The sequence below is a fragment of the Falco biarmicus genome, chromosome 2 (genome assembly GCF_023638135.1).
Source record: "Falco biarmicus isolate bFalBia1 chromosome 2, bFalBia1.pri, whole genome shotgun sequence".
Lineage (NCBI taxonomy): Eukaryota > Metazoa > Chordata > Aves > Falconiformes > Falconidae > Falco > Falco biarmicus.
This window is the reverse complement of record NC_079289.1, coordinates 65,290,553-65,401,596: the sequence shown is the minus strand read 5'-3', so window position 1 is coordinate 65,401,596 and position 111,044 is coordinate 65,290,553. Positions and strand designations below refer to the sequence as shown.

At 42.0% G+C, this 111,044-nt stretch overlaps 2 protein-coding genes and 1 long non-coding RNA gene across 5 annotated transcripts; 2 read left to right on the top strand and 1 right to left on the bottom strand.

The window, feature by feature from the left end:
• The first annotated feature begins 40,768 nt into the window (after window positions 1-40,768).
• Window positions 40,769-49,288, top strand: ATP4B (ATPase H+/K+ transporting subunit beta). Its single transcript, XM_056329082.1, is given in 7 exon segments — window positions 40,769-43,075; window positions 44,471-44,599; window positions 45,770-45,883; window positions 46,661-46,860; window positions 48,230-48,286; window positions 48,837-48,929; window positions 49,094-49,288. Coding segments are annotated over 7 exon segments (900 nt in total). The 5' UTR covers window positions 40,769-42,963.
• Window positions 49,289-58,593: 9,305 nt separating this feature from the next.
• TFDP1 (transcription factor Dp-1) lies at window positions 58,594-108,129 on the bottom strand. 3 transcript variants are annotated; one of them, XM_056327961.1, is made up of 12 exons: window positions 107,993-108,129; window positions 106,399-106,483; window positions 93,752-93,818; window positions 78,369-78,475; window positions 73,923-74,044; window positions 72,449-72,614; window positions 72,109-72,255; window positions 68,633-68,701; window positions 67,159-67,310; window positions 66,222-66,388; window positions 65,557-65,638; window positions 58,594-59,937 (listed from the first exon to the last, which is right to left on the bottom strand). In XM_056327961.1, exons 2-12 carry the CDS (start codon window positions 106,408-106,410, stop codon window positions 59,790-59,792), a joined length of 1,239 nt encoding a protein of 412 aa, XP_056183936.1. In that variant the 5' UTR covers window positions 106,411-106,483; window positions 107,993-108,129; the 3' UTR covers window positions 58,594-59,789. The 3 variants fall into 3 exon arrangements, with proteins under 3 accessions (XP_056183936.1, XP_056183937.1, XP_056183935.1); XM_056327962.1 differs by lacking the exon at window positions 107,993-108,129 and adding an exon at window positions 107,349-107,510 and having other exon boundaries at window positions 72,109-72,252; XM_056327960.1 differs by lacking the exon at window positions 107,993-108,129 and adding an exon at window positions 107,349-107,508.
• On the top strand, window positions 79,004-91,240 carry LOC130144387 (uncharacterized). The gene is made up of 3 exons (XR_008820107.1): window positions 79,004-80,775; window positions 80,860-80,981; window positions 85,151-91,240. It is a non-coding gene; the product is annotated as an uncharacterized LOC130144387 (long non-coding RNA).
• Window positions 108,130-111,044: the final 2,915 nt, after the last annotated feature.

Below are 111,044 nucleotides of genomic sequence, written 5' to 3'. Positions count from 1 at the left end.
AATAATCAATAGATGCCGTAGGCCTATTCTTTTTCTTATCTGCTGTCTATGAATTTCTCAGCCTCCTTGGCTCTTTCCTTCTGTCTCAATTTCCATTTCCAGAGCAGATCCTGCCACTTGCCCTGCTGCTACCCAGGAACTGCTAGCTGCGGCTTCTAGTGCTACCGACTGCAGGGATGTGTGACTTCTGTCTGAAAGACTTTGGGAACGACTTGAAAAGAAACAGCCAACAGCTGCTGTGCTGTGCTGGTACCTGCTGTTCCTTTTGCGGGACTTCCCCATAGCAGAAAACATAACATTTCTTTGTGGACAACGTTTTTGACCGGCTGCCAAGAGCTTTGCTTACACTGAGGTGCATTCTCCCACTTGCAAGAAATGGAATTCTATTTAACATTCTTGTTTTCCCTTTGCTCAAACCTCTAAATGTATACATGTATATGTATTTAACTTCTTCAGTCTTTGACTGATTTCCCCAGAAAATGGTTAGATGGAAAGAGATGACTTTCTCAGGTACCACCCCTAGCCTACGAGCCAAGTAAGCCAGGAGCTAAGGCCAACCACAAGCCAGTTTTTCCTCTTCACATCCTCTAACCTGGAGGGGTTAAAGAAAAGAGAAAAATGAGGCTAGAGGTAGTATTTGTACTATTAATTACTAATTTTCAATATAAATTAATGAAGTAATAGATTGAGAACACAGAAGATGTGATGGTACAAATAAAACATTTATTTGAAAGTGACCATGGAGAAGAGTGATAGATAAAAAAGCACCAAAATCTGGTATAGACCCTCACGTTCAGGGCTGGCTATGGATAGAGACTTCCACCAACCATAAATAACAGGGAGGGCTGGAGAAGACTTCACTTCCCTAGACAGTTTGGAAAATAAATGCCATATGCAACGTGTATTCTTGGGTGTGATGGGCAATACTTTTTTCTACCAGCAGCCACCAAACAGACACAACAGCCCAAAGGGAAACTGCTCTAGAATTCTTTTCAGTAAACGAAAAGGATATTATAAACACTTTTAAAAATGATTTGATTATAGAAAACAACCTCTGATGAATGATTCATGTTTTTTGCTGCAAACTTCAGGAGAGTCAAAAATAGATCTGGTCCTCTGTCAGAAGGCAAACATTAAGAAACTATGGAAAAATGATTGGTGAGGCTGCCTGGATCTAAAACCTCAAGCATCTGAGTGGAAGAATCATGGACTTACTTTAAATCCAAAATGAAAAATCCTGTATAGCACTTTCATCCCCTAAAAGAGGTTGGAATAGGTCAACAACGGTAGACTTAGTGGATAAGTAACTACCTGAAAGAGGATATTAAAGCAGTGAGTGAACCTACAGGAAAGGAAATAGGAGAGCTACAGTTTGCAGGGTTAGAAACTGAAGAACCAAAGAGAAAGAATGGATAAAAACCTAGCTGAGCCAGATGTTGCAAAGAAGAGGGTAACAGATAACAAAAGATTCTTCAACTGTATAAATAAAAATGATTCAAAGAAGGAAAATGTATGGTCACTAAATGTGAGGGATGGCATGAAGACAGAGGTTGTTCCAAATCTTGAATGAATACATTGCCTCAGTTTTCAATAAAATAATTATTTATATGAAGGTATTGGCAGAGAACCTAAAGCAAGTGAGGATAACGTAAATGATGTTAGCAGACGTGAAGTGGAAGCATAACTTAGGCTGTTTCTTGTGACAGGCCCAGGAAAATTGCACCTTAAATGCTGAAAGAATTGGTAGCTATCTTTTCAAGCCCTGAGCAAGGTTTTTAATGATTCAGCCAAGTTGAAAGTGAAGCGCTATTACCGCAGAATAGGAAACCTCTCTTATAAAAGGGCAGAGGGAGTGAGTCGAACAGCAGCTCCATACCCTGTTAATTTGACTGGGAAAAGTCTTAGAGGTAAATGAAAAATGGGTTGAACTACAGTATGGTTCATCAAAGCTAGATCACATCAGACTAATAAGATCTTTGATAAGGTAAGTGATTGCTGAGGCCAAAAGCACTGCAGTGAAGCAAACCTCTCTGGATTGTGCTACACACATAACAGAGTCCTTCAGAGAAAATGACTGACTTAACATGGAGCAGACAGCTACAAGTATGGGTCACCGTCAGGTATGGATAAGGCTAAAGGGAAGGCAAGATACTGAAAGAGGTGAGCAGTCTGAGATGCACCTCAGGGACCAGTCTGGAGGAAAGATCACTGGTATTGTTGGGTTTAAGTGGTGTATGTGTGGTTATGAAATGTGTAAACGTCACAAAGCTGGTGGAGATTGCTATGACTGAGGACTACAGGAACAGAAGCATACTAGCGTATTAGGAGTGGGTTGAGGAGGGGTTGACACACTTAAAAACTAACAATGAAAGCTTTTATGGTAAGTTTGGAGTCCTCCCAGTTCAATGAAATTTAGGAGCGATCTGTGTATCACCAAAAGTGGTGCCAATGCAAAGACTGGTAAACAGATGTGTTCTAGGATGCATTATTTAATATGTGTTAATTAGTTCAATGCATTGTAAGTGTGGTAGAACTTCATTTTATATTTATGTTGCTGGTTGTCTCTAAAACCGAAAGGATTTTCACCATTTTGATGAACAGCTTGGACATGATTTTTCTTAATACTTTTTAGGTCTTTGTTTCTCAGATGCCTGGTTCATGTACCTTGCTCATATGTGAAAAATAAATAATTTGCTAGATTTGTGCCCAGAAGGAGTCCCCACACTCCAAGGTTAGGTTGGCAAGGCTGTTAAGGGTTCTTCTAATGTGTGCGTCGCATGAAGCATGGCCTATTTGTCAGGATAAATTGTGCATTCTCACCTAAAAAGTACGCTGTCTGCACTGGGCCCGAGTGCCTCCATGATGCCCTTGATCTCTGCTGTTCCTTTCCCATGGCACACTGCAGCTTTGAAGGATTTTGTCTTTTGTCCCACGGGTCATCATTATGCTGGCGAATGCCTTGGAGCTGAGGTTGGTCACGTGTTACATTTGTATCCTGTGTGCCCCTGAAATCTTTTTGTCTTTATTTTAAACCAGACCAATCTGTTTGGTCTTTCCTCACAGGCCATGTTTTCTAGGCCAGTGGACATTCCCATTGCTTCCCTCTAGTCTCTGTGTCATCACTCTCTGTGTAGACCACATCTTTCTTAAAGGGTGATGCCCAGCAGCTGCGCAACATTCAAAATAATCTTGAATTCTAAGTCTGTCTACCAGCATACATCCTCCAAGATACTCAACAGTTTCTCCCAGCTATATGTTCTCTGCAAATTTAATATACCTTGTATCCCAAGGCCACCAGTGACAATAATGAATAGTACCAGACAGTGGAAGTACCTCAGCACTTTCCGTCTTCCAGGACCATTGATAGGCATGACTCTCCAGCTACATTTTCATCCCTTCTGTAGTATTGTCATTTACACTGTGTCTCTGTAGGAGGGTCTGGTCTGGTACTAAGTACTGTTATATCGGCTTTATTCTCTTGCAAGAGTTATTTTCTCAGGAACCTGTTTTGGAAATCCATCATGGGTTTTTGGTGGTGTGGTGGTGTCTTTGGAGGAAGGTTGTTTAGATGGTTTTAGTAAAATTCAAAGCAAAAAACCATTCCTTCCAGCCTTCTTCCATGAGCCTGCTGTCAGCAGGGGGTTGTTTCTGAGGCCCAGGCTCAGAGACCCAGTCGAAGAGACTGCAGGTGTGAGGCAGCTTAAATGACCCCAGTGCTCTTAACCCTTCACCATAGTACTCAGACTGCTTTTGTATTCCTCAAAAAATCTGAGGCCTGTCTCCTCTTCCCATTATTTGAACCCTTAACAGAAAGGTAAGCCAGTCATCCCTGAGGCTCAGCTCACGATTTTTAATAAGCTAGTTTGCTCAGTCACAGAGGGTCATGACAATAAGTAGATTTCCTTTGTTTATAATTTATAAATAGTATTTATTGGTGTGGTTACTGGTACAATCCCTCTAGGAATACATTGCCTTCATCCAGCTGGGCAATATAGGGAAATCATGCAGCAAGTGAAAGGAACAAGAGAAGTAGCCATGACTGACTAGTTGACTAAAACAGTGGATGGCTAGTAAAAGACAATTGCTGAAAACTCATTTTAAAAATTCAGCTTCCTGATGCCAGCCAGTTTCCAAGGTGTGGTGTGGTGTGGTTTTATTAGCAGATTTAAAAGACTCTGTCTGTCAGCTTAAAAAGGGATTTGAGAAGGTATAGCTATTCATAACATTGTTCAGAGGCATGTGAGATGATAGATAAATGGGTACATGTTTGTCAAAAGGAGGTTTAAAGTCTTTAGTTGCCTTCAGTAGACTTTTCAACCATTAATTTGTGCAGTCAGCTTTTGAACTCTGTAGACTTCTAGCATTCACATGTTGTGACAAGGAGCTCCGCGGATATCTGTGTGCTACGTAAGGAAGTGGGATATCCCAGTGGGAGCAAGAAGCAAAATGAAAAGAGCAAGGTAGAAGTCAAGTTAAATGTCATAGGAGAGTGTACCTGAGGAAAGGTACATTGCCCTTACAAAAAAACAATTGCTACATGAAACAAAATTCATTATGTTACTTATATTTTGGTAAAGCTAGATAATGAGAAGTCATATGGATTATGAACCGGAGACCATTCTTGTGGTGCAGCTCATAACAATATTGTAAGAAACGAACTTGACTTTGCTGAAGACTGACAACTGTCTATTAGTTGGGCTGATGACAAAGCGTTTTCCATCAGGACGGTCTTATGACTGAATGAAAGAAGGGAATTCATCTCATTCAAAGGATTTAAGAAAGGAAGACAAAATGCAAAGGGTACCCAAAAGGCAGAGATGAAGGTCTTTCGCAGTGGTTTGGAGACAGGCATAACAAAAAGCAAAGATGTCAAAAAACCTATTCAGAGTCCTAGTAGTAGTATGTCCCCATGAACACAGACTATGAAGACATGAAATATCAGAAGACATACAACTCATGATATGAATGTGCTACTATGAAAATGAAACATACTAAGGATTTGTATAGATCTGTAACAACTAAATGAAGTCACTTATCCTAATCTTACTTCATGAAACAGTCAACATGGGTTTAGTAAAACACAAGAATGTCTTCTCTTTCTGGTGCCTTCTGAAAGAGTGACTGTCCTGGTTTCAGCTGGGGTAGAGTTAATTTTCTTCTTAGTAGTTAGTACAGTGCTGTGTTTTGGCTCTGATGTGAGAACAATGTTGATAGCACACTGATGGTTTTAGTTATTGCTGGGTGATGTTTATACTAAATCAAGGACTTTTCAGTTCCTTGGGCCCTGCCAGCAAGAGGGCTGGAGGGACACTGGAAATTGGGAGGGGACACAGCCAGGACAGGTGACCCAAGCTAGCCAAAGAGGTATTCCATACCATATGACGTCACGCTTGCTATATAAACTGGGGGAAGAAGAAGGAAGGTGGGGACGTTTGGCATTATGGCGTTTGTCTTCCTGAGTAACCATAAAGCATGATGAAGCCCTGCTGTCCTGGGAATGGCAGAACACCTGCCTGCCCATGGGAAGTGGTGAATGAATTCTTTGCTTTATTTTGCTTGCATGCGCAGCTTTTGCTTTCCCTATTAAATTGTTCTTGTCTCAACCCTTGAGTTTTACATTCCTTTCTGATCCTTCTTCCCATCCCTTTGGGTGGGGGGGAGTGAGCAAGCGTCTGCGTGGGGCTTGGTTGCCGGCCGGGGTTAAACCACGACAGTGACTCAATAAAATCTTTGAAAACCGAACTCTTCTTTTGATAGATTAAAGTGACTTTCTTTGGGTAGTTGTAGGTCAGTGACTGAAAGGTAGAAAAATAATGTAGTCAACCTTTGTCAGGAAATTCCTAGTGGTAGGAATCATCCAGTGTTACAGTGAAGACTGTACAACAGAAAGCCTTTTTATTGGGGAAAAAAAATCTCTGAAAATGAAAGTTAAAAAAGGTTTTCAGAGAAGTACCCATTTTTGAAGTGTTCTTACATTGATAGATCCTAAGTTTTTATAAGTTGGATGTGTACCTTTGCAAGATGAATAACAGTATTTTTGAAGTGCACCAACAATAACAGATCAGAAGTGTGACTGAACAAAAAAACCCTTTAGGGTGTGTTGTTAACTATTACATTAATTTGTACATTGGCAAAAATGTATGTAGAGAGGTATAGAGTCCAAACAGGAACAGATCATTGGGTTTTGGAATGCATGAGGGAAGTCCTCTGGAAAATGCAGCTTAAATTTCAAAAATATGCCATCACCAAAAGAATAAATCAATCTGAAATACAGGTATGGTAATGATATTTTTACAATAGGCATAATTACAATTACACTTCAAAGTAGTAAACATTAAGTTAGATTAATTATTTTGCCCATCTCCAGGCATCTTCAAAAATTCCTTTAATAGCACAGTGAATTGTACTATCCATTCAAATTATAATCTTTTTTAAAGCCCAGAAGTAAGTGAGGCATCCTGTACCTTTTCTCATACCAGCTAGTGCCTAATTTAGTCAGGCGCCCTTCACGTCTGCTGTAGTAGACACTGTTAAAGGCAAGGACTATATATAGTACAGGCTTAGTGAGGGAAAAGAGCTCCTTGCACCTCTCGCCATACAAGGCTGTTTCCTCAGTATATTCTGAACAGCTTTGCTCAGTTCAGTTTTAAAGTGTCAGTTATGAGGTTCTTCTCCTTTCCCTTGGCAGGCTGTTTTACAGTTTAATGGAAACTGAGGAGAGTCAAGAGCCAAGTTCCACACTGAGAACCCCCTCAAGAGTTAAAATCTACTGCAACATTTGTCAAACTGATTTCCTAATTATTTTACTGATGTGCACCTCAAACTTAAATAACTCACAGCATTCTTCAGAAACTCTGGATGATGAAATATGAAATTAGAATAATATTCTGGCATGCATTGTAGTTTCCACTGTGTCGAAAGTCTTGGTAGGAGAACAGCCAAGTTTGGAGAATGGGGTAGTGTGGCTTGAACGGGAAGAAGAGAGCAGGGGGAGAGGGTGAGCAGAGATGAGTGGGTCAGCCTTTGAAGCTCACTCTGGATGGAAATGCACCAGCCATGGAGAGGTATCCCAATAACATCAAGTGCGTCTTTCTCCCTCCCAAAGGGTGCTTAGGAACCACACAGGTATTTCGAGGGGGGTAAGATGGTGGGCCCTTATTGTAGTCCACTGGCTCAGCACTTTTACAGTGCTCACATCCATTGAAAAGATCACAACTGCAGCATTTATTTCACACAGGAGTGGAGCAGCTTGCCAATACTTGGAAGCTTGTGTTTAGGATTTAATAAAGATGTGAAGATGTAACAGAAAGAGGGCCATAAAACCTGGTTTAGAGGCTGGGTCTTTCTGAAAGGACATTTTGTGATGTTGGAGAGACGAGGATTCCTGGTTACTTGGCAGTATAAGGCAGTGAATGGGGTGAATCACATTTAGCTGGAGCCAGGGCAGGATAAGCAAACAGCGAGTGAGTTCTGGGTGTTAGCACTGATGTGGCTTTCCACCAGTCTCACCAGCTAGCACAGTGACTTGCAGCAGCCACTGCTCGAGCTCAGCTGCACCTTTCAGCCCTGGAAGGGATCGTCTTTATACCATCCCACTTGTGCCTGTACTCGTGCTGGCTCAAAAACAGCTGAGGAACTTAGCCTTTGATTTTAAAAAGGAGGATGATGCTCCATTCCCTGTTGATACCTCTGTGGGGAAAAAAGTCTTCAATTAAAAGTTAAAATGTCAGCACTTCATCTTCCAATTCCTTGGTTCATTATGGCAACACAAAGGAAGGGCTACAGCCTGGTTTGTTTCTTCTGCTTGATTTGAAAGTACCAGAATTAATGGTGCATGCGGTGAAATGGGCTGCTTGTGGAGTTAAAGAGGAGATGTAAGGCTGAAATAAAAAAGGGTGACAGGTTTTAAAATGCATTTTCTACCCTCAGGGCCAAGACACTTTCAGCAGCAGTTTAGAGTCTTCCAGGCACTTTGTTTTGTAAAATACTAAATTGTCAATAAGGGAAAAAGTTAAAAACAGCTGGTGGACCATGACTTGCTGCCGGGGAGGTTTAGCTATCCAGGAGATGGCCTATGGCTTGCTACCACAGAGGTTTAGACATCCAAGCAGAGGACAAAAGGCACAGAGCCACTGCAGCCCAAAGTATTTCACAAAGGAGGAAACGCATAGAAGAAAACTACATTTGGTGATGTTTAGAAGTGTCGTGTTGTTGTCGTCCCCATTACCCGCCCCCCCCCTCTATTTTCAGCTTTGAGGCCCTCATACTCAGAGTGGTTAAGGGGAACATGTTTCATGTCTTCCTCTTTTCCACTCCGACCTCATTATTCAAACAAAGTGTTCTATGAAGTCATCACATTCTGATGCTAATGATAGCAATAAACTCAGTCTAGGAAGCACACATCATTTCTAGGTTTCTTCTGTCCCTAATTTTTGTTTCCTTCATTATCAGTCATAGACATTTCTCCCAATCTTGAAACTGGCACCTCAGCCACAGAGCCCCTGTGCCTTGTGTGGTTAGACCACAAGAACAGTATTTTCTACAGTGCAGGACAGCACCCACAAGAACCCAAGAGAAACTTTTCTTGACTGAAAAGATTTAATCCATGAATAAATATTGAGACCGGATTAAAATGACCAGGAGTCAGAGTGATATTTGCAAGGCTTGCATCCCCGGTAATAAATCTTCTTGCCTGTCTGTGGACCCCTGCAAACAGAGCCCTTAAGCCACTGGATGCAAGGGGTTGTGCAGAAGTGAAGGGAGTGCTCCTGAAGGAATAAGGCAAAATCAAAGCCCTTCTGTCTTCCTTGCTCTCCTTCATGCAGAATTGCCTGCTACCCTGGAAGAAAGCCCTGCCAGCGCTGGCAGTGGTACAGGTGAGCTGAAGGGTGACAGCCCAGGGAGGCAGTTCAAAAGGTGACAAAACACAGTTGCTCAGGAGGAATTTCAGACTCCATGAGAGCAACCACTGAAGACAGATGCCTTCTAATTAGCTGCTGTATTCCTCCTCAGGAAACAAGCTACAGTGTTGGGTAGCAAAACAAGAGACATATTCTTTACCTATGCACAGATGAAAGCACATAGATGAAAGAACTAGAGTGAGAGCAGAAGACCAGTCTCCCTGTCATGCACTTTTTCAGTGCCAGTCACAGAAATATGGGTGAGGAAAAAATAGAGTGAGAGGTCAAATCAGTCAGTGTGTGTGGGCTGGATGCAGGAAACACCTGCAGAGGTAAATGTGTAAATGGAGCCCAGCATCATTCCTGATGTCATAGACTCTTAAAGGAAAAAATGGGTTATATTTGGAGATGAGCTGACTGTTCATAATAGAGATACCTTGATAAATGAGACCATCCTTTTGCCTTACAGACTATGAATGATGATTTACATTTGATATTACATTAATTTTGTCCACTCACATGACTGTTCATTTGAACAAATGTAAACTTAAGGTGTTAAGTAGCTGTTAGGATTTTGTCTCCAAGGTCCCTTACAGTTCCTTCACAAATTTTGATCAAGATGTCTTTTTTCAGGTTGCTCCCCTTAGCCACAGCATCTGCTTGGTTCCAGCATAAATGCAAGAGTAACAGATGATACGTGAATTTCTGGCCCTTCTTCCTGAGGATCTACAAGACCGTGATCAGTTATCTGCAAATTGAACCTTTGTTTGTATTGATGAGATAAATGAAGTGGTAATAAATCTGTTCTCACGAATCATCTTCAAACACCAGTGAATCTGTTGTACAGATAATTCAAGGAACTTTTAGAAAAAGATGCAGGCACTTTCACAAGAATACAATATTGAATATTTATTTATGCTAATATTCACATATCTTTCCCTTTCCAAGAACAACATTGATATTATCTAGTTGTCATAAATAAGTCACAAATGCTATGTCAACAGCATGTCTTTATGTTATGTTTTGCTGTATCTTTCCATCTTCTGTGAAACTTTGAGTTGATAAAACAAATACCTCTTAGCACAGTTCTGTAAAAACATTAATTTCCTATATCTTTTTTCAGGTCATATCTGAAAGTGTTATTTTTTAAAACATTGTTACCAATGAAGCCATTGAAATAGGTACCAAAAACTTCCATCCAGCAACCTAGTAGGCATCTGCTTAACACCCTGTGTTGCTACTCATCCTTTTGGCTTCCATGGACACCCACCACCACCTCTGCTGTGGTCCTACCATGAAGGAGGCAGATGCTGCAAACCCACAGGGAAGTCCTGGTCCATGGGCATCAAAGGGTCTCTAAAACATATAAATGCCCTTTGCACACAAGTCGTTGCAGTATTGGGTCCTCTAGGCTTATAAGCTTCGATTTTCCCAATATATAGAGAAAGAACTGATAGGAGTGCAGTAATGAAGATTTATTAGTGTGACTGGGCAAATGCCAGAGCAACTGGTATATGGTAAAGGCCTGAAGGATGTAGACAGGCCACCCAGAACATGTACCACCTCCAAGCAATACCTAAAGGGTACAGTATATATACAAGACAATGGTAGAAAAGCTGCTCTAGGTGCTTCTTTTCAAAGAAGAAACTATACCGCTGACAGTTTCCACGATTGTAGCCTTTTGCCTTACTACAGAGGTACCAGACTCAAAAGAGAGTGAGAAGCTAACTGAAAAGTTTCTGAATTCTCTGACAGTAACTTAAAACTGCTTTTCCATGTGCAATAATGGCTCAGTTTTAGGAGCTGGGCCTTCTGCCAGGAGATCAGCTGTAAAGGTGGGAACCTCTATTTCCATTCGCACAAAGCCTTCAGTCCCGGCTTTGTTGCATGTTGAGATTTCAAGTCTTAAGCCTGAGTGTTTCAGAAAAGGATCCTACATTGCCTTGCTGCCTGCATCACTGGGAGGGAAGGGGGAGGGTATAAGGACAGGCAGAAGAGCACTGCAGAGATGGAGTTGGTGAAAGATTCATCTTCAAAAAGGGAATGTTTGGTGAGAGCTCATGCTCGTGGCAGGGCATCACTTGTTCACCCTACACAGGAGCAGCAGCTTGAAAGTATCAGGGGCAAACTGGGCCTGGAGGGTACAGATTAGTGGCACAAGGGGCATGTGAGACTTTAAAAAACGCCTGGTGAGCAAAATGTAATTGCATATAGCTAAACCTGTCATGCTGCTGTAACTCCTTTATAGAGGCATATCTATTTCTGTTTAAATATGTGTACAGATATGCTCATGTGTCCCATTAAAACATATTGGATTCATAAAAACATGAGCCATATCCTAAGCTCTCAGTGGGGCTCAGAGCCAGTAAGAATGGGTTTTTTGCAGCTAAGTTTAAGTCTTTGAATTTACTTTGACTCTTCCTTCATGAATTGATTCTAAGCTCTACACATGTATTTGTTACCATAATTAATTCTAAGGACACAATTTAATATGAGAAATAAGCCATTCATTTGATCTATTTGTTGTTTCTTTCTTCTTGTTGTGTGATCGGTCATCTACCTCCAAGACTTTCCTATGGTTGTGGCATGGGATTGCCCCACAAGGAAGGGGTGAAGGGTTTCCGCTCGGAATGCTCCCGTAGTGCTGTTGTACAGCCTCAACCTCGCGTTATGCCCACAGAGGTGCAAGGAGACATGAGACTTCCTTGCCGTGCTGGAGGAGACCTGATGGTTCCCAAACCCAAGGTTTCAGCCCTCACTGTACAAACATACCTGCCTCTGCATCTTGCCTAGAAAAATAAACCTTTTTAGATGAACTTGAATAACAATTTGACATAACCCATATACTATTGTTTGCTTGTTTATATGTGTATTTACACAGACATTTCTTGAACACCAATGCAAACAAAAAATCTCACCCACACAAAGGTTATGAACAGCATCGTACAAAAGTTATACATTTAGCAGTTATAAAGAAGAATTGTTTGTGAATCTAGTTTAACAGCGGGCTCGTAGTTAAAACAAACCAACAGACCTTGAAACTGGGATCTTGCAGTAAACTTGAATTGCATCAACGTTCACAAAAGAGGTCTCTGGCTTTGAGGAAGGGCACAGTTCTCTGGTTCCCTGTATCTGTTAGGCTGCACAAGACAGCAAGGAGAAGGGGGTATCTAGTTAAAAATAGCTACTTTCTGCATTTTAATAACCAGCTCTCCACACACTATGTATGTCTTTTGTTTTAAATAGTACTTACCCCAAGGTTCAAATGAGTCAGTAGATGTGATCTCAGCTACTAGCATATAGCATCTTATTTCAAGTGCCGCAGGTACTTACTGCTTTCTCCTTTAATAAAACTTTCAAAGGGGCCTTCATTTGGCTGTTAAATTTTGATTTAGGTTCTTTCAAGTCAAGGCATTCTTCTCTCAACATAACTCCTTCAGTAATAACTAAGTTTACTGGGCCACTTGGCTATTGTCCCTAAAGGGTTTTCTGAGCAGAGATTAAAGATGTGCATTTGCAATGTCACTTTTTAGTCACCTGGAAGCATTTATGTCCTAAACCAAGCCTGCTTTTATGGACCTTGATTTTGCATTTCCTTTGCATCCAAATTCCTGCTAAGCCTGATGCCAGCCCAGCACGCACAAGGCAAGTGACATCAGACCCAAGGATTCTCTGTCCTCACAGTATACTTAGGATAATTTAAGATTTTTCATCTGGCCCCTCCAACACCTGTACTGAAGCTTTTATACATGATGTCAGAATTTGGCACAGTTTAGGTTAGCAAAGTCAAATGAGCTAAGCCTGAAGTCATAATCTTTGGAAACCAGAACTTCACGCAGTTCAGAACAAAGCTAGGGAAGTATTGATGGTATTCAGGGTTCACACTGAGCACAGGTTTCCTGAACCCACTCAGGGATAACTAAGCTGGAACACCAACAGAAGTCACTCAAACTGTAGCATGAATGTGAGAATTATTTAATATTAGTATAGGACACAGTAATTTTAAAGACCAAGTTTTGGAGAAGTGTTACAGCACTATCAAAACTAGCCAGCCGCAGCAAGGCTTTTACTATCTCATACTAGGTGAACTTCAATAAGTAGTTCCCATGCCTCACCCCAGCACAGCCACCAATCCTCCACAAGGTTTCAACAGTTCATCTACTGTGTGTGCTGTTTCTTCATCCTCTTCAGGCCAGTCCACCCTGCTTCTTGCCTCTGCTGCATCCAGATTCTTCCTTCTCCAGGCTCCTCTTCCAGCCAGCCTTTCCTCATCTGGGCACACTTCTCCCAAGGCCTCTCCTTTTCTCTCCTACATCCAGGATGCTCTCTCTCCTCCCTCTGCTTCTTCCAGATCTCTCTTCATCCACTGCTCTTCTTCTGTACCCCTTAGAGTTAGCAGGAACCAGCCACAGCTGCACATTATCCACATCAGCCAACCCACCACCCCTGAAGCCAGCCCAAGCTGTATATTATCAATGTTAATTAACCTGCCTTCATTCCTCTATAATTCCTCTACAGAGAAGCTCCTTTTGCCAGGTGTCATTTCATACCTCTGCATTACGTTTCTCTGTAAGTTCCTGGCAATTATTCCCTCAAATCTTCTACTTACCTTGTTAGCAGCAGACAGCTGAGTGACAAAGGGCTATGGCTTGTACTCACCATTAGCAGTGGGCACACCATTAATTCAGGCCCTCAGTAGCCCTTCAGTATGGCAGGATACAGAAACACAAGAGTTTCTCTCTCCTGGATGCCGTTGGGATGTGTCACTGGTACAAACATCCCCAGGCAGAAACTCAGCCCCATTTTGGTTCACTGTAGTGTGAGAGAGGAGAAATGCCACTGAGGTTGTTACAGCTGAGACGGTGACTGCAAAATCCCACCTACAAAGCCAAATTCTTTCTGTTCCTTTGGTCATTTTAGGTTGCTCTTGAGTGTTTATACTCGGTATGAAATGCCATAGGGTGAGAAGAAACAGCTTAAGGGCTTGAACTGAAACTACACTGAGGCTAGCAGATGGCCAAGGCTGTAACCTAAAAAGCCCCCACTCAGCTGCTAGGTAACACCAGAGCCACCTCCCTGCACTCCAGCAGCAGCGTGTCACCTCCACAGACATCTGGGGCCATTCCCAGCATGAGCAGCTCAGCACTCAGCTGAGTGCCTTTTAAAAACGTGGTGGTGACCACATTTTATTTAATAGTTTCATGGCAGCAGTGCTCACCTGGGGAGTGGGAAGCCTGTCTGAGGACAGCCTGTGTTCACTAGGCCAGCAGTATTTTGGGAGGAGTATATTTGCTACTGCTTACATTTGGCCAGCAAGGAGGCACTGACTTTGTTTCTCACCCTTCCAGTATTTAATGAAAATTTCACAAATAGTTCTTGGCATGTGGGCCACAACTGCCCTATGTCAGGCCACTAAAATACAGCATCCTGCTGCCATGTACTCCATCTCTTCCACAGCCTCCATGTGTTCGGCCAAGCCTTTATAGAAAAATGTCAGCTCCAGTGATGCTTTGAAAGAAAAGGTGGGGAATTTTTGCCTAAAGGACAAAGGCCTTTTGGGATGTAGCTAAATCTTGGAGTACAGGATTGCTATAAACTGCTCTGCATGGTCCCTCCTCAGCATGCTCCCCATTTGAGATACCATGTGAAAAAACCTAACTCCATATACTCTGCCTAACAGTCCCTGGGCTGCCTCTGTTTCAGAGGTCTGAATTAAATTTGCAGAATTTGTAGGATCTTCAGCTTATGGGCAAACACCCATTTTACTATAGTTTGAACTAGAATTTAGATTTTATATATATCAGACGCCTGCCTTGCTCATGTTTGTGGGTTTTATCTGTGATAAACACAAGGCCACTTTCCACCTCACTGGAAAGAAAGATGTTTAATTTGAAAAATTATAATAAAGCAGCATAAACAATGGGAATAAAACAAGAGCTGACACCAAGAGTTGGGCTCCTGCTATAATGCAAGAAACTTTTGAAATAAATAAATGAAAATACACCTCACTCAAATTTCTGATGTATGTAGGGTGTTCTTTCTGAATACAAACTTTAATAATTTTAATTACTATAGATTCCTCATAAATCTAGAGGACTTCCATACAGTTGGGCAAAACTGTCTTTATCAGTCCAGAAATTGTGTCCATCTATTGACAGCAAAGCTTAATCTATCCCAGCCTTCAAAGACTTAGTTATCAGAAGCAATTCACATGCATGCCTGTGGGTGTTCAGCTCTGCTTTGGACATAAGTGCCTATGGTTTCTTTTGCCCTTTCAGCTATAGTGCACCATAAATAAACATGAAGCATTTCCTTCTTAGAGCACTTTGTTCCTTTTTTTACTTCTTACTTAGACTTTTGGTTTTTAACCAGAAGCTACTTGTTGATTTATATGCTTATTGTGTTAAAAATTTCCTCCTGTACAGTTTCCTACATTTCGCCTACCAAGCAAGTATGCCAGGTCTTTAATCTTAATATTGCCTCCTCATCTATTTACATGACACTTGTTTGTGGAAACTTCTATCCTTCACATTTGGATGAAGGACACCTTTAGGAGAATGCGTACAGTTAGCCTGCCGTGTATGTGCTGTTCATGCAGCACCCGATATGTCCTGGCTTATCATGTGAGGACAAAAGAAGGACTTGTGCCTGCTTTAGAAAGCCTGAACCTAAGGAGAAACATAAATGGAAAGAAAGGAAATGTGACATGAAAACCTTAACAGGGTTGGAAGTTGGCCACGTCCTGCTTGCTCAAGAGGCTTTTGTTTTGATTTTCTCCCCTGAAAATGTGGCTGAAGCAGTCATGCTGCTTGCAAGTGTTTTTGGGAGGTGTTTCACTAACAACTTTTGAACCCTGGCCAAAGGGGCAGCCCTGCACTTCAGCTCAAAGCACACAACACAAGTGGCTGGACACTCTCTGGGATGTTCAGAGTGTATAAGCACAGGGGCAGGCACAGAGGGACACGTCATGAGGGATAGACGGTCATATGGGACTAAGAGGCCAAGGCAAGATCTCAGCAGAGGAAGCAGAATGCCAGAGGTGGGATTCAGACAAAGCCAGGAGAGAGGCAGGTAATAAATGCTGCAGCTTTATAACTCCCCAAATAGCCACTGTGCTTCCAGCAAGGCATAAATTGACACCAACCTTATGGTGACTTTACAAATGAAAGATAACTTTTTAATTAATTGCACAGCGAACAAGAAAGAAATGAATGCTTCTCTTCTATAATGGTGATGTGCACTTGGTTGTGCTTTCCTGCTGCCTAAATAAATGGCAGGCAGAGTGTTGTGGTGCTCTGACAGCTCTTCTGGAATTGGATTATCTCCCCTCCTCCACTTGGCATTGCAGAATAGTCACTCTTAATTGTGCCTTCTGTCTGATTATTAACCACTGCTTCTGATCATCTCTTTCTGATCCATCTCTTCCCTCATCTGCTTTTCATCTTTTGCATTGCCTTTTTACAATTGCAACAGACTTGCCTCAAGGCCCCAGATTATTTCCTGTCATCTTTGGGTGCAACAGATTGTTCTGGGGATTTTGACAGCTCCCCTTGCCTTAGGGCTGTTCATTTCTCACCTGAAGCTCTGGCTTGTTGGGTTCTGACACTGGCCAAGAACAGGAGCAGTTCCTACAAGCACTGGTGATCCAAACTCTACCTCAGGGGATGAAGACCCTGAAACAGCACAACCTGCATGTCATGGCAGTCTTCAAATAGTTCAGCAGGCCCAACAGTGAAGGTACTGCGAGCTACAAAATGGGAATTGGTTTTGGTAACACACCGTTCTGCCTGTCTTCAACAGGGCCAATGTAAATTGTGGTGGTGGCTGCCACCCTGCAGATGTTAGGTGAAGCAATGATTTTGCATCATGGTCCAAAGGCACTGGCATAGTGTAAGCCATGCATGGCACAGGCTGTAATATGTACTCATAAGAAATGTTTCATATAAGCAGTCATAGTCTTCTAAAAATCCTCATACCAACCCTTCACACAGTCAGACAGGAATTGCCTCAAAGTCATTGAAGTAAATACATTTCTGCTTTAAAATCCTAGAAGACAGACAGTGCTCCTTGCCAGGAAGATGATTAGGCCATCACTTGGAGGCTGGACCAGAGGAAAGAAATAAATGAAAGAGATAATAAATCCATCTATTCATATTACCAATCATGAAAGGAAAAAACCTGGCAAGCACCTGGCATGTAGGATGCTGGTCTGGAAGTGGGGAAAAAAGCAAGAAAGAGCATGACTGGAGCCAGACTTCTCTGGAGGACCAAAAAGACCCAAAATCCCTAAGTACTGCAAGTATCCTACCCAGTTAGATAGCAGATACCGAATGAAAAAAAAAATATCATATTGGCCGAGTTATTATTTTGCTAAATACCCAGCAGCAGCCAGCTCTGAACTGTGGTACAGCAATGCCAGAAATTTCAGGCAGGGAACCTAATACCAAGTCTGTACTGCTGCTATCGATTACTTTGCTTTCATTTATAAATAATGTTGGTTTGCTTAGGTTGCCCGTTAAGAGCTCTGAGACTATCCAGAGTGATATCTCATTCCTTCAGAAAGACATTAGGTTCAATACATTATACGCTCTAAAGGGCATCACTGCAGAAAAAAGCAATAAAGCCACAAAGCAAGAATCGGTTGCATGGAAAAAATGAGTTTTCATCCCATATCAGGAGGAATCGGAGATCATCTGTTCTTTTTCCTGGGTGAAAACAGAGATAGCTACCTCCCAGATAGTCACCAAGAATGGAGCTCACCCGCAGAAATGCTCTGGTGTTTTGGACCCTGGTTCCAGAGCAACGTTCACTGAACTGAGAAAGCAAATCCATACATTCTGATGAGGCCTGTGACACAAGAGCTAGTACTTGGCAGAAGTATGTCTCTGATGTGGGAATATACAGTACATCTACACCTACACATGCACAACGATGCATACACACATTGTTCAAGGACCGGTGAGCTTGGGTTAGATGAGCTAAATAAAGGATAGCGGTTTGCATGTGCAGCTACAAAATAAAATCCTCCATGCAACTGATTCACCTGTTGAAACCTGGCAGAGTTTTGGCCCCTTTGAAATTGAGGTCTCTTTAAGTGAGATGTCTACCATTCTTTTGCACTCCAAAATGGACATCAGAGGCACCAAACATATGTTTTTTACAGTCTTTATGTCATGAATAATTGTAAGGCCTTTTTGCAGGTTATTGTTAGCTGATATGCAGATAACATCTGTCCATACAACATCTGTAGGTCCAGTCTTGTCTGCAATGCAAGGATGTTCTTCCACTAGCTTAAGAGGAAGAACGTTGCCTGGGAAAGCCCTGCTCAGCCCACATTTTAGCCAATGAATGCTTGGAGGTTTCTTAAATCAGGTTATTTTTCTCGTTTTTCTCTCTGGGAGATTTTTATCCTTGTATCCCCTGGAGCTTGAGACTTGTGCAATTGCGCTGCCTGTCGATCCCTGTAATAACATTTGAACCCAGCAGCCAAATGTAGTCACGCTTGGCAGCGGGCTGGACCTCTCAAGGGTAACATAGCTGGGGAAAAAGGCAAGCAGATAACGAAGGGAGAGGGAGTGGGTTAGTGCGTTCACTGCAGAAGGCTTTCAAGGAGAGATCAGCCACATTGGGAGGCACCAGAGAAGTTACACAGGAGAGAGAAACACGTGGAACAGTCTCTGCTGACTCTGCTCATCACGGAGGAGCTTGTCTGAGGAGTGTTAGCTTCAAAAACCCAGATGGACCATTCACACTGACAACATCAAGTACATGTCTGCATGTGGATGAACTTCCCCTCCCAGCTTTCAGCATCTCAATAGATTCACGAACAGATGAGGTGTGCTGGACTAGTTCAATCCAGCTCAGTTTTAATTTATCTACAGAATCAGATTTGTTCTTCTTTTGTGAACGACTTTAAAAGACAGTGTTCAGGAGGCATCCTTGGCACTGTTCCCTTCAAGAATCAATTGCTGAGCACTTATAGTCAAGCACTTATAGAAAAGGGATAAAAAGTAAGTCAGCTTCCATTCTCTTTTGTCATAGACCGCGATTCTCAAACAGTCTTTGCCATTATACAAAAGAAGATGGCATTTTTTCTCCATGCAACCCATATGGCTTAGTCACGTTAAGCACAAGTGGTAGGGCACCATGTGGTTTCCTGAATAGAAAGCAAATATGCTGATTTGTGTGTGTGTGGATTTGTGTCACAATATATCATCAATGTTCTGGAAAAATTGTGAAGCCCATTGAATGAAATGATGATGGACTGCAGAGAAAGGAAGGGAAAGGCAAAGTTTTCCATCAGAACTCACAAATTGATATGCAGTGACCAGTAATACCTCACCAGGCAGGTTAGTGCTGCTTGCACAGGGACCTTGTCCCAGCAGAAAACGTGTTACAGTTCCTTATTATGAAAGGACATTGGATAGCCCAGATTGCTCTACTAGGCAATCTATCATTTATTTATTGGGCTTTAATGGGATTGAATAGCTGTCTGCCCCTCCTGGACGCATCCTGCTTTCTGCTCTGTAAGAGACTGATAGGCACCGTCAATATTGTGGTGGATGGATACGTTGATTTTAGGGGGAGAAGAATACTGTGTGCTTCTCCCCACATCCAGAAAGCTACAGCAGAACTGGAAAAGATGTGGAGATGCATCAGGATGCATCTGTGCATAATCAGTAAGGATAATCAAAGGTACCAAGTGGCCTCTGCACCAGTAACCACTAAATTGAGGAGGGGTGTTCTGTTTGAAGAGGAGGTGAGGGAGGGTGGCATGAGGGAGATCAGTAAGACCACAAATGGCAGGAAGAAAGCCAGCAGGGGAGAGTTGCTGGCTCTCCCTTCTGATCCAAGAAGCACAGGGCAGCAAGTGAGCCTGTCAGGCAGCAGTTTTAAAGGACAGAGAAGTACTGTGTACATAATATGCAGCTAATCTGTGGGCTGCCTTGGCGGAGGCCTTTTGTAGGCTAAAAGGTCACCTGGGCTCAGAAAGCACCCAGAGCTGTTGAAAAGAGAGTCATCACCACTGGTTCAGGTGGTAGAAGTGTCCCTCTGTTCCCTTATCTCTTGGGGGCATTTGGGTCTGTGTCTGACGCCCAGACGTGATGGCAGGCAGCTAGGTGAAGGTGTCCAGGAGCCCTACAGCTGCCTCCCACCCCCATCCACAGCCCACGGTGGCCACTTGAGCACAAGGATGCTCCAGTGTTTCCTGCCCCATGGCACATGGTGGGGCTGGATGGGGTCAGAGGGTCAGAGGATGTGCAGCAGTTCCCCGTCTGGTGGGTGTTGGACTAAGGGTTCCCACAGGGCTCAGCCACTTGATCTGGGGAAAAAACCCACATTGTAGCTGTTCTGCAATGTCCTGCAGACCGTTTATACAAAAATCCCAAACAGTAATTTGAATGCAAAGCATGTGTGCTGGGGAGACCATCCCCTCACCCCAGCCTCTGAGCTCTCCTGGGTCCTCCAGCACAAACGATCATGTTCAGCTCATTCAGCATCCGGTGTATGCATTGGTGACACCTTATATGCCCTCCTCAGGTTGCTCCTCAAATAGTCAGACTTACATTATTTAGTTATTCCATCAGTTTGCTTTGGCAACCAAAAAGCCTGTAAAAGATCAACGCTGAAAGCTGAAAGGGAGGGAACACTGCAAAAGCAAAGCTAAAGACACCCTGCTGGAGTCAACAGCATCCATGACCAGGAGCTTCTGGATGTCTGTTGCAAGAGCCAAGGGCTGTGTTACGGTTGCTGGAGGAAAAGAAGTATAACAGCTAGTAGGAAAGCAAATCATAATTTCCTACTATATAATGTATTAGCTAAGATAATTTTTCTTCCTTGTGTAAAACTCTTCTAACACAGGTGTTGCATTTGCATGTAGGGAGGTCCTGATGGAGGTAATGGAACTGCCATTGTCTTTAGTCATCTGAACTTAGCATACCAATTAACGCAATGACAGAAGAAAACAAGGAAAATTTATCAATTTCTAATATGTAAGAACACATCTAAAATAACTAAAATGTATAAACATTTTACTTTTGCATATTTACTGCATGACTGGCATTTTATGGAACCTAAGAAATAAGAGGCAACAGACATCTAAGAAGATGTTGAGCACATATCCTTGCTGATGATAACATTTGGCAGTGCTTGCCCTGTTTGCTGAGAGGTTGTGCTTTCAGCCTGGTCCCTGAAAGACTCTTCCTTACCCTCTCCACTCTGCTTCATACTGCTGCTGGGGGTCAGAGAAAGCCCTCCTGGTTGCTTCTATTCCTCACAATAAAACACATGCCATGAAATTCTACCCTGTCTTTGCTACAGTGGTCTCTTAGCTTACAGTTTCAGCAGCTATTTAAAATTGACCTGAAAACCTGTGGATGAAGTTCCCAAGGATGGCATAAGCACATAAAATGTCAATGCTCAGTACTTCACACAGCTCCAGAGAAATTTAAATTCCCTAGCTTTCAGCCGGTAAACTCTTCTAAGTAGCAGTAAAAGCAGCTTCAATGGAAAAAGAACTTTACATTTAGAATATAGATTTGTTTGCTATTAATCATGCCGTTTTTGCAAGGTGACCAATAATGAACAGTCAAACACACCAGCACCAAAAAGCTCTGCCTTTCTGCTTCCCGCTCTGTGCTGAGGACACCTGTGCAGGTGGGTCCTCACCCTCAGAAGCAGGTCTGGGTTTGCTGGAGGGCCCTCCCGCAGCAGCTATTACTCCCATGTTAAAAAAAAAATGATCTGCCAGGTTTCTCCATCTGCTGCTGTACATGCTGAACCTTTGCACCTGCGATGCTGTTCTGGATACAGTGCCAGATAACATGTGCGGTCAGTAGATTACAACTTGCCATCTCATCCATTCTCAGTGTCTCGGAGGAAGGTATATATTCATCAAAATAGTACTTAATCCTTCAGGTTAATATATGTAATATGTGCAATTACACATAAGTATCCTTAAAATGTATAGCTTGAAAGGCAACTTCTAACAGCTACCACTCACACTCAGCTTTTACTTCATATTGTGCAGGTAAGAGAGGGGGATCAATGCTGTGTGGTATACTGAGTGCTAGTGATTATTGATCGTCTTGCCTGTCTGGCTGAAATGATGTCAATTTATAAATATATTTGCAGAAATGCTTAGGAAGGAGCAGACACATGTGCTTGCATTCCTCATGGACATAAATAAAGAGAAGTGCTGTCAGCTTATATCCACACTCCCCCTCCCATACCCCCAGCAACATAGGGTAGGATCCAAACAACTAGACTTTATGTGTTTCGATGGAATGAGACCACATATGACTCAGTGATGGGGGTATATTTATATGCACAGCTACCCCACTTCTGTCCAGTATGTCTTGGGGGTGCGGGACTTCTGGATGAGTGTTGGTACCTGTAAGTAAGTCCTGCAATGAGCTGATGGAGATGTAAATAGGAATTCAACCAATAACACTCTGGACATTTACAAAAATTATTTCATACTTCCTAAATAAGGCAGAGCTCTAGCTAGCCCACACTTTTCAGGCACTTAGTAGACAGCAAACACTTTTCAGTACATGCATTGCCAGCAAGCACATACTCATCTGCTGAGCACAAGCGCATCCCCTTTGCAGGGCTTTTGGCTGGTAGCTTACGGGGAATACTGCCTACTGAGCACAGGCAGTGCACTTTTTGCCTTACGGTCTGGGCCCCGACAGCCCCTCAAGCACTTAATATGACTGAGATGGAAAGTCCCAAACCCAGCAACTTTAGTACAACCTGTGACAGGAAGGCAGCTGTCAAGTCCAGAGGAGGTCCATGAAGATGATCAAAGGGCTGGAGCACCTCTCCTATGAAGCCAGGCTGAGAGAGTTGGAGTTGTTCAGCCTGGGGAAGAGAAGACTCCAGGGAGACCTTACAGCAGCCTGCCAGTACCTAAAGGGGCTTATGAGAAACATGAGGACAAACCTTGTAGCAGGGCCTGTTGTGATAGGATAAGGGGTAATAGTTGTAAACCAAAAGAAGGTAGATATAGATTAGATATTAAGAAGAAATTCTTTACTGTGAGGGTGGTGAGGGCCTGGCACAGGTTGCCCGGAGAAGCTGCGGATGCCCCATCCCCGGCAGTGTCCAAGGCCAGGCTGGATGGGGCTTTGAGCAGCCTGGTCTAGTGGAAGGTGTCCCTGCCCATGGTGGGGGGTTGGAACTACATGGTCTTGAAGGTTCCTTCCAGCCCAAACCATTCTGTGATTCTATGCCCAGGAACAAGGTCAGCTGCTCCCTGCCGGAAGCATCCCATAGGCAGAAAGCGTGAGCAACCTCAACAGGGAGCAAAACCACATTCTTTGCTATCCTCAAGGTGCATCAGTAGCTTTCCTTCCTCTCCCAAAGGTCATCAGCTTAATGCAGGTCTCAGTGCCAGAGCTCTGGGTCCCTGAGGATGTGTGTGTTCTGGTGGGAGGACGTGGTGGAACTGGAAATTACCCACGTTGCCCCAGTTTTTTGGCTGTGCAGGTGTCTGTGCATTGTAACCAGGGCACCTCTTGCTCTGAGCAGGGCCCTGAGGAGGTGCCCCCGTGGCTCTGCAGTGCCTGAAGGACAGGGTGGGAGAGAGGAGGGAATGCGAGGAAATCCTGGCAGAGACGAAGCACGGGGCCCCGGGGCAGCCCAGCCCCCCCCCGCTGCCCCCCGCTGCGGGCAGGGCTGCGGGCCAGGGTGCGGCCCCGGGGGCTGGGGCAGCGCCATCTCCAACCTACTCGGCAATGGCCAGTTACCGCCTGCCCCCGCGCCGCCAGCAAACAGCTATGGAAGTGATCCAAGGTTAGAAACACCTGGCAATTAAGGGCATCGCGGTAAAGTGGGTCATGGGGACGTAAAAGGACTCGGAAATGGTCTCACGTGCAGTGGTGCTGGCTGACTGGAGGAGGGCAGCAAAACATTGGGGAACTTTGGACCCCAGCTCAGCACAGCCTGTGTCTGGCCCCAGCCGTCCTTCCCAGGAGTAGCCGACAGCCTTGGCACCGCATGGAGCCCTTCCACCCTGTCATCCCCACCTAAGTGGGTGCTGCCGACGTGGGGCCATGGGAAGGAACGCCCACTCAGCTCTGTTGCCCTTGTGCACTGAGTGATGCTGTTGCTGTTGCAGCTGAAGAAGGAGGGAGATCAGGCTTGGATTTTAGGACATTTTAGTGCTCCACATATAACTGAGGTCATGACTGCCCATAAGACTAACTGGAGCAGCCATTAATGCAGGGGTTATTCAGGGACTTGCCAGTTCCTCCTCTGCCACTGATGACCTGTGTGATCTGGGGCGCATGGCTGAGCCTGTCTTTGCCTCCATTCCCAAACTAAAACCAGTGATAACAACCCTCCACCCATCCTCACAGTAGTATTGCAAGGTGGTAAAATGCCACAGTTGGTGGGACCCACATACGTAACTGCAGTACAGAGTCCTGGCAATGGGCAATAGGGTGGATTTTGTAGATCTACAAATCTTGCAAGTTCAGCAGTAGGACAACAGTTCAGACCAAAGTCTTGATGGGGGTCCACTAAGAATGGGCATGAGCTTTAAGGGATTTTCATCTAAGTCTAAATTCAGCTTGAAGGGATATGTCAGCATCCCAGATCTGAATTTTGCACATCACTTTTTCTTAGTTAAAATCATGCACTTCTGTGTGCCTCAGGGATCTGCCCTCTCCAGGGTGCATCTGCAGCTGACTGCTTCCCTCCTCTAGTCTCTGCAATGCTCTTTTCATGCTCTGTCAAACAGGAAGACAAAAGGATCCCACCTACACCTGAGCTGGGTTGGGACTGGGCTTGCTTCCTAGTGAGGGAACTTGAAAACTGCCCTGGCACCACAACAACATTGGTATTCGTTGTGGGGCTGCTCTGTGTGTGTACACACAGCTCCCCTCCTACCCTTGCAAGCCCTGTGAGAGCAGATCAACAAGGCCAGGATTCACCTGAGACGATCTCCATCCAGCCTCGGGAATTCAGATATGATCCTAAATAAGTAATTCATACTCAGCTTCAGAGAAGCTAATTTGGGTGTTGTTTCTCTGCTGACTCTGCAGGGAGCCCTGACTGCTCACATGGGCACTCTGTCCACATGCCAGCAGGCAGGCAGCATGACCACATCCCCTAGCCATCCCCTTTTTATCTACCTGCAGCAAGGCACGGGCACCTACATGCCTAAGGTCTGGATCTCCCAGGACAACTAAGCACGTAAGTGTCACTGAAGCACCGTGGAGTACGTTCACAGCTGAGAGCAAGAGCAAGATACAAACAAAAACATGACAAAAATAACAGCGTAGTCTGTGCTAGACTATTTGGAGGTCTGTTTATCCACTGCATGAGCAGGAAAAGCCAAAGACATGGCTCAAGTAACTGCAAAGAGACAGGACTACTAATTACTCACAAGCCCAACTCCCCCATGAGCCATCCCCTGGTCTTTCTTTTCCATGAGTCTGCAATGGAGCACTTACAGAATTTTTGTAACCCTTTCTGCTGTCCTACAGTAGATTTATAAAAAAAGCATCCCCCCATGTCCTTGTTAAGAGGTTTCTGCACTTTAGCTATTGAGGTAAAGAGATTATTTTTTTTTTATTGAATTTCTGTGTATATATGGTTACCCTTAAGACAAGCCTTAATGTCTTTCTAAACTGAAAGAAACTCTGTGGCTAATTCCCTGGCTTTCTAATTGGAAAATATCTTGTTATCTGTCATAGATATTAGTCCTTATGTCCTCTCCTGTTGCTCTTGTTTCCCTCTGCTTCTGCTGTGTATCATTCCACTCACTCTGTTTTTAGCTGAGCACTATTACATGAGACACTTTTCAAAAGATCTGTTATTACTGAGCTGCATTTCAAGTGTGAAGTCAGACTTCGCTTTTAACAATTTCACAGAAGTGGATTACAAACTGGAGTTTAAAGGGCAGGAGGAAAAGCACGACTTGTTTAACACAAATGGGAAAAACAACAAAAATGGGCACCACCTGTAGATATGCCAGTGATCTGGGGCAATCAGACCAAACACCTGGTGCCATGACACCTCTGGGCAGCAACCTACGGCACTGCTGAAATCAGTTATCTAGAAGACATGTCCTACTCACTTTTCTTCTTAGAGAAGTATCATTCAGTACAAACTGTTACCACCCCATCTGTAACATCTGATCCACTGCCACATTTCAGTCTGAGGTCTTCATCACATTTTTGTATCTGCAAGATATTTTTTTCTTCCTGGGTGTGTCCTGAAATATAGAGTACAAATAGATGTGTAAACAGAATAACCTGAAAATCTGTTATGACTAACTGCTCACACTCACTCACTGATCAAACAAATAAGCTCTTACAATTTCATCAAAAGCCCTGAAATTATCATTCTAAACTGGAAACATAAATTTATGATTCATTGTCATGCCCAGCTGAAAATCTGGCCAGGGAGGAAAACAAAAATACTACATGAAATCTATTTCTGGACACTTGTGTTTCAGAGCTGGAAAAAAACTGTCTATAATTATTAGACATGGTTGTGTCCAAAGTATGTTTTTGGCAAGTCTCATGAATGCCCCCATCTCCGTGTCGCCCTCTGTAAGCATGCCATAGGCGTGCTGGCTCTCCTGTTGGGAATGCCTTGGGGTCCTCAGTAAGTGGATCTCTGTTGCTGTGTATGAAGCAGTGCTGTTACTCACTAAAAGTACGCAGAACACTAGGATTAAGGAAGCTTCATTAATCAAAGGGGTCAAATCATGCTCCACAGGTGTATGAAGTCAACAGGGGTCTTCACTGTGGGACCAGAAGCCAGCTGGCATGGTGTGACCCCACACTCCTCAGTGCACACCTTACCTAACGCTTGTGAATTGAAAGTTCTGCCTCCCTCCCCTGAGCACGTACACATCCTCCCTTTCGGCAAAGCAAGCCATGGGTGCCGTGAAAGGGTTCCTGTCTAGGAAGCAAACCAGACCCCCAGGCTGCCCTCCTCAGACCACCAAAATGCCTGTTTTGCAGAGGACCTTGGCAGGAGCACCCTGGTGCAGGCATCTCACCATTGGGTGCAGCCAAGCTGCCAGTGCCTGCCAGGCATCGCTGCAAGTGGGAGCGCAGCCCACAACACCTGGCCGGAGAGAGTCCGGGCAGGAGAGGGGCAGCACACAGCACAAAGCACATCAGGTTTGCAGAGAGATGCTGTGTGACCCTGGTATGGCCCACATCATCATGTGCCTCTGGCTGATCTGCAGTTTATATAAGCTACTTAGAAAGAGAAATTTATCTCCTTTATTTAAAAGATGCCAGGGAACAATTCTCTGATCTCTTACTTTCCCTCCTGTATGTCTCCATTATAATTTTTTCCCTAATAGCAGCAGTTTTCTGAGGACTGTCATTATTCAGGCATCTCTCACGGGTTAATGCAGAGGTGAGAACGCTTCCCAAATAACGCCCCAGTGATCTGGCAGTAGATACACACCTACACATTGCACTGCCCCGCACTGCTCTCTGAAGGGGCTTACTGCATCTGTTGTATATATCCTTATGAATAGCATTAAACATGGCATCGAAGCTCTTGACTTACTCAAAGGGTGTTTTGATTTGTTGTTCCTTCAGTAAAAGAAACTCCCTGTCTCCAGCAGCTGAGCAGCCAGACTTGCCCCAGGCTTGCTGTGGCTCACTTCACTGAATACCCTCCGCAAGAAGAGCACTACCCATCAGGGCATAGGGGTGGGTGTGCGTGTATGGATTTTTTCTTGAAATCTGTATCACAAAACTCTAACAGTATCTTTCAAGTCAAAATTAAAGGCTAAATCAGATTTGCTGTTTTCTCTCTCTTCAGGTTTACAAGTTTGGCTTTCTGGCGATGCTGTAAAAGTCAGATGAGAAACAGGCTCACTGTCTTGCAGGGTGGCCAGAGATCTTTGCCATGGATCCTACCAAGCCTGCCCATCTTCATACTTATATCAAGGAAGGGATAAATCTAGCTACAGGTACAAGGCAACAGATAAATGCAATGAATACGTCTTTGTGCCAGTCTTACGGTTTTGGAGGAGAACAAGTTCTTTTTAGCAGCTGGGATATATTTTGAGAGCCATGCCTGGTATTCACAAGTATCCCCACAACTTCTGCTTGTAGCAGTGGTTAATTCTAAATACTGGGACTTCATAATGGTGCCTTGGGATCACAAGCTTCATTATCCGTTATGGATGCTAATCCCAGGCACTCGGATCAATATGAAGACACACTGATACTTAAATTCTGATGCATAGCCATATCCTGAAATGTTCCCATCTCAGCAGGATGACAGCTAAACATAAAAGTGCCATAAATACTCCTAACCCATTTTAGTGAAACACTCAGTTTTAGTCTTAGTCTGGCTATTATAATTTTTCTTAGTCTGGCCTTCCCTTGAAATGCTGATTGAGCCAGCATTTGTATTGATGGGATCTCCTTAAAACTGTTCACCTTGTCTCTCTGAAGACATAGTTTCCTAAGTCTTGTAGCCAAATAGCCAAAAGTGGAACTGTTTCATCTGTGGCCATGTACCTTTTCAGTGCCAGGTTGCTAAATGTAAGATAGTATCAGAGGACAGTGTAGCTTCGACTGGTGGCTTAATAGCTCCACAAGAAGGCACACGGAGATAATTTGATATTTAAAACATGGTTGTGCTCAGCCCTTGTCCTCCGATTTCTCTTGCCTCCTTTCTTGAGGATCCCTCCTTAGCACCTACAGTCACACTATCAGGAAAAGTCTCATCATCTTTTACCAGTTACCAACATTTACTGGAACAAAAGCACTATTTCTGTCTCTGGATAAAGACTGAATGGATTATTTTTGCCATTTCCTCGATCATTTAGGCACCGTTTTAAAATGCCTCTCAGCACACACAGTTCAGGAGATGTGCAAAGGGAGATCTGCAGCGGTTTCCAGAGCCATGCAATCATGCACAGCTCCCATGGAGGACCCTGGGAGCTGTCCCCCTGCACTGCAGCCTTGTGGGCAGCCCTGGAGGGATGCTGTGGTGGCTGCCTGTGCCAGCACCCTGCTGCTCCTGCATGTGTGGATGCAGGACGGCAGCGACACAGCCCCACCATCACCTTTGCTGCAGCCAGAGGCAGTGAGAGCTGACTCTTTGAGAAACAACCTGGCCTGAGTTTGGGGTCCCTTATAGCACAGCACCACTACATCATGCTTTTTGATAGCTCAGAATACTTTATTCAAGAAAAACAAGTATTGAACAACTATCTCTTTATGCAGCGACAGGAGCCATGTCAACTAAAAGAGCATCAGCCTGTTGTTATAACGAGGCCAGGAGGACAGCTGAGCAGCTCCGAAGGGACAGGGAGTGTAAAAGGATGTCTGCATGCTTAAGTGAGCTCATTAACTGCTGAACAGCCACTGTGGTTATCCTGGAAGATAATTCTATGCTTTCTAGCTGACCTCATTTCCTTGTATCAGCCTGGGGAAAAAATGCCTTTATATATAAATGTGTGTATATTTTTTTAAAAAAAAATAATGTATTTTTTCTAAAAAATACATATTTATTTTAAAATACATATTTCGTTGGCAGCAGTAGGGGAAACAAGGCCTGTGGAGATTTAGGTCTTAACAAATATGATATCACTCAGATTGACAACAAAGGAGGAATCAGCCTCTGATTGCATGTCTGAGGGAAATTTTCAGTAAGTACGAGGGGCATCTGTAAAAGAAGATTTTCCCAATGGCATTTTAACACCCATAGCTTGAGACGCTGCTTTCCACTTAGTATTGATTTCTCACCCATTGAAGCTGACCATTCTCTGCCCAGTCTAGCACAGAGTTAACATCCGAAACAGCAGACCCAAAGGCTTCATCACCCCGCTGTGTGCAGAAAACCCCTGGTGCCTCCAGGCAATTGCAGCTGGGTGATCCTTACCTGTGCTGGGCTCTCCGTGGTGTTGGGTAGGGCAGGAGATTCCAGTGCATGCTGAGGACCAGACTTTGAAGATGTGACACAGAAAACAATCCTCTTATCACTTGGGTCTGGCAGGGCCCTGCTGTGGCTGGGGTTGTCCGCTTTGATGGACACCAAGTTACATCCTCTGTCTGTTTTGGCTGGGAGGGAAGGGGAGATCATACATTGGTTCACCCATTACCCAGGGGGAAATTCATGCTGCAAATGGCAGACAGCAGCAGCCCAGTATCAGACAAAGCCAAGACTGGCTGCAGGCCAGAAAAAATGGAGGTCAAAGAACATGTAGATAAACGAGGGTTTTCCAGGTGGTCGAGAGCAGCGGAATTCAGCAATGAGCCAAAGCAACCTCTGAAAGTCTTGCTGAGGACCAGCCTCCCTCCCAGGGGCCCAAAGACAGGTAAATATACCACCTTTGTTTAAAAACAGAAAGAAAGGAAGGACCTGTGGAAATAAGTCAATCCCACACCAATGCTGATGAAAAGGCTAGAAAAGGGATTACACAATCAGTTTATAAATACCTACAAGTTAATACGGTGGTTTAAGTCACGCTGAAAATACTGCACCAGCATCATTGTTTTGCTTTGCTTAGGAGGACAGGTGGTAAACTTGGCATGTCTTGGTTTGTTAAGGTTTTAAATTGTTTCACAAAGCATTTCTCCAAGAAAACTTTGATAATGTATCTAGGTGGAATAACCATTACATGAGTTCACAAACATTTGAGAACACGTTCCCAAAGAGGAGTCTGAACAGTTATCTGTACTTATCCGTGCTTTCCTGTAAGCTGTGAGGGTGTTATTGAGCAAAGGAGTCTTTCTCCCTAAAAATACACTATAGGTTTAGTGAGGAACCGGTGCTTCATGGCCTCCTTACCATTACATCACTGGTAATGCACTACCTGAGTTACTGATGGATTTATTGAACAGTGTCATTAATTGTTTAGCAGAGGTTGGGTGAAGAAGAGTGCAGTCAGGAACTGGAAGGATATAATTTGTAATACAGAGATGTGCTTCATCAGAACAAGGTAGTGATGCAGCAGCGTGATGGCAGGTGTTGCTTGAGCACTGCTACTTGCAACTTGCCCAATGTCTTGTCCCCAGCATGTAAATAAATGTTGAGTCTTGGGAAGAAATGCTTTGAAGTGGCTTGCCTTTGCTGTGCTGGGTGCAGAGCTCATTTCTGAAAGCCAGGCACAGAAGCTGAGTTGGGTGTCCTTTAAAAATGACGTCCATGTAAAAACGCACCAGGATCAGTCCAAACATCTGGACTAAGCACCTAAGGTACATTAAGACACAGACTGCATTGTTACTTCTTCATCTTGGTTAAAAATTGTAGAGGAATGAAGCTGGGTTAATTATCATTGATAATATACAGCTGTGGGCTGGCTTCAGGGGCGGCGGGTTGGCCGATGTAGATAAGGTGCAGCTGTGGCTGGTTAAGTTAAGAGGCAGAGCAGCCAAGGAAGAGAGACAGGGAAGAAGCAGAGAGAGAGAGAGAGAGAGAGAGACTGAGTCCGTCCGTCCGTCCGTCCGTCCATCCATCCTGGATGAGGAGAGACTAGGAGAAGGCAGCAGAGGGACTGGCATGAAGAGTGTGTTGTGGTTAAAAGACCTTGTTGCAGCCGGCTAGTTTGGAGAGTGCTGCGACAAAAAAAAAATACTGAGAATCAGTGCACATCTGCAAGAGAGATGATCACCCTGTCTGCAGTGGACTTCGACAACAGAAATAGAGCAAGAGCACAGGGAAGTCTGGCAGGATTAGAAGTCTGGGCAGAAAATTACATGGATTTCAGTGTGGCAAAGTACAAGATACAAAGCCAGAGGGCAAATATGTGAATGTCTAAAATTTGATGGGAGGAAGGACTCAGGAGAAGAAGCAGCACTGAGAGTGGTTTGGAGAATTTGCTGAATACTAAGTAAACACAAATTTGCAATTTGATAAGGCAGTGTTTAAAAAAAAAATAAAAAATCCCTAAGTCATTTTGAGTGGCTCATGTTACCAAGCTGAAAAGCAATATTCTTCTCTTTGGGCCAGATCCCAAAGTAAATTTAAGCCAATGGGCACATTGCCATTGCTTTTAGTGGGTTTGTGGCTGGTGAGGCCACATCTTGAACAGCATTCAATTTTGGGCACCTTATTACCCCCAAGACACTGACAAGCTGGGAGAAGTTCAAAGGAAAATGGCAGTAACAGAGTGCAGAACTGGCTTAGGAAGTAAGATTGAAGAGTTATTAAATTATTAATATCTTGGCTAAGCAATATCTCAACAGTCTTTGAAGGAGGGAGGCATAAAGGCAGGAGTGAAAGGCGAGGGGAAGCAATATCTCACAAGATGGCAGTGCCACCACAGCCATGGTGAGGCCACAGCTGGCGAGAAGCCCAGCCTGGCATACCTGGACAGATTTGAAGGATGAGCCCACCATAACAAATATGATGGGATGGCTGTTCCATGCCACCCACAACACCCCCCAGCCAGGCACTGCAGTGCCCAGGGGATGCCTGGCCTGCCCAGGGGTGATGGGGTGCCCCTCGTAGAGGGCTGCCATCACTGCTGGCCAGCCACAGGCTTGGCAACAAGCCTCAGGAGCAAGGCCACTCGGCCGTGCTGAGTCTGGGGCACTCTTGACCTGCCAGCAGCTCTGCTTTACTTGATCTACCTGTAGCAGCAGCTTTTTTTAGTGGATCAGATTTTGGCACGTTTGCTTTACTTGTTTTTTATGTTCATATGATACAGCCATAGTTTCATACGTAGAGGGCCCCTCAGCTGTCAACAGTTCACAGAGTTGCAGGTGAAGATATATGGCCTGGAGCTAGACAGAAAGGACTTCAGGGTGCAGGACAGGAGCAGAGAAACCAGGTCTAACAGACATAGTAACTGGTAACCACATAGACAGTACACACCATGCACAGCAAATTCAGACGCAACGTAAAGCTGCAGGCTAGTGAAGAAAGGATGAGGTGCAGAAGTTTGTTTGCAAACATAAAAGTGATCCCAGGTGGCTTGTTGTGTGAGGCCAAAGAAGCCATCAACGCAGGTGTCCCTTTGCTCCCAGCACAGGACTGTGGATGCTCGCAACTCACCATAGCCCCCACCAGCCCCATCAGCAAGACACCACTGACCTCAGGGCCCCAAGAAGGGGAACATCACATCAGGAAAAGGGGTAGAGGCCAAAAAATGTGTGTTTTAATGGTTTTAACTGCATCATCGTTCTTTCCTGTAACAGCTATATTTGGAGTAATAACAATTAGACTCTTTCAGTTATGCTAACAAGAAATTCTTGGCTTTGCTTGATGAACATCCCTTTTGTCTATGAACAAGATTTTGTGTGTAACAAGAGCCCGGGTGCAGCTTTGCAGATGGACATTTGGCTGGGTATGTGGCTTATTGCCTTGCGGTGCTGCATGAAACTCTATGGTCCGGGACAGTCTGTGCAAATAGCACATGAAATTCAGGGAAAGTTGATGAAGCCAGAACTGGTGGTGTTTCATGGAATGCTAATGTTCCTAAAGACCCCATTAATCTCCATCATCTGAAAGACACCACGAGCAGAGCGGTAGCATGCTGCCCTGACAACAGCAGGCTTTGGCACTCAGCCGTGTCTGAAAGGAACATCAGTGTGTTTTGCTAGGTTTATTATCTTTGTGGTCAGTTTAGCCAGTTTTCGTAGTAAAAATTTCCTTTAGATTCTCAGGAGGTGGAGGGGGTGTGGAGGGAGCTCCTGGGCTCGTGATAGGGTCAGCAGCTCTTGGACTAACAGGAGCAGGACAGAAAAGTAGAGACCGGCCAAGCCCTAGAGAGAGGCTGCTTTCCCTTTCCCACAGCCCTGATCGTGCTGTGCTATCACAAACCCAGCGCTGCACTTTTGTCAGATCCCTGGGCCCCACTCCCCTTGCTCTTATCACTTGCCCTGAAGCTGGAAGCAGTGGGAACATCAGTTCGACTCCAAGATGGTTTCACTGCTTTCTTCCCCCGAATTGCTCGGGTTGCAGATCTGATGTCTTTATTCTCAAATGCAGAATAACTGGGCTTCCCAACTCTGCAAAATGCCAACATGCTTTCTCTTGCTAACCTGCAAAAGACAGGAAAGGAGCAAATGAGAGGGACTGTCAGTGAAAGACACTCCACCTAACAAAACCCAACCAAAACCAAAACAAATTAAAACTCCCAAACTCTGACATGAAATACAACCCTGGACATGAAAAGCATCCCTCCATCTGAAGCAATGGCATTCTCTTATATTCTACATTTTAGATTTCAGAAGTTTTCAGAAAGTTTTCTTTACCGCCTCCGTAAGAAAGGCAGAGCAAGCCTGGCACGTCTGATCACCTGGTGATTTTTTAATACAGAAGGCAGCCACGAGCCAAACAGAAAGGCATAAACCTCATTTCTCCCACAGGAGACACACCTCAGGTGTCAGCTCTAACATACGATCCTGTCGGCAGCCCCCAGGTGCACCGGGGAGGGAGCCCAGGGGAGCTTCCCCCCATGGCCTGCTACATCATGGTGGGCTTTCCTCCTGGCCGGCATGGTCCCTGCCACGCACCAGGGAGGCACCAAGGCGATGCCCACCTCCTCTGGGGAGCCGGGCTGAAATCACGGCGTTTGGAGAGGCAGCCATGGGGCTGCCCGAAGCCTGCAGGCTGCACCCCGGCACGGCGCTGGCCAGGCTCCTGTAGGGCAGCGGGCAGGAACCACTCCCTCCGGGCCCTTCCACCACCACCTCCCGCACAGCCTCCGCAAGAGGGAGGAATCGGTGCTGTTAGCACGAGTGAACCAAGTTAATGTTTCATTAACATTGACGGTGTGCTCCCATTCCACGCCAGGCAGACCTGAAGGAGCTTCGGCAGGTATGGTGGGCAAGAAGCACACATGGATGCAGAGCCGAGGTGTGCCGGCACACATGTCTGCTCAGGGCAGCATCCCTGAGGGATAACATCTCAGTCTGGGTCTAACCTTTAAAGCACAGTGCTCCAGAAGTGGCCTTCAAGCTTATTACTCAAGCTTGCTAATTGTGGAAACCAGTGGGAGGAGAAGGGGCTTCACTTCCCTCTTTGTACATGCAAGTTCAGCTGCCTCTGATGACAGTGGTGCAGCTTTCCTGGCCTCATTCTCCATTAATTTCTGGAGAGCCTGGGTCCCTCGAGCCCAGGCTTTGCCTTGCTGGTGCCTAGCTCAGCCAGAGAGGCAAAAGGCAGTTCAGCCTGCCTAACCCTGCCTGCCACCATGCCCTGGGCTCCCCTCGGAACCGGGGTTAGCATAGCTGCCCATCCCGGCCGGGGAAGCTGGGTCTCCAGCCCTGTGCCCCCCCCATGCTCCTGCATGACCTTCCCCCTCGGCCGTCTCTCCCTTTGGTGGCCAGCCCAAGGTCAGCAACGCAGGCTTTAAATACCAGCGGAGGCAAGCAAACAGCAGGCCCCCTTCAAGCAGCTCTGGGTACATTAAACACAACAAAAGGCTGCAGGCTGAGGGGTTGGCACAGCAAAGGGACTGGGCCTGGCTGTGGTGGCCACGAGGCCGGGGTGTCGGGGCAGTGCTGGACGCTGGCAAGCAGCCCTGCATGGTCAGATGAGGAAAGTGGGCGCCGGCTGAATCCTGCTGGACTATACAGCAAGAGGGGGCTTAGACCAGCAGCCCTCCTGCAGAGTTGTCCACTGGTCAGCAACGAGTGTCCTGACCAATTGCTGCAGTGGCCAGGAGCCCTTCAGCAGAGCCCACAGAATAGCCATCGCTCCATCCTACCTTGATAAACCTCTCCAGACAGGCAGCGCTCCTTTTCACTCGCCTGCACAAACTTTCCATGAGAATCCCGTATTTGTCACAGCTGCACGTGGGTCGTGCCCGTGGCTCAGCCGTGCCACGCAGCCGGTGTGTCACAGGAGCTCCGATTCCAGCTCTATGCACTAGTGCTTCCCCCTGCTCTTCCCACAGGTTTCTCACCCCTGCTTGCCCCCATTTTCTGCATCCCTCTGCACACAGGCGCTGGTGCCCTCCACTCACAGCTTTCCATCCCCAGTATTTCATCCACCTCATGTGGCAGAAGATAGAAAAGGGAGGTTCCCCTGGCCTGCTGTGCAATTCAGTGGATAAATAAAGGTATCAAGGCCTTCTGTCAGCTCTGTGCAGCCATATTTTACCCTTTGTTCAGAAAAGATCCAGAGAAAAATCTGTCTTTACAAATCTTTCCTCCTTTTAACCCAAACATTTCCTCCAGCCTTTCAGGGGAAACACCAAGTTCTCAGTCGGTTGGTTTGCAGGATGGTGGAAAATCCCCAAGTTTCCAATGGAAAATTTCTAGACTCGGTACCCATGCACATAAGAATGTGCAGCTCTTGATGGCCCTTCTCTTTTCGTGGTCTCTGCTGTTGCAAAGCAGAAGAGGGACACAAGATGAGCCCATGAAGGCTGTTCCTGGCTCAGGAGCAGGCTGCTCACATCCATGGTGTGCAGCACACAGCCCTGGGTCCCCTCCAGGCCCCTCATGGTGCCTCTTTGGTTTCACCAAACACACAGATAATATTTTTGCGTGCTTTTCCAGGTCTAGGTCTTGGAAGAGGGAAGGGCTGTGCAGCAGGCAGCCGATCGGGGAGGCTCTTTGTGGCATGAAATAGAGGGGACCTGTTGCGTGCTCAGGGATGGGGCTGAGCCATGTGGGTGACCAGGCTTGTTGCTGCTTTTCTTTAGGAGTGGTTGCACTTTTGGAGTTCTGTTGTCCGATCCTACCTTTATTATGTGAATTACATACACTGTTAGCTGGGGGGTGGGGGGGTGGTTAAGGCAAGCTATTTAATGAACATAAACCTGGAAAATTTATACTTTTCAGTTTCGAAGTCAAGCTGCCACAGAAAGAAGGTATGGTTTCCTTCCACTGGGGTACCCCTTGCCTGAAAATAGTTTTGAGTCTTGGCCTCACTTACAACGCAAGCAGTAAGAGAAGCTTTACAAAGGCAGTACAACGTTTCAGAAGAAGGCTGCAACACATTTTAAATTCATGTGAAGTCCGCATCAGTCTCCCGATTCAGTGAATCACTGCAGGTGCAGAAGAAGAGCTGTGATTGCAAATGGCTGTCACATACCTGCACGTACACGCGCCAGGGGACACGTGCACCCTGACCGGTCACCTCCCAGCAGGGACGAACCCACCTGCTGAGGCAAGAGGAGCTGTGTGCAGGGCAAGAAGATGGAGAGGGTGGAGAGGGAGGTCAGAAGGGGGAGCGCAGCTTCCTCGGCAGCAACAACGGGGAGACTGGGAGGTGGTTTGCAGTCTTTAACCAAACCTGACAGGAGAAAAGGTTGAAATGTCAAAATATTCAAAGAATAAAAAAAAACTCCTGAAGTTTTAATATGTTCCATTTCAGGTCAGTTCAGTGTCAGGCTGGGTTAGCCTCTGCTGTCACATCATCTGAAGGTTTAAGCTTGAGCACTTCTTCTGCCCTGGCCAGGGTGGTGGGATCCCCAGTCAGGCAATGCGGTGTCTGAGGAAACCCCCATCCCCACGTGCGGCCCCACTGCTGTGTTGTGGGAGCCCTGGCACAGCCCAGTTCCCAGGGGCTGGGCGGAGAGACTCAGAAAATGGGGGAATTGCTACTCTGGAGGGGGTAACACAGAGCAAGCAGGTGTGAATGAATTGAACCCAAACCAAAAGCAAGCAATTTGTCCTGATTAGACATCAAAATGAAAAAAAAAAAAATATTAATCCTCATTTGGATGAAACAGCCTGGAGTAAAATATTTAATTTCTGTATTTCTAATTAGAACTGGAGAAGAAAATAAACAGCAAAGTCAACACTTACCAGTCAACAGGTATGGTGATTATAGGACTATAATAACATTACTCATACATTATACCCCTCAATGAGCTGCCTTCTAAATCTGTGAGGTTTAGTGTTTTCTAAGTATTTTTCAGGAGCGTTCATCCCTGTGCAGAGAAAATCTGCTGACGGGCACCGGGCCTGCTTCTCTGAGGTACTTCTCCCAAAGCGGCTGGATGACATTCATACAGAGACCTCAGGGGCCACAAACCACGGGTGGGAAACCGATCCTTCTCCATCGTCTGCCAGCAGCTCTGCATGGGGGGGGAAGGGGAACGATGCCTGTGTGGGTTTTGGTGGTGACATGTGTGTGGTCGCTGGGGTTGGATGTGTGCAAGGCAGAGCAGCCACCAACGGTTTGACAGCTGCCGCTGTGCTGAGTTAGTGCGATACCAGAGCTCCCAGGGAGAGAGGAGCGGAGCTGCTCAGGGCTGTCACAAGGGTTCTCCGTCCTTTTTGGCTGGGGCCGTAGGACCTCCAAGATCAGGTCATTCCCGTGGCAGTGAAGATAGAGCAGAGCACACTTGTTTGTATGCATTCCAGCAGCAGACTTGGAAGTGAGAAATACAGAAATGCAAAGTGTTGTCATATAAGAACACCACCACACATTTTCAGTGTTAGCTGTCCTTTCTGTTTTGCATCCTGCTAATTAAAAATACATTAGGATCATAGATGTACAGGATGGTCTGTGTGGGAGGGGACCTTTGGTGGTCACCGAGTCCAACCCCTTCCCAAGGCAGGGCCAGCCCCAAGGGTACAGCAGGTTGGCCAGGGTTGCACCCAGATGGGTTTTTAGTGTCTTCAAGGATGGAGACTGCACGGGCTCTCAGGGTTCCTGTTCCTTCAGTGACCACCCTCATGGAGAAGAGCTTTCTCCTTCTAGTTCACTGGAGTTTCCTTCGCTGCTACTTGTCTTTGCTGCCTCTTGTCCTTTTGCTGTGCGCCTCAGAGAAGAGCTGGGCCCTGTAACCTCCCTTTAGGCCACTGAAGACATCAGCAGGATCTCACTGCAGCCTTCCTCTGCTGCTGAGCAAGCCCTGGACACGGGGCTCCAAATGCGTCCTGGTGAGCCTGGACGAAGGGAATAACTGCTTTGCTCAGCTTCCCAGATGCACTCTTCTTTGTGCTGCCTGGCACGTGGTTTGCTTTCCTTGCACAAGGGTGCACTACTGACTTACGTCCAACTTGTTGTGCAGCGGGGCCCGCCTGTGCTGTGCCACGGGGCTCCCCTCTCCCAGGCACAGGCTCTGCCGTTGCCCTTGCTGAGCTCAGCAGGGTCTGCAGGGCCCCTCTGCAGCTGGCTGACACCTCTCTGAGCGGCAGCAGTTAATGGAGACATTACACAGCCGCAGCACCAGTGCTGGTCCCTGAGGGACACCACTCCACATGGACTGCAGCTGGATGTCCACCCAGCCAGCACTGTGCTGTGGGCTCGGCTGCTCAGCCGCCACCCATCCCCCAGCCCTCCCTGAGCCGACACACAGCTTCCCGTCTGGCTGCCACTTTGCCAGCTCTGCTGACATCAAAAGGGAAAGCCTCCACCTTTGCCCACCAGCCCACTTGTCTCATGAAAGAAAATGACCAGGCTGGCGGGCACAGTACGCCGTTAGTAAATCCTAACCACCTCCTTGTCTTTCATATGCTTACGAATAGCTTCCAAGAGGAGTTGTGTACTTAATGAGTTGTTACTTATTTTCTAACCAATACCATTTCTTTAATGATATGTAGAAATTATGCAAGCGAAATGAAGTTGCTAATGAAAATTGTTTTCGCAGTTATCCATCCAGTGTTAAATAGGAAGCAGCTGTCCACCAGCACCAAGCGACTGCCACAGGCAGTGGGCTGGTGGCACAGACGGCGTTACTTCCACAAGCAAGTCTTGTCTTTAAGTTCAGTGCTGGCTCTAAAGTCCTGGCGATTTCTTCAATAAAATGCAAGTTTCTCAGCCCATATCTACCGATGCATCACTCCTTCTCCAACTACTGACATCTTTCATTTTCACTGAAAAATATCTGACATCTTAATTAACAATTTCCAATATTGGAGGAGAAATCAAAGGGAGAAACCATCTTAATATAACCACCCACTGTTATATGACCTTGTTTTTACTTCTGTTTTTTATGTAAATGCATTTTTGTAATTCATTGATCTTAATATATTTATGTATTCAATTTGTGCATCAGCTGGAATTACATACGTAGCTTATTATACAATAAGGATATAATAAAATTATACTAACTCTATTTATGCTTTTATATTAATGCATTTATCTAATTTGTATTTTTGGAGCTTCTAGTCAAAACAGATTTTCAGCTATAATATTGTTCTGCTTTGTTCTTACCTTTTACTGTAGATACTGCTGTTAACTTGGTGCATTTTCATTTTCAGTGTTCACTGAACTTTACTAACTCCAGCTTAGAAATAAGGAAAACTAATTTAAATCATCCACCTAAATCATTTTGCTTCCTAACTCTTGCCTAATGCAGCCGGCACGTTTGAATCTAGGTTAGCAGGTTATGTATAGGTTACAGGCAGCATTGAAAGCAGCCAGGTCCTCCCTCTCTGTCAGAAATCTGGCCTTCCTTTCCTTCAAACATATTTTTCCTGCCTGTTCTCTAATAAGCAGGACCTGACAAATGTGTTTGACGCCACTGAGATGAAAGCAGTCGGCGGCGCCCCTCTCCCCTCCATGCACGCTGCCGTCACGCTGCCTGGTGCCTTCCTCACCCTCCCGTGCGCCTTCCTCGCCCTCCCGTGCACCTTCCTCACCCTCCTGTGCGCCTTCCTCACCCTCCCGTGCGCCTTCCTCGCCCACCCGTGCACCTTCCTCACCCTCCCGTGCGCCTTCCTCGCCCTCCCGTGCACCTTCCTCACCCTCCCGTGCGCCTTCCTCGCCCTCCCGTGCACCTTCCTCGCCCTCCCGTGCACCTTCCTCGCCCTCCCGTGCGCCTTCCTCGCCCTCCCGTGCGCCTTCCTCACCCTCCCGTGCGCCTTCCTCGCCCACCCGTGCACCTTCCTCGCCCTCCCGTGCGCCTTCCTCGCCCTCCCGTGCACCTTCCTCACCCTCCCGTGCGCCTTCCTCGCCCTCCCGTGCACCTTCCTCGCCCTCCCGTGCACCTTCCTCACCCTCCCGTGCGCCTTCCTCACCCTCCCATGCGCCTTCCTCACGCTCCACGCCAAGCTCTGCCCTCCTGGTTTTGCCGTCTCCTTCACGCTGTGCAGCCACACCTGGGCGAGCGGTGCTGAACTCAGCAGAGTTTTAGGTTCCCCGGCCAATGATAGATGGGAACAGGCAGGATATAATGTAAGAGAGAAGAGAACGTGAAATCCTTGACCTCATTTTCGTTAGAGCACAAACTCCGAAGTTTCGAGAGGCTCCACTTTGCCTCCTGTACAGACGCACCCTGCTGTTTCCTTTATCATCTTCACCCTGTGAGAACAGAAGTAACAACTTTTTCCTTTCAAACGCAATTTGGGATTTCGTTTCATTATTAATTATTAATCTGTTGTTTAGATTTAGTTGCCCACCGAAATCTGTGTACTGTTAAATTACCACAGTGCAGAAATCAGTGCAGAAAGAGCACTTTTTTCAGGAAGCCTCTAACTCCACATCTCACCAAGTCCCTCCGCTGGATTCACCCAAAGAGCTTTTGCTCAATGCAGAAAATGTTAAATCCTGTTGAAAACCTCCTCCATCCCTCCTTGCTTTCCCCCCTAACTTCTTTGCACCTCTGTTCCCATTTCTGAAACCTCTACATGGGAGCCTCTACAAGCCTTTTAACCTCTGGTCACCCATTTCTTTTTCATTGTTTTCAGGACACTGTGCCATCTCCTTGTCTTACTTCAGCTTTAAAAACATAATCATATGTTTGCCCTGAATATCAACCAGCTCACAGTGTAATGACTCAAAGTACCTTTCTGTTCATCCTCCTCTCCTTTCTATGGGAAACACAAATTGATCAAATCTCTGATCAAATGTCTGTAAATCTGATTTTTCTCTTACTTGGCCTGACTCCTATTTCATCATCTGAAAACCAGTTAATTCACCCCAGATTGGTGGCTATTACACTAAACTATCATGCTGCCTGATCTGAGGCAAAAAAGCGCAATGCATCTTATGGTCAGAAACTCAGCAGTATTTAGCTGACACAACAACCCTGCCATATTCCTCCAGCAGACAGGCTCAGTTACCGCTGTCCCGATGTCCAAATAATGCAAAGCTCACAGCTGACCTTACGTATGTGCCCATTTAAAGACTGTGCCCCCACCATGCATCCTGTGAAGTGAGCGAAAGGCAGGGCACACCGAAAGACCCAGCTGGAAGGGATGAAACCCTGACCCTGCTGAATTCACTTGGCAATTTTGGGGTCGACGTTACTAGAGATCAATAAAAGAGTAAGAGCATTAGCGAACAACTTTGAAAAGCAGCAAGGATGCCAGCCAGCCTGCAGGTGCTTTCCCAAACCCTAGCTCCCCTCGCAGCGGGGTTGTTCCGAGAGCCCTTTGCTTTTCCATCCCCGGGGAGCTGCTGGGGACACTTCTCAGTCCTGCTCCTCTGTGCGCAGGGTGAGCTCAGGTTCGGTGTGCGTCTCCGGACACACCAGAGCCTTTGGTTTAAAGCAGATAGAAAAGGCAGTTAAAAAATGACACTTGCATCTTCTCTGCTCTGCCTTGTCATATACCTTTTACATATAAATATATATATACTTTTATCTTACATTCTCTGAAGATGAGTTAGCACCATCAGAGATCACCTAAGGATCATTCTTGGCAGAAAACAGAAAAACGTGGATCTTCATTTCCCCAGCTGCGCAACACGGCAAACAGTGATTTTCCCCCACTCACTCCCAGTGCAACCTCTTATATCCCAACAGATGGCTACAATTTGTAGTGGGAGAATTATATCGTTTGCAGGTTAATTGGGGAAAAAAAACCCCAAACAACAAAACCTGGAGAGAAACAAGTTCTCCTTCACTTTATCTGTCCCGATAACAGCTATCACACCAAGCCTATTGCAGGCCCTAAGGGCACTCTACAATATGCGTAACTGCCAACGTACCAAGGCAGTCAAGAGAAAAGAGAAGGACATTTGATAGGAACTAACCTCTCCTTGCCAGCCCCAACACCAGCATTATCAACACCCTTTATAAAGAATCGTATCTGCTGCGGGCTGATAATGGTGAGCAGGGGCTTTCATTGGTATAGAAAGCAGATCTTGGTGACCTTCAGCGGAGAGGAAGGTATAAAAACCAAAGTATTTTTCTTGGGTGGCTGTTTGGGCACCAGTTGAATTTCTTAGTTTCCCAGGAGGACACGTTTTGGGAAAATTTTGTGAGAAAATGGCAACTTTAAATGAAAAAAAGACGTGCAGCGAACGGATGGAAAATTTCCGTCGTTTTGTCTGGAATCCAGAAACAAGGCTCTTCATGGGAAGGACCTTGATTAACTGGGGTAGGTTTTCACACATAAGAGTCTTCTCTTCTGGTATGCTTAAAAACCTTGTGGGGGGCTGGGGGTGGTGGGAATCATCCTGATGAGTGGGACATAATACGGTGGTAGATGTGTTGTAATTGTTGGAGAAACCAGTTTTCATATGTGCTTCTGAGACACGTTGAGGGCGGCCCTATAAGCTGAATCACTTAGATCAGAACATAGTTCGTGCAAATATAAGCAGGCTTTATATTGGTTTTGGACTAAATACTTCAAAAGGACAAAACTTATTAACAGTTAACTTATTAATAGCTACCAGTGATGGTTACAGTGTGGTTCTGACCTTGCGAACTAAAGGGGGTTCTGATATATGGAGAATTTTGCTTAATTGGCGGGTTTTGTCCCGTTCTCTGGAAACACATTTTGCTTTTCTGAAATTGCTTTCTAAATTATTGTCTGTTCAGTAGATCTTCTCTCTTACCACCGCATGCTAGTGCATATTTCTGCTGAGCCTCCCTGCCCATAGCCAGACTCATGTCTACAACAACGATGTTTTCTGATCTGCCCTCTAGGAAGGGCAGCCCTGACCATTGTACAGCAGATCCCTGCTCTTCCCACAGATCGTAGCTGCAAGTTTCCAGATGATTTTTTTCTACCATGAAGCCTGTGAGTGCAGCTTATTGGCCACTCGTAAAACCAGAATTTTACAGAAAATGAAACTGAAATGTGAGCCTTTCCAGTTTAGAGAGAAGAAGGTGCTACAAGGCAGCAATGATTACAGGGAGCAGTTTCTGATGGCATCCCCAGAACTTGTAGGGCACCAGCTGTGTGTAAGACACATTTCTGCACATACAGACAGAAACACAACATTATTCTGCATCTCACACCAGAAAGATAGTAAGATGACACATTTTGCTGAAGGTGATTTCAGCTGTAAAAGGCAGTGAAGTGATACGGGTCTAAAATCAACATGCCTGAAATACTGACATCTGTCATCCAGATAATGCAAGGAGCAACTTGTTTTCATCGAAGAAACACCTGGGCTGTGTCACTTAGTCCATGTGTAGGAAGTAGATAAATGCTCTTAATTTGTGAAGTTACTTCAACAAACCACACAATCTTCTATGCTTTAAATAATCAAAGCACTACCTATTTCAAAAATTCTTGTAAAACTGAACAAATTTACAGCCAAATTGTTTCTAGAAGCATATCCTTCTGAGTGTAGAGAAGAAGATCCAAAACTCCTGTCCTTTTGTGGGAAAAACCTCCCTGGGGCCCAGGGTGGAAAGGAGATGGCCATCACTGCCAGGATGGTCCCAGCCATGGAGGGACCACTGCACCACCGCCTGGCTTGGAAAGTGCTCTTTATTTATTTATTTATTTATTTATTTGTAAAAGCCCTCATTTTTTCCACAGTGTGGATCAGCCTGTACTACCTGGCTTTCTACGTGGTGATGTCAGGGCTGTTCGCACTCTCCATCTATTCTTTAATGAGGACGGTGAATCCATACGAGCCAGATTACCAAGACCAGCTGAAATCCCCAGGTACGCCCATGGTCCAGCCTGGGGTGGGGGGTGCATGGGGTGAGGGGGGGAGTTAAACCCCCCCAGGGTCCCGCAGCAGCTGGTGGGGCTGGGCTGGGCTGGGCAGCGTTGGCAGAGCCCAGGCACCAGAGGATACAAACGTGGAACAGATCAGGTCGGTTCTGCCTGAACGATCCCTGCAAAGTTTAACCTCTGCCTGGTGTGTTTATTTCATTTATGTGCTAATATATTTATATTTAAATATATTAATACATTAATGAACATACGTAAGATAATATAAATTAAGCCCTTTCTAGGCTGTGGGACACCTCTCCTCTCCCTGAAGGCGGGGGGCAGCCCCTGGGGAAACCCTGCTTTCTGCTCCAGCCCCAAAGTACCCCAGAGCGTTTTGGGGTGCCTGGCAAGACAGAGGGGTCCTGGGGCGAGCAGCCTGGGGTGGATAGCACGGGGAGTCCCTGGGAGAGCAGGAGTGCTTCCCAGTGGGGTGTGCTGTGCCTGTGGCCAAGCAAATAAACCCAAGGCAGACACATGGGGCTAGGAATAAAGATTTAGGACACGAAGTGAGACGTGGGGGATCATCAGCAAGAGATCATCAGCGCACACTGCTAAAACTTCACCCCCTTGATGGCTTGTTTTTACAATGGGAGAGAAAAAATTACTTTTGCAAAGCTGTGGCTCTAAAAATTATTCTGTCTGCTGCTGTTGTATTTAGAAGTTTCCTCTCCCAATGTTCAGGAAGTTTGGCATTTGCTGGAAAAATCATTCCTGTAAAATATTAAGCGTTGCTTTTTCAAAAGCTGTTTCTCATGCTGCAGTATGATCTGTTTCTTTAACCTGATGTGACTATTGTAACTGCTATTGTTAACAAGTCCTGGGGAAATCCAGTGCAATTGCTGGGATAATTTTGCAAGCTGTTCTGACAACAGCATGGATAAATGTGAAAAGAAAAAAGAGTTTAGCAGCAGTGGAGGCTTTAGGGGGTTTGGTTGAAGAACTCACAGCTGAGATGGTTCCTGTACATGGTTAATCCTTCCCCGCAAAGCCTGGGGATCTCCCACACTTACAATAGTGAGTCTTGATGCAGCGTAATTGCTATTGTAAATTTAAATAAAAAAACCTGTGCCTGGCATCTCTCCTCTGCTTTGCCTTCCCTTTTCTTCCCCCATGAAGGTGTAACATTACGACCTGACGTTTATGGGGATAGAGGACTACAAATTTATTACAACGCATCCGACAACAAAACCTGGGAAGGTTTAGTGACAACTCTTCAGACTTTTCTGACAGGTAAAAATGAGGTTTCCTGCATAATATTGAAGAAACATGTTCTTCATGTTACGGTCTGACGACCTTAACTCAGTGTTTCCATTTTCTGTTTGTCCTTCTGAAATGACAAATGTTGAGCGGAAAACACATCTTCTGAAAGGGACAAACAAATCACCTCATGAATCTATAAATCAAACATATGTAAACACATTATTAAAAGCAGAGCCTTGTTTCAGAGGTTTTTTACATTGTTTAATCCTAATTAGTTGTAATAAAATAGCCCAATAGAAGGTCTGAAGGAAGAGGAAAGAAAAAAGGTCTCAAAACCTAGCCTCATCCAAATTCATCTAATACTGTCTGTTACTACAAATATCAGTGCCATAGTAAGTCTTGTGAAGCCATTGCGTAGTGTCATCAGAGTATAGTCAGAGTAGGTTAGCTACTCCATTGCCTGTTTATCTTAACGCGTTTATATTCCTTTTGAGCCTTAATATCATATTTCTGTGTTTCTCATACACATATTGAGAAAAATCATATTTGAAATTGACTTTATATGGAGCTATCAACACAAATTGCCAGTCTTAACTCAATTTGATCTCCTGCTTTGCTTTGCCTGAGTGTTCTAAAAAAACCCCAACAACCCCCTGGAACAATTTAAACTTTCTTCACTCTGTCTAATCCCAAGTTCACTTGAAGTACAGTCTCCCATGATATAACCTCCAGCCTGATATTGGGATGTATAACTTAGGCATGAAAAACTTCAGAGGTGAATTTTTCTTTCTTCCTTCACACATCTAGCATATACACCTGCTGCTCAGCACCTGAACATCAACTGCACCAGTGACACATACTTCTTCCAAGACACCTTCGACGGCCCAAATAAAACAAAACTATCCTGCAAATTTACCTCAGATATGCTTCAAAACTGCTCCGGCGCCACAGATCCAACTTTTGGATTTCCAGAAGGAAAACCCTGTTTTATTATAAAAATGAACAGGGTAAGTACAAGCTCAAGGTGCTGAGCAGGAGAGAATTCACTGAGAAACCCCCCATAGCTCGAGTCTCCGCTGCAGAGCTGCTGTATCACCTGCTGCCACAGCCTCGAATCTCTGCGTCGTAGTGGGAAGAAAAATTCACGTGCTTTTCCTCAGGGACCTCCAAAGTTACCAAAGAAATAGTGAGACTCTGTCACCACCCCAGAAAAGTAACGTAGGGCAAAGTGATCTCAGAACCGTCTCTCTAAAGCGCTGGCTTCTGCGCCGTTCCGTCAGCATCTCTGCGGCGCTCCCATCCAGCCAAGTGGCACCTGGAGCAGTTTGGTTCTGCCACACCGCGACCCCGTGCCTTCAGCCGAGGCGTTGAGATGTGACAGTAACTAAAGTGCCTGCAGAGGGGCGATACTTGCACACCTTATTTCTCCAGGCTGCAAAGCAAATCTTTAGCAGAACCTATAAAAACTAAATTCAAACCTGGTATATGGTTTTCTCAGTGAAAACCACCCATACGTGTTTTGGAGAGGAAAAAGGGAATCTTCTATGCTTCCTTTAATTTCTTCAGGACATAGACAAAGGGAATCTTCTATGCTTCCTTTAATTTCTTCAGGACATAGACAAAGGCATTTTCTTTTTGGTTTTGGGTAAAATTATGAGCCTTCTAGTTGAATTTTGATAGAAAGTGAAGAGCTCAAATTATCCTCCAGTTCCTGATAGACAAAAATTACTTGATTTTAGGTTTGGCTTGCACCCCAGGCATTTTCAAGAATCTGTGCAAGATCTGAGAGGAGAGCTGTGCCCCCGATTTTGGCAGGTGAAACGCAGGCTTTTCCCCAGCGTGCCTCTGCCTCCTCCAGCAAGGCTGTGTGCCAGCCCCAGCAGGGGAAAGGCACATGGACGGTGCCTGGGGAGCTTTACCCCCTTTCACCTTTGCTGCTACACCATGTGATCCCACTATTTTTGTAGGATCAAATGGGCCCAAGGTTTTCTAACCAGGTATAAGATGAAAAGCACAGAGATTCAGCTTTTCCTTTATCGTCATGCAACTAGGCGTTTTAAGAGACCCTCGCCTGTCTGGGCATCAGAAAGAGCAAGTGGCACATGTGGGTGAGCCCGCTGGGCTTGCCAGGAGGTGCAGTGCTACCTGCCCTGGCCAGGCAAGAGCCCGCCTGCAGTGCCCATCCCAGGATGTCCTGCTTCCTAAACATCCAGCCGCGACACGGCTCCTCACCCAGGTGCACAAGATGAGCCCATCTGCTTGACAGTGCCTTACACAGAAACACATGAAGCGGCCTTTAAAGCTCCGTTAATTGTTTGCTCGCTTTTCTCTCAAAAACAATTTCCAAGACCACCAAGGATGTGTTTTCTATTTCAGATTATCAAGTTTTTGCCTGGCAATGGCACTGCACCAAGGGTGAACTGCACATATGTGGTAAGTGAATGAGGTCTGAGTCTCAGTAATTTCAAGCACCGCAGCTCCAATAGCAAATGAAGTGCAGTTGTGACCAGACAGATTACCCTGCAGCTCTGGAAATAAGATTATTCTGGCCAAATACTAGACATATTCTCAGTTATGTGCAATTTCTTGCACCAGCAGACATTAAGGGGAAAAAAAAAAAGTTTGCTTTATTTTAAATCACCTGAAAATTTTGTTTTTTCGTGCTGCACGGGACATTTGCTGTTTGCTTTCAGCAACCGGCAGTGAAGTTCACACCTCAGAGCAGCTTCTTCAGGTTCTCTGCACATTTCAGCGGGTCCCTGAGCACTGAATTCACAACTGCTATGAAAGAACACTTGCCTGTTTTTCTTGGCAATAATAACAGAGGGAGATTTATACTTTTATTTGAAAAATAAGACCGGTGCTAAGCAGACTGCTGAACTTGAGTTTTAATCCACACTACACGGCTTTTAGCAGTGAAACACTTGCCCGAGGCTGGCTTACAGCTGCCTAGCCAATGACGTTTTTCTTACCTTACAAACAGGGTGATGAGTCTCACCCGTTGGAGGTGGACTACTACCCCGTGAACGGTACCTTCAACCTGCACTACTTCCCCTACTATGGAAAAAAGGCACAGGTGGGTGTAACATCACTTTTCTTCTTTATCTTTGTATAAGGTGAAGCGTATGGAGCATCTTTGCAATCTTACAAGAACTGGAAAGAAAGCTAATTTTAAGACTTCATTTTTAAAATTGGTAGTGTAAAATTAAAGAACCTTTTTTTTTTTTTTCCCCCTCCTAGCCCAGTTACAGCAATCCTTTGGTAGCTGTGAAATTTCTCAACATTATCAGGAATGTAGAACTTAAAATAGTGTGCAAAATCATTGGAGCTGGAATTACCTTTGATAACGTTCATGATCCATATGAAGGAAAAGTGGAATTTAAATTGAAAATTGAAGACTGAGCAGCTACAGAGACACTTCTGAAAAACACATGAAGAACAAACTTACCTATTATGACATTCATCCATATTTATTTTCTATGACCTCCATATAAATTTACTCAAATTACAGTGCAAAGAGACATTTTCTACTGAAAGATGACCCATATAGCTAAAAATCAAGATACCGCTCTCAGTGTGTGAAGATGAGATTATCTCGACATACATAGCTTAACATTCCACGGCTACAGTATGCTGCTGCCTTCATGCAAATATTTGTACAAAACAAATTTCCTCTAAGCTGAGCACCTGTGCCAACAAAGAAAGTAAGTATAGGACCAAAACATCATTTTCTGTCCCTTTTCAAACCATAATAAGGAATTGATGTACGATACTAAATCTCAGATATTGATAAGTAATTAGTTAGCTAGAAGAAGTAATCAATACTTTGAAATACTAGCAAGTAATAGAATTCTCAATCTCTGTTTTATAGGCTGTATAGGTTATAAAAATATATTAAAATTATCTGTATCCAAATGCATTGTTTTTTTGTACTAGTCAGCCAAGCCAAATTTTTTTAGCTGACAAATCAATGACTGCAAAAGAAGTGAACTTGAAATCTGTCCTCTAGTTTACAGATTTTATTGTACCACTTACAACTTCCATATGTATGTAACAATAAAAATGACTGGTAAGACCGTAATATCCAGTTACATCCAAGAGAACTGTGCTCATTTAACTGTTAGAGGTTGTCATTTGTTTGGGGTTTTTTTCCAGTAGAATAGCCCTGTATAGCAATGATAATCTGGAAGACGCTGAAGTAACACCAAATCTGAAAGTTGAGAAGTCTACCATGTATGATACAAAGCCACAAGACTGCAGTGTTTGTAGAGTATGTTTATGTTCTATGGAGTTCAGGATGCTTCAGCCAGAGAATAAATATTGCACAGAAAAAGATATTCAAGAGAAGACATCACTTTACACCTCCACTGCCTGGACATTTGAGGAAATGGGAAGATGTAACAGGTCAGCCTCCTTTACTACAGTGACATTCAGATAGCCAGCCTGAAGAAAGAACCCAGTTGGAAGGCAGTATTTCCTCTTCAAAACCATAATTGGTATTTGAGCCTTTTTTAGAAAAATTGGACATTCTGCATTTCAGAAACAATAAGAAAATGCACCCTCATATAAGAATTTTTGTTCTCCCCTGGCCTTTCATGTTTCAAATTTTTTTCCTCTAAGAGACTGAATAAAAATGAATTTTATATCTTTGTTGGAACATAGGTATCCCCCTGCACATCCTTCCAAAATAAGGTGGGAAACAATAAAACACTTTTGGTAAAAAAATTGCAATTCATGCTCAAGGGTAATTCAAGGTTGTCTATAAACAGAAAATTTAAATTTTACCAAGAAAACCAAGAACTCTTCCCCTGGTGTCTCTTAACAGACAGATTCTCTCTGCTTGACTATATTTGATTGTGTCTGTAATTTGCATGTTTAGATCAGGTGATGCAGTATCACAAGCTCACATTTTAGGTAGCACTACAGCATAACACAGGAAGATGCTGAACAAACTTCCCCCAGACTGGGTGTCTGCATCACCACAGCTCCACAACGACCGCCTAGATCGACTTTACAAAAAGACCTTTGATGGGATAAACACATCGGAAGACTGAAGTGTCCCTGTTTTGGCCAAAGGATGATGCATTCTTAGGTCAAGAAAAAGGCATGCAGGTCCACCAGATCTGGTTCTTGCAGTACAAAGATTGCCACACTAAATTTAGATTTCTCTTGAACCATCTGAGATTATTCTTTCTTTACTGGAATTACAAATAGTAACAACACAGAGGAAGGTTTGTGGCTAGCTTAAGAAGAAAAGCTCTGTAAAAGGGTACAATTAATATCAGCTTGCCTGAAACCAAACACAAGCACATTTAAATAGCAGAAAAACCAGCAGGGAAGTATTTTGTCATACTGCAGCAGCACAGACCCACGCCACCTACAAGCACTCCATGTAGTGAGCAATGGAACCGTCAAAGCAGAAAAGACAGGCTCACACAGCTGCACTTCGGAGACGACCAAGCCACAGCAGGTACAAGATAAAAGACCAAAAGAAGCACAGGGGAAGGAAACTGGCAGGGCATCCTGCCCAAGGCACGGGGGCATGACTGGCAAAAGCAAAACCAAGTTGAGGAGCCACTGCATCCCCCTCTAGGCAGGGCGGTGGGGCAGGAGCAAGCAGCACAGAACACCAGCAATGACAGAGCAGAACTGAAGACGGCCACTTCCGCTGGTGGAAGAGCTCTCCAGCCTGACCACCTTCACCTTGGAGCCCAGCAAGGACCTTGGCGAGCTAAACAGCAGCAGCTCCATGCTATTGTAGTCACCGTGAAGTTAGTGTACAAGTGTTACAGATTAACAGTTTTATGTACGTGGCAAAAGCGATTCATAATATTCAAGAACTAACCATCAGCACTATGTTGTTAAGGAATTAATTCAGTAGTTTTGTTTTCAAGTCCAAAATGGCCTCATTTATCAGACTTTTAAGTAGTCCCATTGCAAGTCTCCAACTCTTTCAAACACACACGTGACACATATAGATGTATGCATATACAGATGTATACATACACAGATACACGTAAATTCAGTTGCAACATTAGATATTTGATTATGTAACCGAGGAAAACACCTGCCAGGCTACATGGGAAGCTGAAGCAGCCTATTTGGTAACAAAATACAAGTGAAAAACAAATTTTTGAGTTTAGTTAGATGTTGATCAGCAAGGCCATCTGACAGAACAGGCAGGCAGCCTGTGCCTCTGGAGCAGCGGAGGGGCGGGCAGGCACTACCGGAGGAGACGGCTGGGTGGATGTCAGTGCCAGACTGTCTGCCCTTTCTCCCACCAGCTGTGCAACACAGAGGTTAGCTGTGAGGCACAGGGAAGATAATAACATGCCATGAAACTAGTATCACTGACGCCACGGTTTTTTATGTCCAATAAATTTTAGTTTCCAGACTTATCCCTTAAAGGTGTTAAATGAAACTCTTGAAGACCAGCACAGAGAGAACTAAAACATGGCAGTTGCTTTAAGATGCATCTTCCTCTCGACACTTCCATCTATTCTTACAAATATTCATATAACTTGTAAAGCCAATAACTGAAGTGTAAAGTCCTACTGTCTATTATTAAAAATGATAAATAACAGAGTGCAGAAGAACACTGAACATAAGCTCCTTGATGCTTAAAGAATTTTTTGTACTATAAGACTACAGCAAGTTCAAAACATTTGCCCTCTACCCTTCAGAATTCCCAAGTACTATATATTAATAATTAAGACTTAACAGTCTCACATGATGTCATTGCCATTGCACTTGGGAATTCCTCTCATCATTACATATAACTGGTTTTAATCTCTTACCTGTAACAAAAGTCAAGCAGAGACTGATTCTGCAGCAAATGAAACAGTCTAAGCATGTGCTACTTTCAGTAATTGGATGTAGAATAGCAGCTGCATCAGTAATACTTGCAGAAAATACTTTATGCCTTGCACATATACCCCCTTCACAAGCTTAATTTCTTTCAGATACAAAAATTCAAGCTCAAATTATTTTTTTTAACATAAAATAAAAATGTGCATGAAAGAACAGGTGTCCTTTTCTTTTGCTCTATTTTGAAAAACTCTCTCACTGAGGACAAAAACTGTTCACTTATCTTCTCTTTCTTTTTCTTGATACCAGAGTGGTAACAAGATGCATGGCACTTCTCATTATGTTAAGAGCAGAAACTGGGCTGAAAATTCCCTTTTTAGGATCCCACTCCATCTCTCTTGCTCAGTCTAAAATGAGAAAGAACTGAATTCTGGAGAGACACTTGAGATAACAGCCTTCATCATTAATGTGTGTATTTATGTGTAGTCCTACTGTACCAATGTGGGAATTCTATCATTTCAATCAAAATATGATCTGGGCTTTATTACCATCTTTATGAACTAGGTAATTAATTTTAATTATTCCAATTTCAAGTCCCAGTCCTTAAACTTTGTGTCACTTTTCTTTCCTGGTATCGATGAGCCTGTTAAAATGGTATCTTTCTGTGTGACCTGACATAAATCCAGTAATTTCTCATTATATTTTATTTTTTATAAACTGAAGGAATTCCTTAAAATCTGTTAATTAAGATCTTGAGCTTAGGTATCAAATAACTGGGGGAAGGGCTTTTTTCAAGTCTGAATTTTTCCAATATCCTTTTAAATGATGACGCTAACAAGTACATAGCTGCTATTGGTCTCACTGTATGTGTTTGGATGTAACATCACTTTCCAACCCATTATCAGGTTTACCTATACATTCAAAATCAGATTAGCTAGGTCCTTAAAACACCACCTAAGAGACACATGCACTCCTTGTCCACCTTGACACCCACGTCATTTTTACGATCCCACATTTTCAGCATATAGTCTTATCTCCTAGAAGTGTAGCTTGAACTCTTTGTTCAAAAGATGTGTAGTGTAACCATAACGTTTTTTTGGACATGCTCTGATTGCCAAGCATTCCACACTAATCTTTCCTTTCATTGTTTACTTCTTTTCTAGCCAGCATAATCTAAAAATATTTTTAAATTTTATTCTGGTTTATTGAAAAAAAATGTTAAACACCAGTACAATCTTACCTGATGCAGCTATTCAGTCAGTAATAATGCCACAAAAACTATTTTTGATTCAGCAGTAAACAGTTCATAATCCTTTAATATACAATCTGTTGATATTGTAAAATACATACATAAAATCAGAATGCAATGAAACAGAAAAGACCTAAAGATGCTGAAACATATCCATCGTCCTTGACTAGCTAAAAAGTTGCAACCTCCTCCAATACTCATTTGATAAGACCTATTATGTACTCTGTCATTAATAATTAACCTTCCGGGCTTTTAATTTTCTTTTAGCCATCTTCTTCAATAGTTCTAATATGAGGTTCAGGGCTGATCTCAGGCTGTCTAGACCACATTTGGACAGGACTTCCTCACACCACTTTGAAAACTGGCATTTACCATTATTTTAGTCTGTAAAAACTTACCATTTCAAGGTTCATTAGACATCAGCATCAGAAATTTAGAGGTCCACTCTACCTAGCATAAATTACCTGGGTTGCCTGTTTTAAGAGAGTTAAGCTTCAAGTATGTGCTTAATGCTCTGCTTTATTTTTAACAAATTCTCTCAAGTTTACATGATAAAAGAATACAAACCTTCCCTGAAGTCTGCAACTTTTGATGTGCTACAATGCAGAAACTTTGCATTCTGCTAGGACCAGCCCTGCTGAGAGGTTAGGGCTGGTATTGCTGCACTATTTACAGCGATTTACCATGATGTGTATATAGTAATGTGTTAAAAGATCAAATCTTTGAGCCAAACTTTGGATTTCAACCTGTTCAAAACATCCAAAAGTTTAAGAGGTCATAACAGAATAAAGAAAAGCACTTGTAAAGATACTGCATGGGTGATTTTCAATGAACACCAGTCTCTCTTCTTTCTTCTCTGCCACATCAGGACATTCTGCCTTTATCGCAGCAAAGCTGTGTATCAATAATCATGATTTTCCCTGGTGCATGTTTCACTTGTTAGTGTTGACGTGTTTTGAATGTTTCTCTGGGGACAGCAGCTCTCCAGTTGAGTGAAAGGCAGATGCAGCGCGGTGACAACCATCATCACGCCAGATCAGAACTACCCATTAGTCAAATGTTGGAAGTAGGAAATACCCATCCACATCAGTTGCTGCCTTTCTTCATTTTGCTCACAGCATCACCTGTATTTCTGCTTAAAAATCTCATCTTAAAAGGAAGACAGTCTTCACTTCTACACACTGATCTAACAACTACCTTTTCATCATAGAAGTTTAGTAATTTTTGACAGCTTCTGAAGATGAGCTGAGGTTCCATTCTTTTTCTGCCGAGTCTTCAGTACACAGACAAGCTATATGACCCATTTATTAGTTTGTTTGTAATACTGACACATGATATTTTCTGATGTGCTTTTTGTTTTCTTCTCTCTTACTGAATCCACATGGTAATTCAGGCTGGAATGCACCTCAGGTCATCTCCAGTCCAATCTCTGCTCCACACACGGTCAGCCATGAGGTCAGAATCTACACTGCTCCAAGCTTTTATCCTGTCTGCTCTTGAAAACCTTGAAGATGGAGTCAGCACAACCTCTCTGGGCAACCTGTTCTACAGCTTGACCATCCAAAGTTCTTCCTCAAATCCAGCTGGAAACATCCTTGTTTCAGCTTGTGTGTGCTGTCTCTCAGCCTCCCACCATGTGCCACTGTGGGGACTGACTCCATCTCTGCAATAACGTTCTCACAATACAGGAAGGCTGCCATTAGGTTTCTAGAGGCCACCACTTCAGGTAGAACAAGGCCCTCTCCTCATATAGCAACTGCTCCAGCCCCCTGAGCATCTTGGTAACCCTCTGGAATCCATGGAAGCTCAAGGAGGAATCAGAGACCAAGAAAAACCTTGAAAAAATCATAAACTCCAAATCTGGAAAATAATTACATTAGAAGTCATTGCTCTCATGGTGATGGCTTGGTCTTTGCTTTTCCTGATAAATGAATGACAATTAAGATAAAACAAGGCTTTAACAATAAAATGTGTGATAATAATCATCACATCTTTCCGTAAGCTGATGGATCTCAGGACTGAAAGTTGTTAACTCATGCAGAAGTGAACTCATGCAGAAGCGAAGATAAATAGCCTACTACTGCTAAGCAGACAAGAGAAAGGAAATCCCTACATGAAACAATGAATTATCTGGGAAAAACAGTGTATATGCTCTCCTTTCTACTGATGATCATTCCAATAATATTACATCAAAGCCTTTTTTTTTCTTTTACCCTATTTATATTAAAGCAGCATCCAATTTTCAGATTTCCCATTAATGTGAAGATTTCACAACCTGTGTATTCACTGATAAAGAACTGAGGTGATTTATCTTGTGACAGTTACCTCCTTCCATGAAAAATTATTAAAATAGTCATCTTCATGGGCTGGTACCCTATTAGCCCCATTTATTTTTTCTTTTCTGCAATAGTTGCCTTTTGTTGAAGGAAGATTTTAAAAAACAGCTTCCAAAGTCATAATTGCTTTTCTTTAGTCAAGACATGCAAATTCCTACAGGAAAAGCAAAACAGTTTACTTTTGAAACAAAGAATTCAAGAAATCATTCTTAACTTGTCATACAGGTCAAAATAGAGGCAGTCTTTCAAAACTCAGTATCACTTTAGAAAAACAGTGAAAGATGCACACTTTTTGCAGGATTTATCTGCAGGACCATTTTAGAAACCTGAATAAACACTTCACAACTTTTCCTCTTCTTCAGATTACAAGAAGTGCTGACAAATTAAAGGAATAACAGTACATCCCTTCCCCGCCATGTTTTTCCCCAAATTGAGTCCTTCTCACCATTCCCATTACCTTTACCATTATTTAATCCTTCTTAAACTGAATTCTAGTTTCTATCTCCTTACAGTGTTTTCTACTTCCACAGACATCCTCAACAATTTCCTGTCCATGATTTCCTCTTACATTCTGTTCCTGCTTTTAATATTCCTTTTCCATCTGTACATGTGGTACCACCCTTTTCAGACACCAGAACCATAATTTATCTCCCACATTCCAGTTCCTTTCATGCCAGGCATGACATTATTACACTGTTCTATGAATTTCTCTTGGTTTTTGTTTTCTTTTAAAATAAAGTTTCTACTACTAGTCTTCTCATTACTTCTTCCCAACCTACAACTTCTTCTCTTTTTTTATGCCCCTCTGTAAAGATCCTAAAAGTTTAAATCTGTTCTCTTTTCTGTTTCCCTCCTTGTACTACTTCCTGAAATCTCCCTTCCACCTTCTCCATTGCCACTGGTGTCTCTTCTTTTTTTTCTTCTTCCTCTTTCACCTAAACACTATGACCAGGTAACTGCCTGAAATCTAGCAAGTAATTAAAAAAGCCAATGGACTTTCTCTTTTTACAGATTGTTGCCTTTACCAGAAAGCTCTCTTGAAACAAAGGCAATGCAGAATCATTGAATCATTTAAGCTGGAAAAAAACTTTTAAGATGATTGAATCCAACCATAAATACAATATAGACTCATTCCCCCGAGCCACTCCAGTTAAACCACTGAATTCCATTTCAGAGATTCATCAGCAACTAAAGTAATGTCTTTTGAAACGTATGCTTTGCCACTTTCAACTGCCACCATGACCTTGTCTCATCTGAGGTCTACTCAGCTCATAAGAATCAAATGGAAACTGTCAGTTGCTTTCAGCCCTCCTTACCTAACATCCCTGTACTAACTCTTGGATCATACACTAGAGAGGTTTAGAACATAAGGGAAAACTGGAATAATCCCCTTGGACTGTCAAAAATTCCTTGATAACTACTGTTGGACTCCGCAGATAAAACTGCCATTCAACAGCAAAGGTAATTTGAAGCTGACTCAACTGCAACAACCACCTTGCTTCTAGCATTAGAACTGCCAAGAATGCCACCTTCAGCGAGAAGCAAAGCATTCAAATTAGCTCTCACCAATGGTTTTCCCAGGCCCATAAAAGTAAGTGATTTGCTTGGTTCACTCATTACAACAAGGTTTGATACAATTAGAAAACATTCACTGAGTATCAACCGCTCTGTAGCAAGTGCACCACATCCCATTACCACAGATTTGTCAAGGCATAATCCCTCAGAGGAAAAAACCTCATGTAACAAATTTTGTATTTACCGCAGGGCTTAAGTGCATCCAGGAGCCCTTACCACAGACACAGCAGTTACCAGACTAAATTGTGTTTGCAGTGGCTCCCTGGAGTTTGTGTAAGCAACAAATCCTGACTCTGACAGCACAGCCTGCAGTGACCGAGCCAGCTCAGTAACCTGCCCTTTCAGGTGAGGGCAGAGGATGCGATCTAACAGAAAAGTTTAAGGTAGGAAGTATATGGAAAGTAGATTCCTGTTCTGAGGACATGGGAACGTACCACAGAGCTAGGACTGAGGAATACAAGACGAAAAGTTAGGACCGTAAGTGCGGGTTTTTAAACAAAGAAGATGGATTGGAGTACTAAGATTGGCCTGACATGCTGAGAAGCAACATGATTTTAAAAAGAAGACACGAAAGAAGAGAGTATACAGGGTAAGATACTGCTTTTTGCATCGCAAGTCACCAAGAGCTATAAGATCAAATCACTAAATCAAAGCAAAAAATCTGGGCCCTCTATAGTGTAGATGCAGTATCCTGAGACAGTTAATTCTAGGTCTTGTGATGAGAGCAAGTGCAATGTTCTAAAATAACCCTAAAATTAGAAAAACCACAGAGCTTGTTAAAAATGCCCATGCGCGTTTTATTAATAAAAACTAACAGTGCCAAGGTTAAACAAGTCAAACAATTATAGTCTCTTTATATTCCATAAAATATTACAGAAAAGTTTATTTGTGTTTCAATAAAAAGACTACTGTCTTAGAATAGGCAGCTGACAGTATTTGTGCAGTTAATTGTTTGTGAATAGATTTTAAAAGACTACCACCTGCCCTGAAATTCCTTTTATAAAAATGAACTATTAAAAATGATTGACAAATTTTGAGTTAAAAAACTTAAAACATTCTCTATATTTAATTTCAACTTTATAATAGATTACAGGAAGATGCTTATGAAACAAATACAAACATTTGTTTCAGTACATGTCTTTATATGATAGACTTATAAGTATGTAAACAACTATATAATAAAAAGTTTCCAAAGTCTGCCTGTAAGAAATCAGGCAAATTTTACCATAAGCAATAAATCATTCCAAACCTTCAAGACATTTTATATAGCTGCACCAACTGGCAGTAAACATTTGCCAAAATCTTTGTAATTCATATGTCCCAACATACAGTGAAAAGTATATAAACTTGATGGAATCTTAATGTTAGATATAATTTAAGGGAAAATAAGTTCACAACAACATTTCCGGAATTTAACATGTAAAAAAGTAGGACGTATCTTTCTTGTTTGGTTCTTTGGACACTGTGTGATTAACAAAAAACACTACTACATTAGCTCACTATCCCTCAAAAAGTGGCATAATCAAAATACACTCCAAATAAATTGCCATTCAGTGTATTCATTTTCCACAGAAGGATAGCATTTTATTTCTCAATGGTGTGTCTACATTTAATTTAGCAAACTTCGCAAGAACATTTGGGGCAAAAATCCATTTTCCTTCAAGTAAAAAAAAAAAAAAACAAACCAAACAAAAACAACCAACAAACCAAAAACCCCTAAAACAAGAGTAAATAAAGGCTCTGCATTAACACACTGGTATCAAAAACACACATCCACACCACATTTAAAAATATCCTACATAAAACAATCCTTGTTTGCTTATCAGAGGTGCAATTTCTAAACTCAGAACTGCTTACCGATATTCTCCTTGAGGGATGGGGCAAAGTAATTTGAGACACTTCTCCCTAGAACAATTTATTCCTGAAGCTTGCTGAATTTGAACAAAAAATAGTCTACAAGCAAAGGGCATCAGTCGTCATCATCATTTTCATTGAAATCATCGTCGTCGTCATCGTCATCCCCGACATAAGAAACTGGTGTTTCAACTCTGGAGCCACTGTACTGAGATCCATTGGAACTTGTAGCCAACATCCCATCTCCACCATTGGAAAAATCACTGGGGGGGTGGGGGGGGGAAGAAAGAGACCAGTTGGCATTGCTTAATGGTTTTTCCCAGTTTACTATGCTCTTAAATATATTCATGTATCTATTCCATTCCTTTAATGAATTTGCCACTGCTACTTTATAAACTGTCTTTAATATAGGTTCCAAGTTGTTTCTCAAAGGCAGAAACAGTTGAAGTAATTTTGAAATGGTTCTTACTAAGGAAGGATTAAAAGGATTAAATCCTTTCACAGGCACCTTAGAAGTATGCTTCCCAGGTTTCTGCTAAAGCACATTTCGTGTTAAGGCTACACAGCTACCTAAGCTCTTTAATATTTTTATGAAGCACTGGACACTTGCATCACAAGTGAATCATACCTTTCAGAAGCATTAATCTTGATTCAAAGATATGGAAAATTGAGGAATTAATAGCTTCTCCATAATTCCTTGTTATTACATGGCAAACTATCATTGCTACATAAGCTGTTATTTCTAACTTGGAATTGTTCTATTCTCATTATACTTTTCTAGTTTAAAAACAAAAAAAAACCAACAAGCAAAAAAACCCCAAATGAAAAAAACCCAACCACTGTGGCATCTCATATTTTTCCCTTTGTGTGAGTATTCCTCCACTGAAAATCCACTGTCTGGAGTATCAACTTCTTACTTGAGTATGTTCTTTCTCCACCAAAATGCACACACACATTGCAGATATGGTCTGAAATGGCTTGTTCCCAGATGAATTAACTGTATCCAGAAATATTTTACTTTGATAGAGCTAGAACATTCCATTATTACTTGCATTTTGCCAACCTTTTTTATTGTTTACTTTCTCAATAGTTTGATAAACTATTAAACCTGGTCACAAATTCTTGAAGTGTTTTTCTAAAAATCACAGAAATAGTATTTCTAACTTGAAATACATTTATCATTAAAAAACTGATTTCAAAAATGTTTGCAAAGTTATTTTTCAATCCAGCCAATGTACACAATCAATCAGGCCAGCCAGTCCCACCTCTGCGCCCAGTAAAATCATGGAGCAGATCCTCCTGGAAATTATGCTAAGGCACATGGTAAATGAGGAGGACAGCCAACATGGCTTCACTAAGGGCAAACCGTGCCTGACTAACCTAGTGGCCTTCTATGATGGGGTTACAGCAGTGACGGATGAGGGAAGAGCAACTGACGTCATCTCCCTGGACTCACACAAAGCTTTTAACACTGTTCTGCATGACATATCCTTGTCTCTAAACCAGAGACACATGGATTTGATGGGTGGACCACTTGGTAGACAAGGAACTGGCTGAATGATCACACTCAAGAGTTGTGGTCAATGGCTCAATGTTCAAGTGTAGACCGGTGATGAGTGGCATTCCTCAGTGGTCCATACTGGGACCTGTGCTGTTCGACATCTTTGTCGGCGACATGAACGTCAGGATCGAGTGCACCCTCAGCAAGTTTGCTGACAACACCAAGCTTGAGTGGTGTGGTTGACATGCTGGAGGGAACAGATGGTATCTGGAGGGATCTTGACAGGCTTGAGAGGTGGGCCAGTGTGAACCTCACGCAGTTTAACAAGGCCAAGCACAAGCACCTGGGTTAGGACAACTCCCAGTATCAATACAGGCTGGGAACAGAATGGATTCAGAGGCCTCAGGAGGACAGCTCAGGGGTGCTAGTGGACAAAAGCTCAACATGTATCGCAAGTGCACTTTGCAGCCCAGGATACGGTTGGCTTTCTGGGCTGCACCAAAACAAGTGTGGCCAGCAGGTTGAGGGAGGTGTTTCTCCCCCTCTACTTGGCTCTTGTGAGACCCCACTTGGAGTACTGCCTTCATCTCTGGGGTCCCTTAACATAAGAAGGGCATGGCCTCCTGTTGAAGCAAGTCCAGAGAAAGGCCACAAAGATGATCAGAGGGCTGGAGCACCTCTCCCTGTGAAGACAGACAGACAGTTGGGGTTGCTCAGCCTGGGGAAGAGAAGACTCTAGGGAAACCTCATAGCAGCCTTCCAGTACTTCAAGGGGGCTTGCAAGAAAGATGGGGACAGACCTTCCAGCAGGGCCTGTTGTGGTAAGACACAGGGTCATCATTTTAAACTAAAAGAGAGTCGATTTAGACTAGATATTAGGAAGAAATTCTTTACTGTGAGGGTGGTGAGATACTGGCACAGGTTGCCCAGAGAAGCTGTGGATGCCCCACACCTGGAAAGCAACCCTGGGGCTTTAAGCAACCGGTTCTAGTGGAAGGTGTCCCTGCCCACGGCAGGGGGGTTGGAACTAGATGATTTTGAAGGTCCCTTCCAACCCAAACCATTCTGTGATATGTTTCTATGCACACTGTTGTTGTATGGAGCTAATTCAATGGTCTGCCATCACACAGAATGAAATTGTAGGGGCACACCCTAGAAGTTGTCCTAGTTTCAACTGGGACAGAGTTAACTTTCTTCCTAGTGGCTAGTAAAATGTTGTGTATTGCATTTAGTATATGATAATACACGGATGTTTTAATTATTGCTGAGCGGTGCTTACACAGCAGCAAGGCCTTTTCTGCTCCTCACCCCACTCCATCAGTGAGCAGGATGGGGGGGGCACAAGGAGCTGGGAGAGAACACAGTCAGGACAGCTGATCTCAGCTGACCAAAGGGGTACCACACCGTATGACGTCATGCTCAGCATATAAAGCTGGGGGAAGAAGGAGGAAGGGGGGCACGTTTGGAATGATGATGTTTTGTCTTCCCAAGTAACTGTTAGGCATGATGGAGCCCAGCTTTCCTGGAGATGCCTGAACACCTGCCTGCCAACAGAAGTGGTGAATAATGCCCTTGTTCTGCTTTACTTGTGTGCGTGGCTTTTACTTTACCCATTACAGTCTTTACTTCAGCCCATGAGCTTTCTCACTTTCACCCTTTGGATTCTCTCCCCCACCCCACTGGGGGCAAGTGAGTGAACAGCTGTGTGGTGCTTAACTGCCAGTCAGGGCTAAACAACAGAAGCTCACAAGGAAAACATATCCATTGAGACACTTTCAAGAGTTTCTGCCATCCTGCACACTTATCCAAAAGGAAGATACTAAGACATCAGTCTAGCTGTAGTCAGATGACTTAAATTATCTGCAGAAGCAGTTTCAAAAACAAAGAAAAAAAGCTTAACTCTTGTGTTCCTGTGATCTTTGAAAGTATAAACGCAAAATCCTGTCTCCCCTCTTTCTGATAAAAATGGAACTGGATTTCATAACCTGAGTACCCTAGCAAGACAAAGAAACTGGGATGAAGGCATTGGTAGCAGCATCTTCAGTTTTCTGCAGACTTTCTTTAGAGACATTGCTAAATAAATTTATAGCCTTTATCTGCCTTGCCAGAAATTTTTGGTAGCAGAAAAGCTACACATCTTCTAGTTTCCCATTGCCATGAATATTTATGTATGTACTATAATTACACATAATTTGTCACTCCCCTTTTCCAACCTCCTAATATACAGAAGTGGTAGGAGCTCTTGTGTTTCTCACTAAGATAACGAAACAACAGTCATCCTCTGGTTTTCTATTGGCCTCTGGCTAGTAGTGGCCTATTCAAATTTCAAAGTATTAAAAATACATGAGCTCTTTTTCACTAACACCATGCTCATTATCACAGAGGGAACCTCAGTGAAAACAGGCGATTTTATGTACCATGTTAAGTTCTGCTTCTCTAAAGATATATTGGCACTATTCCTATCCACGCTTCAGCTCCCTAGCACGTAACAGGCAGAACTTTCCACACCTTTCTGGGCAGCTGGAATGGCCTGGAGCATAAACCACACTCTTCACCATTGCTAGTCCTGCACATCCCTGAGCTTAACTTTCCCTTGTAAGTTATTTCCTTATTTTTTTGTACCACATTCAAGTCTATCATCTGCAAAAAGGGTTGTTGTTTTTTTAAAGAGAAATGCTTTAAAAATGTAATCGCATTAGCCTTTTAAAGTAAGCTACATACCACATCTTTAGAAGGACCTCCTTCCAACACTGACAGAAGGCAGATGGTTGAGGAAAAGCTGCCAGAAGACTGTCGTCAGAGAACAAGAACAAAGCTATATTTCCTTCTCTAAAGAAATACCATCAATACAGGATTTTTGCCTTTAAACACAAATGGTTTAAATGTCCTAAAATCTAGGACTTCCTGAAGAATTTCAATGGTATAGCAATTTCACAAGTAATTTACAAAGCAGAGGCTGCCAGTGATTCTGATATGGGAAATCCACTGTTCTGGAAAGAGCTAAAGTAATCTAGAACTTGTCCTCTCCTCTCCAGCCTCACCTCAGTGCCTGCTAAAATATTGAAACAGATCCTCCTGGAAGTTATGCTGAAGCATATGGAAGACAGGGAGGGGATTAGCGACAAACAACATGGCTTCACCAAGGGTAAATTGTGCCTGACTGATCTTCTGGCCTTCTGCAAGGGAGTGAATGCATCAATGAACAAGGGAAGAGCTACAAAGTAATCCACCTGGGCTTCTGGAAGGCCTTTGATACAGTCCCCCACAACATTCATTATCTCTGATCTGGAAATACATGAATTCCATAGATGGACTATTTGATGGATAAGAAATTGGCTGGATGGTCATGACCGAAGAGTTACAGTCACAGCCCAATGTCCAAATGGAAACCAGTAATGAGCACTGTTCCTCAAGGGTTCATATTGGGACCAACAGTATTATATACAGAAGAAATTTTTTACGATGAGGGTGGTGAGGCACTGGAACAGGTTGCCCAGAGAAGCTGTGGATGCCCCAATGCCTGGAAGTGTTGACAGTCAGGTTGGACAGAGCTTTTGAGCAACCTGATGTAGTGAAAGATGTCCTTGCCCTTGGCAGATGTAGGTGAACTAGATGAACTCTTAAGATTCCTTCCAACCCAAACCATTCTGCAATTCTAAATTCAGCCAGATAGGATTTAGTTCGACTACACATACAACAGTTAGTTAAATAACTTTTCAGATAAGTCTAAGTTTCTGGACATAACAGAAACAACTGGTAGAAAATTAACATTTTTGCAGATAATTTGTTCAGCTAATCAGCTTGCTCAATTCAAGTATTTGTTAACGTTAAACAGTTCAATGATATCTGACTCATCTTACAACTCAGTGGAGCTCACAGAAAGACATCTTTTGGATTAATGCAACAGCAAGAAACCAGTGAGAGTGACCACATAAGGAAAAGTGTCTTATATAGCAGGAGAAGTTCAGAAATTACGTAAGTCACTGTTTATCACTAAACCAGCTTCTGATGCTGTTTAAAATCCAGACAACAAGACCTTTTTTTTTCCCCCCCTCAAGTTAAACACTAATGACCAAGGGAGAATCTTGCCCATATTGTATCTTTAAGGAACTATCTGTTTTCTTTTCAAACTCAAAGCAATACATTCAGGATTAACACCAGCCTAATCAATTTATTTTCCACTACACAGGAAAATATTTCTTTAATGACACTGGTAAGAACCACCACTATTCAAGTAAAAGTGTCATCTGAGAGTAATTTAAAACACATATCCACACAACATTTAACCTAACCAGAACTGGTTTCATTAAGTATTTAACCTCTAATTAAGTTTCTTTGATGATCACAGATTTTAAAAGCTAACTGGTAATTTCCATCTTACCTGGCTGAAAATCTTGTGCCATTTGACGCAGAACCTGATGAAGATGTGACATATACACTGCTGATTGATCCCTGAGCCATTTCTGTAAAATGAACAATATGCGTTTCAAGAATACTTCAAAACACACCCATCTAATTCAGTGGAAATGCTTAATCCTTTTGAACTCCAGAAAAGGAGTCTTGCACCCAAGACAACGTAAAATACTGATGTACTATATGCTAAATAGCATAATTAAAAAACAATAAGCTAGTGCAACATGAAAATTTCAAAATACATTTAAAAGCATTTTATTTTCCAGTGAGCAAGTCAGATGTCTTCAGCATTCTTATATAATGAAAATGATGAAACAATACAAAAGAAGCCATCACCATGTCTGCACTTACTACATTTTGCCTTTGCAGGTGTCCTCTTAAAGAATTACACACTGCAAAGATCTGCTTACGTGGTGTAATGCAAAACTTGATTCTGCAAAAAGCAACAGCACATCTGCTATGAATCTCTTCTTATTTGTTCCCTAAGGTACACTAAAAAGCATATATGCTTGAGAGCCTGTCAGAAATCTTCAATAAAAATCAGTGGAAATTAACTGATCTCGGATGTTTTCATGGTTTTATCTTGAGTTACATATTAAAGAGCAAAACAAAACAACTCTTGGAGTAACCAACCTGTCACATATGGTTCCAGAGCTTTAGGAACCAAACTCCTTGCAATCTTTAGGTCCTCTGCTGAACAGCTTCCAGATTCTAGCCCACAAGCCATTCCCATTCGTTTTAGCACTTCTATATCATCATGAATTTCAAAAGTATTGTCAAAATTAAATAGATATTCAAACCTGAAGAGAAAAAAAAAGTTTCAATTGGCTTCAATGACTTTCCAGTTTCAGAAATTGCAGCATTTCAAAAGCTTAACACACAGTGTTAGTGACACATCACATGAATCTATCAAATCTTAAGATTTATGTATTTGACAGCAAGCAACTAAAACTATAATTATACACACTATACAAATCATTAATAGGTTTAACATATACAGAGTTTTAATTAAATTGTTGCACGTTTGGTAATTTTTTCTTTACTCCCATTTCTCTTCTTACTGTGACTTTTGCACATTTTTAAACTTTTCTAAAAGTACTTCTAAATGCAAGGGGAAACCATGGTTATATTCAGCTTTTATTTAGCAGATGCAAACCCTAGCTTTTTGAACTAGAAGTAGAGAACAGCGGTTCTAAAAGCAAAACGCATTTTCATTTCTGGTGGTTACATTTCATCATGTTAAAACTAAAAGGAAAACACTATTTGGTAAAGTATGACACAAAACTGCAGCAGAGCTGCCTTACTTTGCTTCTAACGTCTCTAGACAGTAAGTCTTAAATAAGTTATTAAATGTGAATGCAATTATTCTGTTTATTAAAAAGCTCTATAAAACTGTTTCTATTCAACATGCATTTCAGACAGGTAAAACTTTAAGTCATGTTCTCAGTCTACAAAAGGCACAAGTAAATTTATTTGTATTTCATTTTTAACAAGTCTAGATGAACACTTTAGCACGGACATAAAACTGATAGGTGTACCAAAAGGCAGATAGAAAACTTTGTTAACTCACTTGTCATTTGAAATACTGCAGTCAATCACTGTCTTCTTGCTGGTGTTCACAATGATAAATGGCAAATGGATGACAGAATTGGAGGGTGGCGGTCGATTCGCCTGTTGTTCTGCTTGACGGTTTCGCTGAACAAGGTTCTTGAAGGCAATTTGCTAGAAAAAGCAATAGTGATATGAAAGTATGAATTAAACCTCTAAGATCCTGTTAACAAAAAAATCCCTCAGATTGAGAATACCAGCAATGGTTGCAGCAAGTAAATACAGAAAATGACAAGAGCATTCACCATATTCCTGCATGTTAAGACGTAAGAAACAAATGGTAATAATGAAAAAGAGAACACAGTAAAACTTAACTGAGAAAAAAAACGTACATTCTAATAACTACATCTGGACAGTTCCTTGGACAGATCCTTGACAGAACAACAAGATTAAGAGTGACTGGAAAAAGGAATTTCATATAGCATTCCACTTCCACTGTTTACTATTCCCTGCTAGCTCCTGCACTCCACAAGAACAGCTGTATGATTAAAACTGTACTTTTGCTAAAAACTAGTGAACATGGGATTTGAATGTCTGATGTTAGGTTTCTGAATTACTCAGCTGAGATTAGTGACTTTACTCTCACATCCTACCAAAACTTCTTTTCAGAATTTTGTATTTTAAGGATTAGCAATTTTAAGAACTAAAAACTCAGATTAATTATTGAAACTCAAGTTACAGATCTTACACTAAGTCACCAAACTAAGAACAAAGTATTTTTCTAGTCATGGAATCAAATGAAAGAACAGGAATTACAAACAAAATCCAAAGCCAACACAGAGACTGATAAAAATCAGACAGCTGTTGTGACTGCTGTCTCACAGCTGTGTGTACTTTCTTTCTGCATACCTTCCTTGAGATTCTCATTCCTACTGCACAGGTAGTGCAGCTACTAAGGGATACATTCCAGTGAACCAGCAGCACAGTGACTTACAGGATAGACTACTACTTCCCCCAGTGTACTAGTGGAAATCCCAGAAAAAGTTCAGCAGCTCTTTCACAGTGGTTAAGCCACTTACACAGGAGAGGCAGCAAAATCCCATAAAAGCAAGACACCGAGCATTAGAACAGACAACCCCAACAGACACATAATTTTATCTATGGACTTTAACACAGGAAAACATTCTAGATACAAGAACTGAATTGGAAAATTCAGAGGGTACAGTATGCATTACAGCTGCTGTCAGCATAGATCCTGTTTAAACATAAATTAAACTGCAGAAGAATTCATAACTCATGGAAGGCTGCTGGCTTGCCCAATAGCAATTGGCCAAGAGCATGGTCCCAGTTAAACTACTGTGCTAAATTAAAACTGCATATGCCTTTTCCTGAAATTCACCTCTAGTTGTCGTAGAATTTTCCCATCACTGGGATAAAACAACAGGAATACAGATATAAGTTACCTTGCCCTATAGACAAGAGTACCTTGACTGTACCTGTAGAATGAGTTCTTGTAGCTGAGACTGTTTTTGCTTTATTCTTTCAAGTCTTCTCTGTTTCTCCACCTTAAAGACAGAAAAAAAAGATTTGTTAGTTTGCTGGTTTTAAGTAGCATTTTATATCAACATTTTCTCCCCTGAGAATAATTTCAATACCAGAGAAACAGAAGTTACACCTCAAAGAATTATCCCAATTCTGTCAAGGAGGCAAACGGCACGCAGACCAGAAGGATCCACTTGATGTAGTCTAGTGATATTGGTGGTATTGGAGAAGATCCAAAGACGCTTAAAGAAATTAAGCTGCCCAAGATTAAGTCCTCACAGTATTGAATACATACTAAATAGTAACACAAAAGATAGGAGACAAAATGGTAGGGAATAAACAGCTTCTTCAGTGGAAGAAGCTCACCAGCAGATTCCCACAAGGACTTTGAGAGTGTAATTCAAATTATAAAGGGTCAGAATAAGGGGATGAACAGCAAGGTGACAATCTGCTGACTATGTTGTATTACCTGGCATAGTAAAAAGAGAGCTTATCATAAAGCACACTGGAAGTGTCTTGTGTGTGTGTGAGTGATTATATTAATCAAAATTATTTTGGTAAGTGTAATGTGATATGTGTGAGAAAACATAATCCCACCCATGCATATTTTAGAAATAAAATAACATTAAGTAGTGATCTTAAATCACAGTAATCTACAAAGCCCATCAGCTCAGTATACTACAGCAGTCAAAACTCTGAATTATTAGGCAAGGAACGGAGAACAAAACACAAATTATCACTACATCAGTGTATGAACCAGAGTGTTTACATCTTGAATTCTGTAGTTCAGTTGTTCCTGTTTCAAAAAGACCATACCAAAGAACAATCAGGATAATCAATAGTACAGAACAGATTCCATAAAAGGGAATAAAATGAATAAACTAGGACTCTATAGAAAGCAGAACGAAATAATGGGGGAGAACATGGGAGTTATGTATAAAACCATGAATAGGATGGAGAAAGTGAATAAGGAATTACCAGGTCACCATCACTTCCAATCAAAACAAAATATCAAAAATCAGAAGTATATCAAATATAGTATGTTCAAAACCAAATAAAAGGTATTTCATAAGTTTCTAATGTACCTGAAACTCTCTGCCACAAACGATTCAATATTAGAAGCAAACTTTGTACAAAGTGAAAATTTGTGAAAGAAAAATTGAGGGCTACTAAATAGAAGGATACTGTATCTGTCTCAGGTTATGCCTGAACAAATTACAGGAAAACATCACTTTCTCTAATTTTATACTCCTTCCTAGGTAATTGCTACTGTCAGGCAAGATACTGGATAGATGGACCGCTGGTCTGAACAAGAACTCAAGAACTTTCATTCTCAGGTCCTTAACATATGCAACTACCAAGAAAACGACCAGAGTTAAAAATTTACATGAATGCAGTTTTGGTTTTGGTAAAAACAAAAAAAAAAAAAAAAAAAAAAAGAAGCAGAAGTGTACACAGTTGAAAAAAACTGGAAAAAGGCATGATATTAAAAAAAAAAAAAAAAGAAAGAAAGAAAAGGTAGGATCAAGTCTTACAATTTAGCATCAGAAAATAAGTCAAATAACTGTCCCTCCCCCAAAAAAATTAACACAACTCATGTGAGATATTTTCCTATGACATCCATGTACACTACATTGCCTTCCATATTACTTTGAGATACAGGCCTTATTAATTGCCTTGCACCCTCTCTTTCTTGCATTATCAGAACATATTTTACAAATCTAATATTCTAATTTACACAAAAAGTACAAGTTTAAAAAGACTTAAAGTACTAAATACTTGATAGGGAACCCCTCAAAATCATATGTTCCCTTATAAACTCTTTGGCTTGATTTTTCAACAGTTTAAGGGTAAAGCTAAGGATTATCGGATGTAGTAGTAAAAAAAAAAGTATTATAGGCTTGAAAATTTCACAAATTAAATATTAGCCTTCACTAACTCATTAAGAAGAAACTCGCTGTAAAACTTGTCTCAGGTAATGTCACTAATAATTTAAATGCCAACAAAGACTGTAGAAACAGGAGGTAGAATACTCATGAAGCAATAATGGGGAAGGGAGGAATCCTGCAATTTCCTCAGTAAGGTAAGCTCAACAAATCTTAGGATTTGTGCTGTTTTCAAGACCGTATTACACTTGTGGGTCGATTATTTAATGGTTAACAGAACTTCCTCCTTTTATGACGTCTAATTAACAAATTCTGACTTTGGTATCAAAAGTTATCATTGTTCCCATCTTAAATGCAAGAACCTTCACTGTGCATTATTACATTAGAAGTTACTATTTTTACTTCAGTACTAGTATTAGCCTACTCTTCTTTAGGACAGTAACAATTATGACACCAAAGCCAGCTGAATGAGCCACACTCCTTTTTCTTTTTGTTCCAGTATTACTAGCAGTGCCATACTTTGAGACACAGATCCAAAGAGATCTACTTTTAAAGTCCCTCCAGCTAGCTGGTTCCCTATTCAGCATACAGCACAGTCATCTTTAAACCACTTTCCATACTCACCCTAATATTTATGCTCCTATTAACACACTCTTACCTGAACTAATAATTTTCACTTGGAATGATAAATATTTAAATAAAACTCAGCTTGATTAGATACCCTGTATTTTCCTCACCTAGACAGCAATTACAGTACTAACCAAAAAAACAATTATCAGTATCAAACAAAAATCTCCATAGAATTAGCCCTCTGTAGATAAGATTCCAAAATATTTTTTTTCAATTTGTCAGCTTCCACACTGACTTTTCCATCCCGCTGAAAGGAATTTAGACTTATTAAGAATAAAGACAAAGTCTCATTCTACTCTGATAAAGTGAATTGACTTCAGTAAGCCTCGGAAACTTTATTATCCTGCAAATCTCAGGATGCTAAAAAAAAATATCCTGCCAGAACTTACAAATGCCTTTCAGTATAAAACATTTTACTTCTTATCCAAGGCATGCAGTAAAAAAGTCCGACATGTTCATGTAAGACCTGCAAGAAATATGTAAGACCTGCAGCAACAAAGAAGGAGCAATGCACATATATACTAATATACATGCAACAACCGTCATCACTGATGTATTATTTGGCTGGTGTCTGGAGAAAACCTTCCTGACTCTTGAGCATCACTACTGCGATGTTGGAAATACACATTCATCTTTCAGTTTGATTAACTTCCACTCGGAACCATTTTGCATATACTACAAAAGCTGTGACAGAACCGTATTTCTGACCTAGAAAAATTAAAATACCTTTAAGCAATCTGGAAGTTTAAATGTGTTCTACTGTAAACACAAATAAAATTTTAAGAGTCAAAAAGGACCACACTCTAATACCTTGCTATCTCAGAAGATCACATGCATATGTTATATCAGAACATATTAAAGCTGTAAACATTTATTCAAAGACAAAGCCATTGTGAACTTCCTAATACATATACCTCTAAATTCTGACATTCCTGAGCAGAGTTAGTAGGTAGACCAATCCATTTGATTTCCTTCTTCTCCTTAGAGATAATGTTCATGGCCATAAGGACATTTAAGGCATCATAGACACGTCGTCTAATATTCTTCTGGTCATAAGCCTGCTGTAGACATAGCGCATTAATCAAAAACATACCCGTGTCAAAAATATTTGAAAATAAATATATTACAGTAAATGGGTAAACTCAGGTAATGTCTGAACTGTTTCATTTAGCAGCAGGAAAAGAAATACAAGTCTCAAAACAAACTTCTCTTCCCCCATTCAGTTCACGTGTAATTGACCTCCCATATACTTACTGATTCATTTGGTGAAATGTGATTATCAGTGGTACTGAATTCTGCAACCAACTCGTCTGCCACCTCATTGTATGAGGTGGTTCCTTTTCTTTGTACCTTCTCACAAACCTTCATAGAGAAATGACGTAAACCCTTGCCATTCTTCTCTCCTTTTTTGTTCCGCTTCCTAAATATACGTATAATATATATTTTAAGAAGATTTGAACTTTTGAATATTTAATGTCTCTTTTTCAAATACAGGCACACCGCTGTAAAAAAACAAGCCTTCCCTTTTGTTCTGCTTCTCACCCCTTCCCAACATCTTTTCCTATAATTTTTTTCCCCTCTACAATTTACAGTAGTTAACAATTCTAATGTCTTGATCCTGAAGCACAGTACAAATTCATTCTTTTGGCAATTCTGCTAGCTCCAGTAGCAGAGAGTAAGTTAACAATAGTGATATTCCTTGAAGAAGTCAATAAAGAAAACCTTCCAATCTTCAAGACAAAGAAGGGATGGGGGATAAATGCTAAAATATGAAAAGTAAATTACAGAAGGTAACTTTTTTGGGGGTTTTGTCTTTTTAATTATTTTTTTTTTATTTATTTAAACAGCCCATCTAGTTGACCACAAAAAATTAGATTGATTATTTGCTATGTAAGTCTGAACTGACTGAACCAAGTCTGATAACGGTTGAACTCACTAAACATTACACTATTACTAAAACACAGATCTGAAGTTATACAGTGTATAAAATTACCATGGAAACTTCAAAGTTACAAGTGCAACAAAGTTTCCTGCATATCTTTTAAATAAAAAGTTTCTTATAATTTGAGTGAAAAGATAAATAAATAAATAATATATATATAAAAAATTAGTATCTGCAATGAAACCTCTCAATTCTCTACATCTCATTTCACTGTGTAGTTTCAAAGTAGAATTCTATGTGTAACAAGACACTGATGATAAATTTGGTCTTAAAGCAATTACATTTAACAAGAGGCCCTTCGAACAAAACTTACATGAGAAAAGCACCAAAAGAATGCATTCATTGTATCTAACACTTTTTTCCCAGTAAGGACTACATTCTTTTTTCAAATGATACTTCAGGATACACTTGCTCAATCTGAAATGTACTGTATTGTTTTGGAAATACACCAACAAAACAGAAATGCCAAATTAAAAACTGAATCATCAGATGAATTTCTGTGTCCTTTTAGGAGCTAAATTCTCCTAATCTAAATAATATAAATATCTGTCAAGAGTTTACAGAAAATATTCTAGTTCCTTTTACAACAAATAAGTGGGTATTCATTCTTGAGTGACTATTGCCAGTTCTAATACAATATACTTTAATGTTGAAATGCTCTTGATGGAAAGATAAACACTGTCTCTCACACTGCTACCCTGAAGAGTACACACAATATCACAGTGAACATTTAGAACAGAAGTTCCAAACAATTTATTAGTCCTTTGTAACTTTTCTTTTGCTCACCCAGCAGACCATGGCGAAGAATCTCCAGTCTGGTTCTGTGATACAAAATGTGTGTTAGGTGTATGTGGACTTCCTACCAGGATAGTATTTTGCGCTGAAGGTCTCTGAGGTGTACCGATAACCTACAGTAAAGATAAAATAATTTGGAAAATGTTTGTCAGTAAGTATTCCAAGATACTCATATGCTGCATGATTCAATTGATGCATTATCTAAAAAACAGTAGAAATTTTTTTCTACCTACTTCTATTAGATGCATTGAATTCATACATACCAGCAAAAAAACATCAGACTACAGTCCATACAGTTAGAGCACTCCCTAAGTAATGAGCATTTATGTTTTATCCTTCTTAAATGAGCTTTTCATGCCTGCTGGATTTCTTAACACTGTTCAATACTAACCTAGACAAGATTAAAACACACATGCCCTCTTCCCCACTGAAAGAAAAAGGGAAAAAAGGAGAACAAAACCACTGCACCAAACTACACATAAAGAAGTTGCAGTAAATTACAGTTAAAATATGAACATAGGAAACAAGCTTCAAATCACTAGAAGCAGAGAGAAAACGCAGAGCTGTTGCAAAGAAGTCAAAATTCTCTCCTGCAGTCAAGTCTCTATGACTACAGAGTCAAACCCAAAATACAAGCATGTTAGAGGCGAGGAAGAGCAAGGGTCAACTAACTGTCTTTTATCACTGCAGTGGCTGAGACCAGTTTAAGCAAAACCCTTCCATTCTGAACATGTTATGAGTACGCACTCAGCTGATCACAGTCTTCCAGCTTACAAGTAGTCCTGAAGATGTGCTAATTTGATCATGAGTAATACATATATTTGCACACAGAGCCATGCTCTCCTGATCTGTGAAGCTAGCTGAAGCAGAACTCCCACTTTTGCAGATGATTTTTTTTTATCTTTGAAATGTTATAAAAGTAACTGTCTAGAGAATATTTATTTAGGAAAACAAAATGATACTGTACAGATTTCAATTTTGTAGACAAATATGCCTATTTTGAGGGGAACATTTACTTCCCAATGGAAACAGCATGCTGCACCCCTAACATCAGTGAAGTGAAACATACATCAAATGTACCTAAACTCATAAGCACCCACAGGCTTGCTGCATTTTCCAGCAGCCACATTCTGGCTCACCAACAAAATTTGAAGTTTCTTCCTCAGGCTATCTTCAATAATTTAGCCCCAACACGAGTACAATAGAAAAACTGAAAACCCCAAATGAAACACTGAATGGGTGAAAGTTAAAATTAATCAAAATTTGAATCACCTTTAAATGCAAAAGGTGGTCTACTGGCTATCGTGATTTCAGCTACCTGGAAGGACAAACAGCTGCCATTTTTTCCCAAATACTGTGACTTTATATTATACCACCTCTCCTATGAGTTAATATACAAGTTTGTTACAACCACTTCTGACAGCTGGAAAATCTTAGGGCCTACGCCCCTTTCCAGCAGCTTTGTTCCATACTTAAAATGTTTCTAATTCTTATGGAAAGTCAACTAATCTCTACTACTTTTCATAACCAAAATTTCTGATTGTGGAAAACAGAAAGAGGGTGAGGGATGCCAAACTGGCACAGCACACATGCTCACTTTTCCCCCGTGGAAAAAATACTATCAGTTCTGCTATTGACTGGTCTGGTTCACCAAATGTCTCAAAGGACTGCAAAAACCACCCATGTGCTATTCAAGTAACGTAGACAATGCAGAAAACAGAAGAAAGCTGTTAGCCAGTTTTTATTCTTTTGGATGTAGTTACAGAGGACTGGAAGAGATGATTCAATATCTTGCTTGCAGAAGCTAAAATTAGAGGGTCCCACTATTTCCTAGCTTCTTAAATCCACAAGCAGTCCCACTATCACCCTGGTGCCACATCCAAAATTTGTATGACTGCGCAGTAAGACAAAAGCCAACCAGTACAGGGAAAGGGGTGGAATTACAGCTGGGTAAAAAACATTTGGCAGCAGCAAACCCTGGACATCTACTGGGCTCAGCAGTGCCTTGAAATACTCAACAATACACAGGAATAAATGGATGCGTGTACAAATTCACAGGCTCATTTCCAGAGTGGAAAAGTGAAGCCTGTTTAATGCATTCAAAACTTGCTCTGCATTCCCATTCTAACTCACAAAAATCTGCAAACTACCCAGAATTATATGCTTTGATGTACCACTATTAAGGAAGAATATTAAGAAACTCTACAGTCTAGAGTTTCAGAATCATCTGAGGAATTACTCAGTAATACTGTCTCCTTAACAGAAATGTTAACGCCCCTAACTTTTATTCACAAGTTCATAAACAACAATGACTTTGAATGAAAAAGAGCATGAATGAAATGAGTTAAGTAGTATCAAGTCACTGGAGGCACCCTAAAATGAAAGCTTACAGATAGAATTAGAGGATGTCTTTAGAGAAAACAGGGATGAAGTAGGGTGTGGACAAAAGCAGAAAAAGAAGTGCCTGCTGCTTCTCTGAAGTTTCCTGATTGCAAAAAAAGAACAAGATTACAGTTGAGCTCCTTGATAAAAAGATCAGGACAACAGGGAAAGCAGCAAGACAGCCCACCCTCCCACTTCACTGTACTCAACAGAAAAACTTACATGGGGACATTATTAAGAACAAGAAATCATACAACCTGAACAAAGAACACGTGCTCAGAAAATTAAGCGTTAAAAACCTGGTTTTAGCACTCAAGGGTTAGAAAGTTGAGTAGGTTCACAAGCCAACTCCTCAACTCTGCTCCCCAAAAACATTTTGCACATTGACAGAACATTTATTTCCTCCATTTTCAGGATTCTAGAGGTAATTTTGTTTATAGCTCTTGCTATTTCCTTCAGAACTGTAAAGTCACCAGAAATTTGCAACAGAAAATCATATATAAACATATACAGCTAGATACATATACAACAGAAAACGTGTATATATAGATATATACACAAAACAAAACCTCCATCTAATCTTTAACAACACACAACTAAGCATCTGATTTTGTACTGGTAACTGCCAATACAAATGTGCTGGTATGAGCACTTCTTTCACAAAAAATGAGTGCTAGTATGTCCAGAGTAAGACTTAAAATGCTGAAAAAAATTATGATTGCAAATGTACATTTCCCACAGTAATCATACTAACAAAACCACCATTAATAGTAGTTATTATTTCAGAATCTTTTTTTTTCTATAAAGTTATGATGTAAAATTAATCACAGATAACAGATGAGGATTTGTCAATTTAAACTTGTGATGAAAGACACAAGAATTGATTTTGTGTATACATAAACATTTACTCCCTGTTTAAAGTTTAAAAAAGCATCAGATGAACTGTAATCACATTATCATCCCCTGGTTTTTGTACTTTAAGAAAAGATTTTGTAAGTTACTTGGAAGAGCATTTCATTTTCAATATTAAACCCAAGTACATCCACAGTCTCACAGTAATACCCAAAAGGGACCCCTCTCTGTGCCATTATGGCCTATGATCCAGTTCAAACATTGTCCTCCTACTGCTGGTTACTGATTTTTAAATTAAAAGAATGCCTAATGACTCTGAATTTCCTTGTTTGGAAATGTACTAATAAAACACCTCCTAATGAATGTGTGATTTCTTCACTTAAACTCATTTTGCTACACTTGAACTTCCAAGTGGCTGCGGGAAGTAGCTAATTCACCACCACTGCCAGGAATGCAGCACAGTGGATCACCTGCACCACACTTACACAGTTGAAGAGGAACAGTTTATAGCTTCAGGCAGCCTCAATTATAAAACACTCCTTAGAGCTTAGCATTGGGAAAGGCAGATGGGAAACTGCTTTCCTATCAAGAAGAAACCCAAATACAAGACATTCCATTTCAGATGTTTACACATTACAGCTGCTTTCCAGAAGATGAACTGAGACCAACTCTTTTCAGATCACTACATTTTAATTTTGATGACTATAAAATTGACTTCTCATAACCTATGTATTATCTATTACATTATTAGATTCTTTGAAAGCTCTGGTTTCATGTACCTCACACAAAGCTCGAAGTAAATATTTAAGCAAAAGGTTATCTACATTAAGCACACAGAAACATAGTTGTTTTGCATTTTGTTCCACGTAACTTCAATCTCAATAAAAATGTGCTGATGGACTTACTTTACATTTCCCTATGTCAGATTTCACAGCAGAATCTGAAAGAGCCACTGATTTTAAGTGGCAGGACTAGCAAAAGATATAATCACCTGAATATTCAGGCATCTGCATATTGATTAGAGTCATCTTTGCATTTCTTTATGCAAAAGAAGATTTGTTTTACTGTAAGTCTATTAAAATTAGAAACAAGCTTAGACTATCTGTACATGCCAAGTGATAATGACTACCAAGGTACAAGTCAGATTTACAGTATGCATAAGCAACAGCACAAGCAATAAAAAACACCACAAAGTCTCCTTACCACTTGTTGTGCAATGTTGACGTTAGACTGTCCAAATGTTTTTGGCAGGAGCTGTTTTCCAAGCGTATTTACTGTAGAAGGATGAACAGCCAATAGAGAAACAACCCCTAAAACAAATACAAGTAGATAGCTTCAGGTCAGCCACATTGTATTATTTTAGCAATTCCAGTTTCATCTCTATCACCAATGCTTAATATTAACTAGCTCTGAACAGCAGAGAGTCAATATCAACGTAGCATTTACACATTTGAAGCAAAAAACCCAAAATCAAGATTCATAATATATTACCTCAGGCTTTCCTCTATATAACCTTACAGGTCAGTGATCTAGTATGAACATGTTTTAATTCCTTGTATTCCAATCTTCCTCTCAAAGCAGAGTATCAGAGGCAGTGGGCATCTGACAAAGCACAGCCCCCTTCTCTTCTACCCTTATCCTTTGCAACTATTGAAATCTTGTGCCACCACCTGAAAAACACGCCCCATGCCCCAGCAAATGACAAACCCTTCTGAGGATGCTGGTCTACAGGAGATAAAATCTGGCTAGCACAGGCCTTTCCAAGAGAACATTCCCAACTTTCCTCTAACTGTCCCCTCCCAGCTGAAGGCAAGGAATTAAAGAACAAATGTCTTCAAGAATCCAGTATCTGAGCAAAATATATCCAACACAGTAGACCAACCCTGCAGGGAAAGCAGCTCTCTTCCTCTTCATAAGCCATCCAGAGTCAGCATTGATAGGTAAGCAAGTCTTAAGCAATGTAAAACAGAAGTTAAACTAAAAAAAAAAACCACTAAGCCAGGTATCCTCTAGCAATTTGATGCTCCATGCTATAGTTTAAAAAAAACCAACACACAACACAACAAACAAAAAAGAAGCAACCAAGACTGACTACAGAAAAACAATAATGGTACAAACAAGTCTTAAAACACTGGAGACATTTATTTTGCTGAAACATCTGTCACTCAGTTGTCAGGTGAGAGTTCAGCAGTTCTTTTCCTAAGATCACTTTGAAAAGAAGGGGCCAATAGGGCCAGAAGGACTTGGCACAACTCACATTCCTCTTCCTTTTTCCCATTATCCAATACAGAATCAGTAAGTAAGCATTTTTACAAATGTTGTACCAGGAAAAGCTCTAATGAGTCCCTGATGCCTACCATCCCTCCTACACATTCAGGTAGTCTACAGAAAGTTAAGAACAACCCAAATCTTGCTTAAGCCCTTGCTTTCCAAAAGGCTTGTATTCCCTAGCTGCTATTACTATATCATGTCAAACCGATAGCTTCACACGAGAACCTATTCTCAAGTCCCCCAAATCAGAACAGGATGCAGCAGCTTATCATTCTTCCATTATGAACCAACTTTCCAGTGCTCTTCCAGACATTCAGCAGCTATCTAGTTTGTAAGTCTGCTATGCCTTCCTGTCCCTTCAAGTACACCCATCACTACCACAGCCTGTTTTGTGTGTGTTCTTCCCCTCTGCGCAATGCAGTAAAGCAATATAAACTAACCTGGCTATTAGGGCTTGTGTAGTTTCCTCTTAGCTTTCTGGAGGTCAACATGTCTTTTTAACCTCCTCCTCATTATTTAAAACAATAAAGCAATATGAAGATTACATTTCCAGTACAAAATAAAAGTTGTAACTATTTTGCAAAGATGCCTCATCTATTTGATCACCTTTCCTTGCCTTTGATGGTTCTTGTTGCCCACACACTTTCTAGTTCTTCTACCTTTCGAGATCTGTTTTTGCAGATGACAGGGATGGAAACATTGTTGATGACAAAAGGAATACCATATATAATCATGTAATTCCATAGCACATTTTCTATTTTACTCCCTGTAATTCTCAAAATTCCATATGCTTGTTCCCCACCAAACACTGATACCACATTTTCATAATATAACCTATCATGACTTCAAGATCTTTCTTGAACACTAATAGCTCATTTGGGGTACTCATTATATGTGCTTTTCACCAATTATTAACCCATGGGAGGACCGTCCTGTTCTATGACACCTCAGTTTCTTTAAAAGGTTGATTAAGGACCTTGATAATCTAGGGGTTTTTGTTGTTATTTTTAAGAAATCCAAGGACATCGCACTGATTAGATAGCCCTTATCCACACGGTTGTTGACTTTTTCAAGGCATGACTTTGAAAAGACGTAACCTCATAACTTCCCTTTTCCCCTCCTTCTAGAAAAGCCCTGTTAACTCCTGCCCATTATCACGTTTGTCAGTATGTCTACTACTTCTGTTACATGCTCAACCAATTTGCCTAACAGAAGTCTGACTTATTCATCTGCAGTTATCTGAGCCCTTCAGAAACTGGTGCAGGAGACGCGGCCTTCTATCCTTCTGGTACTACACAAATTATACATATACTGAGTTAGCAGGACAGAGGTACCATTGGTAGGCCCTTCTCAGAATTCACAGGTAGATAATTCTCTGGCCATGATGATTTCTAATCATTCACGTTATCAATTTTTTCCTAAGGCAATAGCTTCTAGCCATACTTCAGCAGGACACTTTCATGAAGAACAGTACTGCCATGAGACTCTCTCGCATCATCTTGATCATCTTATTCTTCAGATGCACTCAGAGACTTCATCCTTCTGGTATGTTTAAAACCAAAGTAATTCTTTATGCTATCATGTTGTTTCTTAAAAAATTTTTATGAAGTCAACAAAGACAAACGCAAAAGTCTTGGACTTGTAACAGACTAACTCCACACAACAGCAGAGGTCAGGTATTGTGTGGTTAGGAAGCAGATGTGCAGAAAAGGACCTGGGGGTCTGGGTGGACAACAAGCGGAATGTGAACCAGAAGTACACCTCGAAGCTAATGAAGCGTTAACCACATCCTGGGCTGTATTTGGTAGAGTACAGCAGTAATTGATTATTCCCTTTTACTCTAGCACTCTTGAAGCTGTACCTGGATTACTCTGTTCAGTTTGGGGGCCTGCAGTGCGAGACAGGCATTAACAAAGAGCAGAGTCCAGAAGAAAGACATTAGTATGGCTAGGGTACTGGAGCATAGGATGTACAAGGAGAAGCTAAAGCAGCTTGGTGTGTACAGCTTGTGGAAGAGAAGATTAAGGTAGAGCAAGGGGTGTTATTTGTGGGAATCTAATCACTGCCTTCAACTGTTAAATGGAGAGTTATACAGATGATAGAGGACACAGCAAAAAGAAAAGAGGGAATAGTTGCAAGCTGCTGCACAACAAATTCCAACCAGACATGACAGAAAAAATTCACGATGAAAAAAAGTAAAGCATAGCAATACTTCCTATTGCGCTGTGCTTATTAATTCATGCAACTGAACCAACCTGGCTCTATACAGAAACTGCAAGGTACACCTGCCTCTACAGCACAAACTAATTGGCAAGGAAGCACAAATGTAACTGGAAGAACAGTTACATACTCTTCACAGTTCAATGCAAAGTCAAAGTCAACGTATAAAAGGTATCATACTAAATAGGAAAGAGCATAACTGCTCAACGCTAGGAGAAAAAAAAGAAAAAACTGAGTTTTGTTTTATTTTTAAGAAAAGGTACTTTCACTTTGCCTCTGCCCAAATGCGTTCTGCTATTTTCTCATTTACCTCATATGTAAACATTTTTCTCATATCCACCTGGATTTTCAAAGGCTTACAATGCTCGGGTTTCATAGTGGGTTTATGTGGGGGGGGTTTATTTGTTTGTTAATTATACAAGCAGAAATAATTTCATTAACTTAGCTTTGCAAGTGACTGACAGCTCAGTTTCTCAAAGGAATTTTTCTAATCATTAGTTAATTACTGTTACTCTTACAGTAATCACTGCAATCCAAATAATCCTGCGCTTTGTGGCCAACATACAGTGTGTATAATAGCATGTAAAAATTAAACCCACAAGTTTGCAAACAGTTTTGCTGGCACCAACTCTTCTTCCTTTTCAAAACAAACACATTATTAATACTGCTGGTTCTGACACGTCTTTTTCTTTTTTTTCCTTCTACGTATTTCAAAAACATGGAAAAAGGCCATGTAAAGCAGAAGAAAAAAAATATACAGAAGGATATAACTACTACTTAAATTCTCAGTCTCCCAAACATTGCCACTTTGGAAAAGTACTCTTAGGAACTTACAAGTAATTATTAAACCTAAAGGGAAGTAGAATTTCACCAATATTAAGTCCCGGAATGCCTCCGAACAGAAGGTAATGATACAGATAGGATCAAGGAGTAATGCTGTGTAAAACTTGCACAGCAAAAGCAGCAGCACCCTTTAACAAAACCTGTTTTTTTTTATCTGTCTAAAACCTGTTCCAGGTAAGCACTCCCTTTATACAGAGTATGCAGTAAATAGCTTGTTTTGGTTACTGATTGCTTTTAGAGAGAGCTGTTGAACTGGACCTTTACCTTTGTTTGCATAGAAAAACACATCAAGAGTTTTACCAAAAAGAATCCCTTGCAGACTTCAGCAATAAAAGGGACCGGTAATACAGCCAATTACGAACATTTTACACAACTTGAGATGCCACAGAAAAAGACACAGTACATCTAAAATTAGAGGAAGGGGTGCCCTCTGCATTCACAGCAGTAGATCTCTCTAACAGCTGACTGCTCTAGTTCATGAAACAGTAGTGACTTTGAATTTGGTGTTTCAGATCAAAGAGGATGGACTGAGGTAGTCCTTGCCTCAGGTGCAGAAATCCCATTCAATCTAGGTGCAGTACCATTTTCTAATGTAATCTGTCTTTATGTTCTCTTTATTTGTGAAAGAGAGCACAGTCAACAGAAAAACAGGTCGGTTTCCTGACAATGTAGTCTCTAACAAAGTCTTGTCAGCCTGTCTTCCAGCATAGAAGCAATACTGTGCATGTGAAAATTGAATTTGGTAAGAAGGTAATTTTGCAAGCTCCTTCTGAATTATTACAACCCTAAAAAAGAGCTTTTAGAATAAGGATGTGGTTTGTCAGAACGCAAAGCAATTCCTACTATCTCCTGCAACAGTCTCAACCAAACTCTGTCCAGCAGACCAATTTGTAAGTAAATACACTACATGATCAAAGGTTAGGAGTTAAGCAAAGGGTTGATTCTAAGAAAAGTCTAAAGAAAGTTAACCTTGGAGATGACATTTTGCAGTACCACTGCTTATAACCACTCTTAGGAACTCTACAAACTTTTGTCTTAAATACATAGCAAGCTTTGAAATTGGCAGTTTTAACAGAGCAGTTGGAATCTAGCTTAACAGCTACACAATTCAAAGGCAGCCACATTAGTAAGCCAGTCTCGATACAAGTCAAGCATGACTTATGCTCTCAAAAAGGCAACATTACTTCCAATAACCTGATAAAACCCGTAACTAAGATGGTATCAGTTGAAGAGCCCAACAAAGACCAGTGACACTTTCCAGGAACAAAAAGATAAAAGTAAGTGACACAGACACTAGATTCCATTGCAATTGTCACTTCTGAGAAGGCCAAGTGCCATCCAGAATATTACATTCCTTATTTGGGGAATTTTAAAAATGTTAATAGGAACAGCATTTATATAAAGCCAGAATACCTGTACTGCTTAAGATGCAAATGACTGATATAAGATTACATGAAAACTATGAGAATTATCTGGAAAATATTATAGATTCTATTTTGGCAGTCTTCTGTATGTGGAGTTTTTCTTCTTTTTGGCTAAAAACGAGCGAGAGAGAAGAGGAAGAGGAAGAAGAGGGGAAATTCAACATCAACATCACTAATGAAATTCCATACTATAACCATTTTTGTAAAGCAAATTACAAAGCTAATTCCAGCTCCGAACCTCACCATCAAACCACCTGCTTAAAATAAACAAAACCCCTAAGTAACAAAAAGCAAACTAATCTTAATTGCACAATCTGCCCCTCTCGTTCTAGTGTGTCACCGTCCAACCCCAAGCTGGTGTCTGTAGAAAACTGACTGAAAAATTATTAAGTTTGGAATCAAGAAGTGAGCAGGGTCTCTTACAGGAATGTAAAGTAGCTTAAGTCCACATAATTTTTTGCAAAGGTTCTTTTTTCAATTGAAAAGCTCTGGGATATCAAATTACAGAGTTCTCCCAAGGTCTCTGCAAGTCATGGTCCTTATTACAGACACTGCTATAGCAGTGTAGAAGACATCACATTAAGACTCACTGATCTTTAGGTTTACTTGTCTGCATACCATCTTCAGCTATTTCTTATTTGCCACTCTCCTACTTGAGGTTGAATTTGGCCAGTTCAACCATGTAGCTGACAGCTCAATACGCTTTTAGTAGTACACTTCTCCCTACCTAGTAAAGTAAGCAGTAAGCATCCCCTGCAAACAGAAAGGAAAGCCACAGTTTGAAATTGTTCAGAACTACAGCTTTACAGAAGCTAACTCTTTCTTTGAATTCTGTTCAAAGGAATGCATTTTTTCCGGGGGGGGTGGGGGGGGGGGGGTGGGGAAATGCAAGAATTACAAAAAGATGAGCAACTTCTAAAACATCTTTCATTAATCAGAAGAGCACCACTCTACCCAGTTGTTTAAGCTGCTGTCAATAAAACTGACGCAATGTACCTGAGAGGAATTTATCCCATCCGCTTGAAAGTTTCAGTTCAGAAGTTCAGCCCACTTCTACTTGGCTTCTCTACTATTACAGAAACTTCCACAGCTAACTCCAACTCCACAGCTTCAGCAAAAATTGCCCAGTGACCTCGCTACAGGTTTCTCTTCCTCAACACATTACCAAGCAATAGATACTTAACAAAACCCCTATGTTTGTTTTGTGGCTTTTTTTTTTTTTTAAAGGTATGGGAGACCTCATGAAATCTCACCATGGAGACTGAAAGATAAGGAAGGCAGATCTTGGAGAAGACTTAAGTTCATTACTCAACATGACAACCTAGTATATAGAAATAATAGTAAAGATGTGCCTTTGAAGACTTTGAATAATGAAATCCCAAAAGCTCACTAGAGTGTGGAATAATCTCTAGAAGACTCCAGATCTTCACACAATTCAAATACAGGTGCACAATCCCTGAAGCAGAGACAGAAATCAATCCTGTTTTGGACAGCAGTGAAGCACAGCTCAGAATGTCATCTATAGCCAAGATGGGAAATAATGCACAGGAAGGGAGAATTTCAGAGCTACAGAAAGCTGGTATGGCAGTCAGGACACAACCAAAGAAGCTGAGGGAACTCCTCAACCTACTTAACACAACTATCACTGACCAAGAGGTAACAAAAGAAACATCCTGGAACAAGGACGTATCATACCAACATCATAACAAGGAAAGTTTTCTGTATGAATTAATGGGGTAGGCTTCCACCTCTTTACCTCAAAGCATCATGACAGCAGGAAACAGTGTACTCACACCCACTAACCTGTCTCAGCACAGTGACCAATGCAATGCTTGACAACAATGTATTTCAACCCCAACACTAGATACAGGTGAAATGGAAATCCAATGCCAAGCAGTTCCCTCAAGAACTGTTTACAGTATTTTCTATGCATTTTGCTTTACAAAATCTACCCTAAATTACTGAGTCTGAACTGTTGCCTCCTTGCAAGTGCAAGGAGTCTTGAAGACACAGGTAGGATAAATAGATGAGTTTAGAGGATCCATTTGAAGTGCCTTTTATCCAGTCCACATCACCTTCAAAAAAATTATTCCTTACCACAAAAGCATCAACTAGACTAGTTTCAGATTATTAGATCTTATATACATATATACACACACACAGAGTATGTACAAAGGGCATACTTGGAAGATCTGGGAGAGAGGTAACAATTACATCCTAGGAGCAGATTCCTCAGATGTCACTCCTGTGAGACTGCAGTTCTTACTGTCTCTCTCGCAAACACCATAGATATTTTATGTTTAGTTAGTTATATGCTAATTTTCAGAAAACACTGAACTCTTTTTGAGGGTGTCAACCTACCATAAGCTTTGACAACATACAAGATTATTATCTATAGTTGTGGGTCAAGTCAAGTAAAAACACCTCTGCTTATTGAACAAGTCACATCACCCTGTTAAAACAACAAACATGCTTACACAGCAATTCTGAGCACTTTTACAAAGACATCGATCTTCCCCAGTGTGCAGTACTACTGAGTTCTTAAGTAATTTCTTAGACTAACTCAGAATTTTAGGTGATTCTTATCATCCTTAGATATGACTAGTAATGCTTCAGCTATTACAAACCAGTCTTTCCAAGTCTGTGTTGAAAAAAGCTGTGGTCTACCTGTAAACTTCTTACAAGCCTTTTCAGACTTTTCAAAATATCATTCATAATTGCAGCAACAGTTTTATTTCCTGAGATTGAAGTTAGATAATAATAATTCAATTTACCTCAGCTTCAATAATACACAGGCATTTTATAACCAATGTTCAAGCATGTATCTGTTTGCTAAAGCATGAATCACCGGCTGTGAAATAGATCTATTTCTGTTCCAGAGGAATTATGCCAGCCACTGCCAAAAATCAGGGAGTTTGATCTTGCAAATAAAATTAACATTACATTGCAAAAGTTTGTCATAAATAAGAACAAGAAAATCTCACAGTTAGACAGTATTGAAATATAAGAGTCTAAATACACCTCAAAAAATTACATACTAAATACAAAAAAATACATATACAATTTTTTGTCAGTTACCAAAGCTGAAATTAAAATAAAACTAGTTCTTTTATGTCTATAAAATGTGAAGCCTTATTTTAAAGTGTAAGAGGCGGAAAGAGCTGAAGACATCTTTTAAAAGCACTTTCTAGTTATGTACCAATAATGCCACCTACTGGCATGACAGAAGATCCAAATTTTTAGAGTAACTTTAAAATTAATTTAAGAGTTTTAATTTCAATACAACATTAAATACCATTGTTTGTTTTTTTCCCTTGCACTTAGCTAAAGCAGATAATTTCTTTCACCCAAATTTCTTCACAAGCAAGGGCCAGGAACAGAATTGAACAGTGTTGTATTTAATACTACAGTATCAACACTAATCTGAATAAGCAAGGACCAGAACTTAGCAGTGTTCTTCAAAGTGCAACCTCCCAGCACAGCAGAATTTCCCAGTCTCTAAAATTCACTGCAAAGTAACTTTTAGATGACAGAAACTTGTAAGTTCTACTGCTTCAGCACCTATTAAAAATTCTTCCTATCCGTCCAACCCATATATATTTTCTAACGCTCAAAATTAATTCTGATTATAATTATCACTCAAAGTCTATGTCCAGGATGAATTTTAGCATTTTCAGGTTTAAACAATTAGTCAGGTTGACATCCAAAACAAAGCCAGGATGTATGTATTTTTTTAACCCTAGAATGGAAATGAACTGAAATAACAATTAAAATATCCAAATGAGATTATCCTTGCTTTGTAACCAAGGCAGGCAAAAAGCAAACAATTACAAACAGGTCACTTTGGAATTTTACTCCACAATTAAACCGCTCTCTTAATCTGTTTTCAATGAAGTAATTTAGAGTAGAATAAAGTATTTTCAGTTCGAAGGGACCTACGATTGTCTAGTCCAGCTGCTTGACCAATTCAGGGCTGACCAAAAGTTAAAGCATGTTATTAAGGGCATTGTGCAAATGCCTTTTAAACACTGACAGGCTTGGGGCACCAACCAGCTCTCTAGGAAGCCTGCTGTGTCCAGTCCAAACCTCCCCTGGAGCAGCCTTGAGCCATTCCCACCTGTCACTGGGTACCAGGGAGAAGAGATCAGCACCTCCCTCTCCACTTCCCCTCCTCAGGAAGCTGTAGAGAGCAAGCAGGTCACCCCTCAGCCTCCTTTCCTCCAGATTAGACGTGCCCAAAGTGCTCAGCCACCCCTCATAGGACATTCCTTCCAGCCTTTTCACCAGCTTTGTTGCCCTCCTCTGGACGCATTCAGGGACCTTCACCTCCTCCTTCAATCGTGGGGCCCAGAACTGCACAGTGCTGCAGGTGAGGCCGCACCAGCGCTGAACGCAGCGGGATAATCATCTCTCTTGGCCAGCTGGTTATGCTGTGTTTGGTGCACCCCAGGATGCTGTTTGCCCTCTTGGCTGCCACGGCACGCTGCTGACCCATACTGAGCTGCTCTCAGCCAGCACCCCAAAATCCTTTTTATTATTGCCAGAGAAGGGATAGAGCTGTAAATCACAACAATCTGGGTGCCCTTACAGCTTTTGTTGACTTGACCTTTGAAATTTTATAAGCATTGCTTCTGATTACAATTTGAGGGTTTACAGAGATTAATTTAAGTGCAATTTCTACAAAACCCATACAGAATATAGGGTAACAAGCAAAGGAAAGGGCCCTGTGTAATGATGTTCTCAGCAACAGAGGCTTTAGGGGGAAAAAATGCAACTGGGTATTATTTTGGAATGAACCAAAGAAAACTTGTAACTGCTTCCAATGGATTTAGCATTCCTCCACAATGTCACAGGTGAAGCTGACAGCAAATAAACCAGCACAGGACAAGCAGCAGATATAAAACCAAGTGGCTTTACTAGAGTTCATCACTGAGAGGACATCTGGATACACAGCTACTTTTTGCTGTGCATGTTAACTCACTAGCAGTCACTAGCAAAGCTGCATTTTAGAAGCACCTGGCACTGCTCAGGATTTCCTTACAGGAAAAAACCTCTCTTCTCAGACACTCTCAGCACACTACATTGCTGCTTCTTTCCTGAACAGGGTTAAAGCAGAAAACCATCTTTCTGGTTACCCAAGTTCATGAAAACTTTCAGTCATACCTGTACCAAACCAAACCATGCTAGAACAAATCTGGTGATTTGTGCCGCTTAAACACTGCCAGACTACCAGCTCCACAGACCTTGCACTTAACAGGAAAGCTGCACAAAGATGTAAATGTCAATGTCACTCGTCATACTTCCAGGAGAAGTCTGAGCCTTTCAACAGTACCACCCTGGAGCCAAACATAATCAAAACCCTCTTTAACGATAAGTTTCCTCATCCAAGGACTGGCAAATACTCAAGTAGTAAACAAATATATCCCAAACATATGCATTTGCATCCAGAAGAAAAACTAATTAGATAGTGCATTTTCTGAAACCTTTTTAAGATCTGGGAATCAATATAGCCTTAAATCGAATAGGGGCTGATATAACTGGTGTGTCATTCCACTGATACTTTCCCAAGATGTGACTTTAAGAATCAGCCTTCTAGACTAAATTCTCAGTAGGGAAAGAACGGAACTAGGCAGAGAGAAAAACCTTCCTTCAGTGAGCAGAGCTAACAGTGTCATCTTAATACAAGGGAAAACTTGCACCTTGCTTGATCAGCTCCACGGCATGCTGTTTTTTCAGGACTAAATGGGGTGTTACACTACAGTAATGGAAATACACACGAGTATCAGAAAACACAGGTGAATTTATATCCAACTTCTTCTGGACATTGCACAAGCACTGGAGGAAGCACACACTTCCAGCTCATTTCTACCACATATAGACTGGTACTTCTTATTCCACACTAAAGATGTTTTCAAAGAAACACTTCTAGAATGATACTTCATATACATGACCAATTTACTCAAAATTACATCCATTATAAACTTTTGTTTGTTTTGTTTACTATTGTCTCCTCTTAAAACAAAGTCAGTCTCTGCTTTAAAACAGAATTCTTAATCAGAAGCTCATGGTTGAGACATGGTCTCTCCAAAGTGAATTAGGCTGAAGTATGTCCCCACTAGCTGAAATAAAAAAGGCTGTCTATGTTGGTACTTGTTTCTGACCGTGAATTTTAGCAGATAATCAGGAAATGAATGCAGTGATAGGACTTCCACACAGGGATAATTTCCTAACATACCCTCTTCTCTCCCAGATTTGACAGCTTTAGGACTTTTGAGCAAGAGGTTGTTCAGTGTAACTGCTGAGCAAGATGAGTGATGTCTCCTTTTCAACATTCATCTAAGAAACAACAGCTACATACCCTAACAAAACTCAGTCTAAAAATAACCTATTCGCAGTTCCCAGATTTCTATCAGTGCAGATTAAAAATTTACAGAAGTCCATTCGCAGCCTATTCTGAAAGCATTGCAACAAAGCTGTTCAGGCTGTAAGAACTGTTGCATAATACCCTGTTTTGGCCATAAAAGTCAACCTTTGCTTATCTTTCACAGTTGATTCATATACCTGCCACTTAGTCCTGTATTCACCTTACAGACCTTTGATGAAGTGTTACACAACAATTTCAAGACAAATATTCTGCTCTTCCTCCCAAACCATGTTTTTGCAAGTATGTCCTTACTACCCAGCAGACAAGTCATTTTTTATCTTCTACCACCCCCTCAAAACATTTATTCCTCTGACAGCTGAGCTCCTGCTCCTTTCACAGCTGACTGGCAACATGTGGAAACTGAACCAAGTCCCGAGTTTCTTGTTGAGGCTGCATTCTTAATTTGCTGAGTCTCTCAAAGTTGGATTTTCCAAAAAGATGCTGGAATCACCCTCTGATATCACTAATCCAATGACCCCGGGTGCTGTGAGAGCATAGGGAGAAGAAACTTCAAAAAGCAGCCAGACTCCTGCATTCTCCCTGAAGAGCCTGCCCTATTACTGTTGTTGGGGCAGCAGACTGGGCTAAGCAAACCACTCATCTGACACAGCAGGGAGATTTGATCCCATATAAATAATAAAATGTATTCTCAGACTCCTCGTGATTGACTTGCTACCCCCAGAAAAGACTCCTACCTTTTAAGAAATACAAATCCAAAGGAGGGGGGAGAGAGAGAAAAAACAACCCTGAAAAAAAAACTTTCAATGATTACCACCAGAGAAGAAGAGAAATAGGTTTTTCCTGACCTCCTTTCAACTCTAAGTAGTATACCACATGCACTTCTGCTACCTTATGCAAAACTTACTCTGTGTTTTGTATCTATTGCTGTGGACTGAATCCTCTTCATTGTGAAATTAAGAGAAATTTTGCATTGTTTTTCAAATTAAGAGAAATTTGCAAGACAGTGGAGGACTGGACTTTTTGACATAATGGAATGTAATGTAGACAGGTACTTTTAAAAGCACACAATAATTTTGTGTATAGCAGTTACATTTAAAAATATTTAAATATCACACAAAACCTCCTAAAAATTATAAAAAAGTGGCAACGTAAAATGAGTACTACTTCAGTGAATAAATTATGACACATATCTGAATACTTTAGTGACAAAATATTTGCTATTTTAAGATCTGATTAAGAATACAAAGCCTGCACATAAAATACAGACAAGTTAGAGGCAAGAAAAATAAAACATTCAAGCCAAGAGAAACCATTGTTTCTTCTCAGTATTAAGAATTAGTTGTTGTCCATTAACTTTACAAAAATCCCCTAAAAGCAATCGGATGCCGAAATTAACTGAGGACAGCTTAGTTTGCTTCATGGCTGTATATATTGAGAACTGAGCTCGATTCTCAAACCAGAGGAGCTGCAAGCCATAATAAACTACTTAATCCCTTGAATTTATTTTAGAAATGCTACAAACAATGAAATGGCATCTATTTTACCCAGTTCTACTTTAAGAGATATGTAATAATGGAAGATTCACATTTCCAGTTCTTACTGTCCAGACTGCATTGTTTTGACTAGCTCTTGACAGACTGTAACAGGGTATTGACAGACACACCTACATGGGTGTAAAATGGTCCCACAAGTATCTGCCCTGACAAAACCAACCATTTTACTGCCCACAGGGGTAGGGAAAAATGGTACAGCTGTTAAGGATCAGGTATCTCCGTGCACACTTTTTTTGTTCACGGGTATATGACTGTGCTTACAAATATACAGGTGAACCAGTTAACAAGTGCCAGTTATTCAACCCTTATGCCTTTTCCACCAAAAGTAGATCACAGCAGATTAGTTGTACAGCCCTCTTTTGTAAAGCAATGTGAGTTTTACACAAGGGAATGCCAAAGAGAGAGCCCAGTGAGATTCCAATAAAGTACTTGATGTACCTAGAAAACCTGTTAAATTGATGGTGACAGAAATCAGAAGTTCTGCAGGCTGTGAAAATAAATACTTAAATGGGTTTCCTGAAATGGCATATAACAGGCTAGAGCAGTAATACTAATGGAGTTCACCTCAACTGGACCACAGGTTATCTGAGAGTACTAGAGTAATGCATGAAGTTAATAGATTTGTCAATAATGAGGTTTATGAGAGCATCAGACAAGTAGGTGACACTGTCCTAATAAATTTCACCCTACTTAGTACAGCCTATCAAAGCACACCATCTGTCACACACAAGAGTAAACGAGACCATCATCATTTGGAAGCAAAACTAAAGGAAAACGGCCATTTCACCAAAATCTACTATGAGATGCCCATGAACCAAGCATGACACTGCACAGAAAAATTACCCTACTTCCATACAAATATGACTGATGCTTCACTTGGAGTCATATACACTATTTTGGTCACTTGCATTCAAGACATTGATGAAGGCAATAAACAGGCTCAAAGAATGATGATAAGGAAAATACAGAGCACAAAGGGCTTATCTGATGAGGAATCTAGGAAACAGTGGCTAGGTGGCCTGACAAATTAAAGACTGCTAAGATACCCAGTTGTTATTTATAAAGAGTAGATAAACATACTGGAGAAAAACTATTAAGCTGAAAAATCACACTGCCACCAGCAAAATGCATGAACCGGCAAGAATATACTTAACTGGAAATCAGAGAATAGTTCTACAGTCTTACTATGGAAACAGCCTTCCCATAAGAATATAGGGGACAAACCCCAAATCTCCACATGCAGCATAATCAGTTTACAGAAGAGGTTATATAACATAGCTGTCCAGAACTGCAGGTGACTGGAACTCAGTGGTGCTTCTGTTTCTTTCCCCAAAATTGCTAATTGTGAAGTGCAGCTCATAACTCTCCAAATGTTTAGATACTCCTGGGTTTTGAGCTTACCTATTGAATTCAAGTTACAGCCTGTGTTTTACTAAACTGCTTGATTACATTACACTATCATACATGCATTATCTGCAAGTCCAGAACAGCTCTTTTCAAAATATATTTTCAGATAATGCATCCACACTAGTGCAAGCCTACCATAAAAACTGTCATAACCCATTGTAAACTCCTACACTCCTGCATTTTTCCCATTTGTCAAAACATAGTGCCCCAAAAGATGTTTTAGATCATCCTGGCCTTACACTTAAACACGAGCTACACTAACAAGAAGATCACATGTGGGATGACAAACCACCACTGAACTTCACACATAGTTTACAGACAATTATAAGCCACAGAGAATCTACAGTTTGCTTGCTGATTATAGAATATATAACTTAAGAAAAGCTTTACAAAAACTATGCTAAGAAAGCAGTTTAAAGCCAGTAATAAGCATAACAACTGAAAAACAAGAAATGGAGGTCTTACTAAAAATTGCGTTCTTACCTTTTCCAGGACTTAGGTTTTGGTCTATAAACACCTTAAGCTCTCCATTGGCTTCAATTAGTCCAGCCTGTTAAAGAAAGTAACTTTTATTAAATTTACAAACTCAGATAACCTTTTATTGTTAAAGATGGAAGATATCATATACCAGAAGTCTCTGCTGCTACCACTTACATTTTGGCACAGATCTATCACGATGTAACGACACTGTTTGTGGCACAATATTTGCCAAATTTTAAAATCTTGATTTTATAAACACCACCTTCTTAAAAAGCAAGCAGAAAATCAGCTTACACCTATTTTGCTATTTTGTGTCCTAACTAAGGTCTTACAGTGTACATGCGCTGTTTTAGCAGATAGCTGAACACCCCTGTAATTAGAACCACTGACACCTGTGACTACACCTTTCTCTGTGTAGATACTATTTACCTACCATGAAAGTTAATAACGTTACAGCAAAAACAGTAGTGGTGGTAGAGAGCACCTTCAGGCATTTCGATCTGAAAAAAAGGCATTACGAAGAAACACCCTGAGCCTTTCAATTATTATTTTTTAGGGATCAGAATATTAAGCTCTTAAGTGAAAGAGCTATAGGATGACATACAAGTTTATAAAGCAATCACCATCCTTTCAGAAAGCTCACAGTACCAATTATTTTTAAAAATACTATTTAATTTTTGGACAGAAAATACTTGATGCAGTAATTACTTGGTATCTCCAGACAAAACAGTACTGAAAATACAGTGAACACACAGACTGTTTCCATTTAGAAAGAACAGCAAGAAAGTCAACACTTGTACTTAACCATAATTTAGCACATGGTGTTACAGAGGCTCAAGGTCCCCGACTGCATTATAAAATGCATAGGTGGTATTTGCAGGCTACTGTCAATCTTCAAAAGACAATGAAGTGGTTTGCTGTCAGTCAGCAACAAAGCCTGTCCCTTAGAAGTCTACCTGAAGATCCTACTTATTTGCCAGAAGTTCAGCAAATCAAGAGAGCCACTAGAGGATGCTGTGGTGCTGTTACTATCCAGGTGTTCGACAGCAAAGATTGAACTTCACAAAACGGTAAACTTTCCTCAGTGAAAATGGAGGGGGAAAAGATGATGACCGAGAATTGGAGATGGGCTGGGAAGTGAGTAGAAGAGAAATACTGCTCAGAGAAGCATGAAGAGCAGTGGCCTGTAACGGCATGGCAGCAAGGAGGACCTGGTGGCACAAAGAAACCATGAGACAGTAGAACCAGTGGGTAGAATGAAGAGCCTGTGGCAGTTCTGTCCTCCATTCCCCTAATTCCACCCCCCTCCCAAAAGTAATGACATAGCATTGGTTTAAGGAGACTGCAACAATTTACCAGTACATGAACACTGTCTGTTCTCCATCTTGCCCAGTAGGGATTCAAAAGTCCACTTGTTCAAGTGGCAGTTCTACTGCCCTACTGCCAGGCATCAGGGCTTTTTATAAGCCTAACTCTTCATTATGCTTAACTCAGAAAGGCAACAGACTGTATCAGACACTTTCAAAGAAGGTATACTCATCAATATGAAATCAGTATCATGTACAAAGATGTTAGAGCTACAAAGATGTTACTAGAGCTATACGCCATGGCAGTATGACATTCCAGAACGCTGGAACCCAATGTGCTATATGAAGGTAAAATTTTTTGTAAGTGTTGCATTATACTTCCATTCTACCTCAATTTCACAACAGAAGTGTTAAACCACACAGGAAGTGCAGTCTCATTGTCATTTCTTTAAATGCAGTACTTCAGTTTCTATTCAACAGCAGAAAGAGGCAGCTTGTACTCAAGGATTCCTGCAAATTCTCTTTTCCATGAGAATCAAAGAGATATCAATGAGAATGGAAAGAGATTTAATATAGAATTTGGGACCAATGGACCACCAAGAAAATGGCTGTTTCAATTTGTAATGTCTCTTTTTTTAGAAACACATGAATTTAATAGTATTATTAAATCCATTCATCAGTGTAAACGCAAGCAAACTTGCATCAAGCTCACATGTCAGTTACGGTGATAATAAAAAATATATTTAAGCTGTGATATTCAGCCATTTCAAGTATTAAATGCAAGTTATTATTTCAGTAGTTAGCAAATTAGGCAATGCAGTAATCAATTACTTATTGGTCCCTTCCTATTTTTTAACTAGAAGAGCCTCCAATATAACCATTTCTATTAATTCATTTTATCCTTAAATATTCAAGCAACCACCATACAATAGTATCAAATCATCTCATAAACTTCAAGTTTTCTTCTACATAATTAAAACACACAGTGACAAAGAGTCCCCAAAACAATATGCAACTCCAAAACCCACAATCCAACCTAGCATTACAGTCAGGTTAGTGCTACATGCCCCGGACCCTGCTTTTGTGTGACTGAAATTACACAAGTCACTGACAAACTGGAGAACATTTGGCAAAAACACTGCTTTTAATCAAGAAGAGAATACAATTTGGGAAAAGTAAGAGAACAGCAACACTGAACAACAGTAAGAATCCCCTCAGGAACCACAACACTGGCAAAGAATAGAGAATCACCATTCCACCACCTTCCCACACTAGTATCTGACAAAAGGTTCAGCTCTAGCAGTTAAAATAGCTGGTAAATATTCAACTCATTTGTAAGAGTATGGCTAGGAAAGACTTCCAAGAAAAAAAATTTGGAAAGAATACTACCAAATCCCACACCAAATGGCATCCCCAGCTGCTACTATTCATAATAAAACCTGATTTCTGGTGAAAACTATTATTCCACCCTCGGTATCTTCTTCACACTTCTGGATACACTATTTAACTCTACAATGATAAATTTTTATAACCTGTTTTGAGTCTCCTCAGTCACAAATACAAGCTTTTGCTGAGAGAAAACTGAAAAGCAAAACTTCCATCCCATACAAAATTCTAGTGTCTTTGTTCTAAAATGGAAATAGTAGGCAAAATAATAATAAAAAAAAAGATCTCTGTGTATTTCAAAAAAATTAAAGCTATTTTCCAAGCCAGGTTATTTTGGATGACAGACACCAGGATTACTCCATAACCTATCTAGCAGTGCAGTACCCAAAAGAAAGAAAACAGAGGAAAGTGGGACCATAGCTTCCATTAGGCATATCACAGTCACAGATTCACAACAAACAAATAAAAGCAGACCCAAAACCAAAACACAACATACAACAACAACAAAACAACTCCACATGCAAAACAAACAAAGCACAAAAAAACCCAGACCAGCAAAAAATAGCTGATTTTCCCCAATGGAAAAGTAACCTTCTGCCAAGGAGGGTTTAGACATCAAGGAAATTCTATTTTCTGGTGGGAAAATATATGTAGTTTTCAGGCCTTATCAACCTACTCGCAACAAGGTATTCCGATATTTTTTTTACCTGATAATGTAATTTTTTCATATTCCACATTTTTTTCTTATCTTCTCATAATTCTCAATTTCAAGATGTGTTACTTCCTTTGATGATAAGACCAAGGCTATTTGAAATAATATCACGCTTTTAATAGTCAATTCTGAAAGCTTTTTAAGTGTGTGCAACTTCAAAATTTAGCACCACTTCCCTCTTCAAAGAGACATATTGGCTATGTATACTTACCCCTATGGCTACACAAAGAGACTCCTAGTATCCTAAACATGCAACAGATACACCCTTTATCCTTTCCAGATTCCAACAAAATCAACAATGATTTTAAAAAATAGCTTTTGACACTCAAAATAGCATCTATGTTGTAATAACTTAAGATCTCCCTTCCACAGACGAGAGGGAGATTAAAGACTACTGCACAAATTAGTAAATCTGGCAATTTTAACTGTGGAAGCTACGCTGGAGTGGAGACCTCGACCAATACCTAGGCTTTGTCTCATCACATCACTCAGAACTCCTAAGGAAAAGAAATCAACTGACAGGCTGCATGTATCAAAAATTCAACTGAAGTTACCTTTGGCCTGCTAGATCATCAGCAGTCACAAGGAGCGGGAAATCTATTTTTGTTTTGTTTACAAAATAAAAGATGAAAAGCACTACAAGCGCCCTCAGCCTGAAAGTCAGTAAATTGGGAAATACCTTTCTGTTGGGACTAAAGTTAATCTGAAACAACATTTGCTAAAAATGCAGAGAATTTCACTTGCTTAAAAATCCCTTAGTACAGACTGTCATAGAATAATTTAGTATCTTACTAACAAGCTAACATTCATTGTGGTCTCTGAAGTTATCTACTATAAACTTAATACTCTTACAACAAAAGCAGCATTTCTTCCACGGCTTTCTGGACTTGCAACTCAATTTCTTAATAAAAACTGGCATAAAATTATTCGGTAAACCCTTAAACTAAACAGAAAAGATGCAAGCTGAGTTTGGACTGAAGGACAAGGAACCTATAAAAGCATGACAAAGAAGTTTGACCAAAACAAGACTGAACAAGTGCACGTGCTATGCCTATCAGATTTGAAGGTCCCCACCACCACTCCCAAGTAAATAGGGGGAACAGAAGAGTGCTTCTGTGCCACAGAAATAGCGCTTCAATCTTGCTTCTAGGTAACAGCCCGTTCTATGTACTCTCCGAAAAAGCTGAAAAAAGAGCAAAAAGGGTAAAGATAAACAGAAACAGAGGTATTTGCCAAAAGGTGTTTCTCAGAATAGACATTTCCAGTTGCTAACAGCAGATGAAGCCCACCAAACTGAGGCAACAGGACTGTTTGACAGCAAAACAAGAAATGTGGGTGCCCAATATACAACAATGGTTAAAGAATGAGAGTCAGAATGGGACAGACAGGAAAACAGACAATTTTGGGACTGGCTGGAATAAAGACAGAAAGTGAGGTAGAAAATCAGATGGAAGATGGTAGATTATGAGTTAAGGTACAGAAAATGGGAGTCACTTAAAACATACAGGCAACAGAACTCATGAGAATCTAAAAGACAGCTTTAATAGAACAAGGAAACTGGAATCTGTGAGGAAAGGGGAAGAACACAAGAACTGCAAAGATGAACACAATCTATTCTAAACCACAACTGAAAGGGTAAACAAGCTGGGACTCAGACTGGGAAATTCAAAATAAATCTAGGAAGAAGTAGTTAAGTCAGAACCAGAAAATGGAGAAATTGGAAAAGAAAAGCATTCCCATTACAGTACATTTCCTCCCAGAGCCTGGCAAAGGCATGAGGAGGACACCTGTGCAGTCTACTGGCATTTGCAAAACCTACTAGCAACCAGCCACCCACCCTGTGCAAACTGTACCTAACTTGATCCATCCAGGATGACAATCCCTAGTCATGTTACTGCTCAAGAGTAGCTAATAAATGTAAAGGCACTCACTATGCCATGCAACTTGATGTGCCACTTCAGTGACAACATAGGGTTTGGGGTTTTTTGTTTGCCTTATTCTAATATCAGGAAGCAACATACACACACACACATACACTGGAAAATTAGCACAGCTACGAAGCAGAGAAAAGCTTATAATCAGAAATAATGCTGCTTAAACAGCCTAATTCTTCTTTCACCTCTACTCATACTCAAGTGTCATTTGTAACAAGATGATAATATGCTATTTTTCCCATTGGATTCTCATCTCATTCAGGGATCAGAGGAGACAGTCTGGGGATGAATCTTCACGTAATTGCAGGTGACTATTTTTATGGGACATCCAATATATTTTTCCCAAAAATTAAAAAAAGCGATTAAGATATGAAGTAGAGGATTGCAGGAAGGGAAAGGAAATTTCTTGAATTTAAATTGTTTGAATTTAAATTTAAAAAATTAAGTCAGTGAGAACTATTCTTTACTGTATAACATCATGCAAAAGAATTTTTGAAGTCAGGCTACAGGAGTCTGATCCTGCAAAGTTCTCAAATGTGTTATTTTACCATGTCTCAGTAGCCTCCTTCTGAAACAGAGATCATACCACATCCTCAGTTCATGGCAGCATCTTCAAGATTAATGTGTTTGTCAACCTCAACCACTCAGCAATGATCACTGAGCTTTCCAAAAAGTGTATTTGAATTATTACCACCTTAACTAGCAAGGCACAGTCAAAGCACTAGATATTAAAAGATCTGTATCACATAGAATTGTGAAGGTAAAAACCAAACACTGGTCAGTAGCTCAGTTAAGAACTGCCCATCTTTGGTCTGAATATAGGCTCCACTGATACTGCACAGAAGTTAAGACACCAAGCACACACAAAACGACACCTGAGGTCTCCCTATCGCAGAATACCTCAAGACCATTAGCTTTCCTGGCTGTACTTTCCAAATAAAAGTCTACAAACGAAGAATTTATTTTGAAGAAGAGTCAAACAGTGGTCCAGTCTAAGCAGCCACACAGATCAAAAATACCACAGGAAGAGATTCCTGGGGTGAATATGACCAAGGCACTGGTTTGCCACTTCTATATGACTAATACACATAAACTAATCTGAAAATAAAAGTTTTGTGTCCTCCTAAACTAAATACTCATATGCAGAAGTACCAGCAGCAGCCGCTTCCACAACTGGCTCCTGGTGCTGTTCTACATTTGACCTTAACAGACTTTTCAAGTAATGTTAACCAGGACTCATTCTGAAACCATTTGCCTCACCAACCTCCTTATCAGTATATTATAAGGCTACAGCAGCCCACAACATAATTTTCACGCAATACTGGGATGCTTAGGAAATTTAACACAAGACAAGCAGCCAGAAGCATTTTTGGGGAGATGGACCACTGTCAACCTTTAGAATCAAGTTGTCCACTATCTATATGAGAACCACCTCAACATAGAGAACGTTTAGCAAAGATTGTCCCATTTTACCTCCCATTTCTAATTAGCCACAATAAGTCTCCATTAAATGATATCCAGACAAGCAAATACAGACGCTAGATAAGTAATCCCTAATGTAACTTAACTTTTAAAAGCTGCATTTTTGTTTAGCATGTTAAGTCATCAGCACAGTGTATTTACTCAGTAATACTACAAATATGTATCTATATAGAGTCACTACCATTAACTAACACAGACAATTAATAAAGAAGTTAAAACACTTGAAGGCTAAGAGAAAATGCTTTCTTTACACAAATAAATTGGCAAGGTGACAGGCAACTTCTGAGTTGCTATTTTCTGACCTATAAATACAAACCAACACAGGCAAAAAGAAAAAAGGGAAACACTTATTGTGTATTTGGAATGTAAAAAGGAGAGCTTAAAGATCACTTTCCTTCTGCCTTCCTCTAAAAAAGATATTTAAAAAAAACTTTAACAACATTCAAAATCCCAGACTGAGTTGCCTTTTTAGAAGACCCAATTTCATATTATTATTTGATCTTCAGTTTGCAAACTTCTGAACACATTAGAACTCACTAAAGGCAAACAGAAATAGATCAAGCTACCAAGAAGTTGCTGAACTAAAACGGTGTCAAAAAAGGTGCATGAACCACTTGAGATTCACTGAAGACTTAACTTCTCTAGTCTGCCTCACCAAAATTCCCAGTACATAACCAAAAATAAACATAAAAGGAGAAACACATGCTGGTATTTTAAGAAGAGTCTGAAAAATGTTTTGAAGACTTTTCAATACTTGCTGGGCATTGAAAGTGTATCATGTAAAAAAGATCCAAAATACATCAATTTCCTACTTCCATTAGGTTTTTTTCTTTATCCATCCTGAATGTATCTTTTTCAGACCACACAGACTTGCTCAAGATTGATGTAGAAGCCCCACACAAAAAGCTATTAAAAAGAACAACTTTTGTGGTGTTCTGGCACAACTAATACACAGAAGCGCAGATCTACTTCTTTCCCCAAATTTAGCAGACCTATTGACCTAGCCAGTAAAGCTGCACTAAAAAATTAAGTTTGCTGTGGGTTTTTTTAAGTATTTTTTGAGCAAAGCATTTATTACTATGATAAATGAATTCAATGCATTAAACTACATAACCAAATGTATTCTGAATATCCATCAGTGCTAATCCCTACATCTCTAGATCTCTTAAAGAGTAATGGTAGATCAGGTGCTGAACATTACACAGGTAGAACTTCTCACATGGTGTCCTCAGATTCACTTATGTGCACAGGGCTTCTGTTGCAAAGACAGATACACGGGCCATAGCTACTACTCAATGAGATTAGTAGAAGCACCATGAAATACTAAACAGATACAGTAAGTTTTATGCAAACCAGAGATCAAGAGAAAAATCCCTCATGAAGTAATTCAAGCAAAGAGATGACAGCAGAGTAAAACATCATTTAGAACAAAAAATTAAAATCTGATTTTATAGAATGAGCAGTACCAAAGCCAACCAACACCACTGCCGACAACCTATGAAACTGTAAAATGCACAAGCTTTCCAGACAAACAGTTCTCAAGAAAGGTATTTTAGTCTGTGAGAAATTCTGAAGTCTAACAGTGGTGTATCAGTTCAAAAAGTTTTTGAAAACACTGAAGTAGTTTTCAATTGAACACTCTTCATGAACAGTTGGTTTTATTTTTCAAATGACTGGAAACAGTCCATGCAATAACAGTGAACTGAAACAATCATAAGCAACTGCTACTACATAGAGTATTTCATTTACATAATTCACCTCTTTTGATATCAAGATATCAAATATCTCTTTTGACATCATTTTCAAGATAAGAGGGAATCTTACTCATTCGTTTTGTCTAGCCCCCTTCTCCTCAGTACTTGCAGTAACACCATACATTGGACTATACCCTGTAAAGGACCACCAGCTCCTTGCAAGTGCCTCCTGTTTCTTCACTTCTATGTAACAGTGGGCCTTCAAGAAAGGAGCCACAAGCTTCTCTTTCTTTATGGCTACTTGAGAAGCCTCAGCAATTCATTTGCAACAGAAGTAACAGAGAGGAGAAACAGGGTCACACCACAAGTTGGATCTTCAGATATACTACAGAAACTGTTTAACGGTGGAAGGCATTTTAACCATTGATGCTAACAAGTATTTATTGTCTTAATTTACAGAAAATTCTCAGCGTATAACTGAATATAAAAATGGCCAGCAAGTAGTCCTCAGCCTTATACTGGGAGCTGGAAGACAGAAAATTGTTACCAAAACCAAATTAACTTTTTTGGTACAGTAACTCCTGCTCCTTCTTTTGATGCTGCATCCTGCCTAGTGTTAAGTATGCCATGGATGGACAGGTCACCATTTCACCTAGGGACCTGCACTCCCCCATCAAAATACTAATCCCTTGAATCCAGCGAGCAGCACAAGTCAGACAAGGACCTCAGTGTCTATGTCTGGCTCCTCCAGCTCCTGCCTGAAAGGTGCCATGTTTGGTGGCAGAGTTTACAGTAGACTCAGCAAAGTCTGACACCAATTAACCAGAAAGAGGAATACTGGCTAAACTGGAGTTTCTGGAGATTGTCTGCATGTGATGACTACCTCCGTCTCAGACCAAGAAACTTCCCGTACAGTGCAAATGTACATGTCAGACTGTACCCAACTCTAATGACCTCAACTTCATTTATCATTCAGCCTCTGACAAGCAATAGAATTATTCCACTCCCAAGGTACGCAAATCCTTGAGATACTGCAATTGCTGTTCTCCCATCCACAGACATATTTTTTTCATTGTTTCTTTAAATTACACAAAAAGTCTTTCTAGTAACTAAGATCTGACTTGAATGTGCATTTACATAAAACAAAAAACATCTATGCTCATTACTATTATCAGATCACACTGGAAAAAGGAGTTTGCATCTTTTCTTCCCCTTTATGCATTCCGGATCCCCTACCCTTTATATAAGTTTTCAAAAAATACATTGATATACCCACAGAGACTTTAACCTTTACAAACTAGTATTCCTCTTTTTCCATTATTCTTTTTTAACTTATCCCATCGTAACATTACTTGTGATTATGCTCTTAAACTCCACCTGCAGACTCTTGACTAGAGGTGCTACATATGAACTCACCTCTCCCCCCCAGCTTCTTGATCACTGCCAAGGAAATGAAAGTATTTTGAAAAAAAAAAAAAAAATCAATGGTTTATTGCTTATTTTCTCTTCGTTGTACACTCTGAAATGCATTAGAGGTATACATTATAAAGTAACATTTAACAGAATTTAGATTTGAGTCAAACAGCTCATAAGCTTTATCTTGCCTGCTTACCTGATCAGTACTTCTGCAATTATTTAATCCTTTATAAAAACATTTCATGGGGTTTGCCAGTATTCTCCATCATGCTCCCCATTTGTTCAGTTATCCAATAGTCTCAGTCTGCAAACTTGTACAGATATTTGACTTTCCAAACAGGTCTTTTCAAATTATAGTTTTTACAAAGAAGTATCAGAGGAAGAGCTGGAATCAAGCTACAAAAGGAAAAGTGCTTTCCTGTGGCCGGTGGAAAGAGGGGTTAAGTAGGAGCGTGTCCTGTTGTGGGGTGGCCCTGGCTCCACACCTTCCTCTTCCCCAGGGCTGCCTGCTTCACCCTCACCAGAGCAAGCACTGGCCCCCACAGCACAGAGGAAGAGTGGGTCTCACATCAAGCCAGCTTTCCCAGGCTGCAGCACACCGAAGCACGCTCGGCCATGTAAATGCCACCTGAAGCCCAGACTTAACATTGTAGCAGCACAGCCCCTACACCACAGTTAGCCATCTCAGCTCCGCTGAGAAAAAGGGAAGGAAGGGGTGGGGGCATTCATCCACTATGCCATCTTCTTCACCACTACATCTCACAGTCAGTTAGTGCACTTGATAGGTGACATGGCAGAACCACAAGCCATTAATCACTGCAATATTTCCATGTCAAAATGTTTAATTTACAGCAGTGCAGGTCATAGACTCAGTGCCCAGGAATTTAGTGATACTGTCTCTATCATGATTAATTCCATTACTTTGCTTTGAAAAGAAGTTGGATTTTGGACGAAAAAATAAGAGAATAATTCTCGTACCTTCTGAAAATCCAAATTGTTATACTAATTAGCAAGTATCAAATCAAATCTAATAGGGCCCATAATCAGACCTGGAAATTTAAAATTTCCCAGCATTCACTACACATTTTAGACATCACGTAATGGTGGGTATGTAATAGTCTGCAAGAAGGTAAGCAGTTCATCTTTCTTCCCTGAGGCAGGATTAAGTATGTGTAGAGGTTTTTAAGAACAGGTTAGACAATCCTTCAATTAAGATTTCATACCCCTTTCTAGCTACCCTGTTCCGGTGCTCAAGTACAATTATAATTTTACCTAAAACCTGACCTAGATTTTATTTTTTCCAAATTCAGCTTATTAATTATTGTAGTAAAGATACTGAAAGCAATTTATTTTTCTATCTGCGGCATCTTCCATTTCTGAAGTTTATCATCATCTACACTATTCCCCCCTTAACTACCCTCTTATCTAGAATAAGCTAGATCTTTCAAAAATTAGCTTCACTCTTAAATGTCTGATTCTCATTCTGCTACCTTAGACCCTTCTAGGATATTAATCTGTATTTCCAGGTGCTAGCATTTCTTCACTGCGTTGATCTGTCTCAAAAGCTAATATTAAAAACAAAGTCCTTTAGTATCTCAATTACATTGAACTGTTTCAGTTTCATCTCCTAGTCTAACACCCCTCTTTCATTTTTTTTCCCGCTTATACAGCCTTTTATTCCCTGAACCGTGCTATCTGTAACATACGTGGCTGCCCTTATCTCTTCCAGGCAAGCTTTGAGTGACTACGTCTTTCTGGTTGCTTCTCCGCACACATAAGATGTTTTTCAGTTGCTTCTTGATGACGAAAATTCTCTAAAACATTAATTTGTTAAACCAATCATTATTCCCTGGAAATTCTCACTACATACAGCAGCCACATTGGACAACACAATCTGTTCTTGAAGAATCTGAGTTGCATCACTTGTCCTTAGGTTTTATACTGTTGGGTTTTGGTGGGTTCTTTTGAAGGGGCAATATATTCTAATTTGAATACAGAGTAGTATCTTGTCTCATTTTCAATAAGGAAATGTGCAAACCCAATTATATTAGTTATTAACAATGAATTACATCTCGAAGGCAGAACCTGTTTCAACTTTTTTTTTTTTTTTTTAAGTACTGGAATGGGTAAAGAGCAAACATGGTTCAAGAGGTATGCCACAGAATCAAAGACGTTAACCTTAACGTCAATGGTAATGGAAGTCTATGATGAAAGTCCCAAAAGCCTGTTTTTACAGATACTAACCAGCATCTTTTGGTAGATAAACAATGAACACATATGGAGACTGAACCATCTTCAGTCCCCTTGAATATATGATGCCTCCTTGAACACAAGAAAGGCAATGCTAGTTGACAACAGTAGCCCAAAACAACTCTGTCATACAAATAGTATTTGCTGGGGGTTTTAAAATCCAATTCAAAACTAAGTTGATTTAGGATTCAATATGAACGTGCATAATGCCAACGGCCCATGTGCTTTTATAAGCGCGGTGAATTCTTAAGACTAATTACTCAGAAAAAATGGCTGCAGATCTGAAGCTGCTTTATGCTGTTACATCTACAGAAAAATGCAGCTTAGGCTTGATGTACAACGTAGATAAGTTCCATATATTCATTAATGCCAGCTATTACAAAGCATGACCTCGTTTGCTTCTGTTAATAAAAACAATGATATTCTATGAGCTAAGCTTCCACATATGATGTGCTACAAACATACTTACATCTTTTGCCATGTTACCAAAGACTAGAAATCAGTCCTCTTAGAATCTTGACGGGTGCAGGACGCAAAGACAATGATGCTATTTTCTAGAAAGCAATTAAAGACAACGTCAGCTATAAAAAGGAAAGGAGGGAAAGTTTTTACAATTACCGACTACCACCAGATAGAATTTAGTTTTTAGGAAAAAACGCTTTTGAAGAGGAAGAAGTTTCCTGTCATCACCAATTTCCCCCCTAAGCCCCCCCCCCCCCCCCCCGCCCCGCTCACACGTGGGAAATCGCCTTTTGCCGACAACGGGGTGCGCTCTCTCTCCCCGGGCAGGAGCGCCCTTCCCCCAGCACGGACCCGATCCCGGGGGCAGCGGGCAGCCCACGCCGGGCCGGCCCCTGCCCGGCTGCGCCCCTTCCAGCCCCGCAGCGCGGGCGCGGGCCGGAGCCACGGGGGGCAGAGATCGCCCCCGCGGCCGCCGCCTCCCCGCCCCCGTTTCCAGCAGCAGGCACAAGTAGGCCCCAGGGGCCGGCTCCCCCCGGGGCCTCGCAGCCCCCCTGCACCGCGCCCTCCCCCTCGCCGGCGGACGGGCCGCGGCCGCGCCGAGCGGTACCGACCGGCAGCCGCCGCCGCGCCTCGGGCACCCCGCGGCCGCCCGCCTCCCCCCCGGCGCCCCCCGGCCAGGGCCTCACCGCCCGGGCAAAGCCCTAAGCCCCGCGCCGCCTCCCCTCGGCAGCGAGGGGCCGCGCTAATCGCCTCGGAGGCGGCGGGGGCACCGAGGAAGGGGGGACGCGCCCGCGCGCCAGGCGGCACCGCCGGCGGGGGGGGGGGGGGGGCACCCCGTCCCCATCCTCCTCGCCCCGCCGGCGGCGGCACCCCGCGGCGCCCCCCCTCCCTGCCATCCCGCCGCCCCCGATGCTCCCCGTCCTGCTCCCGCTGCAGGCCGGCCCGGGCTGCCCGCACCTGAGCGGCCGAAGGCAGAGACAGCCGGCTCCATCCCCCGCCGCCGCCCCCAGACAGGGACCCGGAGCGCGGAGCGGGAGCACCCCCCGCCCGCCGCCGCGCTGCTGCGGAGGCGCCCAACTGCACATGTGCGGCGGCGCGCGCGGGCCTGGCGAGCGCGGCGGGAGGGGGCAGGGGCGGGGGGGAAGCGGGCGCGGGGGGAGGCGGCGGGAGACCAACGGCCCCAACGGCAGCGCGAGCGGGCGGGGGGAGGGGGCCGGCAGGGACCGCCCCCCTCCCTCCGCTCCGGGGCGGGCGGGGGGGGGCCGGGGGGTGTCTCCCCCGGCGGGCTGGGAAGTGACAGCCCGTTCCCAGCCCGCCTCTGCCCCCGCCGGACGCCAGCCTGGCGGGCTCCCGGCCCGCCGCCCCCGCCGCCCGGCCCGCCCGCGGCCCCGCACACCTGCCCGCTGCGGCCCGCGCCCCGATCGCGAGGGGCTGCGCGCGGGGAGGGGGGGGGCGGGGGGCGGGCGGGCGCGAGCGCAGCGGCCCCTCCCCGCGCGCGCGACCCCCGTCGCTCTTTCCTCTCTTCTTCTTTCTTTTTTCTTTTTTTTTTTCCCCTTCCCTTCTCCCCCCGTCGGCAGGAAAAAAAAAAAATTGAAACTTACACTTTTGTGCGTCCCACCGGCGTGACGCTGCGCGCTGACGTCACGGGGGTGTAGCGTGCCTTGCACGGGCACACGCGGAGCGGCCGAGCCAACCGCCCGCCGCTCCGCGGGCGCAGGGAGCATGCGCGGGATTTTCGCGCCTTCCAACTCCCCGCCCTGCGGCGCTCGCGGCGGAACGCGCGGGAAGCATCGGCGCGAGATTGCTCTCCGGCCCCGGCCGCAGCGGCCGCCCAGCACGTGGTCGGCGGCGCGCGCGCGCGGGCGGGAAGGCGCCGGGCTGCCCCGCGCCCTTATCGCGGCGGGACACGGCCCCGCCGCCGCGGGGAGGGCCGCGCCGGGGCAGCCCGCGCCACGGCCCAGGGGCGAGCCCGCGCCGCTGGGGCGGGCCTGAGGGGACGCGGCGGCCGGCGGCGAGGAGCGAGGCCGGCGGGGCAGCGCGGCGCGGCCGGTTGCTGCAACATCCTGCCGGTGCTTCCTCATCACGTTTTGGCCGGCCGTTACTTGAGCAAGCGCGCTTGCTGCGATCGTTGCAGCAAAAAATCGGCATTTTACCGTAAACCAAGTGGAAGTTTTCCGTTAGGCGGCTGCAGTGCTCGGCCTCGAATCAGCCGGGCCCGCGCCGAAGGACGCGGTGCTCGCGCTGGCCGCTGCCTCCGGGCGGGACCCCGCGTGCCGGCGGTGCGCGTCAGTTCGGGCTGTGTGACGCAACTGCGTGAGAATGGTGCAGTTCGGAGCAAAACGCTTTCAGCACGTGTAGCGGGGGCTGTGAACACATATCTGTTGATGGTAGAAACTACAGCAAAGTCAAAAAGCTGAAAAGCTGTGTTGCTCCTAGGAGCAGGGACCACTGACGGGGGGGTGGGGGGGGGGGGGTTGGGGGCAGGGAGGGAAGCTGCACATGCTTCTGCATGCGATACCAAGCCTGTGTTGTTCAATACTGCTCCGAACACCAAGAGGGGAGCTGAAAGCAAAAGGTTTGTTCTTTCTCCAAAACCATGCTGTTCCCTGATCATGGCTGGGAAAGATGACTAGTCAGGAACAGAAGACACAACCAGCAGAGCCACTAATGGAAACAGCCGAACAATCTAGCACAGATGCCAGAGGAGGTGCATTTCATCAGTTGACTAGATTCACATTTAATTACTTTTATACCTTACTCCATTTTATTTTTTTTTAAAGCCTTGGAGGAGTTGTGTTTTGTAAAAATGAGGAAACAGTAGCTACCTTAATTTTCTTGATAAATGGCAATCTTTGAAGTTTTTCGTTCACATTAACCCCCTGCTTGCTGCTCTGGGGTTCTGTTGCTCATGGAGTAGCCTGATTTGGTAACAACCATTACTACCCACTTTCTTCATTCTTCTTGACTAAGCTTGATGGTGGTGGACATCAAAGAATGAAGATAATGAAAATTTTTGTAACTGCTTATAACTTTTCAGTAAGAGGCAAAAACTTTCACACACACAAAAAAAACCCAAAACCATGAAGCACCCCAAACCAACTGCAGAGCAATCAATTGCTTCTTAAAAGACACCTCTTCCAGCTGACAGTGCTGCTCTCCACCCTCCAGGTCATATATGCTGTGCCTGTGGACTTAAACTACTGCCTGTGTTATCTAAGCCCCTGCGCACACCTCCCACACCCCTTTTTATGTTAATTATTGTAGAAAAAACTGTTGCCCGATCTCCTGCAGTCTCCAGGCTGCACCCTCAACAGGGTATGTCTGTCCCAAGGTAAAGGAGGAACTACAAAAAAAAGCAAACATGCTTTTGGAAAGGTAGATTTAAACGACTGTACTTGTACGAAGATACAAAGCATTTCCTCTGCTGTTGCAAGTTTTACCAAAGAGACCAGTGCCATTTGGAAGAAGTCTGGGGCTGAAGAGAAACCTTCTACCCTCTCTAGTACAAAGCAAAATTGACAGAAACTTACGAATGAAAAAGAAAATAATTCATTAGCAGTTGTGACTTGTAGGGACTAAGGTGGCTATACTAGCTTTCAGAACAGAGGAGCAGCAGCAATCAAAGGACATACCTCCCGCAGCTACCTGCTTTTGCAAACCAAAACAAAACCAGCTTTTCTGCAAACATCAGAATTGACGCTTTGTTGACCCTAGTCAGTAGAGTGGCTGAAGACCACCTTTTTTAGTGATTCCAATTCTTCTATTTTCACTTGTCACGTAATCTTGCTGTGCTGCTCGTGCTTCCCAGTAAGCCCCTCTCTGCCCTGAGCTGCTCACCAGACAACTGAACAAGCACGAACAAGAAAGGGTGTCCCGAGTTGCTAGCACTTATTTTGACACATTACTAGCTGCCCAAGCACAGCCACTCCCAGGTACTTTTTTTTTCTTTAGCAGACAGTTGTTCTAATTTGAGGTATTTGTAGCAGTGGAAAAACCATCTCTGATCTCTAAGCATGCCTTTCTCAGGCATTTTGGAGCTTTAGGACTTGTAGTGGTGAAAAGCTATTCCGGTTCACAACTGCTTTCTGTGGCCAGCCTCGCCCTCTGAAGTGTGCTTGAAGTGGGGAATGGATCACAACCTTAAACAGCATCACTGTGGCAGAACTCTGCGACAGACACAAGGAAACTGCGTTTCAAGAGGTTATGTGGAAACCTACCACAGACGCCAGAGGATATGCATGTGGGCATACTTTGACCTGCACGCTTCAGCACTGGAAGCCATGCCATCCTAAGGGAGGGACCTTTGCAAGCTCCTGGCTTAAATGGAGACCAAATCCCAGCTGACAAGCTTTCTCAAATTTCTGCTGTGTTTTAGGACATAAAAAGTACAGCTTGGTACCATAACCTTGAAATTGTTGCCATTCCCCGGTCTAGATTTTGTCCCCCCAGGGCAGGATCACTTTGTCCCTAAGCCACTCTGGCCATACCATTATCGAGTTTGTCGTCTCCAGCAACCAGATTTTCCTAGTCTCTGCTGTCCTGGCAGCCAGTTCTTCCCACCCAGCAGTGGGAATTGCTGAAGAGAGGCAGCAGGGGAGCCACAGCAGTGCCCCTCCTGGGCTAAGTGATGCTGGTAGAGGTATGCCTTTCCCC

Coding starts and splice junctions, on each gene's coding strand:
- TFDP1 (XM_056327961.1), bottom strand. Junction 67,311..68,632: donor TACAAGAACTCATTCTACAG/GTACAGTCAAGG, acceptor TGCTTTTTCTAG/CAAATTGCCTTCAAGAACCT. Junction 59,938..65,556: donor GGCACAAGATTTTCAGCCAG/GTAAGATGGAAA, acceptor CCACCCCCCCAG/TGATTTTTCCAATGGTGGAG.